The 122,673-nt window shown below is 43.9% G+C and overlaps 7 protein-coding genes and 2 long non-coding RNA genes across 10 annotated transcripts; 1 reads left to right on the top strand and 8 right to left on the bottom strand.

The window, feature by feature from the left end:
- The first annotated feature begins 6,254 nt into the window (after nt 1–6,254).
- Nucleotides 6,255–8,651, top strand: LOC129846592 (uncharacterized). The gene is made up of 5 exons (XR_008758277.1): nt 6,255–6,360; nt 7,371–7,434; nt 8,123–8,254; nt 8,357–8,452; nt 8,530–8,651. It is a non-coding gene; the product is annotated as an uncharacterized LOC129846592 (long non-coding RNA).
- An 11,077-nt stretch (nt 8,652–19,728) lies between these two features.
- LOC129846591 (ladderlectin-like) lies at nt 19,729–24,611 on the bottom strand. Of its 2 annotated transcripts, none has more exons than XM_055914536.1 (6): nt 24,546–24,611; nt 21,745–21,810; nt 21,512–21,612; nt 20,920–21,096; nt 20,087–20,195; nt 19,729–19,952 (listed from the first exon to the last, which is right to left on the bottom strand). In XM_055914536.1, exons 2-6 carry the CDS (start codon nt 21,800–21,802, stop codon nt 19,861–19,863), a joined length of 537 nt encoding a protein of 178 aa, XP_055770511.1. In that variant the 5' UTR covers nt 21,803–21,810; nt 24,546–24,611; the 3' UTR covers nt 19,729–19,860. The 2 variants fall into 2 exon arrangements, with proteins under 2 accessions (XP_055770511.1, XP_055770509.1); XM_055914534.1 differs by lacking the exon at nt 24,546–24,611 and adding an exon at nt 23,308–23,368.
- A 5,964-nt stretch (nt 24,612–30,575) lies between these two features.
- LOC129846587 (saxiphilin-like) lies at nt 30,576–38,400 on the bottom strand. Its single transcript, XM_055914532.1, has 6 exons — nt 38,379–38,400; nt 38,190–38,321; nt 35,204–35,335; nt 33,140–33,229; nt 30,844–30,975; nt 30,576–30,707 (listed from the first exon to the last, which is right to left on the bottom strand). The coding sequence occupies exons 1-6, from the start codon at nt 38,398–38,400 to the stop codon at nt 30,610–30,612; spliced, it is 606 nt and encodes a 201-aa protein (XP_055770507.1). The 3' UTR covers nt 30,576–30,609.
- A 659-nt stretch (nt 38,401–39,059) lies between these two features.
- On the bottom strand, nt 39,060–47,016 carry LOC129846590 (equistatin-like). The gene is made up of 5 exons (XM_055914533.1): nt 46,719–47,016; nt 45,506–45,637; nt 43,445–43,534; nt 39,344–39,475; nt 39,060–39,199 (listed from the first exon to the last, which is right to left on the bottom strand). Exons 1-5 carry the CDS (start codon nt 46,858–46,860, stop codon nt 39,102–39,104), a joined length of 594 nt encoding a protein of 197 aa, XP_055770508.1. The 5' UTR covers nt 46,861–47,016; the 3' UTR covers nt 39,060–39,101.
- Nucleotides 47,017–69,532: 22,516 nt separating this feature from the next.
- Nucleotides 69,533–77,968, bottom strand: LOC129846586 (saxiphilin-like). Its single transcript, XM_055914531.1, has 7 exons — nt 77,947–77,968; nt 77,758–77,889; nt 77,538–77,627; nt 71,940–72,071; nt 71,719–71,808; nt 69,762–69,893; nt 69,533–69,630 (listed from the first exon to the last, which is right to left on the bottom strand). Exons 1-7 carry the CDS (start codon nt 77,966–77,968, stop codon nt 69,533–69,535), a joined length of 696 nt encoding a protein of 231 aa, XP_055770506.1.
- A 1,775-nt stretch (nt 77,969–79,743) lies between these two features.
- LOC129846585 (equistatin-like) lies at nt 79,744–88,122 on the bottom strand. The gene is made up of 7 exons (XM_055914530.1): nt 88,110–88,122; nt 86,712–86,843; nt 86,493–86,582; nt 85,028–85,159; nt 82,984–83,073; nt 80,009–80,140; nt 79,744–79,877 (listed from the first exon to the last, which is right to left on the bottom strand). The coding sequence occupies exons 1-7, from the start codon at nt 88,120–88,122 to the stop codon at nt 79,780–79,782; spliced, it is 687 nt and encodes a 228-aa protein (XP_055770505.1). The 3' UTR covers nt 79,744–79,779.
- Nucleotides 88,123–90,050: 1,928 nt separating this feature from the next.
- On the bottom strand, nt 90,051–102,959 carry LOC129846584 (uncharacterized). The gene is made up of 12 exons (XM_055914529.1): nt 102,938–102,959; nt 102,749–102,880; nt 99,623–99,754; nt 97,629–97,760; nt 97,408–97,497; nt 95,393–95,524; nt 95,172–95,261; nt 93,535–93,666; nt 93,314–93,403; nt 91,483–91,614; nt 91,262–91,351; nt 90,051–90,187 (listed from the first exon to the last, which is right to left on the bottom strand). Exons 1-12 carry the CDS (start codon nt 102,957–102,959, stop codon nt 90,051–90,053), a joined length of 1,311 nt encoding a protein of 436 aa, XP_055770504.1.
- Nucleotides 102,960–105,155: 2,196 nt separating this feature from the next.
- On the bottom strand, nt 105,156–115,537 carry LOC129846593 (equistatin-like). The gene is made up of 6 exons (XM_055914537.1): nt 115,525–115,537; nt 111,853–111,942; nt 110,534–110,665; nt 108,492–108,581; nt 105,426–105,557; nt 105,156–105,295 (listed from the first exon to the last, which is right to left on the bottom strand). Exons 1-6 carry the CDS (start codon nt 115,535–115,537, stop codon nt 105,198–105,200), a joined length of 555 nt encoding a protein of 184 aa, XP_055770512.1. The 3' UTR covers nt 105,156–105,197.
- Nucleotides 115,538–117,603: 2,066 nt separating this feature from the next.
- On the bottom strand, nt 117,604–120,085 carry LOC129846589 (uncharacterized). Its single transcript, XR_008758276.1, has 3 exons — nt 120,004–120,085; nt 118,926–118,989; nt 117,604–117,707 (listed from the first exon to the last, which is right to left on the bottom strand). It is a non-coding gene; the product is annotated as an uncharacterized LOC129846589 (long non-coding RNA).
- Nucleotides 120,086–122,673: the final 2,588 nt, after the last annotated feature.

Below are 122,673 nucleotides of genomic sequence, written 5' to 3'. Positions count from 1 at the left end.
CTAACTGACTTAACCTGTTGGGGATGGGGGCGCTGTTTAGACTATTTATGCTAATGTGGCTAATTTTTTAAACGGCTTCCCACAAAATCCTTGATCGTACAATATGCATATTATTATTATTATTGGATAGAAAACAGTCTATAGTTTCTATAGGAGTTGAAATTTTGTCTCTAAGTGGAACAGAGCCCATTCTACAGCAATTTCCCTGACATGGAGTCAGATTTGAGAAACGTTGGCCACTTTTCTGAAGTCATTTAAAAGGGCTCTGTCGTTGCTATGACTATACGGACACTTCTTACGTCTTCCCCTGGATGCCTTTACGTGATGACGATTCCAACGGGCTCGATTGCTCGTTCACAGGCCCTACAAATGAAAAAAACCTTTAGCTAGCAAGTCTTTTCTTGCTGCGTAACGCGCGTGGAAGACACCGACCCTCTCCTGTTCCAAGCGTTAGTTTAGCCTGTTATATTTCTCCGGTCATCTTTTCACTCGTTATAGGAGTTACAAACATCACAAAGTAGTTAATTTAAAGCGTTTTATAGCAATTTATATCCGTTTAGTGCGATTTTGGGACATTTATTTTTGCAACGATGTGAAAAGTTGGGTGCGCTTTTCAGTTCATCCCGAACGTAGTTGACATTTCCACATGGCAAGAGGACAGCTTTCCACCAAAAGACGATTTCTCCCAAGAAAGGATCCTTTGCCCAAGATACTGATGGAAGAACAGCTCAAGGTAGGACATTTTTATTATGATAAATCGTGTTTCTGTCGAAACATTTTAGTGGCTTAGGACGCCATGTTTTTTGACGTAGCTTCGCTTGGCGCAAACTGTATTGAAAAGTAAGGATAAATTAAAAAATGTAATAACGCAATTGTATTAAGAATTAAATTGTCTATCAATCCCTGTCCACCCTATATTTTTTAGTCACGTTTATGAGTATTTATGTATAAGAGTAGATCACTGTCTAAGTGGCGCAAGGACGTTTTCTTTACCAGCTTGTCTACATTTCACATTGTCTAACCATGATTTTGGTGGCTAAATATAAACATTTTCGATCAAACTGTATATGCATGTTGTAATGTGATGTTACAGGAGTGTCATCGGAAGAATTCTGAGAAGGTTAGTGAAAAAATTAATATCTTTTGGCGATGTTGACTTTTATCGCTCACTTTGGCTAGAATCAATGCTGGGCTGCTAATTGCTATGTGCTAAGCTAATATAACGATTTATTGTGTTTTCGCTGTAAGACACTTAGAAAATCTGAAATATTGTCTGTATTCACAGGATCTGTGTCTTTCGATTCGTGTATGCTGTGTATTTTTACGAAATGTTTGATGATTAGTAGTTAGGTAAACACGTTGCTCATTGTAATTATTCTAGTCCATTTGTGATGGTGGGTGCAATTGTAAACTATGCCATCTACCTGAAATATGCACTTTTTTCTAACAAAACCTATCCCATACCATAAATATGTTATCAGACTGTCATCTAATGAGTTTTTTTGTTGGTTAGGGGCTATAAATATCTTAGTTTAGCCGAATTGGTGATGGCTACTGGTGTTGGTGGACAAATAAAAGATGGTGGAATATGCTAATGTGTTTTTAGGTAATAGATGTACATCTTTACATATTGTGTCTTCCCTGTAAAACATTTTAAAAATCGGAAATGTTGACTGGATTCATAAGATCTGTGTCTTTCATTAGCTGTATTGGACTTTAATGTGTGAAAGTTAAATATTTTAAAAAAATATTTTTTTTGAATTTCGCGGCACTGGTTTTTCAGTGGGGGGGGGGGGGGTGTGCCGCTAGCGCCACGCTGATCCTAGACAGGTTAAGAAAGGGAATTTTCACAATGATTAAATATCAGGAATTATGAAAAACTGAGTATAAATGTATTTGGCTAAGGTGTATGTCAACTTCTGACTTCAATTGTATGTCCTGTGGAGAAGTTCATATTTTATTTACCTAGGCATGTCATCTAAGAACACATTCTTATTTACAATGACAGCCTACTGGGGAAACAGTGGGTTAACTACCTTGTTCAGGGGTAGAACGACAGATTTTTACCTTGTCGGCTGAAAGATTCGATCCAGCAATATTTTGATACTGGCCCAACACTCTAACCACTAGGCTACCTGCCACCCCACATACAGTGGTTGTATTTTAATGTCGGCCTATAGGGAAGATAGGTCTTGTGCAGATGTTCATTGAAACATGTATTTATAAATGTTTTGTTCCCAACTTAATTTGTTAAGATTACTACAGATTTTCTCAGGGGACACCACATGAGTCCTCGACCCCAAGTTTGGGAACCACTGTAATAACCTCTGTCTCTGCTTGCTTCCTCTCTCGCTCTATCTCCTCTGCTTACTCTCTCTCGCTCTGTCTCCTGTGCTTTCTTTCTCTTTCTCTGTCTCCTCTGCTTCCTCACTCTCTCTGTCTTCTCTGCTTCCTCACTCTCTCTGTCTCCTCTGCTTCCTCTCTCTCTCTGTCTCCTCTGCTTCCTCACTCTCCCTGTCTCCTCTGCTTCCTCTCTCTCTCTGTCTTCTCTGCTTCCTCACTCTCTCTGTCTCCTCTGCTTCCTCTCTCTCTCTGTCTCCTCTGCTTCCTCTCTCTCTCTGTCTCCTCTGCTTCCTCACTCTCTCTGTCTCCTCTGCTTCCTCTCTCTCTCTGTCTCCTCTGCTTCCTCTCTCTCTCTGTCTCCTCTGCTTCCTCACTCTCTCTGTCTCCTCTGCTTCCTCTCTCTCTCTGTCTCCTCTGCTTCCTCACTCTCTCTGTCTCCTCTGCTTCCTCTCTCTCTCTGTCTCCTCTGCTTCCTCACTCTCTCTGTCTCCTCTGCTTCCTCTCTCTCTCTGTCTCCTCTGCTTCCTCTCTCTCTCTGTCTTCTCTGCTTCCTCACTCTCTCTGTCTCCTCTGCTTCCTCTCTCTCTCTGTCTTCTTTGCTTCCTCCTGCATGAATTGCATCCTGCCTCAGCCTCACCACTGAGCACCACATCAATGTCTGTCTCAGTAGCCTACTCTCTGTAAAGCAAAAGTTAATGGGTATTCTTTGCTCCTGCTGAGGCTACGTTTAAAGTTAGCTTCATACTTCATCCTACTAGCTAGCTAAGTAATACTAGTAGTACTACTAGCCAGAGCCCTCCAACGTTACTGCAATAGAAGTCTATGCCAGCAGCTAGTCAACTGAATGGCTGACATATCTATAAGCAGTGCTTAATTTGAGCTGGAACAGGATCCGGCACCTCTCAGATTTGACAATGTTTACAATGACAATTACAGTATTGAGTAGCGTGGATGAAAGGTGCCCAGAGTAAACGGCCTGCTCCTCAGTCCCAGTTACTAACATATGCATATTATTATTAGTATTGGATAGAAAACACTCTCTAGTTTCTAAAACTCTTTGAATTATGTCTGTGAGATTAACATAACTCATATGGCAGGCAAAAACCTGAGAAGTTCCACTTCCTGTTTGGATTTTTTCTGGGGGTGCCATATTTTCAACCGAGCTCTCATTGAAAATACAGAGAGATATGGATGGGTTTTCACTTCCTACGGCTTCCACTAGATGTCAACAGTCAATAGAACTAAGTCTGATGACTCTAATGTGAAGGGGGATCGAAGGAGACAGAAATTCGATGTGACACTTCGACTGGCTGTTGTCATATCGATCCCGTTAACGGGACTGCAGCCATAAGAAGTTAATTAATCCTTCCAGTTCAGAATCACCACCTCCACTAGCTAATATCTCTGTTAATCCCTCCAGTTCAGCATCACCACCTCCACTAGCTAGTATCTCTGTTAATCCCTCCAGTTCAGCATCTCCACTTCCACTAGCTAGTATCTCTGTTAATCCCTCCAGTTCAGCATCACCACCTTCATTAGCTAGTATCTCTGTTAATCCCTCCAGTTCAGCATCACCACCTCCACTAGACAGTAGGTCTACTAGTGAGTCAGACTCAGCGGGCGAGGGAGATGGGAAGCTGGGAAAGTGCATCCACTAACCAAGTGCTTGGAGCAGGTTCAATTTGCAGTTCAATAACAAGCAAATGTATTACCCCTGGCTTGTCATGCAGAATTCAAAGCTGGGCTGTACAACATGCAAAAAGGTAGGGTGCTTTGGTCTAGAAACAACCCTTTCTCTCTTCTCACCCTCCCCTCTCTCTCTTCTCACCCCTCCCCTCTCTTTCTTCTCTCCCCTCCCCTCCCTCTCTCTCTTCTCTCCCCTCCCCTCCCTCTCTCTCTTCTCACCCTCCCCTCTCTCTCTTCTCTCCCCTCCCCTCTCTTTCTTCTCTCCCCTCCCCTCCCTCTCTCTCTTCTCACCCTCCCCTCTCTCTCTTCTCTCCCCTCCCCTCTCTCTCTTCTCTACCCTCCCCTTTCTCTCTTCTCTCCCCTCCCCTCTCTTTCTTCTCTCCCCTCCCCTCTCTTTCTTCTCTCCCTCCCCTTTCTCTCTTCTCTCCCCTCCCCTCTCTTTCTTCTCTCCCTCCCCTTACTCTCTTCTCTCCCCTCCCCTCTCTCTCTTCTCTCCCCTCTTCTCATCCACACATTTGTCTCATATCTTATTTTCTTGTACCACGTCACTTCAGACTCCATCCATCTATTCCATTGTCCTGTTCTTCCAGAAATACAGAAAGTCACCTTGATGACAAGGTTTGGTGAAAGAGAGGATTGACCCTCACAAAGAAAAGGCACGCTAGCTATTCACCCTCTCCCACCTTCTCTCCTCCTCACAAATGAATGCTGCTGGTCCTACAACATATTTCTCCTCCAATACATCAGCCTTAAGACATTGACCCATCACCTCTCCTCTTTCCCTCTCCTCTTCTCCTCTCCCCCCTCTCCTAACAACACAACCCTGGTCCTACTACATATCTCCCTTCCAGCCCTTCACCCTTAAGACATTGACCCTTCACCTCACCTGTAATAGAATGAATAGAATGAAGACGTTGTAGAATTCGACAGTCATTCCTGTTCTATTTCAACGTTCCGTGCGGGCTGGACCGGACCGGCAGCCTTACAAGGTGTGATGTTAGGAATATCTATTTTATTGATGCATATTAGAAGCCTGGATAATACAAGTTACATTACGTTTTCTTCGATAGGTCCATTATGTAGTTTGGTGTATGACTGGACTCATTTCCCATAGAAAGTCACGTTATAGATCTGTCATTCCCATGGGAAGTGAGTCAATAAGTTGTAGATCTATTCTATGTGCACAATGGTCTCTCTAACCTTAATCTTTGACATTTTTGGTTATTGGAAATATACTTTACAGTGGTTTAGATGGTACAGTGATTCTTTACATGTTACATGGATTGTTGTGTCACATCAACTGAAATCAGGAGGATATTTAAGAATATTAGAAACCAACCAACTTCCTACAAACTTCTGCTAACATTAGCCACCGCTACCCAAGAATGATTGGGACTGGTGGGGCAGGCTGTGCCTGTGCTCCTCTCCTTGTCTTGCATTTTCAACGGTCTGAAGGGTGCTGGAAATTATTATCTTGTTAATGCAAAGACCAGGAAACTCTGGAAAAAAATACAAGTCGATTCTTTAAATTCATTGTAAAATACGGTTTCAAACAGCAACACAAGCCAGTGTAACATATGTACTCAATTACATGGGTAGCGTTCCAAATCACAACTTCCAATCTTTATAGTGCCCTACTTTTGACCAAAGTCAAATGGGCCCTGGTCAAAAGTAGGGCAAATATCATAGGCGATAGGAAGCCATTTGGGACAGCCTTGGTGGGTCCCTAAGGGGTGTAGTGGTCCATCTCTGATACAGGGATTTGGGGTGAATAATGCTCATCATTAGCTAACAGACAGACAGCAGGGTTGGCACTTAATTCAAATAGAACACAGTTCATTCAAATGAATTAAAACTTCCAGAGTTAGCTGGTGACATCACAATGATGACAAGAGGTTTTCCTGCTCATTATTTATCTCCTTCTGAAATGTCATTGTGTTTCCAAGACATTGTAATGCACTTCAGACTACATCTTCATCAGCTTCAATTAGGTAGAATTAAGTATCTTCATAACCATATTGTGACCCAATATGCAGCACATGAATGTGTTACAAAAGTTCAATACCTTCACTTTGAATTGACCCCAACCCTGTCAAACAGGTAGATATCGGACAGGTCCAGCAGGTTTTGGGCTGGACAGAAAGTATGTGGAGGGTTGAAGGATGAGAGAGAGAGAAAAATAGAGGGAGGGGTCTGACTGGACGGGTCCTTAAATAGGAGTTGAGAGAGAGGTAGAACTCAACTCACAGGCAGGACAGAGAGAGAAAGAGACCCAGTGAAGACCTTTGAAGATCTCTGAAGAAGTGAAGCTACAACTGAAGACTTCAGAAGGTGAGATTTCAACATCTGTTCATCCAATACTGTACCTGACTGCGTCCCAACTGACCTCCTATTCCCTTAGTAGTGAGCTACTTTAGACAAGGGTCCATATTACCTTTGTGGCCCTGAGCTATTCTCTATTTAGTTCACTGTGGGCCCTGGTCCAAAGTAATGCACTACATAGGGGATAATAAGCCATTTGGGAAGCATCCATGTTCCTGTGTGCAAGGAGAATCTATTGTAAGTGGTTGAAGAGATGATACCTGGGATCACCAGGACCGAGTTGGGAAAATGCTGCCTTAGCAGTTGCATACGTTTTGTAGTTTACACAGGATTTCCTTAACCTCTCTGTCACGGATCCCTCCGGTACTGTTGCTCTTTCCGTGCACCGGTTTCGGAGGCCAACGTCACCGGCTTCTAGGAACTGAACTGTGTCATTACCCACACCTGGTCCACATATTCTCCCCTGAATAGTAATTGTATGTTTGTACCCTTTGTTCTCAATTGGGCTATCGATTTATTGTTCCAATGTCCATCGGTCGTTGGTCGTGTGAGTACCTGTGCCTTGTCGTTTTGGCTTTCGTGCCACTTGTATTGTGCATAGATAATTACGGGTCTCGTCCCGTGTTGTATCATTGTGCGCTTGTGTTTTCGGGTCTCCTCCTGTGTATTTATTCGAGGTAGTCCTCGCTCTTTTGAATGGGTTTCAGCCCTGTGTTTTGTATATGTGATTTATGCTGCAGTAGTTTATGTGTCGGGGGACTAGTGGTTAGAGTGTTGGACTGGTAACCAAAAGGTTGCAAGATCGAATCCCCGAGCTGACACGGTACAAATCTGTCATTCCAAGACCCATTAAAATCTCACCACTATTCCACTACCTCAGTACTGGGTTTAGAAAATTTCTGCTTTGGCAGTTGCTTAAGTTTTGCACCTTACAGTTGGTTTCCTTAACCTCTCCTCTAGTACCCACAGCCATTCCAGATTTAAAATGCTCAACTAATCTTACACTCTTTCTCTCTCAGGAGACGATCACCATGGCGATATTGACCATCATTCTGCTTGTCAGCACAGCTTTTGCTCTGGGAGGTAAGTGTGACATACCTCACACCTACTCACCAACATTTTAATAAAAACATTTGTTGGTGTTGCTCTGTCCTACTTCACACATGTAGGTATTAATACGCAGGTGTGATTTGGAAATGTGTTTCTATTCATAACCGGTTCTCCATGGGACACCCTCTGAGAGGTCAGCCAATATCAACCTTGACACTGGAGAAATGAAGGTTGTTCCTTGCAGAAGGGCACATAGATGGATATATCAACTAGTCAGCTCACTGATTTGAACTACTGGCCCAACTCTCAAACAGCAGGCTACCTACCACTCCTCTAGTTCCAGAGATGTATATTGGTGTCTAGATGCTGAACTCAGGTATTCTGATATGAATGGTTTGATCATTCAACTGGATGTATGATTGGATTGTCTAGCAACTATCAGGAAATAACACTGATACAATTTCCAGTCTTAGTTTCATCAGCTCTTCTACAAAACACAGAAACAGAATTGATTCAACAGGCCTTTTAAACAAGTAGCAGAACTTCAATATTTAGACAGGAAGTACCTAGGTTACATCTGAAATGGAAGCCTATTCCGTATAAACTACTTCTGAATAGGGCACATAGTGGACGCACCCCAAGATTCCAGAATGTATGTCATGAATTGTATATTGTTCTGCAATGTTATGTCCACATTACAATGTATGTTCCCTGTGTCCAGATGCTATGACACGACCCAAGACCCCATGTGAGGTTGCTAGACGTGCCGCTTTAAATGGCTCAGTTGGAGCCTACATTCCCACATGTGACGGCAATGGACAATACACCCCCAAGCAATGTTGGGGCTCTACAGGTTAACACTGGCGCACATACACACACGCACAAAATTCTCAATTCAGTAGAATGTGACAATTCAATGTGTATATATTGTATATGCAACATGTCTTTCTGGTAGGTTACTGTTGGTGTGTGACCAGTACTGGACAGAAGATCCCGGGTACTGAGACTCCACCAGGCACTGCTATCAACTGCTAGCAACTGTTCCACCAAGGTGCATGTATATACATACTCATTCACGAAATGTTACTACTTTGCAGCTGATTATTGATGTTTTTTGTATAATTGTAGGTGAAAGACGTTGGAATGAAGACGTTGAAAAGACGAACAGTTGTCTTTACTGTACTACAGGAACTGATTCGCATCCCATATAAATACATGAAGAAATCCTGATAATAAACTTGTTTAACTTACTTCATTGTTGGTGTGATATGTTGAACAATGTATCTGAACCAGTTCATTTCTGGGAAGTGGAGGAAGGAGTAGGACTGTTATGGTGACTGTATTACAACCACACCGGCAGTTACAGGACATGAAGGCAGTTAACTTCTACTTCATCACAATCCCGGTTCCGAGAGCACCCCCATCAGTAAAAAAGCTGACTAGCATAGCCTAGCATAGCGTCACAAGTAAATACTAGCATCTAAATATCATTACATCACAAGTCCAAGACACCAGATGAAAGATACACATCTTGTGAATCCAGCCATAATTTCTGATTTTTTAAATGTTTTACAGGGAAGACACTATGTATTTCTATTAGCTAACCACGATAGCAAAAGACACAACTTTTTTCCCCCACCATTTTCCTCCTTCATAGGGAGCTATCACAATTTCGACCAAATAAAGATATAAATAGTCACTAACCAAGAAACAGCTTCATCATATGACAGTCTGATAACATATTTATTGTATAGCATATGTTTTGTTAGAATGTGCATATTTCAGGTATTAATCATAGTTTTACATTGCAGCCACCATCACAACTCTCACCAAAGCAACTAGAATAACTACAGAGACCAACGTGAATTACCTAAATACTCATCATAAAACATTTATGAAAAATACAACGTACAGCAAATGAAAGACAAACATCTTGTGAATCCAGCCAATATTTCAGATTTTTTAAGTGTTTTACAGCAAACACAATATAGCATTATGTTAGCTTACTACAATAGCCAACCACACAACAGCATTGATTCAAGCCAACAATAGCGATAACGAATAAACCAGCAAAAGATATTAATTTTTTCACTAACCTTCTCAAACTTCTTCAGATGACAGTCCTATAACATCATATTATACATATAGAGTTTGTTCGAAGATGTGCATATTTAGCGGCACAAATCGTGGTTATACAATGAGAATAGTAGCCAAGCAGCCAACAAAATGTCGGGAGAAATCTTGGGAGAGGCACCTAATCTAATCATTAACTAATAAACTTGACTAAAAAATACAGGTTGGACAGCAAATGAAAGATACATTAGTTCTTAATGCAACCGCTGTGTTAGATTTTTAAAATTAACGTTACTACGACATACAGCGTGCGTTAAAGCGAGACCGCACCGAAATTAACCTCTAACGCCTACCAAACCCAGATCCGGGATCCCCCCCATCACAAAGCTGACTAGCATAGCCTAGCCTAAAGCCACAGGGATATCATATAATAAAATGTAATAAAATTCTGATTTTTAAAATGTTTTACAGGGAAGACACAATATGTAAATCTATTAGCTAACCACGTTAGCAAAAGACACCACTTCCATACTCCACCATTTTCTTACTGCATCAGTAGCTATCACTAATTCGACCAAATAAAGATATAAATAGCCACTAACCAAGAAACAACCTCATCAGATGACAGTCTGATAACATATTTATTGTATAGCATAGGTTTTGTTAGAAGAATGTGCATATTTCAGGTATAAATCAGAGTTTACTATTGCAGCCCCCATCACAACTCTCACTAAAACGACTAGAATAACTACAGAGACCATCGTGTATTAGCCAATTACTCATCATAAAACATTTCTTAAAAATCCACAGCGTGCAGCAGATGAAAGACACAGATCTTGTGAATCAAGACAATATTTCAGATTTTCTAAGTGTTTTACAGCGAAAACACAATATAGCGTTATATTAGCGTAGCACAATAGCGAACATCACACCAGCATTGATTCAAGGCAAAAATAGCTATAACGTATAAACCACCAAAATATATTAATTTTTTCACGGCAGCTATTCTTTCTGGAACGGCAGCTATTCTTATCGAAAACTATTCATAAACTTGATTAAAAAAATACAGGTTGGACAGCAATTGAAAGACAAATTAGTTCTTAATGCAATCGCTGAATTACATTTTTAAAATTAACCTTACTGCGCAATACAGGCTGCGATAACGCAAGGCTACACTGCAAGCAATGGCGTCTCATGCATTTTACTTTTTTCAACAGAACAATGAATTATCAGCATAAATAGTTCTTACTTTTCGATGAGCTCTCATCAGAATCTTGGGATAGGTGTCCTTTGTCCAAAAGAATCGTTGCTAGGTTGGAGAACGTCGTCTTCAGTTGCAATTAGCAGTAAACATTAGCACGAAAGAGAGAGATACCCAAATTCCTACAGCGCCAAGGAAATAAATACCCGAAAATCGCAATATACTGACATAAACTGATATAATTTGGTTCAAAATAACAAGATTATGATGTCTTTAAAGCCTATATCAAATAAAAACACAGCTGGAAATGTCTGAGATCTATAACCGATGTTTCCAAAAGAACGTCCCAAGGTCCTCAATGCGCCAGAGCGAAGGTGAAAGGAATGAGCCACCTCGTTCCCAAGCAATTTATAACCTTTGGGAACTACGTAGAGAGTTCATTTCAAGTCTCCCTATTCGCTAACAACCAGGGGAAGGCGTATGCAGTGCATCTCAACCAATAGAAGACAGTCAGAGTTATCCACAGGTCTGGGAACAGCAAGCAGATTTCAGCATTTTCAAATCCTCATAGGAGAATTGCTCTAAGTCCAGTTCTGTTTCACTTACAGACATAATTCAAACGGTTTTAGAAACTAGAGAGTGTTTTCTATCCAATAGTAATAATAATATGCATATTGCATGAGCAAGAATTGAGTACGAGGCAGTTTAATTTGGAAACGAATTTGTACTATGTCGAAATAGCACCCTCCTAGTGGCAAGAAGTTAATGGCGGAATAGGAGTTTTACATTTTTCAACAGAACAACGAATTAACATCATAAATAGTTCTTACTTTTTGATGAGCTTTCATCAAAATCTTGGGCAAGTTGTCCTTTGTCCAAAAGAATCGTTGCTCGGTTGTAGATTGTCGCCTTCAACTTTGGAATTAGCAGTAAATATTAGCCATGTGGCCCAGGCGTGCCCAAGTCACTAACGCAGCACAAAGAAATATCCGAAAATCGCAATATACTGATATAAACTGATATAACTCGGTTTAAAATAACATGATGTCTTTAACACCTATATCGAATAAAATCAGAGCCGGATATATCTAAGGCCTATAACGGGAGCTTTTCAGAACGCCATCCTGAGGTCTGTCTTGCGTCATGGCGAATGCTGAAAAGAGTGCACCCCACATTCCAAGCCCATTTATATGGCCTCAGATCTGCCTAGCAACTCCATTCCAATTCTCACTATTTGCTGACATCTAGGGGGAGGCGTATGCAGTGCATCTCGACCAATAGAAGACATTCAAATTAATAAACTGACCCCAGAACAGCCTGCCTGATTTCAGATTTCTCACTTCCTCACAGGAAGTTTGCTCCAACTTGAGTTCTGTTTTACTCACAGATATAATTCAAACGGTTTTAGAAACTAGAGAGTGTTTTCTATCCAATAGTAATAATAATATGCATATTGTACGAGCAAGAATTTCGTTGAGAACGTGTTGAGAACGAATTGAGAATTGAGAACGTGATTGAGAATTGAGAACGTGACAATGTAGTGGTTAGGCTTCTCCAAGCTCTGATGCTGGTGATGGTCATTAGTAGTCTACCACACTTGCTAACTGCCTGGTATTAAGCACTCTATTGTCCCTCTAATCACTCTGACATCAACACTGATTGGTGGAAATCAGAAAGCTGGACAGCTGAGCAGGGGGTTGTGGGGTTTAGTCACGTGCACAGGCAAGGCCTTTTTATGCCTCTTGGGTCCATGAAATGTGGCATCAGCCTACTCGGTGACACCCACAGAATGCAACTGAAAGAGTTGACAAAATATTAGCATCCTAACTCTGATTGCAGGACTTGGACTGTGGAATGAAATCTGTCAGTATTTCCTTTGTGTGGGATTCTTCATATTAATTTTAATTATGGCAGCTTTGGTCCTCCGTCGACATCGAAATGTCATTCCAGTATATATACAGGAGTTCAGCAGAGTCCACAATCAGAACCATGCTGCTCTGAGGCTGAAGAATTGTTCCAGGCCACAGAGGGATGAAAGACCCCTTTACTGAGTCTACAGCTTTACATTTCACTAAATCATTCTGTTTGCTTCATGCATTATATCCTCCTGTAAAATAAAGTACATGCTCTTCATCTTTACATGAGTAAATGTTGTATTAGAACTTGTAGGATGACTTGATGAAAGATGATTCATATCTCCTGGTTTCGTTACATCTCATCTCATTCCAAAATCATGGAGTTGGTGTCACGATCGTCTTGATATGAGAGATTGGACCAAGGCGCAGCATGATATGAATACATCTTTTTTTATTATAAGAAGACGGAACACGAAACACTTATACAAACTAACAAAACAACAAACGACCGTGAAGCTACAAAAGCAAGTGCACACACAAACTACTTACGTTCCACATAGACATAGACAATTACCCACAAAAAGCTAAAGCCTATAGCTGCCTTAAATATGGCTCCCAATCAGAGACAACAATAACAAGCTGTCTCTGATTGAGAACCAATTCAGGCAACCATAGACTTTCCTAGACACCTACACTGAACACTAACCCATCTACTCTATTTAACCCCCTAAACCATACAACACCCTAGACAATACAAAAACACACAAACTTCCCCATGTCACACCCTGACCTACCTAAAATAATAATGAAAACAAAGATAACTAAGGCCAGGGTGTGACAGTTGGTCCCCTTTTGCTATAACAGCCTCCACTCTCTTCTGGGAAGGCTTTGCACTAGATGTTGGAACATTGCTGCGGGGACCTGCTTCCATTCAGCCACGAGCATAAGAGCCGACGGGCACTGATTTTAGGCGATTCACCCTGGCTCACAGTTGGTGTTCAAATTCATCCCAAAAGTATTCAATGGGGTTGAGGTCAGGGATCTGTGCAGGCCAGTCAAGTTCTTCCACACCAATCTCAATAAACCATTTCTGTATAAACCTGCATGGGGGGGATTGTCATGCTGAAACAAGAGGCCTTCCCCAACTGATGCGACAAAGTTGGAAGCACAGAATCATCTACAATGTCATGGTACTGTTAGGGTTGCGAAAGTTCAACTGAGATAGGAACACCTGAACTTGGTTAAAATAATTGTTTAATTCAAAAGTTAATAAATGACAAATACATTTTTCGTATATACCGGGTCACTGCACCACCCCGCAAGGTGGGACAAGGAACTACAACAGCTACATCTTCTACTTCAACAACAACAACTGATTTGTTTCCGACAAAGATAGTATTTTATACTCGTGACAGAGATTGTACCCGCTTCCGAGCCGGCCTGTCAGAGTAGAGACTGGGCGTGGTTTAGACTCACCCAGCCTATCGTTGATGTTGGCGCCTTAAGCCAGTCCTGGCCCCTTAGCGCATATGATGTCCCAACGCTGTTGCTATGTAGATTACCCTCCTTCACCCCAGAGACTGAGGTCAGACAGTTTTATAACATTGTCTGAGATATCTGCACCTGTATGCATTGTCCTCTGTTCTCGCTCAAGGCTAACTACAGCTTCCCAGCTTCTTATCTGAGCTAACTGTTACTTCCAGCACACACATACAGACATCCAGGCGCCCAACAGTTTGTCAATATCAAATCACATTTGTTATAGTATTCAATCACATACAATACAATATTCAATCACATATGATATAGTTGCTAATCACGTTTGTTATAGTATTGGGTTATAGTGCATAACTCAGAACCTCACATATGTTTTCCGTGTGTATAGTTTATCTGTTATTGTCTATTCAGCAGTCTCCTGATTCACCCCCCTCCTGTGTCTCTCTAAGATTAGCACAGTCTCGGTCACATAGTACAGCGCCCACACTACTGATACATTTGTTGCATACACACACATATTTCATACAGTACAGCGCTCTAACACACACACATTTCAGGCTGATTGTTCATGGTTAGGCCCTGAGCACTGGTAAGAGTAGCAAGAGTCAGCAATTCAAACTTTAATGCATAAGAATAGTTAGTTAAGCATGTCAAAAACCTTATAAAAACCCCACACTACGCTGTAGCGTTACCATTTTCCTTCACTAGAACTAAGGGGCCCGAAACATGGACAACAACACCAGACCATTATTCCTCCACCAAACTTTAGTTGGCACTATGCATTCGGGCAGATGGCGTTCTCCTGGCAGACTTTTTACAAACTGACTTGTTGAAAAGGTGGCTTCCTATGACGGTGCCACATTGAAGGACACTGAGCTCACCTGTAAGAAAATACTACTGCCATTGTTTGTCTATGGAGATTGCATGGCTGTGTGCTCGATTTTATACACTTGTCAGCAAGGGGAATGGTGTGACAAAACATCCAGTCAGTGGCAGGTCTTTAGGGCGAAAACAGCTCGTTGATGAAAGGTCGAAAGAGAATGGCAGGTAACATGCAAGCTGGACAATTGAGTGGAAAACATCGCCTGGCCCGATGAATCCCGGTTCCTGTTGCGTCATGTGGATGGCAGTCAGGATTTGGTGTAAGCTGCATCATGCCTTCAGACGAGTCTTGTGAGGCTTGTGTGTACAGCAAAACAACCGCCATATTGTCTTTTGATGGTGTGGTCAGGTTGTGAACACTGAAAGCTCTGACGAAGGCTTTTAGGCCAATACGTACAGCTTTAGAGCAGTGAGACTAGCAAGAACAGTGTTCTTCATCTTACTCAACTGTAACCATGCACCTGCAACAAAGATAGCTCAGATGTGAGAGTAACTTCTGAATCCTAGTCCAAGTACGCTCTAAAAATGTGGGGTTCAACCGGAGTTCTAAAGTTATGTTCTTTAAAACCATTCAGTTCTTGGCCCTGAAAATGGCCCCCAAAAGGTTCTTCCAATAACCCCATAGAAGGTGGGGTTCATCAAGGAACCTCCTTAGCTGGTCGGGGTTCTAGCAGGAACCTACCTGCCCAACAAACATTTCGATTTGAAGGACAGTAGCAGGTGCTTAACTTCTTATGGCTGAAGGGGCAGTATTGAGTAGCTTGGAGGAGAGGTGCACAGAGGTGCCCATATTAAACTGCCTGCTCCTCAGTCCTAGTTGCTAATATATGCATATTATTATTCATATCGGATAGAAAACACTCTGAAGTTTCTAAAACTGTTTGAATGATGTCTGTGAGTATAACCAAACACATATGGCAGGCAAAAACCTGAGAAAAAATCCAAACAGGAAGTGGGAATTATGAGGCTGGTCGATTTTCAACCAAGACTCTATTGATATCACAGCGAGATATGTCAACAGTCTGTATAACTTTGTCTGATGCCTCTACTGTAAAGGGGGGCCACATGAGAGGGGAATTAGTCAGGTCTCCCATGACCTGACCATTCTCTAACCATGCACGTTCACATGAGAGGGAGCTCTGTTCCATCGCTGATCTGAAGTCCATGTAATTCTCCGGTTGGAAAGTTATTCAAGATGCTAAAAACATTCTAAAGATTGATTCAATACATCGTTTGACATGTTTCAGACTGTTACGGAACTATTTGGGCATTCCCGAACAAAACGAACATTTATGGAAGTGGGAGTCCTGGGAGTGCATTCCGACGAAGATCAGCAAAGGTAAGTTCAGATTTATAATGCTTTTTATGAGTTTTGTTGACTGCATAATTTGGCAGGTAACTGTATGGCTTGCTTTTATGGCTGAAAGCCGTTTTCTGATTGTTGAATGTTGTGTTTTGCCGGAAAGCTTTTTGAAATCTGACACAGCGGTTGCTATAAGAACAAGTGTAACTTTAATTCTGTGTAAAACATGTATCTTTCATCAAAGTTGATGAGTTATGTTATTTGACGTGGCTCTGCAATTTCTCTGGATATTTTGGAAGCATTTCTGAACATAGTGCCAATGTAAAGAGGTTATTGTAAATAAATATTAACTTTAATTCTTGCAACTATAGGGGGTGCTGTTTCACATTAGCATAATTTTCTCTACAGATTAAACTGCCTAGTACTCAATTCTTGCTCGTACAATATGCAAATTATTGTTATTATTGGATAGAAAACACTCTAGTTTCTATAGCCGTTTGAATTATGTCTCTGAGTGGAACAGAACTCATTCTACAGCACTTTTCCTCCCAGTGAGTGAGTTTTCAGAACTCTTGGCCTCTGGTTCCAGATCAGTTTTAAAGCCACTGTAGATCCTATAAGGATACAAACACTGCCCACGCCTTCCTCTAGATGTCAGTAAGTGGTGACAATTTGAATGGAGTCGATTGCGCAATCATGGCCTCTATAAATGACAAAATACCGGAAGTACCGTTCTTTTGGACTCTGCGCTCAACGCAAGAAGGATATCTGACTGGCCTTTTTCCAAGCCTTGGTTTAGCCAGTAATATGCTTTGCTTTGTAATAGACTTTGAAGCTCCGGGCACGTTTCGGGGTCCCGGTCGTACGTTAGTGGGCATTTCGACGGACAAGTGGACATCTTTCGACCAAAATAAGATTAGACCCAAGAAAGGATTCATTGTCCAAGATTCTGATGGGAGAACAGCTCATAGTAAGAACAATTTATGATGATAAATCGTGTTTGTCGAATTTTTTTTAAACGCTTATGCCACCATTTTGTTTGCTATAGCTTCGCTTGGCGCAACCTGTATTGAAAAGTAAGGATAATTTAAAAAATTTAATTCCGTGATTGTATTAAGAATTAAATTGTCTATCAATCGCTGTCCACCCTGTATTTTTTAGTCAAGTTCATGAGTATTTATGTATAAGACTAGATCACTGTCTAATATGGTGCACGACATTTTCTGACCAGCTGGGCTACTTTTGTCATTGTCTAACCATGATTTTGGCGGCTAAATATGCACATTTTCGAACAAACTCTATATGTATGTTGTAATATGATGTTACAGGAGTGTCATCTGAAGAATTCTGAGAAGGTTAGTGAAAAAATTTATATATTTTGGCAATAACGATATCGCTCTCTTTGGCTTGAATCAGTGCTTGGGTAACGTTTGCATATGTGGTATGCTAATATAACGATTTATTGTGTTTTCGCCGTAAAACACTTAGAAAATCTGAAATGTCTGAATTCACAAGTTCTGTGTCTTTCCATTGCTATGTGCTGTGTATTTTTAAGAAATGTTTTATGATGAGTAAATTGGTAATACAAGTTGCTCTCTGTAGTAATTCTAGGAGCTTTGGTGAGATTTGTGATGGTGGCTGCAATGGCAAACTACGATTTATACCCGAAATATGCACATTTTTCTAACAAAACCTATCCTATACCATAAATATGTTATCAGACTGTCATCTGAGGTTTTTTCTTGGTTAGTGGCTATCAATATCTTAGTTTAGCCGAATTGGTGATAGCTACTGGTGTTGAGAGAAAATGGTGGACAAAGAAAAATGGTGTCTTTTGCTAACGTGTTTAGCTAATTGATTTAAATATTGTCTTCCCTGTAAAACATTTTAATAATCTGAAATGGTGGCTTTATTCACATGATCTGTATCTTTCATTAGGTGTCTTGGACTTGTTATTTAATGATATTTAGATGCTACTATTTAATTGTGACGCTATGCTAGCGATGCTAATCAGTGTGGGGGGGGGGGGGGGGGGTGCTCCCGGACCCAGGGTAGAGGCTCGTGAAAGGTTAATCGAACATAACATTTATGTATTGTGTAACATGAAGTCTTATGAGTGTCATCTGATGAAATTCAAAGGTTAGTGATTCATTTTCTCCATTTCTGCTTTTTGTGACTCCTGTCTTTGGCTGGAATATTGACTGATTTTGCAGTGACCTAACAATCGTTTGTGGTGATTTCGCTTTAAAGCCTATTTGAAATCGGACACGTTGTTGGGCTTAACAAGACGACCTTTAAAATGGCTTGAGATGCATGTATTTGAGGAATTTTAATTATGAGATTTGTTTGAATTTGGTGCCCTGCACTTCCACTGGCTGTTGTCATATCAATCCCGTTAGTGGGATTTCAGCCATAAGAAATTACCTGAAAAAAAATCAAGGAGATGTTTGTCCCTTGGTATCAAACAATATTTTGATCATACATCTATTTACATTCTTAAACAGAAAATATTCCCAATTCAATGGATAATGAGGTAAGATAAGGTTAGCTGTATTGCATGCAGAAGACAGAACTGCTCACTTGTCTGCAGGTATACAGACAAGGCATGTCAAGTGGTATGTAATGCAGATCACATTTACCATCCACCTCCTTTACCTATTCAATTAATACCACTCAACGTTACGGACAAGGTATTACAGCTATTAGCAAAAGTTGTCCCCATATACCAAAGTATGAAATGTGTGCTTGTTTTGTTCATCTGTATAATTACAATGTTCAGGGTTCAGACTTCAAACTCCCTACACCGCTGATGAATATAACCGGAAAGCTGTTCAATGTTGCAGTGCATGGTGAGCATTCTGGCTACGGATAGAGAACATCAACACCCCAGATATAAAACATTGGACTTCAAGCTCCGCTGGCATTTCACCTCATGATTTAATTTTTGCTTTAAGGATCATTTACAAGGGATTCCCCCTAGTTACAACTTGAAGAAACCCTAAAGGATACTCCAGGAACCTGCACCTTAGTGGCACAGCAGTGAAAGGCACTGCATCTCAGTGCAAGAGTTGCTACAGTACCTGGTTCAAATCCAGGCTGTAGCACATTCAGCCGGGATTGAGTCCTATTGGGCAGCGCACAGTTGTCCCAGCGCCATCCGGAGTAGGTTGTCATTTTAAGCTAGAAAGGTGATTAGCCTAGGTGAATATAAACCATGTATTTTTAGAGTGGTGACAAAGGACAGGCATAATGCTTAATGACCTTCTCAGTTCTATATGAGACACAATTTAACAAATATTCATTTACAAATCAACCTTCAGTATCTGAAACATATTGCGTCATTTCACAGGTAAACATTTACAAAACATTATGCACAATGACAGTTATGTCCTGGGGGCACAGTCAAGCCTGGCACTTCCAACATCAGGGTTGTGGGTTTGAGTCCCACAGGTGACCAGTAAGAAAAAGTACTAACTAAAACGTATCATTCATGTTCAATAACTCATGAGACAAAATAGTGTCCACATTTTATTGGCTGCAAACAAGTCCTCAATATTTGTGTAGTAAATGAGACTTCATTTAACAGCAACAAAGTATGGAGTTACCAGGAAGTATTGATGCAGAACTACGGAATAGCATTGCTGCTTTTAATGTATAGTCTGGCGAAGAGGCAGGAGTCTCAGGGAGCACACCGAGGGCAAGCTCATTACACATAATGCATTGTTCCAGCGGTGTTGACCTGAAGACGAAACACAACCGAAATACTCAGCTGTACACAGACAACAGTAAGAAAGTCTATGAGAATAAATAGTTAAATGAACTAAGAATAAGTTTAATTTGATGACTGGATCAGTGAATGACAGCTTACTGTACCTCCAAAGTTGATATGAATACAAGTGTCTCTAGCACGAGCATCGGTCCTTCCTTTTGCCCAGTTCTGGTGATCAAAGTCGGAGCCATCGCTCCAGGACCACCGCCTGTCCTGAGGGGGGAAAGTGGGGTTTCAGAATACAAACTAAATGTAGTCCTTTCTATTCCACCTGCAAACAGTTAAAGCTACCACAACTTAAAACCATCTGACTGGGACTGTTGCTTGTGTAAAGAACATGAGCCTAATCCTCACATTTGCAATCATCAATGCATTTCAAAGACCATAACTGGTCTACAACTTGAAGCTAGAAACCCCATACACACGTTTACAAGACTGTCTGGAATATATTACTTTGATCAAATTTATACTTAACTAGAACCGGTTTAAATGTATAAAAGCCTCCTACTGAAGTTGACAGTTAAATACATTGAAGTAATTTAGTAGATTCATCTAGAATGACTTACAGGATCAATTAGGCTCAGGGTGTTGCTCAAGGGCACATCAGATTTCACACAGTGAGCTCTGGGATTCTAACTAGCAGCCTTGCCTTTATTGGCCCCATGGTCTCAACGGCGAGGCTACCTATCACCTGGGCACTCTTGATATTTTATATGGAAGCCATTACAGTAGCTGTTAAAAAGCAGCAGCTACTCTTCCTGGGGTCCACACAAATGACATACAGCTCAGACAGAACTACATAAACAAATTACAAGTAGCTAACATGCTACAAATGACATAATTTTTTTAACAAGATTTGATGTTCACTTGAGCAAGATGATGGCAATGAGTTCCTTGCAATAATGGCTCTATATAACACTGTGTTTACTGGTCCCACCTTAACAGAAAGAAATCCACCAATCCAGGTAGGAGGGAAACCAACAGTCTTCTCCAAGACCAACGCCTGTAGAAAGTGATCCTCCTCGGAGCTGTGCACAGATGCCAGGTTTGCGCCAAGGTACTCCACAACGTTGGGTACAGACACCAGTTGATCACCAAGGGACACACAGTGCCTCTAGAGAAGAAAGTATTTATTTAACTAGGCAAGTCAGTGAAGAAAAGTATTATCTACAATAACAGCCAAGCAGTAGATGGGAACAAAGACATTTCATGTATTAGTCAGTCGGCCAGCCTAGCTGAGAATCTGTCTTCTGGACTCTCAACCAAATATTGACCATCCCAACTAATTCGTTTTTAAAACATTCTCTTAAAGATACGAGTTTCTCTCCGTCTTAAGCCATGTCCTGTGGGTTCCAGTATACAGGCTGCACATTAAATATTTAAAAGTATAGAAAATTCCCATCTTAAAGGGAAGTTCAGTATTTCACATCAGTCATGTGTTTCTGTTTAAGAAAGTATCACCTTTTAGAGTCAGAGCTAATTTCAACTACACTTCCCCTTCAAATTCACAGTAGATGTAAGGGTGATACCTCTGCTTCAGGCCAGCTCCTTGTAGTCTTGACAAACATTAAGCAGCTTGATCCATATTTGGTCCAACCGGAAGGACACAAGTCTTCTTCTAGAATTAAATCTGTAAGGAGTTACATGTGGCTTTAAAGGCTAGTGGAGAAAGATGTACAAATCACAGCTACAATTTTATTTGTAGATCAGTCTGTCACCTCTGCAACAAGAAACATGCAGAACGTGTCAAGAAAAGACTTACTTGCATCTCCCAGAGCAAAGGCAGCACCAAGAAGCAGAAGACTGGTCAGCATGGTCATGGAGTCTCCTGAGAGAAACAGAGTGAAGCCATCAAAACCAATTCAGTGAGAACAGTTTAGGGGAGTGCAGTGTAACCCTGACCTCTCCACATACCCCAGCCATTCAGCATGTAGGGGAGTGCAGTGTAACCCTGACCTCTCCACGTACCCCAGCCATCCCAATTATCCGATGTATTCCAGTACTAATCACAGATTCAACTGCACAGACAGTAGATTAGAACAGGAATATGTCTGCTTTCCTAAACGCCAACCTATTCCCTAAGCAGGGCTACGGGAATTTCTGGGCATGTATTTCTCTCCACTCAGACAGGAGTAATGGAGGTCAAGTTCCCAAATGTAGAAATGTGCTGCAGCTTTGCCTATTGCCAAATCTATCAGGATACAGGCATTATGGTTGAACAAAGTTATATTCTGGTTCTTTTATTATTGAACAAATATTAAAAGCACATTACAAAAGGCTGGCAGGTAAGGCTTAGTGGCTTGTAACACCAGTAGGTAAGGCTTAGTGGCTTGTAACACCAGTAGGTAAGGCTTAGTGGCTTGTAACACCAGTAGGTAAGGCTTAGTGGCTTGTAACACCAGTAGGTAAGGCTTAGTGGCTTGTAACACCAGCAGGTAAGGCTTAGTGGCTTGTAACACCAGCAGGTAAGGCTTAGTGGCTTGTAACACCAGCAGGTAAGGCTTAGTGGCTTGTAACACCAGCAGGTAAGGCTTAGTGGCTTGTAACACCAGTAGGTAAGGCTTAGTGGCTTGTAACACCAGCAGGTAAGGTGAAATGACCATCAGGAAAGGCTGTGATATGATGATGTGGTGCTGGAGGGAATACACCACATTAACATACGACTGACCAGTAAGCTACACCACAGCCCAATATTAGACCTATTAATAAATGAAGCAAGGTCTAAGGACATTCCATAGTAACAGCTTGCTAGACGTTGTTCAATGAGGTACCTGCTAGCAGCATGGGTCATACCTCTGAAGATCAATCCATAATACTCTAGATGGTTCTGATAAGTCAACATTTACAGCACTGAGCAACAAATAAATCTAGTTTCCAATACCAATTAAAATATGGCTGCCATTGTTTTGTTCTGGCTTTCCACATCCATGTTCCCTCTACATCCTGTCTGGTCCATCATGGTGCCCATGTTGTGAGGGGGATTAGCAAGGCAGCTGAGCACAACATGGAATTAAGCTGTTTGATTTTGAGGGGGGGGGGGGGTGAAAGTAAAAACAGCATTTCATAGTGTTTTATTCACTGAGACGCAGTGCAAAAGGCAACCGAGCAGAACAGTCTACAGGATTATAAATGAAAACATTCTGCTAGCAGGGACATTTTGGACCATGTCTCATCTCACAAGCTGTAACACTTCTCTTACAGTTATATTAAAGGTAGCTAGTCCAGTATTAGACACCATAACAATACACAAGCTAGGATGAACAGGATATTATGTCACAACGCAGGAATTTTAAACCCTAGAAAAGTTACAATAGCAGGAACTTACTTTAGCCAACCAACAACAGGAACAATAAAGAAACTGGGACACCACAAACACTGAACAAACCCAGGTTAAACATGCTGCTTATATACCATAAGAAAGGAAGAGGAATTGGTGATTAGCAGAGTGAGTTCAGGTGTGGTGAGTCAGCAGGAGAGGGGCGTGTCCAGACGGTAATTGGGCATTTGTGGAATTAGCATTATGCTTCAAAACAAGTGCAATACATTTGTTCAGGGCAACATATTCACTATGGTCTCTGGTCAAAGGTAGTGCACTTCATAGGGAATAGAGGGCTATTCGGGATACATTCACATACAGTATTAGAGGAACAGATGTTGAAATCTCCCTTTCTGAAATCCTGCCTGTGAGTTGAGTTCTAACTCTCCCTTTGGCTGAGATTGAGTCCTACGTCTCCGTCCTCTCCTTTTTAAGGACCCATCCAGTCAGACCCCTCCCTCTCGAGTTTTGTGTAGAGGTTGGTGGAGATGGCGGTAGCAAAAGTGTCATTTGAAGTTAAAAGCCGGTTGAGTACAGTTAGTGAGAAAGATGAGTGGAGAACAGTGAAGTCCAAGAATGGAACAAAAATGGGTTCAAATTGTTGTGGAAAATGAGTCTGATTAATCATTGTTTGTTGGAGTACGTGATGTCATCACGTAACCATAAAGCGTCAATCCTTTAATTATAAAAGCAAAGGGTTTTATTTTGACTTGTATTATGACCACTGCATGCAATTCTTTTTATAACCAAACAAACACGTATACAAAACACAGGGCTGAAACCCATTCAAAAGAGCGAAGAGTACCTCGAATAAATACACGGGACGAGACTCGTAATCATCTATGCACAATACAAGCAGCATGAAAGCCAAAACAAGGCACAGGTACTCACACGACCAACGGACATTGGAACAATAAATCAATTGAGAACAAAGGGCAACAAAACTTATGCAACTGCTAAGGCAGCATTTTCCCAACTCGGTCCTGGTGATCCCAGGTATCATCTCTTCAACCACTTACAATAGATTCTCCTTGCACACAGGAACATGGATGCTTCCCAAATGGCTTCTTATCCCCTATGTAGTGCACTACTTTGGACCAGGGCCCACAGTGAACTAAATAGAGAATAGCTCAGGGCCACAAAGGTAATATGGACCCTTGTCTAAAGTAGCTCACTACTAAGGGAATAGGAGGTCAGTTGGGACATAGAAAGGTACAGTATTAGATGAACAGATGTTGAAATCTCACCTTCTGAAGTCTTCAGTTGTAGCTTCACTTCTTCAGAGATCTTCAAAGGTCTTCACTGGGTCTCTCTCTGTCCTGCCTGTGAGTTGAGTTCTACCTCTCCCTCAACTCCTATTTAAGGACCCGTCCAGTCAGACCCCTCCCTCTATTTTTCTCTCTCTCTCATCCTTCAACCCTCCACATACATTCTGTCCAGCCCAAAACCTGCTGGACCTGTCCAACATCTATTTGTTTGACAGAGTTGGAGTCAATTCAAAGTGAAGGTGTTCAACTTTTGTAACACATTCATGTGCTGCATATTGGGTCACAATATGGTTATGAAGATACTTAATTCTACCTAATTGAATCTGATGAAGATGTAGTCTGAAGTGCATTACAATGTCTTGGAAACACAATGACATTTCAGAAGGAGATTAATAATGAGCAGGAAAACCTCTTGTCATCATTGTGATGTCACCAGATAGACTTTAGTTGCAGCATCATTTTAACTATAAACTCTGGAATGTTGAATTCATTTGAATTCTCTGCCGTCTGTCTAACTGACCTTTTGCCCCAGAATGTTGGGCAACTGATCGTAGAGCTCCAATGAATAGCAACCGTCGTCAAGTCCAACAACGTGGAAGAGCTCATGTTTACAACACATGAAATCCATTGAGAGGATTACAAAAAAGGTAGAGTTTATTGAAAAACGAATAGTTTAAATGGCTACATATTTTTAACAGTGCACCAGAGATACTTGCTACTGTGATTCCTGAAATGCAGAGTCTGTTGGAGTTCTTTCAAATACAAAATTATTTTTCTGTTATATTGTTTTCTGGCTCAGCTGGTTAGCGAGCTCTGTCTCATTGACAACCCAATGTTGCTAAAGGCCAGCTATCTATCCTGTTAATCTAACTTGTTTTGTTAGCTAGGTAATGTTAGCTAGGTAAGTTAGCCATGTTATGAACACAACTCTCATCGGCTGTCGACATAAGAATTCCATTTGAGCACTAGCTAGTTAGCTCCAAAAGTGGTTGGTAACTTTTGGCTGCATGCTGACAGCGCATTCAGAGCCATTAATTGAAATAATCGACTTGTATTTATTTCCAGAGTTTCCTGGTCTTTGCATTAACAAGATATTCATTTCCAGCATCTTTTTTCACCGTTGAAAATGCAACAAAAAGAGAGGAGGACAGGCACAGCCTGCCCCACCACTCCCAATGATTCTCAGCTAGCGGTGGCTATTTTTAGCAGAAGTTTGTGGGTTTTTACATAATCGCAGTGCAAAAAGTATTGAGCAAAACATACCATAAACCACATAATATCTGTTTGATTTAATTTAAAACAGTCTGCAAGATAAGAGGTAATAGATTCATGTCTTAAGGCTAAAGTATTGGAAGAGAGATATGCCCTAGGACCAGCAGCATTCCTTTGTGAGGAGAGGTGGGAGAGGGTGAATAGTTAGCGTGCCTTTTCTTTGTGAGGATCAAGCCTCTCTTTCACCAAACCTTGTCATCAATGTGACTTTCTGTATTTCTGGAAGAACAGGATAATGGAATAGATGGATGACGTATGTCCCAAATAGAACCCTGTTCCCTACAAAGTGGACAGTTGATCTTGGTGGCGTATTAGTACCCAGGATCTTCTGTCCAGTACTGTTCACACACCAACAGTAACCTACCAGAAATGGACAAGATAAAAACATGTTACATATAAACTCAGCAAAAAAAAGAAATGTCCTCTCACTGTCAAATGCGTTTATTTTCAGCAAACTCAACATGTGTAAATATTTGTAGGAACATTACAAGATTCAACAACTGAGACATAAACTGAAGAAGTTCCACAGACATGTGACTAACAGAAATGGAAAAATGTGTCCCTGAACAAAGGGGGGGGGGGGGGGGGGTCAAAATCAAAAGTAACAGTCAGTATCTGCTGTGGCCATCAGCTGCATTAAGAACTGCAGTGCATCTTCTCCTCATGGACTGCACCAGATTTGCCCGTTCTTGCTGTGAGATGTTACCCCACTCTTCCACCAAGGCACCTGCAAGATGAGCAACTTTAGCTAGCATGTGTAGTACACGTGTCCAAATGAAAGATACACATCTTGTGAATCAAGCCATCATTTCTGATTTTTAAAATGTTTTCCAGGGAAGACACAATATGTAAATCTATTAGCTAACCACGTTAGCAAAAGACACCACTTCTTTACTCCACCATTTTTTTACTCCATCAGTAGCTATCACAAATTCGACCAAATAAAGATATAAATAGCCACTAACCAAGAAACACTTTCATCAGATGACAGTCTGATAACATATGCTATACAATAAATATGTATTGTTAGAAAAATGTGCATATTTCAGGTATAAATCAGAGTTTACCATTGTAGCCACCATCACAACTCTCACCAAAGCGACTAGAATAACTACAGAGACCATCGTGTATTAGCTATTACGATAGCAACATGTATAACCACTGATTTCAGCTCTAAATATGCACATTTTTGAACAAAGCATAAGTGTATGTATAACCTGATGTTATAGGACTGTCATCTGATGAAGAATATCAAGGTTAGTCAAAAATTATCTATCTTTTACTGGTTTGTTACGATCGCTAACTTTTACTGCTTGCTGGGAAATGGCTTGTCCTTCTGGCTATTGTGGTAAGCTAATATAACGCTATATTGTGTTTTCGCTGTAAAACACTTAATAAATCGGAAATATTGGCTGGAATCACAAGATGCCTGTCTTTCATTTGCTGTACGCTATGTATTTTTCAGAAATGTTTTATGATGAGTAATTAGGTATTTGACGTTGGTGTCTGTAATTATTATGGATGCTTTCCGTGCAATTTTCTGATTGTAGCTGCAATGTAAACTATGATTTATACCTGAAATATGCAAATTTTTCCAACAAAACATAGATTTATTTTATAACATGTTATAAGACTGTCATCTGATGAAGTTGTTTGTTGGTTAGTTTGGTTGGTTCTTGGTTAGTTAGGTTGGCTTTGTGCATGCTACCTGTGCTGTGAAAAATGTCTGTCCTTTTTTGTATTTGGTGGTGAGCTAACATAAATATACGTGCTGTTTTCGCTGTAAAACATTGTAAAAATCGGACATGTTGGCTGGATTCACAAGATGTGTACCTTTCATTTGCTGTATTGGACTTGTTAATGTGTGAAAGTTAAATATTTAAAAAAAAATATCTTTTGAATTTCGCGCCCTGCACTTGAGCTGGCTGTTGTCATATTGTGGGCGGCCTCGGGCTGCAGCCATAAGAAGTTAATATAATGTTTACATACCCTACATTACTCATCTCATATGTATATACTGTACTCTATACCATCTACTGCATCTTGCCTATGCCGTTCTGTACCATCACTCATTCATATGTCTTTATGTACATATTCTTTATTCCTTTACACTTGTGTGTATAAGGAAATAGTTGTGGAATTGTTAGGTTAGATTACTTGTTGGTTATTACTGCATTGTCGGAACTAGAAGCACAAGCATTTCGCTACACTCGCATTAACATCTGCTAACCATGTGTATGTGACAAATAAAATTTGATTTGATTTACAAAGGCCTTGCCTGTGCACGTGACTAAACCCCACAACCCCCTGCTCAGATGTCCATGATTCTGATTTCCACCAATCAGAGTTGATGTCAGAGTGATTAGAGGGACAATAGAGTGCTGAGTAGCAGGCAGTTAGCAAGTGTGGTAGACTACGAATGACCATCAGCAGCATCAGAGCTTGGAGAAGCCTAATTACTACATGGTCACGTGGAATTTGACTGCCTTCATGTTTTGTATTACCATCACACCAGCGGTTACAGTCACCATAACAGTCCTACTCATTTCTCCATTTCCCAGAAATGAACTGGTGCAGTCAAGTTGTTCAGCATATCACACCAACAATAAAGTAAGTAAATCAACAGTTTAATCTCCTTCACGTATTTATTTTGTATTGAATGTGCTCCCATAATACAGTAAAGACAACTGTCAAAGTATTTCCAATGTATTTTCACAGTATTTTCATCGCCTTTCATCTGCGAGGAAGTAGACAAAGACTTAAACAACATGCAGAACAATCTGCAAAGACTTTAAGTTTAGTGTATAAGTTGTTCCTGCGTGCACATCAAACGTTACTGTAATACAAATTGAATTGTCACATTGAATTGTCACTAGCAATAGCTGTGCTGGAATGAGAACAATATGGCTGTCAGTTCTGATGGAATGTAGCTGGAGGATGAGGGTTAATGACCTGAATGGTCGGTAGTGGAAAAACACAGGAAGAAGAGAGATCATGATACTGAAAGACAGGAAGAATAAAGATCATGATACAGGAAGACACAGGAAGAAGAGAGATCATGATACAGGAAGACACACGAAGCAGAGAGATCCCGATACAGAAAGACACAGGAAGAAGAGAGATCGTGATACAGAAAAACAGGAAGAAGAGAGATCATGATTCTGAAATCAGTGGAGCATCTTGTAAAGAAAGCATAAAGAGATCCAAGGTAGGAAGCAAAAATAGTGATGTGTTGGAGTTTAACCTGTTTGGGGTGCAAGCCCGACCTCGGACCGAAAATGACAACAGCTGCAGAGCGCGAAATTCAAAATCTATTTTTTAAAAATATTTAACTTTTACACATTAACAAGTCCAATACAGCATTTGAAAGATAAACATCTTGTCAATCCAGCCAACATGTCCGATTTTTTAAATGTTTTACAGAGAAAACACCACATATATTTATGTTAGCTCACCACCAAATACAAAAGTGGACAGACACGTATGAATTATGATTATGAAGTATGAATTATGATTGAAGTAGCATGCACAACCAACCGAAATAAACTAAAACCAACCTAAAGAGCCCAGAAAAAACGACCTCAGATGACAGTCATATAACATGTTACACAATAAATCTATGTTTTGTTCATAAAAAGTGCATATTTTAGCTATAAATCAGTTTTACATTGATGCTACCCAAAAATGCTAATACATAGCTACAGTCTGAATCCAGCCGGGAGTAGCCAGAGAAAATACATACACCAACGTCGGCTACTAATTACACCTCATAAAACATTTCAGAAAAACATATGGTGGATAACTAATGAAAGACAGATATCTTGTGAATACAGACAACATTTCCGATTTTTGAAGTGTTTTACAGCGAAAACACAATATATCGTTATATTAGCTAACATCATAAGCTAGCATAAGGCAGCATTGATTCTAGTCAAGCGCTAGCCTAGCATAGTTAGCAGCGTTAGCATTCAACAGTTCGACATATATATGAAAAAGCATCCCAAATTGGGTCTTATCTTTCTTGGTACTCCATCAGAATGTTGTAACGGGGTCCAATGTCCAGTAGAGTCTTTAGTTGGGTTCCAGAACGAAAGATTTCCCTCTTTGGTTAGCTAGCACGGTAGCATTGCTGCGCCAGAAAGCGTTTCTTCAAAAAATTCTTCCGTCGTTTCACATCTAAAGTCCAGAATAAATTGCAATAATATAATTAAAGTATATTGAAAAAACAACCTTTAGGATGATTTTGTGACATGTAGCAAATAATATCGTAGTCAGGCATCATATTCAAAGTTATCTACCTTGTTCCAGAAGCCGAGATCAAATTATCCTTCGCGCCCGGATTTTTATTTTAACTGCGCATGTCTCACAAGAAGTTCTGTTATTCAGTCCAGGGACGAGATATTCGACCCCTTTCAATTCTCACTTCCGCATTACAGTCTGACGTACACCTCTGACGTGTCCCTATTGTCCCAAGTCAAATGGCCTTTTATAGAGAAGGTCTTAAAGAGACACATCGCATTTTGGGAAACTCAATTCGGCTGGGAAAATGGCTGTAAAAATATTTCTGTTCGACTTAGAGAAACAATTCAAACCTTTTTAGAAACTACAGACTGTTATCTATCCAACAGTAGTAAATATATGCATATTGGAAAATAAAAAGTTTCTTAGGAGGCCGTTTGAAAATGTGCACACATTTTCCAGTTTTTTCAATATTCAGCGTGCAGCCAGAACAGGTTAAAGTTGTGATGGTGTTGGATAAGACCACAGGGCCTCATTTACACTTGGTGGAACAGTTGATTCTAGCAGTGCCTGGTCGAGTCTCAGTACCCGGGATCTTCCGTCCAGAACTGTTCACACACCAACATTGACCTACCAGAAAGACATGTTAATAACCTGTTACATATACAATATTTACACAAATATACATTTTACTGTAACACATTGAATTGTCACGTTAAACTGAAATTGGAGCATTTATAGTGTGCGTGCGTGCGTGTGTTTTAACCTTTAGAGCCGGAACATTGCTCAGGGGTGTATTGTCCAGCTGCGTCACATGTGGGGATGAAGGCTCCAATTAGGCCATGTGTCGCGGCATCTCTAGCACCTTCACAGGGGGTCTTGGGTCGTATCGTACCATCTGGACACACAGGTAACTTACATTTTAATGTGGACATAACATAACAATGACGGATATACATTCTGGAATCATGGACTGCATCCTATATGGGACCCTGTTCCCCTTTGGGCCCTGGTCAGGAGACTGCATCCTATATGGGACCCTGTTCCCCTATTGGCCCTGGTCAGAAGCAGTGCCCTATACTGAATAGGAAGCCATTTCAGATGTACATTTCTGAAATCTTCAGATGTTGCTTCACTCCTTCAGAGATCTTCACAGGTCTTCACTGGGTCTCTCTCTTTCTCTCTCTGTCCTGCCGGTGAGTTAACCTGATGAGGACAGGGGGTGCTGTTGTCACTTTTTCTGGAAAACGTGTCCAATTTAAACGGCTTCCTACTCAATTCTTTCTCGTACAATATGCATATTATTATTATTATTGGATAGAAAACACTCTCTAGTTTCTATAACCGTTGGAATTATGTCTCTGAGTGAAACAGAACTCATTCTACAGCACTTTCCCTGACAAGGAGTGAGATTTCAGAAATCTTGGCCCCTGTTCCCAGGTCAGTTGTAAGGTCCCTGTAAATGCTATGAGGATACAAACACTGCCCACATCTTCCTCTAGATGTCAGTAAGGGGTGACGCTTTGAATGGTGTCGATTGCGCAATCAGGGCCTGTATAAAACACCAATGACCGGAAGTAGCTTTCTTTTCGTCTCTGCGCCTGACGCACGATGGTCGTTGGACTTGCCTCCTTCCAAGCTGTTGTTTAGCCAGTAATATTTCTCCGGTCATGTTTTTACTCGTTATAGGTGTTAAAAACATCATAAGGTAGTTAATTTGAACCGTTTTATAGCAATTTATATCCGTTTAGGGCGATTTTATGGCATTTCTGTGTGATGCACTTTAAGGAGCTGGGCACTTTTCGAGTGCATGGTGAACGTTAGTGGCCATTTCGACGGGACAAGAGGACATCTTTCGACCAAAAGACGATTAGACCGGAGAAAGGATTCATTGCCCAAGATTCTGATGGAAGAACAGCTCATAGTAAGAACTATTTATGATGATAAATCGTGTTTCTGTCGAAAAATGTTAAACGCTTATGCCCGCCGTTTTGTTTGGTGTAGCTTCGTTTGGCGCAACCTGTATTGAACAGTAAGGATAATTTAAAAAATGTAATTCAGCGATTGCATTAAGAACTAAATTGTCTATCAATCGCTGTCCACCCTGTATTTTTTAGTCAAGTTTATGAGTATTTATGTATAAGACTACTGTCTAATATGGCGCCCGACATTTTCTGACCAGCTTGGCTACTTTTCTCATTGTATAACCACGATTTTGGTGGCTAAATATCCACATTTTCGAACAAACTCTATATGTATGTTGTAATATGATGTTACAGGAGTGTCATCTGAAGAATTATGAGAAGGTTAGTGAAAAAATTAATACATTTTGGTGGTGATAATGCTATCGCTCTTTTTGCCGTGAATCAATGCTGGGGTAATGTTTGCACATGTGCTATGCTAATATAACGATTTATTGTGTTTTCGCTGTAAGACACTTAGAAAATCTGAAATATTGTCTGGATTCACAGGATCTGTGTCTTTCAATTAGTGTACGCTGTGTATTTTTAAGAAATGTTTTATGATTAGTAATTAGGTAATACACGTTGCACTCTGTATTTATTTTAGTCGAGTTCTGATGGTGGGTGCAATTGTAAACTATGATTTATACCTGAAATATGCACATTCTTCTAACAACACCTATCCTATACAATAAATATGTTATCAGACTGTCATCTGATGAGGTTTCTTCTTGGTTAGTGGCTATCAATATCTTTATTTGGCCGAATTGGTGATAGCTACTGATGCAGTAAGAAAATGGTGGAGTAAGAAAATTGTTGTCTTTTGCTAACAGTGGTTAGCTAATAGATTTACATATTATGTCTTCCCTGTAAAACATTTTACAAATCAGAGATGATGGCTTGAATCACAAGATCTGTATCTTTCATTTGGTGTCTTGGACTTGTGATTTCATGAACATTTTATTTTATGATATCCCTGTAACTTTAGGCTAGGCTATGCTAGTCAGCTTTTGTGTTGGGGGGGATCCCGGATCCGGGTTAGGGGGGCGTTAGAGGTTAAAGTGGTGATGGTGTTGGATGAGACCACAGGGCCTCACTTACACTTGGTGGCACAGTTGATTCTAGCAGTGCCTGGTCGAGTCTCAGTACCCGGGATCTTCCGTCCAGAACTGTTCACACACCAACATTGACCTACCAGAAAGACATGTTAATAACCTGTTACGTATACAATATTTACACAAATATAAATTTTACTGTAACAAATTGAATTGTCACGTTAAACTGAATTGGAGCATTTATAGTGTGTGTGTGTGCGTGCGTGCGTGTGTTTTAACTTCTTGCAACTATAAGGGGTGCTGTTTCGCATTAGCATAATTTTCTCTACAGATTAAACTGCCTAGTACTCAATTCTTGCTCGTACAATATGCATATTATTGTTATTATTGGATAGAAAACACTCTCTAGTTTCTATAGCCGTTTGAATTATGTCTCTGAGTGAAACAGAACTCATTCTACAGCACTTTTCCTCCCAGTGTGTGAGATTTAGACATCTTGGCCTCTGGTTCCAGATCAGTTTTAAAAGTCTCTGTAAATCCTATGAGATACAAACACTGCCCACGCCTTCCTCTAGATGTCAGTAAGTGGTGACAATTTGAATGGAGTCGATTGCGCAATCATTGGCTCTATAAATCACCAAATACCGGAAGTAGCGTTCCTTTGGACACTGCGCTCAACGCAAGAAGGATATCTGACTGGCCTTTTTCCAAGCCTTGGTTTAGCCAGTAATATAGCGTCGGTCATCTTTTTACTCGTTATAGGTGTTAGAAACATCGTAAGGTAGTTAATTTAAACCGTTTTATAGCAATTTATATCCGTTTAGTGCGATTTTGAGGCATTGCTTTGTAATAGACTTTGAAGCTCCGGGCACGTTTCGGGGTCCCGGTCGTACGTTAGTGGGAATTTCGACGGACAAGTGGACATCTTTCGACCAAAAGAAGATTAGACCCAAGAAAGGATTCATTGTCCAAGATTCTGATGGGAGAACAGCTCATAGTAAGAACAATTTATGATGATAAATGGTGTTTCTGTCGATAAATGTTAAACGCTTATGCCGCCATTTTGTTTGCTATAGCTTCGCTTGGCGCAACCTGTATTGAAAAGTAAGGATAATTTAAAAAATGTAATTCCGCGATTGTATTAAGAATTAAATTGTCTATCAATCGCTGTCCACCCTGTATTTTTTAGTCAAGTTTATGAGTATTTATGTATAAGACTAGATCACTGTCTAATATGGTGCAGGACATTTTCTGACCAGCTGAGCTACTTTTGTCATTGTCTAACCACGATTTTGGTGGCTAAATATGCACATTTTTGAACAAACTCTATATGTATGTTGTAATATGATGTTACAGGAGTGTCATCTGAAGAATTCTGAGAAGGTTAGTGAAAAAATTAATATATTTTGGCGATGAGTACGTTATCGCTCTCTTTGGCTAGAATCAATGCTCTGGTAACGTTTGCATATGTGGTATGCTAATATAACGATTTATTGTGTTTTCGCTGTAAAACACTTAGAAAATCTGAAATGTTGTCTGAATCCACAAGATCTGTGTCTTTCCATTGCTATGTGCTGTGTATTTTTAAGAAATGTTTTATGATGAGTAAATTGGTAATATAAGTTGCTCTCTGTAGTAATTCTATGAGCTTTGGTGAGATTTGTGATGCTGGCTGCAATGGCAAACTATGATTTATACCTGAAATATGCACATTTTTCTAACAAAACCTATCCTATACCATAAATATGTTATCAGGCTGTCATCTGATGAGGTTTTTTCTTGGTTAGTGGCTAACAATATCTTAGTTTAGCCGAATTGGTGATAGCTACTGGTGTTGAGAGAAAATGGTGGACAAAGAAAAATGGTGATTTTTGCTAACGTGTTTTGCTAATAGATTTATATATTGTGTCTTCCCTGTAAAACATTTAAAAAATCTGAAATGGTGGCTTTATTCACAGGATCTGTATCTTTCATTAGGTGTCTTGGACTTGTGATTTAATGATATTTAGATGCTACTATTTAATTGTGACACTATGCTAGCGATGCTAATCAGTGGGGGTGGGGGGGGGGGTGCTCCCGGACCCGGGGTAGAGGCTCCTGAAAGGTTAACCTTTAGAGCCGGAACATTGCTCAGGGGTGTATTGTCCAGCGGCGTCACACGTGGGGATGAAGGCTTCAATTAGGCCATTTATCACATCATCTCTAGCACGCTCACAGGGGGTCTTGGGTCGTATCGTAGCATCTGGATACAGGGAACATACATTGTAATGTGGACATAACATAACAATGATGGATATACATTCTGGAATCATGGACTGCATCCTATATGGGACCCTGTTCCCCTTTGGGCCCTGGTCAGGAGACTGCATCCTATATGGGACCCTGTTCCCCTTTGGGCCCTGGTCAGGAGACTGGATCCTATATGGGACCCTGTTCCCCTATTGGCCCTGGTCAGAAGCAGTGCCCTATACTGAATAGGAAGCCATTTCAGATGTACATTTCTGAAATCTTCAGATGTTGCTTCACTCCTTCAGAGATCTTCAAAGGTCTTCACTTGGTCTCTCTCTTTCTCTCTCTGTCCTGCCTGTGAGTTAAATTCTACCTCTCCCTCCTCTCCTTTTTAAGAACCCGTCCAGTCAGAACCCTCCCTCTGGAACCCCGCACAGAGAGTAGGAGGTCCGAAATGGCGGCGAGTAGTGCAGAAAAAATGCAGGAAATTTAGAAAGAGTTTTTGAAGCAACAGCTGTGCTGGATTGAGAACAATATGGCTGTCAGTTCTGATGGAATGTAGCGGGAGGATGAGGATCAATGACCTGAATGGTCGGAAGTGGAAAAACACAGGAAGAAGAGAGATAATGACACAGGAAGAAGAGAGATCATGATACAGGAAGAAGAGAGATCATGATTCTGAAATCAGTGGAGCAGCTTGTAAAGAAAGTATAAAGATATCCAAGGTAGGAAGCAAGAGTGGTGATGTGTTGGAGTTTAAAGTGGTGATGGTGTTGGATGAGACCACAGGGCCTCACTTACACTTGGTGGAACAGTTGATTCTAGCAGTGCCTGGTCGAGTCTCAGTACCAGGGATCTTCCGTCCAGAACTGTTCACACACCAACATTGACCTACCAGAAAGACATGTTAATAACCTGTTACGTATACAATATTTACACAAATATAAATTTTACTGTAACAAATTTAATTGTCACGTTAAACTGAATTGGAGCATTTATAGTGTGTGTGTGTGCGTGCGTGCGTGTGTTTTAACTTCTTGCGACTATAGGGGGTGCTGTTTCGCATTAGCATAATTTTCTCTACAGATTAAACTGCCTAGTACTCAATTCTTGCTCGTACAATATGCATATTATTGTTATTATTGGATAGAAAACACTCTCTAGTTTCTATAGCCGTTTGAATTATGTCTCTGAGTGAAACAGAACTCATTCTACAGCACTTTTCCTCCCAGTGTGTGAGATTTAGACATCTTGGCCTCTGGTTCCAGATCAGTTTTAAAAGTCTCTGTAAATCCTATGAGATACAAACACTGCCCACGCCTTCCTCTAGATGTCAGTAAGTGGTGACAATTTGAATGGAGTCGATTGCGCAATCATTGGCTCTATAAATCACCAAATACCGGAAGTAGCGTTCCTTTGGACACTGCGCTCAACGCAAGAAGGACATCTGACTGGCCTTTTTCCAAGCCTTGGTTTAGCCAGTAATATAGCGTCGGTCATCTATTTTACTCGTTAAAGGTGTTAGAAACATCATAAGGTAGTTAATTTAAACCGTTTTATAGCAATTTATATCCGTTTAGTGCGATTTTGAGGCATTACTTTGTAATAGACTTTGAAGCTCCGGGCACGTTTCGGGGTCCCGGTCGTACGTTAGTGGGCATTTCGACGGACAAGTGGACATCTTTCGACCAAAAGAAGATTAGACCCAAGAAAGGATTCATTGTCCTCGATTCTGATGGGAGAACAGCTTATAGTAAGAACAATTTATGATGATAAATCGTGTTTCTGTCGATAAATGTTAAACGCTTATGCCGCCATTTTGTTTGCTATAGCTTCGCTTGGCGCAACCTGTATTGAAAAGTAAGGATAATTTAAAAAATGTAATTCCGCGATTGTATTAAGAATTAAATTGTCTATCAATCGCTGTCCACCCTGTATTTTTTTGTCAAGTTTATGAGTATTTATGTATAAGACTAGATCACTGTCTAGTATGGTGCAGGACATTTTCTGACCAGCTGAGCTACTTTTGTCATTGTCTAACCATGATTTTGGTGGCTAAATATGCACATTTTCGAACAAACTCTAAATGTATGTTGTAATATGATGATACAGTAGTGTCATCTGAAGAATTCCGAGAAGGTTAGTGAAAAAATTAATATATTTTGGCGATGATTACGTTATCGCTCTCTTTGGCTAGAATCAATGCTCTGGTAACGTTTGCATATGTGGTATGCTAATATAACGATTTATTGTGTTTTCACTGTAAAACACTTAGAAAATCTGAAATGTTGTCTGAATTCACAAGATCTGTGTCTTTCCATTGCTATGTGCTGTGTATTTTTAAGAAATGTTTTATGATGAGTAAATTGGTAATATAAGTTGCTCTCTGTAGTAATTCTATGAGCTTTGTTGAGATTTGTGATGCTGGCTGCAATGGCAAACTATGATTTATACCTGAAATATGCACATTTTTCTAACAAAACCTATCCTATACCATAAATATGTTATCAGGCTGTCATCTGATGAGGTTTTTTCTTGGTTAGTGGCTATCAATATCTTAGTTTAGCCGAATTGGTGATAGCAAATGGTGTTGAGAGAAAATGGTGGACAATGAAAAATGGTGATTTTTGCTAACGTGTTTAGCTAATAGATTTACATATTGTGTCTTCCCTGTAAAACATTTAAAAAATCTGAAATGGTGGCTTTATTCAAAGGATCTGTATCTTTCATTAGGTGTCTTGGACTTGTGATTTAATGATATTTAGATGCTACTATTTAATTGTGACGCTATGCTAGCGATGCTAATCAGTGGGGGTGGGGGGGGGGGGTGCTCCCGGACCCGGGGTAGAGGCTCCTGAAAGGTTAACCTTTAGAGCCGGAACATTGCTCAGGGGTGTATTGTCCAGCGGCGTCACACGTGGGGATGAAGGCTTCAATTAGGCCATTTATCACATCATCTCTAGCACGCTCACAGGGGGTCTTGGGTCGTATCGTAGCATCTGGATACAGGGAACATACATTGTAATGTGGACATAACATAACAATGATGGATATACATTCTGGAATCATGGACTGCATCCTATATGGGACCCTGTTCCCCTTTGGGCCCTGGTCAGGAGACTGCATCCTATATGGGACCCTGTTCCCCTTTGGGCCCTGGTCAGGAGACTGGATCCTATATGGGACCCTGTTCCCCTATTGGCCCTGGTCAGAAGCAGTGCCCTATACTGAATAGGAAGCCATTTCAGATGTACATTTCTGAAATCTTCAGATGTTGCTTCACTCCTTCAGAGATCTTCAAAGGTCTTCACTGGGTCTCTCTCTTTCTCTCTCTGTCCTGCCGGTGAGTTAACTTCTACCTCTCCCTCCTCTGCTTTTTAAGGACCCGTCCAGTCAGAACCCTCCCTCTGGAACCCCGCACAGAGAGTAGGAGGTCCGAAATGGCGGCGAGTAGTGCAGAAAAAATGCAGGAAATTAAGAAAGAGTTGGTGAAGCAACAGCTGTGCTGGATTGAAAACAATATGGCTGTCAGTTCTGATGGAATGTAGCGGGAGGATGAGGATTAATGACCTGAATGGTCGGAAGTGGAAAAACACAGGAAGAAGAGAGATAATGACACAGGAAGAAGAGAGATCATGATACAGGAAGAAGAGAGATCATGATTCTGAAATCAGTGGAGCAGCTTGTAAAGAAAGTATAAAGATATCCAAGGTAGGAAGCAAGAGTGGTGATGTGTTGGAGTTTAAAGTGGTGATGGTGTTGGATGAGACCACAGGGCCTCACTTACACTTGGTGGAACAGTTGATTCTAGCAGTGCCTGGTCGAGTCTCAGTACCAGGGATCTTCCGTCCAGAACTGTTCACACACCAACATTGACCTACCAGAAAGACATGTTAATAACCTGTTACATATACAATATTTACACAAATATACATTTTACTGTGACACATTGAATTGTCACGTTAAACTGAAATTGGAGCATTTATAGTGTGTGTGCGTGAGTGCGTGCGTGTGTTTTAACCTTTAGAGCCGGAACATTGCTCAGGGGTGTATTGTCCAGCTGCGTCACATGTGGGGATGAAGGCTCCAATTAGGCCATGTGTCGCGGCATCTCTAGCACCTTCACAGGGGGTCTTGGGTCGTATCGTACCATCTGGACACACAGGTAACTTACATTTTAATGTGGACATAACATAACAATGACGGATATACATTCTGGAATCATGGACTGCATCCTATATGGGACCCTGTTCCCCTTTGGGCCCTGGTCAGGAGACTGCATCCTATATGGGATCCTGTTCCCCTATTGGCCCTGGTCAGAAGCAGTGCCCTATACTGAATAGGAAGCCATTTCAGATGTACATTTCTGAAATCTTCAGATGTTGCTTCACTCCTTCAGAGATCTTCAAAGGTCTTCACTGGGTCTCTCTCTTTCTCTCTCTGTCCTGCCGGTGAGTTAACTTCTTGCGACTACAGGGGGTGCTGTTTACTCATTAAAATATTTGCATTACAGATTAAACGGCTTCCTACTCTCCTACTTTATCGTACAATATACATATTATTACTATTATTGGATAGAAAACAGTCTCTAGTTTCTATAGCCGTTGGAATTATGTCTCTGAGTGAAACAGAACTCATTCTACAGCACTTTTCCTCCCAGTGTGTGAGATTTAGACATCTTGGCCTCTGGTTCCAGATCAGTTTTAAAAGTCTCTGTAAATCCTATGAGATACAAACACTGCCCACGCCTTCCTCTAGATGTCAGTAAGTGGTGACAATTTGAATGGAGTTGATTGCGCAATCATTGGCTCTATAAATCACCAAATACCGGAAGTAGCGTTCCTTTGGACACTGCGCTCAACGCAAGAAGGATATCTGACTGGCCTTTTTCCAAGCCTTGGTTTAGCCAGTAATATAGCGTCGGTCATCTTTTTACTCGTTATAGGAGTTAAAAACATCATAAGGTAGTTAATTTAAACCGTTTTATAGCAATTTATATCCGTTTAGTGTGCATTTTGGGACATTTATTTCTGAGACTTTTTGAAGAGCCGGGCAGGTTTCCAGTTCATGCCGAACGCAGTTGGCATTTCCACATGGCAAGAGGACAGTTTTCGACCAAAAGACGATTAGACCCAAGAAAGGATTCTTTGCCCAAGATTCTGATGGAAGAACAGCTCAAAGTAAGAACAATTTATTATGATAAATCGTGTTTCTGTCGAGAAATGTTAATCGCTTATGACGCCATTTTGTTTGACGTAGCTTCGCTTGGCGCAAACTGTATTGAAAAGTAAGGATAATTAAAAAAATGTAAATCAGCGATTGTATTAAGAATTAAATTGTCTATCAATCCCTGTCCACCCTATATTTCTTTGTCACGTTTATGAGTATTTATGTATACGACTAGATCACTGTCTAATATGGCGCACGACATTGTCTGACCAGCTGGGCAACTTTTGTCATTGTCTAACCATGATTTTGGTGGCTAAATATGCACATTTTCGAACAAACTGTATATGTATGTTGTAATGTGATGTTACAGGAGTGTCATCTGAAGAATTCTGAGAAGGTTAGTGAAAAAATTAATATATTTTGGCGATGTTTACGTTATCGCTCTCTTTGGCTAGAATCAATGCTCTGGTAACGTTTGCATATGTGGTATGCTAATATAACGATTTATTGTGTTTTCGCTGTAAGACAATCTGAAATATTGTCTGTATTCACAGGATCTGTGTCTTTCGATTAGTGTATGCTGTGTATTTTTACGAAATGTTTGATGATTAGTAATTAGGTAAACACGTTGCTCATTGTATTTATTCTAGTCCATTTGTGACGGTGGGTGCAATTGTAAACTCTGATATCTACCTGAAATATGCACATTTTTCTAACAAAACCTATCCTATACCATAAATATGTTATCAGACTGTCATCTGGTGAGGTTTTTTCTTGGTTAGTGGCTATCAATATCTTAGTTTAGCCGAATTGGTTATAGCACCTGATGGAGTAAGAAACTGATGGAGTTAGAAAAGTGGTGTCTTTTGCTAACGTGGTTATCTAATAGATTTACATATTTTGTCTTCCCTGTAAAACATTTCAAAAATCTGAAATGGTGGCTTTATTCACAAGATCTGTATCTTTCATTAGGTGTCTTGGACTTGTGATTTAATGATATTTAGATGCTACTATTTAATTGTGACGCTATGCTAGGCTATGCTACTCAGTGTGGGGGGGATGGGGGGTGCTCCCGGACCCGGGGTAGATACTCGTGAAAGGTTAACCTGATGAGGACAGGGGGTGCTGTTGTCACTTTTCTGGAAAACGTGTCCAATTTAAACGGCTTCCTACTCAATTCTTGCTCGTACAATATGCATATTATTATTATTATTGGATAGAAAACACTCTCTAGTTTCTATAACCGTTGGAATTATGTCTCTGAGTGAAACAGAACTCATTCTACAGCACTTTCCCTGACATGGAGTGAGATTTCAGAAATCTTGGCCCCTGTTCCCAGGTCAGTTGTAAGGTCCCTGTAAATGCTATGAGGATACAAACACTGTCTACATCTTCCTCTAGATGTCAGTAAGGGGTGACGCTTTGAATGGAGTCGATTGCGCAATCAGGGCCTGTATAAAACACCAATGACCGGAAGTAGCTTTCTTTTCGTCTCTGCGCCTGACGCACGATGGTCGTTTGACTTGCCTCCTTCCAAGCTGTTGTTTAGCCAGTAATATTTCTCCGGTCATGTTTTTACTCGTTATAGGTGTTAAAAACATCATAAGGTAGTTAATTTGAACAGTTTTACAGCAATTTATATCCGTTTAGGGCGATTTAATGGCATTTCTGTGTGATGCACTTTGAGGAGCTGGGCACTTTGAGTGCATGGTGAACGTTAGTGGCCATTTCGACGGGACAAGAGGACAGCTTTCGACCAAAAGACGATTAGACCGGAGAAAGGATTCATTGCCCAATATTCTGATGGAAGAACAGCTCATAGTAAGAACTATTTATGATGATAAATCGTGTTTCTGTCGAAAAATGTTAAACGCTTATGCCGCCGTTTTGTTTGGTGTAGCTTCGTTTGGCGCAACCTGTATTGAAAAGTAAGGATAATTTAAAAAATGTAATTCAGCGATTGCATTAAGAACTAAATTGTCTATAAATCGCTGTCCACCCTGTATTTTTTTAGTCAAGTTTATGAGTATTTATGTATAAGACTAGATCACTGTCTAATATGGCGCCCGACATTTTCTGACCAGCTTGGCTACTTTTCTCATTGTATAACCACGATTTTGGTGGCTAAATATCCACATTTTCGAACAAACTCTATATGTATGTTGTAATATGATGTTACAGGAGTGTCATCTAAAGAATTCTGAGAAGGTTAGTGAAAAAATTTATACATTTTGGTGGTGATAATGCTATCGCTCTTTTTGCCTTGAATCAATGCTGGGGTAATGTTTGCACATGTGCTATGCTAATATAACGATTTATTGTGTTTTCGCTGTAAGACACTTAGAAAATCTGAAATATTGTCTGGATTCACAGGATCTGTGTCTTTCAATTAGTGTACGCTGTGTATTTTTAAGAAATGTTTTATGATTAGTAATTAGGTAATACACGTTGCTCTCTGTATTTATTCTAGTCGAGTTCTGATGGTGGGTGCAATTGTAAACTATGATTTATACCTGAAATATGCACATTTTTCTAACAACACCTATCCTATACAATAAATATGTTATCAGACTGTCATCTGATGAGGTTTCTTCTTGGTTAGTGGCTATCAATATCTTTATTTGGCCGAATTGGTGATAGCTACTGATGCAGTAAGAAAATGGTGGAGTAAGAAAATTGTTGTCTTTTGCTAACAGTGTTTAGCTAATAGATTTACATATTGTGTCTTCCCTGTAAAACATTTTACAAATCAGAGATGATGGCTTGAATCACAAGATCTGTATCTTTCATTTGGTGTCTTGGACTTGTGATTTCATAAACATTTTATTTTATGATATCCCTGTAACTTTAGGCTAGGCTATGCTAGTCAGCTTTTGTGTTGGGGGGGATCCCGGATCCGCGATAGAGGTTAAAGTGGTGATGGTGTTGGATGAGACCACAGGGCCTCACTTACACTTGGTGGCACATTTGATTCTAGCAGTGCCTGGTCGAGTCTCAGTACCCGGGATCTTCCGTCCAGAACTGTTCACACACCAACATTGACCTACCAGAAAGACATGTTAATAACCTGTTACGTATACAATATTTACACAAATATAAATTTTACTGTAACAAATTGAATTGTCATGTTAAACTGAATTGGAGCATTTATAGTGTGTGTGTGTGCGTGCGTGCGTGTGTTTTAACTTCTTGCAACTATAGGGGGTGCTGTTTCGCATTAGCATAATTTTCTCTACAGATTAAACTACCTAGTACTCAATTCTTGCTCGTACAATATGCATATTATTGTTATTATTGGATAGAAAACACTCTAGTTTCTACAGCCGTTTGAATTATGTCTCTGAGTGAAACAGAACTCATTCTACAGCACTTTTCCTCCCAGTGTGTGAGATTTAGACATCTTGGCCTCTGGTTCCAGATCAGTTTTAAAAGTCTCTGTAAATCCTATGAGATACAAACACTGCCCACGCCTTCCTCTAGATGTCAGTAAGTGGTGACAATTTGAATGGAGTCGATTGCGCAATCATTGGCTCTATAAATCACCAAATACCGGAAGTAGCGTTCCTTTGGACACTGCGCTCAACGCAAGAAGGATATCTGACTGGCCTTTTTCCAAGCCTTGGTTTAGCCAGTAATATAGCGTCGGTCATCTTTTTACTCGTTATAGGTGTTAGAAACATCATAAGGTAGTTAATTTAAACCGTTTTATAGCAATTTATATCCATTTAGTGCGATTTTGAGGCATTGCTTTGTAATAGACTTTGAAGCTCCGGGCACGTTTCGGGGTCCCGGTCGTACGTTAGTGGGCATTTCGACGGACAAGTGGACATCTTTCGACCAAAAGAAGATTAGACCCAAGAAAGGATTCATTGTCCGAGATTCTGATGGGAGAACAGCTCATAGTAAGAACAATTTATGATGATAAATCGTGTTTCTGTCGAAAAATGTTAAACGCTTATGCCGCCATTTTGTTTGCTATAGCTTCGCTTGGCGCAACCTGTATTGAAAAGTAAGGATAATTTAAAAAATGTAATTCCGCGATTGTATTAAGAATTAAATTGTCTATCCATCGCTGTCCACCCTGTATTTTTTAGTAAAGTTTATGAGTATTTATGTATAAGACTAGATCACTGTCTAATATGGTGCAGGACATTTTATGACCAGCTGAGCTACTTTTGTCATTGTCTAACCATGATTTTGGTGGCTAAATATGCACATTTTCGAACAAACTCTAAATGTATTGTTGTAATATGATGTTACAGGAGTGTCATCTGAAGAATTCTGAGAAGGTTAGTGAAAAAATTTATATATTTTGGCGATGATTGCGTTATCGCTCTCTTTGGCTAGAATCAATGCTCTGGTAACGTTTGCATATGTGGTATGCTAATATAACGATTTATTGTGTTTTCGCCGTAAAACACTTAGAAAATCTGAAATGTTGTCTGGATTCACAAGATCTGTGTCTTTCCATTGCTATGTGCTGTGTATTTTTAAGAAATGTTTCATGATGAGTAAATTGGTAATATAAGTTCCTCTCTGTAGTAATTCTAGGAGCTTTGGTGAGATTTGTGATGCTGGCTGCAATGGCAAACTATGATTTCTACCTGAAATATGCACATTTTTCTAACAAAACCTATCCTATACCATAAATATGTTATCAGGCTGTCATCTGATGAGGTTTTTTCTTGGTTAGTGGCTATCAATAACTTAGTTTAGCCGAATTGGTGATAGCTACTGGTGTTGAGAGAAAATGGTGGACAAAGAAAAATGGTGATTTTTGCTAACGTGTTTAGCTAATAGATTTATATATTGTGTCTTCCCTGTAAAACATTTTAAAAATCTGAAATGGTGGCTTTATTCAAAGGATCTGTATCTTTCATTAGGTGTCTTGGACTTGTGATTTAATGATATTTAGATGCTACTATTTAATTGTGACGCTATGCTAGCGATGCTAATCAGTGTGGGGGGGGGGGAGTGCTCCCGGTCCCGGGGTAGAGGCTCCTGAAAGGTTAACCTTTAGAGCCGGAACATTGCTCAGGGGTGTATTGTCCAGCGGCGTCACACATGGGGATGAAGGCTTCAATTAGGCCATTTATCACATCATCTCTAGCACGCTCACAGGGGGTCTTGGGTCGTATCGTAGCATCTGGATACAGGGAACATACATTGTAATGTGGACATAACATAACAATGATGGATATACATTCTGGAATCATGGACTGCATCCTATATGGGACCCTGTTCCCTTTTGGGCCCTGGTCAGGAGACTGCATCCTATATGGGACCCTTTTCCGCTTTGGGCCCTGGTCAGGAGACTGCATCCTACACGGGACCCTGTTCCGCTTTGGGCCCTGGTCAGGAGACTGCATCCTATATGGGACCCTGTTCCCCTTTTGGGCCCTGGTCAGGAGACTGCATCCTACATGGGAGCCTGTTCCCCTTTGGGCCCTGGTCAGGAGACTGCATCCTATATGGGACCCTGTTCCCCTATTGGCCCTGGTCAGGAGACTGCATTATATATGGGACCCTGTTCCCCTATGGCCCTGGTCAGGAGACTGCATCCTATATGGGACCCTGTTCCCCTATAGGCCCTGGTCAGAAGCAGTGCCCTATACTGAATAGGAAGCCATTTCAGATGTACATTTCTGAAATCTTCAGTTGTTGCTTCACTCCTTCAGAGATCTTCAAAGGTCTTCACTGGGTCTCTCTCTTTCTCTTTCTGTCCTGCCTTTGAGTTAAAATCTACCTCTCCCTCCTCTACTTTTTAAGGACCCGTCCAGTCAGAACACTCCCTCTGGATCCCCGCACAGAGAGTTGGAGGTCCGAAATGGCGGCGATTAGTGCAGAAAAAATGCAGGAAATTAAGAAATAGTTGTTTAAGCAACAGCTGTGCTGGAATGAGAACAATATGGCTGTCAGTTCTGAAGGAATGTAGCGGGAGGATGAGGGATAATTACCTGAATGGTCGGAAGTGGAAAAACACAGGAAGAAGAGAGATCGTGATACAGAAAGACACAGGAGGAAGAGAGATCGTGATACAGATAGACACAGGAGGAAGAGAGATCGTGATACAGAAAGACACAAGAAGAAGAGAGATCATGATTCTGAAATCAGTGGAGCATCTTGTAAAGAAAGTTTAAAGATATCCAAGGTAGGAAGCAATAGTAGTGATGTGTTGGAGTTTAAAGTGGTGATGGTGTTGGATGAGACCACAGGGCCTCACTTACTCTGTGTGGCACAGTTGATTCTAGCAGTGCCTGGTAGAGTCTCAGTACCCTGGATCTTCTGTCCAGAACTGTTCACACACCAACAGTAACCTACCAGAATTGGACATGTTAATAACCTGTTACATAGACAATATTTACACATTTTACAGTAAGAGATTTAATTGTCACGTTCAACTGAATTGGATAATTTACTGTGGGCTTGTATGAGTGTGTGTGTTAACCTGTAGAGCCGGAACATTGCTCAGGGGTGTATTGTCCAGCGGCGTCACATGTGGGGATGAAGGCTCCAATTAGGCCATTTATCACCCCATCTCTAGCACGCTCACAGGGGGTCTTGGGTCGTATCGTAGCATCTGGATACAGGGAACATACATTGTAATATGGACATAACATAACAATGATGGATATACATTCTGGAATCATGGACTGCATCCTATATGGGACCCTGTTCCCCTATTGGCACTGGTCAGGAGACTGCATCCTATATGGGACCCTGTTCCCGTTTGGGCCCTGGTCAGGAGACTGCATCCTATATGGGACCCTGTTCCCCTATTGGCCCTGGTCAGGAGACTGCATCCTATATGGGACCCTGTTCCCCTATTTGGCCCTGGTCAGGAGACTGCATCTTATATGGGACCCTGTTCCCCTTGGGGCCCTGGTCAGGAGACTGCATCCTATATGGGACCCTGTTCCCCTATTGGCCCTGGTCAGGAGACAGCATCCTATATGGGACCCTGTTCCCCTTTGGGCCCTGGTCAGGAGACTGCATCCTATATGGGACCCTGTTCCCCTTTGGGCACTGGTCAGGAGACTGCATCCTATATGGGGCCCTGGTCAGGAGAATGCATCCTATATGGGAGCCTGTTCCCCTTTGGGCTCTGGTCAGGATACTGCATCCTATATGGGACCCTGTTCCCCTTTGGGCCCTGGTCAGAAGACTGCATCCTATATGGGACCCGGTTCCCCTATTGGCCCTGGTCAGGAGACTGCATCCCTAATGGGACCCTGTTCCCCTATTGGCCCTGGTCAGGAGACTGCATCCTATATGGGACCCTGTTCCCCTATTTGGCCCTGGTCAGGAGACTGCATCTTATATGGGACCCTGTTCCCCTTGGGGCCCTGGTCAGGAGACTGCATCCTATATGGGACCCTGTTCCCCTATTGGCCCTGGTCAGGAGACAGCATCCTATATGGGACCCTGTTCCCCTTTGGGCCCTGGTCAGGAGACTGCATCCTATATGGGACCCTGTTCCCCTTTGGGCACTGGTCAGGAGACTGCATCCTATATGGGGCCCTGGTCAGGAGAATGCATCCTATATGGGAGCCTGTTCCCCTTTGGGCTCTGGTCAGGATACTGCATCCTATATGGGAGCCTGTTCCCCTATGGCCCTGGTCAGGAGACTGCGTCCTATATGGGACCCTGTTCCCCTATGGCCCTGGTCAGGAGACTGCATCCTATATGGGACCCTGTTCCCCTTTGGGCCCTGGTCAGGAGACTGCATCCTATATGGGATCCTGTTCCCCTATTGGCCCTGGTCAGGAGACTGCATCCTATATGGGACCCTGTTCCCCTTGGGCCCTGGTCAGGAGACTGCATCCTATATGGGACCCTGTTCCCCTATTGGCCCTGGTCAGGAGACTGCATCCTATATGGGACCCTGTTCCCCTTTGGGCCCTGGTCAGGAGACTGCATCCTATATGGGACCCTGTTCCCCTTTGGGCCCTGGTCAGGAGACTGCATCCTATATGGGACCCTGTTCCCCTTTGGGCCCTGGTCAGGAGACTGCATCCTATATGGGACCCTGTTCCCCTATTGGCCCTGGTCAGAAGCAGTGCCCTATACTGAATAGGAAGCCATTTCAGATGTACATTTCTGAAATCTTCAGATGTTGCTTCACTCCTTCAGAGATCTTCAAAGGTCTTCACTGGGTCTCTCTCTTTCTCTCTCTGTCCTGCCTGTGAGTTAAATTCTACCTCTCCCTCTCCTTTTTAAGGACCCGTCCAGTCAGAACCCTCCTTCTGGAACACTGCACGGAGAGTTGGAGGTCCGAAATGGCGGAGATTAGTGCAGAAAAAATGCAGGAAATTAAGAAATAGTTGTTTAACCTGTTAAAGCTGGGGGCGCTGTTGTCACTATTTATGGTAATCGTGTAATTTTTGAAACGGCTTCCTACAAAATTCTTGATCGTACAATATGCATATTATTATTATTATTATTATTGGATAGAAAACAGTCTATAGTTTCTATAGGAGTTGAAATTTTGTCTCTAAGTGGAACAGAACCCATTCTACATCAATTTCCCTGACATGGAGTGAGATTTCAGAAATTTTGGCCACTGTTCTGGAGTCAGTTTTAAGGCCAATGTTATTCCTATGAGTATACGGACACTGCTTACGTCTTCCCCTGGATGCCTTTACGTGATGACGATTTGAATGGGGTCGATTGCGCAATCACAGGCACTATAAATTAAAAAACCCTGTAGCTAGGAACTCTTTTCCAGCTGCGTCATGCGCGTGGAGGACACCGACCCGCACTTGTTCCAAGCATTAGTGTTGGGAGTAATCTTTCTCCGGTCATGTTAAGACTCGTTATAGGAGTTAAAAACATCATAAGGTAGTTAATTTAAAGCGTTTTATAGCAATTTATATCCGTTTAGTGCAATTTTGGGACATTTATTTCTGAGACGCTGTGAATCTCTGGGCACGCTTCAAGTTCATCCCGAACGCAGTTGGCATTTCCACATTGCAAGAGGACAGCTTTCCACCAAAAGACGATTAGACCCAAGAAAGGATCCTTTGCCCAAGATACTGATGGAAGAACAGCTCAAAGAAGGACATTTTTATTATGATAAATCGTGTTTCTGTCGAAAAATGTTAGTGGCTTAGGACGCCATTTTTTTTGACTTAGCTTCGCTTGGCGCAAACTGTATTGAAAAGTAAGGATAATTTAAAAAATGTAATTCCGCGATTGTATTAAGAATTAAATTGTCTATCAATCGCTGTCCACCCTATATTTTTTAGTCACGTTTATGAGTATTTATGTATACGAGTAGATCACTGTCTAATATGGCGCACGGACATTTTCTCACCAGCTGGGCTACATTTCCCATTGTCTAACCATGATTTTGGTGGCTAAATATGCACATTTTCGAACAAACTGTATATGTATGTTGTAATGTGATGTTACAGGGGTGTCATCTGAAGAATTCTGAGAAGGTTAGTGAAAAAAATAATATATTTTGGCGATGTTTACGTTATCGCTCTCTTTGGCTAGAATCAATGCTGGGGTAATGTTTGCACATGTGCTATGCTAATATAACGATTTATTGTGTTTTCGCTGTAAGACACTTAGAAAATCTGAAATATTGTCTGTATTCACAGGATCTGTGTCTTTCGATTAGTGTATGCTGTGTATTTTTACGAAATGTTTGATGATTAGTAGTTAGGTAAACACGTTGCTCATTGTAATTATTCTAGTCCATTTGTGACGGTGGGTGCAATTGTAAACTATGATATCTACCTGAAATATGCACATTTTTCTAACAAAACCTATCCTATACCATAAATATGTTATCAGACTGTCATCTGATGAGGTTTTTTCTTGGTTAGGGGCTATAAATATCTTAGTTTAGCCGAATTGGTGATAGCTACTGGTGTTGGTGGACAAATAAAAGATGGTGGATTATGCTAATGTGTTTTTAGGTAATAGATTTACATCTTTACATATTGTGTCTTCCCTGTAAAACATTTTAAAAATCGGACATGTTGGCTGGATTCACAAGATCTGTGTCTTTCATTAGCTGTATTGGACTTTAATGTGTGAAAGTTAAATATTTTAAAAAAATATTTTTTTTGAATTTCGCGGCTCTGCCTTTTCAGTGGGGGTGGGGGGGGTGTGCCGCTAGCGGCACCCTAGTCCTAGACAGGTTAAGCAACAGCTGTGCTGGAATGAGAACAATATGGCTGTCAGTTCTGATGGAATGTAGCTGGAGGATGAGGGTTAATGACCTGAATGGTTGGTAGTGGAAAAACACAGGAAGAAGAGAGATCCTGATACAGAAAGAAACAGGAAGAAGAGAGATCGTGATACAGAAAGACACAAGAAGAAGAGAGATCCTGATACTGAAAGAAAGAATGAAGAGAGATCGTAGTACAGAAAGACACAGGAAGAAGAGAGATCAAGATACAGAAGGACACAGGAAGAAGAGAGATCATGATACAGAAAGACAGGAAGAAGAGAGATTGTGACAGAGAAAGACACAGGAAGAAGAGAGATCATGTTTCTGAAATCAGTGGAGCATCTTGTAATGAAAGTATAAAGATATCCAAGGTTAGGAAGCAAGAGTAGTGATGTGTTGGAGTTTAAAGTGGTGATGGTGTTGGATGAGACCACAGGGCCTCACTTACTCTGGATGGTACAGTTGATTCTAGCAGTGCCTGGTAGAGTCTCAGTACCCAGGATCTTCTGTCCAGAACTGTTCACACACCAACAGTAACCTACCAGAAAGACATGTTAATAACCTGTTACATAGACAATATTTACACATTTTACAGTAAGAGATTTAATTGTAACGTTCAACTGAATTGGATAATTTACTGTGGGCTTGTATGAGTGTGTGTGTTAACCTGTAGAGCCGAAACATTGCTCAGGGGTGTATTGTCCAGCGACATCACACGTAGGGATGAAGGCTCCAATTAGGCCATTTATCACATCATCTCTAGCACGCTCACAGGGGGTCTTGGGTCGTATCGTAGCATCTGGATACAGGGAACATACATTGTAATACTGACATAACATCACAATGATGGATATAGATTCTGGAATCATGGACTGCATCCTATATGGGACCCTGTTCCCCTTTGGGCCCTGGTCAGGAGACTGCATCCTATATGGGACCCTGTTCCCCTATTGGCCCTGGTCAGGAGACTGCATCCTATATGGGACCCTGTTCCCCTATTGGCCCTGGTCAGGAGACTGCATCCTGTATGGGACCCTATTCCCCTATTGGCCCTGGTCAGGAGACTGCATCCTATATGGGACCCTGTTCCCCTATTGGCCCTGGTCAGGAGACTGCATCCTATATGGGACCCTGTTCCGCTTTGGGCCCTGGTCAGGAGACTGCATCATATATGGGACCCTGTTCCCGTTTGGGCCCTGGTCAGGAGACTGCATCCTATATGGGATCCTGTTCCCCTATTGGCCCTGGTCAGGAGACTGCATCCTATATGGGACCCTGTTCCGCTTTGGGCCCTGGTCAGGAGACTGCATCCTATATGAGACCCTGTTCCCTGAAGGGCCCTGGTCAGGAGACTGCATCCTATATGGGACCCTGTTCCCCTATTGGCCCTGGTCAGGAGACTGCATCCTATATGGGACCCTGTTCCCCTATTGGCCCTGGTCAGGAGACTGCATCCTATATGGGACCCTGTTCCCCTATTGGCCCTGGTCAGGAGACTGCATCCTATATGGGACCCTGTTCCCCTATTGGCCCTGGTCAGAAGACTGCATCCTATATGGGACCCTGTTCCCCTATTGGCCCTGGTCAGGACACTGCATCCTATATGGGACCCTGTTCCCCTTTGGGCCCTGGTCAGGAGACTGCATCCTATATGGGACCCTGTTCCCCTTTGGGCCCTGGTCAGGAGACTGCATCCTATATGGGAGCCTGTTCCCCTTTGGCCCTGGTCAGGAGACTGCATCCTATATGGGACCCTGTTCCCCTTTGGGCCCTGGTCAGGAGACTGCATCCTATATTGGACCCTGTTCCCCTATGGCCCTGGTCAGGAGACTGCATCCTATCTGGGACCCTGTTCCCCTATTGGCCCTGGTCAGAAGCAGTGCCCTATACTGAATAGGAAGCCATTTCAGATGTACATTTCTGAAATCTTCAGTTGTTGCTTCACTCCTTCAGAGATCTTCAAAGGTCTTCACTGGGTCTCTCTCTTTCTCTCTCTGTCCTGCCTGTGAGTTAAATTCTACCTCTCCCTCCTCTACTTTTTAAGGACCCGTCCAGTCAGAACACTCCTTCTGGATCCCCGCACAGAGTTGGAGGTCCGAAATGGCGGCGATTAGTGCAGAAAAAATGCAGGAAATTAAGAAATAGTTGTTTAAGCAACAGCTGTGCTGGAATGAGAACAATTTGGCTGTCAGTTCTGATGGTATGTGGCGGAAGGATGAGGGTTAATGACCTGAATGGTCGGAAGTGGAAAAACACAGGAAGAAGAGAGATCATGATACTGAAAGACACAGGAAGAAGAGAGATCGTGATACAGAAAGACAAAGGAAGAAGAGAGATCGTGATACAGAAGGACACAGGAAGAAGAGAGATCCTGATACTGAAAGAAAGAATGAAGAGAGATCATAGTACAGAAAGACACAGGAAGAAGGGAGATCATGATACAGAAGGACACAGGAAGAAGAGAGATCGGGATACAGAAGGACACAGGAAGAAGAGAGATCGTGATACAGAAGGACACAGGAAGAAGAGAGATTGTGATAGAGAAAGACACAGGAAGAAGAGAGATCATGTTTCTGAAATCAGTGGAGCATCTTGTAAAGAAAGTATAAAGATATCCAAGGTTAGGAAGCAATAGTAGTGATGTGTTGGAGTTTAAAGTGGTGATGGTGTTGGATGAGACCACAGTGCCTCACTTACTCTGTGTGGCACAGTTGATTCTAGCAGTGCCTGGTAGAGTCTCAGTACCCAGGATCTTCTGTCCAGAACTGTTCACACACCAACAGTAACCTACCAGAATTGGACATGTTAATAACCTGTTACATAGACAATATTTACACATTTTACAGTAAGATATTTAATTGTCACGTTCAATTGAATTGGATAATTTACTGTGGGCTTGTATGCGTGTGTGTGTTAACTCTTTGCGACTACAGGGGGTGCTGTTTTCTCGTTAGCATAATTCCATTACAGATTAAACGGCTTCCTACTCAATTCTTGCTCGTACAATATGCATATTATTACTATTATTGGATAGAAAACACTCTCTAGTTTCTATAGGCGTTGGACTTTTGTCTCTGATTGGAACAGAACTCATTCTACAGCAATTTCCCTGACATGGAGTCAGATTTCACACATTTTGGCCCCTGATCTGGAGTCAGTTTAAAGGCCACTGTGAACGCTATCAGGATACGGACACTGCTTACGTCTTCCCCTGGATGCCTTTACGTGATGACGCTTTGAATGGTATCGATTGCGCAATCACAGCCACTATAAATCAAAAAAACGTGTAGGTAGGAACTCTTTTCCAGATGCGGCGGGCGCGCGGTGGACACCGACCTGCTCTTTTTCCAAGCATTAGTGTAGCCAGTAATATTTCTCAGGTCATGTTTTTACTCGTTATAGGAGTTAAAAACATCATAAGGTAGTTAATTTAAACCGTTTTATAGCAATTTATATCCGTTTAGTGCGCATTTTGGGACATTTATTTCTGAGACACTTTGAAGCGCCGGGCAGGTTTCCAGTTCATGCCGAACGCAGTGGGCATTTCCACATGGCAAGAGGACAGCTTTCGACCAAAAGACGATTAGACCCAAGAAAGGATTCTTTGCCCAAGATTCTGATGGAAGAACACCTCAAAGTAAGAACAATTTATTATGATAAATCGTGTTTCTGTCTAAAAATGTTAATCGCTTATGACGCCATTTTGGTAGATGTAGCTTCGCTTGGCGCAAACTATTGAAAAGTAAGGATCATTTAAAAAATGTAAATCAGCGATTGTATTAAGAATTAAATTGTCTATCAATCGCTGTCCACCCTATATTTTTTAGTCACGTTTATGAGTATTTATGTATACGACTAGATCACTGTCTACAATGGCGCACGACATTGTCTGACCAGCTGGGCAACTTTTGTCATTGTCTAACCATGATTTTGGTGGCTAAATATGCACATTTTTGAACAAACTGTAAATGTATGAAGTAATATGATGTTACAGGAGTGTCATCTGAAGAATTCTGAGAAGGTTAGTTAAAAAATTAATATATTTTGGCGATGTTTACGTTATCGCTCTCTTTGGCTAGAATCAATGCTGGGGTAATGTTTGCACATTTGCTATGCTAATATAACGATTTATTGTGTTTTCGCTGTAAGACACTTAGAAAATCTGAAATATTGTCTGTATTCACAGGATCTGTGTCTTTCGATTAGTGTATGCTGTGTATTTTTACGAAATGTTTGATGATTAGTAATTAGGTAAACACGTTGCTCTATGTATTTATTCTAGTCCATTTGTGACGGTGGGTGCAATTGTAAACTATGATATCTACCTGAAATATGCACATTTTTCTAACAAAACCTATCCTATACCATAAATATGTTATCGGACTGTCATCTGATGAGGTTTTTTCTTGGTTAGTGGCTATCAATATCTTAGTTTAGCCGAATTGGTGATAGCACCTGATGGAGTAAGAAACTGATGGAGTTAGAAAAGTGGTGTCTTTTGCTAACGTGGTTAGCTAATAGATTTACATATTTTGTCTTCCCTGTAAAACATTTAAAAAATCTGAAATGGTGGCTTTATTCACAAGATCTGTATCTTTCATTAGGTGTCTTGGACTTGTGATTTAATGATATTTAGATGCTACTATTTGATTGTGACGCTATGCTAGCGATGCTACTCAGTGTGGGGGGGGGGGGGGGGGGGGGGGGGGTGCTCCCGGACCCGGGGTAGATACTCGTGAAATGTTAACCTGTAGAGCCGGAACATTGCTCAGGGGTGTATTGTCCAGCGGCGTCACATGTGGGGATGAAGGCTCCAAATAGGCCATTTATCACATCATCTCTAGCACGCTCACAGGGGGTCTTGGATCGGATCGTAGCATCTGGATACAGGGAACATACATTGTAATATGGACATAACATAACAATGATGGATATACATTCTGGAATCATGGACTGCATCCTATATGGGACCCTGTTCCCCTTTGGGCCCTGGTCAGGACACTGCATCCTATATGGGACCCTGTTCCCCTTTGGGCCCTGGTCAGGAGACTGCATCCTATATGGGACCCTGTTCCCCTATTGGCCCTGGTCAAGAGACTGCATCCTATATGGGACCCTGTTCCCCTTTTGGCCCTGGTCAGGAGACTGCATCCTATATGGGACCCTGTTCCCCTTTGGGCCCTGGTCAGGAGACTGCATCCTATATGGGACCCTGTTCCCCTTTGGCCCTGGTCACGAGACTGCATCCTATATGGGACCCGTTCCCCTATAGGCCCTGGTCAGAAGCAGTGCCCTATACTGAATAGGAAGCCATTTCAGATGTACATTTCTGAAATCTTCAGTTGTTGCTTCACTCCTTCAGAGATCTTCAAAGGTCTTCACTGGGTCTCTCTCTCTCTGTCCTGCCTGTGAGTTAACCTGTTTGGGCTGCAAGCTGAATATTGAAAAAACTGGAAAATGTGTGCACATTTTCAAACGGCCTCCTAAGAAACTTTTTATTTTCCAATATGCATATATTTACTACTGTTGGATAGATAACAGTCTATAGTTTCTAAAAAGGTTTGAATTGTTTCTCTAAGTCGAACAGAAATATTTTTACAGCCATTTTCCCAGCCGAATTGAGATTTCCAAAATGCGATGTGTCTCTTTAAGACCTTCTCTATAAAAGGCCCTTTGACTTGGGACCATATAAACACGTCACACGCCTTCGTCAGGCTGTAATGCGGAAGTGAGAATTGAAAGGAGTCGAATATCTCGTCCATGGACTGAATAACACACCTTCTTGTGAGACCTGCGCAGTTAAAAAAAAAATCCGGGCGCGAAGCAGAATTTGGTCTCGGCTTCTGGAACAAGGTAGATAACGGTGAATATGATGTCTGACTACGATATTATTTGATACATGTCACAAAATCATCCTAAAGTATGTTTTTTCAATATACTTTAATTATATTATTGCAATTTATTCTGGACTTTAGATGTGATACGACGGAAGAATTTTTTGAAGAAACGCTGTGTAGCGCCGCAATGCTATTGTGCTTGCTAACCAAAGAGGGAAATAATTCGTTCTGGAACCCAACTAAAGACTCTACTGGACATTGGACCCCGTTACAACATTCTGATGGAATATCAACAAAGATAAGACCCAATTTGGGATGCTTTTTCATATATCTGTTGAGCTGTGCTGTGCTAACTGGGCTAACTGTGCTAGGCTAGCGCTTGACCAATGCTAGTGCTGACTTATGCTAGCTTATGTTGTTAGCTAATATAACGATATATTGTGTTTTCGCTGTAAAACACTTCAAAAATCGGAAATGTTGGCTTTATTCACACGATATCTGTCTTTCATTAGCTATCCACCATATGTTTTTCTGAAATGTTTTATGAGGTGTAATTAGTAGCCGACGTTGGTGTATGTATTTTCTCTGGCTACTCCCGTCTGGATTCAGACTCTAGCTATGTGTTAGCATTTTTGGGTAGCATCAATGTAAAACTGATTTATAGCTAAAATATGCACTTTTTATGAACAAAACATAGATTTATTGTGTAACATGTTATATGACTGTCATCTGAGGTAGTTTTTTCTGGGCTCTTTAGGTTGGTTTTAGTTTATTTCGGTTGGCTTTTGCATGCTACTTGAATCATAATTCATACTTCATAATCATATCCATACGTGTCTGTCCACTTTTGTATTTGGTGGTGAGCTAACATAAATATATGTGGTGTTTTCTCTGTAAAACATTTAAAAAATCGGACATGTTGGCTGGATTGACAAGATGTTTATCTTTCAAATGCTGTATTGGACTTGTTAATGTGTAAAAGTTAAATATTTTTAAAAAATAGATTTTGAATTTCGCGCCCTGCAGCTGTTGTCATTTTCGTCCGATTTCGGGCTTGCACCCCAAACAGGTTAAAATCTACCTCTCCCTCCTCTACTTTTTAAAGACCCGTCCAGTCAGAACCCTCCCTCTGGAACCCCGCACGGAGAGTTGGAGGTCCGAAATGGCGGCGAGTAGTGCAGAAAAAATGCAGGAAATTAAGAAATAGTTGTTTAAGCAACAGCTGTGCTGGAATGAGAACAATATGGCTGTCAGTTCTGATGGAATGTAGCTGGAGGATGAGGGTTAATGAACTGAATGGTCGGAAGTGGAAAAACACAGGAAGAAGAGAGATCCTGATACAGAAAGACACAGGAAGAAGAGAGATCGTGATACAGAAAGACACAGGAGGAAGAGAGATCGTGATACAGAAAGACACAAGCAGAAGAGAGATCCTGATACTGAAAGAAAGAATGAAGAGAGATCATAGTACAGAAAGACACAAGAAGAAGAGAGATCATGATTCTGAAATCAGTGGAGCATCTTGTAAAGAAAGTTTAAAGATATCCAAGGTAGGAAGCAATAGTAGTGATGTGTTGGAGTTTAAAGTGGTGATGGTGTTGGATGAGACCACAGGGCCTCACTTACTCTGTGTGGAACAGTTGATTCTAGCAGTGCCTGGTAGAGTCTCAGTACCCAGGATCTTCTGTCCAGAACTGTTCACACACCAACAGTAACCTACCAGAAAGACATGTTAATAACCTGTTACATAGACAATATTTACACATTTTACAGTAAGATATTTAATTGTCACGTTCAACTGAATTGGATAATTTACTGTGGGCTTGTATGAGTGTGTGTGTTAACCTGTAGAGCCGGAACGTTGCTCAGGGGTGTATTGTCCAGCGGCGTCACATGTGGGGATGAAGGCTCCAATTAGGCCATTTATCACATCATCTCTAGCACGCTCACAGGGGGTCTTGGGTCGTATCGTAGCATCTGGATACAGGGAACATACATTGTAATATGGACATAACATAACAATGATGGATATACATTCTGGAATCATGGACTGCATCCTATATGGGACCCTGTTCCCCTTTGGGCCCTGGTCAGGAGACTGCATCCTATATGGGACCCTGTTCCCCTATTGGCCCTGGTCAGGAGACTGCATCCCATATGGGACCCTGTTCCCCTATTTGGCCCTGGTCAGGAGACTGGATCCTATATGGGACCCTGTTCCCCTATTGGCCCTGGTCAGGAGACTGCATCCTATATGGGACCCTGTTCCCCTATTGGCCCTGGTCAGGAGACAGCATCCTATATGGGACCCTGTTCCCCTTTGGGCCCTGGTCAGGAGACTGCATCCTATATGGGACCCTGTTCCCCTATTGGCCCTGGTCAGGAGACAGCATCCTATATGGGACCCTGTTCCCCTATTGGCCCTGGTCAGGAGACTGCATCCTATATGGGACCCTGTTCCCCTTTGGGCACTGGTCAGGAGACTGCATCCTATATGGGGCCCTGGTCAGGAGAATGCATCCTATATGGGAGCCTGTTCCCCTTTGGGCTCTGGTCAGGAGACTGCATCCTATATGGGACCCTGTTCCCTGAAGGGCCCTGGTCAGGAGACTGCATCCTATATGGGACCCTGTTCCCCTATTGGCCCTGGTCAGGACACTGCATCCTATATGGGACCCTGTTCCCCTATTGGCTCTGGTCAGGAGACTGCATCCTATATGGGACCCTGTTCCCCTTTGGGCCCTGGTCAGGAGACTGCATCCTATATGGGACCCTGTTCCCTGAAGGGCCCTGGTCAGGAGACTGCATCCTATATGGGACCCTGTTCCGCTTTGGGCCCTGGTCTGGAGACTGCATCCTATATGGGACCCTGTTCCCCTTTGGCCCTGGTCACGAGACTGCATCCTATATGGGACCCTGTTCCCCTATAGGCCCTGGTCAGAAGCAGTGCCCTATACTGAATAGGAAGCCATTTCAGATGTACATTTCTGAAATCTTCAGTTGTTGCTTCACTCCTTCAGAGATCTTCAAAGGTCTTCACTGGGTCTCTCTCTCTCTGTCCTGCCTGTGAGTTACAAATCTACCTCTCCCTCCTCTACTTTTTAAGGACCCGTCCAGTCAGAACCCTCCCTCTGGAACCCCGCACGGAGAGTTGGAGGTCCGAAATGGCGGCGAGTAGTGCAGAAAAAATGCAGGAAATTAAGAAATAGTTGTTTAAGCAACAGCTGTGCTGGAATGAGAACAATATGGCTGTCAGTTCTGATGGAATGTAGCTGGAGGATGAGGGTTAATGAACTGAATGGTCGGAAGTGGAAAAACACAGGAAGAAGAGAGATCCTGATACAGAAAGACACAGGAAGAAGAGAGATCGTGATACAGAAAGACACAGGAGGAAGAGAGATCGTGATACAGAAAGACACAAGCAGAAGAGAGATCCTGATACTGAAAGAAAGAATGAAGAGAGATCATAGTACAGAAAGACACAAGAAGAAGAGAGATCATGATTCTGAAATCAGTGGAGCATCTTGTAAAGAAAGTTTAAAGATATCCAAGGTAGGAAGCAATAGTAGTGATGTGTTGGAGTTTAAAGTGGTGATGGTGTTGGATGAGACCACAGGGCCTCACTTACTCTGTGTGGAACAGTTGATTCTAGCAGTGCCTGGTAGAGTCTCAGTACCCAGGATCTTCTGTCCAGAACTGTTCACACACCAACAGTAACCTACCAGAAAGACATGTTAATAACCTGTTACATAGACAATATTTACACATTTTACAGTAAGATATTTAATTGTCACGTTCAACTGAATTGGATAATTTACTGTGGGCTTGTATGAGTGTGTGTGTTAACCTGTAGAGCCGGAACGTTGCTCAGGGGTGTATTGTCCAGCGGCGTCACATGTGGGGATGAAGGCTCCAATTAGGCCATTTATCACATCATCTCTAGCACGCTCACAGGGGGTCTTGGGTCGTATCGTAGCATCTGGATACAGGGAACATACATTGTAATATGGACATAACATAACAATGATGGATATACATTCTGGAATCATGGACTGCATCCTATATGGGACCCTGTTCCCCTTTGGGCCCTGGTCAGGAGACTGCATCCTATATGGGACCCTGTTCCCCTATTGGCCCTGGTCAGGAGACTGCATCCCATATGGGACCCTGTTCCCCTATTTGGCCCTGGTCAGGAGACTGGATCCTATATGGGACCCTGTTCCCCTATTGGCCCTGGTCAGGAGACTGCATCCTATATGGGACCCTGTTCCCCTATTGGCCCTGGTCAGGAGACAGCATCCTATATGGGACCCTGTTCCCCTTTGGGCCCTGGTCAGGAGACTGCATCCTATATGGGACCCTGTTCCCCTATTGGCCCTGGTCAGGAGACAGCATCCTATATGGGACCCTGTTCCCCTATTGGCCCTGGTCAGGAGACTGCATCCTATATGGGACCCTGTTCCCCTTTGGGCACTGGTCAGGAGACTGCATCCTATATGGGGCCCTGGTCAGGAGAATGCATCCTATATGGGAGCCTGTTCCCCTTTGGGCTCTGGTCAGGAGACTGCATCCTATATGGGACCCTGTTCCCTGAAGGGCCCTGGTCAGGAGACTGCATCCTATATGGGACCCTGTTCCCCTATTGGCCCTGGTCAGGACACTGCATCCTATATGGGACCCTGTTCCCCTATTGGCTCTGGTCAGGAGACTGCATCCTATATGGGACCCTGTTCCCCTTTGGGCCCTGGTCAGGAGACTGCATCCTATATGGGACCCTGTTCCCTGAAGGGCCCTGGTCAGGAGACTGCATCCTATATGGGACCCTGTTCCGCTTTGGGCCCTGGTCTGGAGACTGCATCCTATATGGGACCCTGTTCCCCTTTGGGCCCTGGTCAGGAGACTGCATCCTATATGGGACCCTGTTCCCCTATTGGCCCTGGTCAAGAGACTGCATCCTATATGGGACCCTGTTCCCCTATTGGCCCTGGTCAGGAGACTGCATCCTATATGGGACCCTGTTCCCCTTTGGGCCCTGGTCAGGAGACTGCATCCTATATGGGACCCTGTTCCCCTATTGGCCCTGGTCAGGAGACTGCATCCTATATGGGACCCTGTTCCCCTTTGGGCCCTGGTCAGGAGACTGCATCCTATATGGGACCCTGTTCCCTGAAGGGCCCTGGTCAGGAGACTGCATCCTATATGGGACCCTGTTCCCCTATTGGCCCTGGTCAGGAGACTGCATCCTATATGGGACCCTGTTCCCCTTTGGGCTCTGGTCAGGAGACTGCATCCTATATGGGACCCTGTTCCCTGAAGGGCCCTGGTCAGGAGACTGCATCCTATATGGGACCCTGTTCCCCTATTGGCCCTGGTCAGGACACTGCATCCTATATGGGACCCTGTTCCCCTATTGGCTCTGGTCAGGAGACTGCATCCTATATGGGACCCTGTTCCCCTTTGGGCCCTGGTCAGGAGACTGCATCCTATATGGGACCCTGTTCCCTGAAGGGCCCTGGTCAGGAGACTGCATCCTATATGGGACCCTGTTCCGCTTTGGGCCCTGGTCTGGAGACTGCATCCTATATGGGACCCTGTTCCCCTTTGGGCCCTGGTCAGGAGACTGCATCCTATATGGGACCCTGTTCCCCTATTGGCCCTGGTCAAGAGACTGCATCCTATATGGGACCCTGTTCCCCTTTGGGCCCTGGTCAGGAGACTGCATCCTATATGGGACCCTGTTCCCCTTTGGGCCCTGGTCAGGAGACTGCATCCTATATGGGACCCTGTTCCCCTATTGGCCCTGGTCAGGAGACTGCATCCTATATGGGACCCTGTTCCCCTTTGGGCCCTGGTCAGGAGACTGCATCCTATATGGGACCCTGTTCCCCTATTGGCCCTGGTCAGGAGACTGCATCCTATCTGGGACCCTGTTCCCCTATTGGCCCTGGTCAGGAGACTGCATCCTATCTGGGACCCTGTTCCCCTATTGGCCCTGGTCAGGAGACTGCATCCTATCTGGGACCCTGTTCCCCTATTGGCCCTGGTCAGGAGACTGCATCCTATCTGGGACCCTGTTCCCCTATTGGCCCTGGTCAGGAGACTGCATCCTATCTGGGACCCTGTTCCCCTATTGGCCCTGGTCAGGAGACTGCATCCTATATGGGACCCTGTTCCCCTATTGGCCCTGTTCAGGAGACTGCATCCTATATGGGACCCTGTTCCCCTATTGGCCCTGGTCAGAAGCAGTGCCCTATACTGAATAGGAAGCCATTTCAGATGTACATTTCTGAAATCTTCAGATGTTGCTTCACTCCTTCAGAGATCTTCAAAGGTCTTCACTGGGTCTCTCTCTTTCTCTCTCTGTCCTGCCTGTGAGTTAAATTCTACCTCTCCCTCCTCTACTTTTTAAGGACCCGTCCAGTCAGAACACTCCCTCTGGATCCCCGCACAGAGTTGGAGGTCCGAAATGGCGGCGATTAGTGCAGAAAAAATGCAGGAAATTAAGAAATAGTTGTTTAAGCAACAGCTGTGCTGGAATGAGAACAATTTGGCTGTCAGTTCTGATGGTATGTGGCGGAAGGATGAGGGTTAATGACCTGAATGGTCGGAAGTGGAAAAACACAGGAAGAAGAGAGATCATGATACTGAAAGACACAGGAAGAAGACAGATCGTGATACAGAAAGACAGAGGAAGAAGAGAGATCGTGATACAGAAGGACACAGGAAGAAGAGAGATCGTGATACAGAAAGACACAGGATGAAGAGAGATTATGATACAGAAAGACAAAATAAGAAGAGAGATCATGATTCTGAAATCAGTGGAGCATCTTGTAAAGAAAGTTTAAAGATATCCAAGGTAGGAAGCAATAGTAGTGATGTGTTGGAGTTTAAAGTGGTGATGGTGTTGGATGAGACCACAGTGCCTCACTTACTCTGTGTGGCACAGTTGATTCTAGCAGTGCCTGGTAGAGTCTCAGTACCCAGGATCTTCTGTCCAGAACTGTTCACACACCAACAGTAACCTACCAGAATTGGACATGTTAATAACCTGTTACATAGACAATATTTACACATTTTACAGTAAGATATTTAATTGTCACGTTCAACTGAATTGGATAATTTACTGTGGGCTTGTATGCGTGTGTGTGTTAACTCTTTGCGACTACAGGGGGTGCTGTTTTCTCGTTAGCATAATTCCATTACAGATTAAACGGCTTCCTACTCAATTCTTGCTCGTACAATATGCATATTATTACTATTATTGGATAGAAAACACTCTCTAGTTTCTATAGGCGTTGGACTTTTGTCTCTGATTGGAACAGAACTCATTCTACAGCAATTTCCCTGACATGGAGTCAGATTTCACACATTTTGGCCCCTGATCTGGAGTCAGTTTAAAGGCCACTGTGAACGCTATCAGGATACGGACACTGCTTACGTCTTCCCCTGGATGCCTTTACGTGATGACGCTTTGAATGGTATCGATTGCGCAATCACAGCCACTATAAATCAAAAAAACGTGTAGGTAGGAACTCTTTTCCAGATGCGGCGGGCGCGCGGTGGACACCGACCTGCTCTTTTTCCAAGCATTAGTGTAGCCAGTAATATTTCTCAGGTCATGTTTTTACTCGTTATAGGAGTTAAAAACATCATAAGGTAGTTAATTTAAACCGTTTTATAGCAATTTATATCCGTTTAGTGCGCATTTTGGGACATTTATTTCTGAGACACTTTGAAGCGCCGGGCAGGTTTCCAGTTCATGCCGAACGCAGTGGGCATTTCCACATGGCAAGAGGACAGCTTTCGACCAAAAGACGATTAGACCCAAGAAAGGATTCTTTGCCCAAGATTCTGATGGAAGAACACCTCAAAGTAAGAACAATTTATTATGATAAATCGTGTTTCTGTCTAAAAATGTTAATCGCTTATGACGCCATTTTGGTAGATGTAGCTTCGCTTGGCGCAAACTATTGAAAAGTAAGGATCATTTAAAAAATGTAAATCAGCGATTGTATTAAGAATTAAATTGTCTATCAATCGCTGTCCACCCTATATTTTTTAGTCACGTTTATGAGTATTTATGTATACGACTAGATAACATCAAGGCGGTGGCCCGTTCCTGTAGGTTCATGCTCTACAACATCCGCAGAGTACGACCCTGCCTCACACAGGAAGCGGCGCAGGTCCTAATCCAGGCACTTGTCATCTCCCGTCTGGATTACTGCAACTCGCTGTTGGCTGGGCTCCCTGCCTGTGCCATCAAACCCCTACAACTCATCCAGAACGCCGCAGCCCGTCTGGTGTTCAACCTTCCCAAGTTCTCTCACGTCACCCCGCTCCTCCGCTCTCTCCACTGGCTTCCAGTTGAAGCTCGCATCCGCTACAAGACCATGGTGCTTGCCTACGGAGCTGTGAGGGGAACGGCACCTCAGTACCTTCAGGCTCTGATCAGGCCCTACACCCAAACAAGGGCACTGCGTTCATCCACCTCTGGCCTGCTCGCCTCCCTACCACTGAGGAAGTACAGTTCCCGCTCAGCCCAATCAAAACTGTTCGCTGCTCTGGCACCCCAATGGTGGAACAAACTCCCTCACGACGCCAGGACAGCGGAGTCAATCACCACCTTCCGGAGACACCTGAAACCCCACCTCTTCAAGGAATACCTAGGATAGGATAAAGCAATCCTTCTGCCCCCCCCCCCCCCTTAAAAGATGTAGATGCACTATTGTAAAGTGGCTGTTCCACTGGATGTCATTAGGTGAATGCACCAATTTGTAAGTCGCTCTGGATAAGAGCGTCTGCTAAATGACTTAAATGTAAATGTAAATGTAATCACTGTCTAAAATGGCGCACGACATTGTCTGACCAGCTGGGCAACTTTTGTCATTGTCTAACCATGATTTTGGTGGCTAAATATGCACATTTTCGAACAAACTGTATATGTATGTTGTAATATGATGTTACAGGAGTGTCATCTGAAGAATTCTGAGAAGGTTAGTGAAAAAATTAATATATTTTGGCGATGTTTACGTTATCGCTCTCTTTGGCTAGAATCAATGCTGGGGTAATGTTTGCACATTTGCTATGCTAATATAACGATTTATTGTGTTTTCGCTGTAAGACACTTAGAAAATCTGAAATATTGTCTGTATTCACAGGATATGTGTCTTTCGATTAGTGTATGCTGTGTATTTTTACGAAATGTTTGATGATTAGTAATTAGGTAAACACGTTGCTCTATGTATTTATTTTAGTCCATTTGTGACGGTGGGTGCAATTGTAAACTATGATATCTACCTGAAATATGCACATTTTTCTAACAAAACCTATCCTATACCATAAATATGTTATCGGACTGTCATCTGATGAGGTTTTTTCTTGGTTAGTGGCTATCAATATCTTAGTTTAGCCGAATTGGTGATAGCACCTGATGGAGTAAGAAACTGATGGAGTTAGAAAAGTGGTGTCTTTTGCTAACGTGGTTAGCTAATAGATTTACATATTTTGTCTTCCTTGTAAAACATTTTAAAAATCTGAAATGGTGGCTTTATTCACAAGATCTGTATCTTTCATTGGGTGTCTTGGACTTGTGATTTAATGATATTTAGATGCTACTATTTGATTGTGACGCTATGCTAGCGATGCTACTCAGTGTGGGGGGGGGGGTGGGGGGTGCTCCCGGACCCGGGGTAGATACTCGTGAAAGGTTAACCTGTAGAGCCGGAACATTGCTCAGGGGTGTATTGTCCAGCGGCGTCACATGTGGGGATGAAGGCTCCAAATAGGCCATTTATCACATCATCTCTAGCACGCTCACAGGGGGTCTTGGATCGGATCGTAGCATCTGGATACAGGGAACATACATTGTAATATGGACATAACATAACAATGATGGATATACATTCTGGAATCATGGACTGCATCCAATATGGGACCCTGTTCCCCTATTGGCCCTGGTCAGGAGACTGCATCCTATATGGGACCCTGTTCCCCTTTGGGCCTTGGTCAGGAGACTGCATCCTATATGGGACCCTGTTCCCCTTTGGGCCCTGGTCAGGAGGCTGCCTCCTATATGGGACCCTGTTCCCCTTTGGGCCCTGGTCAGGAGACTGCATCCTATATGGGACCCTGTTCCCCTATTGGCCCTGGTCAAGAGACTGCATCCTATATGGGACCCTGTTCCCCTTTTGGCCCTGGTCAGGAGACTGCATCCTATATGGGACCCTGTTCCCCTTTGGGCCCTGGTCAGGAGACTGCATCCTATATGGGACCCTGTTCCCCTTTGGCCCTGGTCACGAGACTGCATCCTATATGGGACCCTGTTCCCCTATAGGCCCTGGTCAGAAGCAGTGCCCTATACTGAATAGGAAGCCATTTCAGATGTACATTTCTGAAATCTTCAGTTGTTGCTTCACTCCTTCAGAGATCTTCAAAGGTCTTCACTGGGTCTCTCTCTCTCTGTCCTGCCTGTGAGTTACAAATCTACCTCTCCCTCCTCTACTTTTTAAGGACCCGTCCAGTCAGAACCCTCCCTCTGGAACCCCGCACGGAGAGTTGGAGGTCCGAAATGGCGGCGAGTAGTGCAGAAAAAATGCAGGAAATTAAGAAATAGTTGTTTAAGCAACAGCTGTGCTGGAATGAGAACAATATGGCTGTCAGTTCTGATGGAATGTAGCTGGAGGATGAGGGTTAATGAACTGAATGGTCGGAAGTGGAAAAACGCAGGAAGAAGAGAGATCCTGATACAGAAAGACACAGGAAGAAGAGAGATCGTGATACAGAAAGACACAGGAGGAAGAGAGATCGTGATACAGAAAGACACAAGCAGAAGAGAGATCCTGATACTGAAAGAAAGAATGAAGAGAGATCATAGTACAGAAAGACACAAGAAGAAGAGAGATCATGATTCTGAAATCAGTGGAGCATCTTGTAAAGAAAGTTTAAAGATATCCAAGGTAGGAAGCAATAGTAGTGATGTGTTGGAGTTTAAAGAGGTGATGCTGTTGGATGAGACCACAGGGCCTCACTTACTCTGTGTGGCACAGTTGATTCTAGCAGTGCCTGGTAGAGTCTCAGTACCCAGGATCTTCTGTCCAGAAATGTTCACACACCAACAGTAACCTACCAGAATTGGACATGTTAATAACCTGTTACATAGACAATATTTACACATTTTACAGTAAGAGATTTAATTGTCACGTTCAACTGAATTGGATAATTTACTGTGGGCTTGTATGAGTGTGTGTGTTAACCTGTAGAGCCGGAACATTGCTCAGGGGTGTATTGTCCAGCAACATCACATGTGGGGATGAAGGCTTCAATTAGGCCATTTATCACATCATCTCTAGCACGCTCACAGGGGGTCTTGGATCGGATCGTAGCATCTGGATACAGTGAACATACATTGTAATGTGGACATAACATAACAATGATGGATATACATTCTGGAATCATGGACTGCATCCTATATGGGACCCTGTTCCCCTTTGGGCCCTGGTCAGGAGACTGCATCCTATATGGGACCCTGTTCCGCTTTGGGCCCTGGTCAGGAGACTGCATCCTATATGGGACCCTGTTCCCCTTTTGGCCCTGGTCAGGACACTGCATCCTATATGGGACCCTGTTCCCCTATTGGCCCTGGTCAGGAGACTGCATCCTATATGGGACCCTGTTCCCCTATTGGCCCTGGTCAGGAGACTGCATCCTATATGGGACCCTGTTCCCCTATTGGCCCTGGTCAGGAGACTGCATCCTATATGGGACCCTGTTCCCCTATTGGCCCTGGTCAGGAGACTGCATCCTATATGGGACCCTGATCCCCTTTGGGCCCTGGTCAGGAGACTGCGTCATATATGGGACCCTGTTCCCCTATTGGCCCTGGTCAGGAGACTGCATCCTATATGGGACCCTGTTCCCCTTGGGCCCTGGTCAGGAGACTGCATCCTATATGGGACCCTGTTCCCCTATTGGCCCTGGTCAGGAGACTGCATCCTATATGGGACCCTGTTCCCCTATTGGCCCTGGTCAGGAGACTGCATCCTATATGGGACCCTGTTCCCCTTGGGCCCTGGTCAGGAGACTGCATCCTATATGGGACCCTGTTCCCCTATTGGCCCTGGTCAGGAGACTGCATCCTATATGGGACCCTGTTCCCCTATTGGCCCTGGTCAGAAGCAGTGCCCTATACTGAATAGGAAGCCATTTCAGATGTACATTTCTGAAATCTTCAGATGTTGCTTCACTCCTTCAGAGATCTTCAAAGGTCTTCACTGGGTCTCTCTCTTTCTCTCTCTGTCCTGCCTGTGAGTTAAAATCTACCTCTCCCTCCTCTACTTTTTAAGGACCCGTCCAGTCAGAACACTCCCTCTGGAACCCCGCACAGAGAGTAGGAGGTCCGAAATGGCGGCGATTAGTGCAGAAAAAATGCAGGAAATGAAGAAATAGTTGTTTAAGCAACAGCTGTGCTGGAATGAGAACAATATGGCTGTCAGTTCTGATGGAATGTAGCTGGAGGATGAGGGTTAATGAACTGAATGGTCGGAAGTGGAAAAACACAGGAAGAAGAGAGATCCTGATACAGAAAGACACAGGAAGAAGAGAGATCGTGATCAGAAAGAAACGGGAGGAAGAGAGATCGTGATACAGAAAGACACAAGAAGAAGAGAGATCGTGATACTGAAAGAAAGAATGAAGAGAGATCATAGTACAGAAAGACACAGGAAGAAGAGAGATCAAGATACAGAAAGACACAGGAAGAAGAGAGATCAAGATACAGAAGGACACAGGAAGAAGAGAGATCAAGATACAGAAGGACACAGGAAGAAGAGAGATCATGATACAGAAAGACAGGAACAAGAGAGATTGTGACAGAGAAATATACAGGAAGAAGAGAGATCATGTTTCTGAAATCAGTGGAGCATCTTGTAAGGAAAGTATAAAGATATCCAAGGTTAGGAAGCAAGAGTAGTTATGTGTTGGAGTTTAAAGTGGTGATGGTGTAGGATGAGACCACAGGGCCTCACTTACTCTGTGTGGAACAGTTGATTCTAGCAGTGCCTGGTAGAGTCTCAGTACCCAGGATCTTCTGTCCAGAACTGTTCACACACCAACAGTAACCTACCAGAATTGGACATGTTAATAACCTGTTACATAGACAATATTTACACATTTTACAGTAAGAGATTTAATTGTCACGTTCAACTGAATTGGATAATTTACTGTGGGCTTGTATGAGTGTGTGTGTTAACCTGTAGAGCCGGAACATTGCTCAGGGGTGTATTGTCCAGCGACATCACATGTGGGGATGAAGGCTTCAATTAGGCCATTTATCACATCATCGCTAGCACGCTCACAGGGGGTCTTGGGTCGGATCGTAGCATCTGGATACAGGGAACATACATTGTAATGTGGACATAACATAACAATGATGGATATACATTCTGGAATCATGGACTGCATCCTATATGGTACCCTGTTCCCCTTTGGGCCCTGGTCAGGAGACTGCATCCTATATGGGACCCTGTTCCCCTATTGGCCCTGGTCAGGACACTGCATCCTATATGGGACCCTGTTCCCCTATGGCCCTGGTCAGGAGACTGCATCCTATATGGGACCCTGTTCCCCTTCGGGCCCTGGTCAGGAGACTGCATCCTATATGGGACCCTGTTACCCTATGGCCCTGGTCAGAAGACTGCATCCTATATGGGACCCTGTTCCCTTTGGGCCCTGGTCAGGAGACTGCATCCTATATGGGACCCTGTTCCCTTTGGGCCCTGGTCAGGAGACTGCATCCTATATGGGACCCTGTTCCCCTATTGGCCCTGGTCAGGAGACTGCATCCTATATGGGACCCTGTTCCCTTTGGGCCCTGGTCAGGAGACTGCATCCTATATGGGACTCTGTTCCCCTATGGCCCTGGTCAGGAGACTGCATCCTATATGGTACCCTGTTCCCCTATTGGCCCTGGTCAGGAGACTGCATCCTATATGGGACCCTGTTCCCTTTGGGCCCTGGTCAGGAGACAGCATCATTTACATTTACATTTACATTTAAGTCATTTAGCAGTCGCTCTTATCCAGAGCGACTTACAAATTGGAAAGTTCATACATATTCATCCTGGTCCCCCCGTGGGAATTGAACCCTGGTCCCCCCGTGGGAAATGAACCCACAACCCTGGCGTTGCAAGCGCCATGCTCTACCAACTGAGCCACACGGGACCGTGTATCCTATATGCATCCTATATGGGACCCTGTTCCCCTTTGGGCCCTGGTCAGGAGACTGCATCTTATATGGGACCCTGTTCCCCTTTGGGCCCTGGTCAGAAGACTGCATCCTATATGGGACCCTGTTCCCCTATTGGCCCTGGTCAGGAGACTGCATCCTATATGGGACCCTGTTCCCCTATTGGCCCTGGTCAGGAGACTGCATCCTATATGGGATCCTGTTCCCCTATTGGCCCTGGTCAGGAGACTGCATCCTATATGGGACCCTGTTCCCCTATTGGCCCCGGTCAGAAGACTGCATCCTATATTGGACCCTGTTCCCCTATTGGCCCTGGTCAGGAGACTGCGTCCTATATGGGACCCTGTTCCCCTATTGGCCCTGGTCAGAAGCAGTGCCCTATACTGAATAGGAAGCCATTTCAGATGTACATTTCTGAAATCTTCAGATGTTGCTTCACTCCTTCAGAGATCTTCAACGGTCTTCACTGGGTCTCTCTCTTTCTCTCTCTGTCCTGCCTGTGAGTTAAATTCTACCTCTCCCTCCTCTACTTTTTAAGGACCCGTCCAGTCAGAACACTCCCTCTGGAACCCCGCACAGAGAGTAGGAGGTCCGAAATGGCGGCGATTAGTGCAGAAAAAATGCAGGAAATTAAGAAATAGTTGTTTAAGCAACAGCTGTGCTGGAATGAGAACAATATGGCTGTCAGTTCTGATGGAATGTAGCTGGAGGATGAGGGTTAATGAACTGAATGGTCGGAAGTGGAAAAACACAGGAAGAAGAGAGATCCTGATACAGAAAGACACAGGAAGAAGAGAGATCATAGTACAGAAAGACACAGGAAGAAGAGAGATCATGATTCTGAAATCAGTGGAGCATCTTGTAAAGAAAGTTTAAAGATATGCAAGGTAGGAAGCAACAGTAGTGATGTGTTGGAGTTTAAAGTGGTGATGGTGTTGGATGAGACCACAGGGCCTCACTTACTCTGGGTGGAACAGTTGATTCTAGCAGTGCCTGGTAGAGTCTCAGTACCCAGGATCTTCTGTCCAGAACTGTTCACACACCAACAGTAACCTACCAGAATTGGACATCTAAATAACCTGTTACATAGACAATATTTACACATTTTACAGTAAGAGATTTAATTGTCACGTTCAACTCAATTGGAGAATTTACTGTGGGCTTGTATGAGTGTTTGTGTTAACCTGTAGAGCCGAAACATTGCTCAGGGGTGTATTGTCCAGCGACATCACATGTGGGGATGAAGGCTTCAATTAGGCCATTTATCACATCATCTCTAGCACGCTCACAGGGGGTCTTGGATCGGATCGTAGCATCTGGATACAGGGAACATACATTGTAATGTGGACATAACATAACAATGATGGATATACATTCTGGAATCATGGACTGCATCCAATATGGGACCCTGTTCCCCTATTGGCCCTGGTCAGGAGACTGCATCCTATATGGGACCCTGTTCCCCTATTGGCCCTGGTCAGGACACTGCATCCTATATGGGACCCTGTTCCCCTATTGGCCCTGGTCAGGAGACTGCATCCTATATGGGACCCTGTTCCCCTTTGGGCCCTGGTCAGGAGACTGCATCCTATATGGGACCCTGTTCCCCTATTGGCCCTGGTCAGGAGACTGCATCCTATATGGGACCCTGTTCCCCAATTGGCCCTGGTCAGGACACTGCATCCTATATGGGATCCTGTTCCCCTATTGGCCCTGGTCAGGACACTGCATCCTATATGGGACCCTGTTCCCCTATTGGCCCTGGTCAGGAGACTGCATCCTATATGGGACCCTGTTCCCCTTTGGGCCCTGGTCAGGAGACTGCATCCTATATGGGACCCTGTTCCCCTTTGGCCCTGGTCACGAGACTGCATCCTATATGGGACCCGTTCCCCTATAGGCCCTGGTCAGAAGCAGTGCCCTATACTGAATAGGAAGCCATTTCAGATGTACATTTCTGAAATCTTCAGTTGTTGCTTCACTCCTTCAGAGATCTTCAAAGGTCTTCACTGGGTCTCTCTCTCTCTGTCCTGCCTGTGAGTTAACCTGTTTGGGCTGCAAGCTGAATATTGAAAAAACTGGAAAATGTGTGCACATTTTCAAACGGCCTCCTAAGAAACTTTTTATTTTCCAATATGCATATATTTACTACTGTTGGATAGATAACAGTCTATAGTTTCTAAAAAGGTTTGAATTGTTTCTCTAAGTCGAACAGAAATATTTTTATAGCCCTTTTCCCAGCCGAATTGAGATTTCCAAAATGCGATGTGTCTCTTTAAGACCTTCTCTATAAAAGGCCCTTTGACTTGGGACCATATAAACACGTCACACGCCTTCGTCAGGCTGTAATGCGGAAGTGAGAATTGAAAGGAGTCGAATATCTCGTCCATGGACTGAATAACACACCTTCTTGTGAGACCTGCGCAGTTAAAAAAAAAATCCGGGCGCGAAGCAGAATTTGGTCTCGGCTTCTGGAACAAGGTAGATAACGGTGAATATGATGTCTGACTACGATATTATTTGATACATGTCACAAAATCATCCTAAAGTATGTTTTTTCAATATACTTTAATTATATTATTGCAATTTATTCTGGACTTTAGATGTGATCCGACGGAAGAATTTTTTGAAGAAACGCTGTGTAGCGCCGCAATGCTATTGTGCTTGCTAACCAAAGAGGGAAATAATTCGTTCTGGAACCCAACTAAAGACTCTACTGGACATTGGACCCCGTTACAACATTCTGATGGAATATCAACAAAGATAAGACCCAATTTGGGATGCTTTTTCATATATCTGTTGAGCTGTGCTGTGCTAACTGGGCTAACTGTGCTAGGCTAGCGCTTGACCAATGCTAGTGCTGACTTATGCTAGCTTATGTTGTTAGCTAATATAACGATATATTGTGTTTTCGCTGTAAAACACTTCAAAAATCGGAAATGTTGGCTTTATTCACACGATATCTGTCTTTCATTAGCTATCCACCATATGTTTTTCTGAAATGTTTTATGAGGTGTAATTAGTAGCCGACGTTGGTGTATGTATTTTCTCTGGCTACTCCCGTCTGGATTCAGACTCTAGCTATGTGTTAGCATTTTTGGGTAGCATCAATGTAAAACTGATTTATAGCTAAAATATGCACTTTTTATGAACAAAACATAGATTTATTGTGTAACATGTTATATGACTGTCATCTGAGGTAGTTTTTTCTGGGCTCTTTAGGTTGGTTTTAGTTTATTTCGGTTGGCTTTTGCATGCTACTTGAATCATAATTCATACTTCATAATCATATCCATACGTGTCTGTCCACTTTTGTATTTGGTGGTGAGCTAACATAAATATATGTGGTGTTTTCTCTGTAAAACATTTAAAAAATCGGACATGTTGGCTGGATTGACAAGATGTTTATCTTTCAAATGCTGTATTGGACTTGTTAATGTGTAAAAGTTAAATATTTTTAAAAAATAGATTTTGAATTTCGCGCCCTGCAGCTGTTGTCATTTTCGTCCGATTTCGGGCTTGCACCCCAAACAGGTTAAAATCTACCTCTCCCTCCTCTACTTTTTAAAGACCCGTCCAGTCAGAACCCTCCCTCTGGAACCCCGCACGGAGAGTTGGAGGTCCGAAATGGCGGCGAGTAGTGCAGAAAAAATGCAGGAAATTAAGAAATAGTTGTTTAAGCAACAGCTGTGCTGGAATGAGAACAATATGGCTGTCAGTTCTGATGGAATGTAGCTGGAGGATGAGGGTTAATGAACTGAATGGTCGGAAGTGGAAAAACACAGGAAGAAGAGAGATCCTGATACAGAAAGACACAGGAAGAAGAGAGATCGTGATACAGAAAGACACAGGAGGAAGAGAGATCGTGATACAGAAAGACACAAGCAGAAGAGAGATCCTGATACTGAAAGAAAGAATGAAGAGAGATCATAGTACAGAAAGACACAAGAAGAAGAGAGATCATGATTCTGAAATCAGTGGAGCATCTTGTAAAGAAAGTTTAAAGATATCCAAGGTAGGAAGCAATAGTAGTGATGTGTTGGAGTTTAAAGTGGTGATGGTGTTGGATGAGACCACAGGGCCTCACTTACTCTGTGTGGAACAGTTGATTCTAGCAGTGCCTGGTAGAGTCTCAGTACCCGGGATCTTCTGTCCAGAACTGTTCACACACCAACAGTAACCTACCAGAAAGACATGTTAATAACCTGTTACATAGACAATATTTACACATTTTACAGTAAGATATTTAATTGTCACGTTCAACTGAATTGGATAATTTACTGTGGGCTTGTATGAGTGTGTGTGTTAACCTGTAGAGCCGGAACGTTGCTCAGGGGTGTATTGTCCAGCGGCGTCACATGTGGGGATGAAGGCTCCAATTAGGCCATTTATCACATCATCTCTAGCACGCTCACAGGGGGTCTTGGGTCGTATCGTAGCATCTGGATACAGGGAACATACATTGTAATATGGACATAACATAACAATGATGGATATACATTCTGGAATCATGGACTGCATCCTATATGGGACCCTGTTCCCCTATTGGCCCTGGTCAGGAGACTGTATGCTATATGGGACCCTGTTCCCGTTTGGGCCCTGGTCAGGAGACTGCATCCTATATGGGACCCTGTTCCCCTATTGGCCCTGGTCAGGAGACTGCATCCCATATGGGACCCTGTTCCCCTATTTGGCCCTGGTCAGGAGACTGGATCCTATATGGGACCCTGTTCCCCTATTGGCCCTGGTCAGGAGACTGCATCCTATATGGGACCCTGTTCCCCTATTGGCCCTGGTCAGGAGACAGCATCCTATATGGGACCCTGTTCCCCTTTGGGCCCTGGTCAGGAGACTGCATCCTATATGGGACCCTGTTCCCCTATTGGCCCTGGTCAGGAGACAGCATCCTATATGGGACCCTGTTCCCCTATTGGCCCTGGTCAGGAGACTGCATCCTATATGGGACCCTGTTCCCCTTTGGGCACTGGTCAGGAGACTGCATCCTATATGGGGCCCTGGTCAGGAGAATGCATCCTATATGGGAGCCTGTTCCCCTTTGGGCTCTGGTCAGGAGACTGCATCCTATATGGGACCCTGTTCCCTGAAGGGCCCTGGTCAGGAGACTGCATCCTATATGGGACCCTGTTCCCCTATTGGCCCTGGTCAGGACACTGCATCCTATATGGGACCCTGTTCCCCTATTTGCCCTGGTCAGGAGACTGCATCCTATATGGGACCCTGTTCCCCTTTGGGCCCTGGTCAGGAGACTGCATCCTATATGGGACCCTGTTCCCTGAAGGGCCCTGGTCAGGAGACTGCATCCTATATGGGACCCTGTTCCGCTTTGGGCCCTGGTCTGGAGACTGCATCCTATATGGGACCCTGTTCCCCTTTGGGCCCTGGTCAGGAGGCTGGATCCTATATTGGACCCTGTTCCCCGATTGGCCCTGGTCAGGAGACTGCATCCTATATGGGACCCTATTCCCCTTTGGGCCCTGGTCAGGAGACTGCATCCTATATGGGACCCTGTTCCCTGAAGGGCCCTGGTCAGGAGACTGCATCCTATATGGGACCCTGTTCCGCTTTGGGCCCTGGTCAGGAGACTGCATCCTATATGGGAGCCTGTTCCCCTATTGGCCCTGGTCAGGAGACTGCATCCTATATGGGACCCTGTTCCCCTATTGGCCCTGGTCAGGAGACTGCATCCTATATGGGACCCTGTTCCCCTTTGGGCCCTGGTCAGGAGACTGCATCCTATATGGGACCCTGTTCCCCTATTGGCCCTGGTCAAGAGACTGCATCCTATATGGGACCCTGTTCCCCTATTGGCCCTGGTCAGGAGACTGCATCCTATATGGGACCCTGTTCCCCTTTGGGCCCTGGTCAGGAGACTGCATCCTATATGGGACCCTGTTCCCCTATTGGCCCTGGTCAGGAGACTGCATCCTATATGGGACCCTGTTCCCCTTTGGGCCCTGGTCAGGAGACTGCATCCTATATGGGACCCTGTTCCCCTATTGGCCCTGGTCAGAAGCAGTGCCCTATACTGAATAGGAAGCCATTTCAGATGTACATTTCTGAAATCTTCAGATGTTGCTTCACTCCTTCAGAGATCTTCAAAGGTCTTCACTGGGTCTCTCTCTTTCTCTGTCCTGCCTGTGAGTTAAATTCTACCTCTCCCTCCTCTCCTTTTTAAGGACCCGTCCAGTCAGAACACTCCCTCTGGATCCCCGCACGGAGAGTTGGAGGTCCGAAATTGCGGCGATTTGTGCAGAAAAAATGCAGGAAATTAATAAATAGTTGTTGAAGCAACAGCTGTGCTGGAATGAGAACAATATGGCTGTCAGTTCTGATGGAATGTAGCTGGAGGATGAGGGTTAATGAACTGAATGGTCGGAAGTGGAAAAACACAGGAAGAAGAGAGATCATGATACAGAAAGACACAGGAAGAAGAGAGATCGTGATACAGAGACACAAGAAGAAGAGAGATCGTGATACTGAAAGAAAGAATGAAGAGAGATCATAGTACAGAAAGACACAGGAAGAAGAGAGATCAAGATACAGAAGGACACAGGAAGAAGAGAGATCATGATACAGAAAGACAGGAAGAAGAGAGATTGTGACAGAGAAAGACACAGGAAGAAGAGAGATCATGTTTCTGAAATCAGTGGAGCATCTTGTAATGAAAGTATAAAGATATCCAAGGTTAGGAAGCAAGAGTAGTGATGTGTTGGAGTTTAAAGTGGTGATGGTGTTGGATGAGACCACAGGGCCTCACTTACTCTGTGTGGCACAGTTGATTCTAGCAGTGCCTGGTAGAGTCTCAGTACCCAGGATCTTCTGTCCAGAACTGTTCACACACCAACAGCAACCTACCAGAATTGGACATGTTAATAAACTGTTACATAGACAATATTTACACATTACCAGTAAGAGATTTAATTGTAACGTTCAACTGAATTGGATAATTTACTGTGGGCTTGTATGAGTGTGTGTGTTAACCTGTAGAGCCGGAACATTGCTCAGGGGTGTATTGTCCAGCGACATCACATGTGGGGATGAAGGCTTCAATTAGGCCATTTATCACATCATCTCTAGCACGCTCACAGGGGGTCTTGGGTCGGATCGTAGCATCTGGATACAGGGAACATACATTGTAATGTGGACATAACATAACAATGATGGATATACATTCTGGAATCATGGACTGCATCCTATATGGGACCCTGTTCCCCTTTGGGCCCTGGTCAGGAGACTGCATCCTATATGGGACCCTGTTCCCCTATTGGCCCTGGTCAGGAGACTGCATCCTATATGGGACCCTGTTCCCCTATTGGCCCTGGTCAGGAGACTGCATCCTGTATGGGACCCTATTCCCCTATTGGCCCTGGTCAGGAGACTGCATCCTATATGGGACCCTGTTCCCCTATTGGCCCTGGTCAGGAGACTGCATCCTATATGGGACCCTGTTCCGCTTTGGGCCCTGGTCAGGAGACTGCATCATATATGGGACCCTGTTCCCGTTTGGGCCCTGGTCAGGAGACTGCATCCTATATGGGATCCTGTTCCCCTATTGGCCCTGGTCAGGAGACTGCATCCTATATGGGACCCTGTTCCGCTTTGGGCCCTGGTCAGGAGACTGCATCCTATATGAGACCCTGTTCCCTGAAGGGCCCTGGTCAGGAGACTGCATCCTATATGGGACCCTGTTCCCCTATTGGCCCTGGTCAGGAGACTGCATCCTATATGGGACCCTGTTCCCCTATTGGCCCTGGTCAGGAGACTGCATCCTATATGGGACCCTGTTCCCCTATTGGCCCTGGTCAGGAGACTGCATCCTATATGGGATCCTGTTCCCCTATTGGCCCTGGTCAGAAGACTGCATCCTATATGGGACCCTGTTCCCCTATTGGCCCTGGTCAGGACACTGCATCCTATATGGGACCCTGTTCCCCTTTGGGCCCTGGTCAGGCGACTGCATCCTATATGGGACCCTGTTCCCCTTTGGGCCCTGGTCAGGAGACTGCATCCTATATGGGAGCCTGTTCCCCTTTGGCCCTGGTCAGGAGACTGCATCCTATATGGGACCCTGTTCCCCTTTGGGCCCTGGTCAGGAGACTGCATCCTATATTGGACCCTGTTCCCCTATGGCCCTGGTCAGGAGACTGCATCCTATCTGGGACCCTGTTCCCCTATTGGCCCTGGTCAGAAGCAGTGCCCTATACTGAATAGGAAGCCATTTCAGATGTACATTTCTGAAATCTTCAGTTGTTGCTTCACTCCTTCAGAGATCTTCAAAGGTCTTCACTGGGTCTCTCTCTTTCTCTCTCTGTCCTGCCTGTGAGTTAAATTCTACCTCTCCCTCCTCTACTTTTTAAGGACCCGTCCAGTCAGAACACTCCTTCTGGATCCCCGCACAGAGTTGGAGGTCCGAAATGGCGGCGATTAGTGCAGAAAAAATGCAGGAAATTAAGAAATAGTTGTTTAAGCAACAGCTGTGCTGGAATGAGAACAATTTGGCTGTCAGTTCTGATGGTATGTGGCGGAAGGATGAGGGTTAATGACCTGAATGGTCGGAAGTGGAAAAACACAGGAAGAAGAGAGATCATGATACTGAAAGACACAGGAAGAAGAGAGATCGTGATACAGAAAGACAAAGGAAGAAGAGAGATCGTGATACAGAAGGACACAAGAAGAAGAGAGATCCTGATACTGAAAGAAAGAATGAAGAGAGATCATAGTACAGAAAGACACAGGAAGAAGGGAGATCATGATACAGAAGGACACAGGAAGAAGAGAGATCGGGATACAGAAGGACACAGGAAGAAGAGAGATCGTGATACAGAAGGACACAGGAAGAAGAGAGATTGTGATAGAGAAAGACACAGGAAGAAGAGAGATCATGTTTCTGAAATCAGTGGAGCATCTTGTAAAGAAAGTATAAAGATATCCAAGGTTAGGAAGCAATAGTAGTGATGTGTTGGAGTTTAAAGTGGTGATGGTGTTGGATGAGACCACAGGGCCTCACTTACTCTGTGTGGCACAGTTGATTCTAGCAGTGCCTGGTAGAGTCTCAGTACCCAGGATCTTCTGTCCAGAACTGTTCACACACCAACAGTAACCTACCAGAATTGGACATGTTAATAACCTGTTACATAGACAATATTTACACATTTTACAGTAAGAGATTTAATTGTAACGTTCAACTGAATTGGATAATTTACTGTGGGCTTGTATGAGTGTGTGTGTTAACCTGTAGAGCCGGAACATTGCTCAGGGGTGTATTGTCCAGCGACATCACACGTAGGGATGAAGGCTCCAATTAGGCCATTTATCACATCATCTCTAGCACGCTCACAGGGGGTCTTGGGTCGTATCGTAGCATCTGGATACAGGGAACATACTTTGTAATATGGACATAACATAACAATGATGGATATACATTCTGGAATCATGGACTGCATCCTATATGGGACCCTGTTCCGCTTTTGGCCCTGGTCAGGAGACTGCATCCTATATGGGACCCTGTTCCGCTTTGGGCCCTGGTCAGGAGACTGCATCCTATATGGGACCCTGTTCCCCTTTGGGCCCTGGTCAGGAGACGGAATCATACATGGGAGCCTGTTCCCCTATTGGCCCTGGTCAGGAGACTGCATCCTATATGGGACCCTGTTCCCCTTTGGGCCATGGTCAGGAGACTGCATCCTATATGGGACCCTGTTCCCCTATTGGCCCTGGTCAAGAGACTGCATCCTATATGGGACCCTGTTCCCCTTTGGGCCCTGGTCAGGAGACTGCATCCTATATGGGACCCTGTTACCCTATTGGCCCTGGTAAGGAGACTGCATCCTATATGGGACCCTGTTCCCCGATTGGCCCTGATCAGGAGACTGCATCCTATATGGGACCCTGTTCCCCTTTGGGCCCTGGTCAGGAGACGGAATCCTACATGGGAGCCTGTTCCCCTATTGGCCCTGGTCAGGAGACTGCATCCTATATGGGACCCTGTTCCCCTATTGGCCCTGATCAGGAGACTGCATCCTATATGGGACCCTGTTCCCCTTTGGGCCCTGGTCAGAAGCCTGCATCCTACATGGGACCCTGTTCCCCTATTGGCCCTGGTCAGGAGACTGCGTCCTATATGGGACCCTGTTCCCCTATTGGCCCTGGTCAGAAGCAGTGCCCTATACTGAATAGGAAGCCATTTCAGATGTACATTTCTGAAATCTTCAGATGTTGCTTCACTCCTTCAGAGATCTTCAAAGGTCTTCACTGGGTCTCTCTCTTTCTCTCTCTGTCCTGCCTGTGAGTTAAATTCTACCTCTCCCTCCTCTCCTTTTTAAGGACCCGTCTAGTCAGAACCCTCCTTCTGGAACCCCGCACAGAGAGTTGGAGGTCCGAAATGGCGGCGATTAGTGCAGAAAAAATGCAGGAAATTAAGAAATAGTTGTTTAAGCAACAGCTGTGCTGGAATGAGAACAATATGGCTGTCAGTTCTGATGGAATGTAGCTGGAGGATGAGGGTTAATGACCTGAATGGTCGGAAGTGGAAAAACACAGGAAGAAGAGAGATCCTGATACAGAAAGACGCAGGAAGAAGAGAGATCGTGATACAGAAAGACAAAGGGAGAAGAGAGATCGTGATACAGAAGGACACAGGAAGAAGAGAGATCCTGATTCTGAAATCAGAATCAGGGCCCAAAGGGGACCCTGTTCCCCTTTGGGCCCTGGTCAGGAGACTGCATCCTATATGGGACCCTGTTCCCCTATTGGCCCTGGTCAGGACACTGCATCCTATATGGGACCCTGTTCCCCTATTGGCCCTGGTCAGGACACTGCATCCTATATGGGACCCTGTTCCCCTATTGGCCCTGGTCAGGAGACTGCATCCTATATGGGACCCTGTTCCCCTATTGGCCCTGGTCAGGACACTGCATCCTATATGGGACCCTGTTCCCCTATTGGCCCTGGTCAGGAGACTGCATCCTATATGGGACCCTGTTCCCCTATTGGCCCTGGTCAGAAGACTGCATCCTATATGGGAGCCTGTTCCCCTATTGGCCCTGGTCAGGAGACTAATACCTATATGGGACCCTGTTCCCCTATTGGCCCTGGTCAGGAGACTGCATCCTATATGGGACCCTGTTCCCCTATTGGCCCTGGTCAGAAGACTGCATCCTATATGGGAGCCTGTTCCCCTATTGGCCCTGGTCAGGAGACTGCATCCTACATGGGACCCTGTTCCCCTATTGGCCCTGGTCAGGAGACTGCATCCTATATGGGACCCTGTTCCCCTATTGGCCCTGGTCAGAATCAGTGCCCTATACTAAATAGGAAGCCATTCAGATGTACATTTCTGAAATCTTTAGATGTTGCTTCACTCCTTCAGAGATCTTCAAAGGTCTTCACTGGGTCTCTCTCTTTCTCTCTCTGTCCTGCCTGTGAGTTAAAATCTACCTCTCCCTCCTCTCCTTTTTAAGGACCCGTCCAGTCAGAACACTCCCTCTGGATCCCCGCACAGAGAGTTGGAGGTCCGAAATGGCGGCGATTAGTGCAGAAAAAATGCAGGAAATTAAGAAATAGTTGTTTAAGCAACAGCTGTGCTGGAATGAAAACAATATGGCTGTCAGTTCTGATGGAATGTAGCTGGAGGATGAGGGTTAATGAACTGAATGGTCGGAAGTGGAAAAACACAGGAAGAAGAGAGATCCTGATACAGAAAGACGCAGGAAGAAGAGAGATCGTGATACAGAAAGACACAGGAGGAAGAGAGATCCTGATACTGAAAGAAAGAATGAAGAGAGATCATTGTACAGAAAGACAGAGGAAGAAGAGAGATCGTGATACAGAAAGACACAGGAAGAAGAGAGATCATAGTACAGAAAGACACAGGAAGAAGAGAGATCGTGATACAGAGACACAAGAAGAAGAGAGATCCTGATACTGAAAGAAAGAATGAAGAGAGATCATAGTACAGAAAGACACAGGAAGAAGAGAGATCAAGATACAGAAGGACACAGGAAGAAGAGAGATCATGATACAGAAAGACAGGAAGAAGAGAGATTGTGACAGAGAAAGACACAGGAAGAAGAGAGATCATGTTTCTGAAATCATTGGAGCATCTTGTAATGAAAGTATAAAGATATCCAAGGTTAGGAAGCAAGAGTAGTGATGTGTTGGAGTTTAAAGTGGTGATGGTGTTGGATGAGACCACAGGGCCTCACTTACTCTCTGTGGCACAGTTGATTCTAGCAGTGCCTGGTAGAGTCTCAGTACCCAGGATCTTCTGTCCAGAACTGTTCACACACCAACAGTAACCTACCAGAAAGACATGTTAATAACCTGTTACATAGACAATATTTACACATTTAACAGTAAGATATTTAATTGTCACGTTCAATTGAATTGGATAATTTACTGTGGGCTTGTATGCGTGTGTGTGTTAACTCTTTGCGACTACAGGGGGTGCTGTTTTCTCGTTAGCATAATTCCATTACAGATTAAACGGCTTCCTACTCAATTCTTGCTCGTACAATATGCATATTAGTACTATTATTGGATAGAAAACACTCTCTAGTTTCTATAGGCGTTGGACTTTTGTCTCTGAGTGGAACAGAACTCATTCTACAGCAATTTCCCTGACATGGAGTCAGATTTCACACATTTTGGCCCCTGATCTGGAGTCAGTTTAAAGGCCACTGTGAACGCTATCAGGATACGGACACTGCTTACGTCTTCCCCTGGATGCCTTTACGTGATGACGCTTTGAATGGTATCGATTGCGCAATCACAGCCACTATAAATCAAAAAAACGTGTAGGTAGGAACTCTTTTCCAGATGCGGCGGGCGCGCGGTGGACACCGACCTGCTCTTTTTCCAAGCATTAGTGTAGCCAGTAATATTTCTCAGGTCATGTTTTTACTCGTTATAGGAGTTAAAAACATCATAAGGTAGTTAATTTAAACCGTTTTATAGCAATTTATATCCGTTTAGTGCGCATTTTGGGACATTTATTTCTGAGACACTTTGAAGCGCCGGGCAGGTTTCCAGTTCATGCCGAACGCAGTGGGCATTTCCACATGGCAAGAGGACAGCTTTCGACCAAAAGACGATTAGACCCGAGAAAGGATTCTTTGCCCAAGATTCTGATGGAAGAACACCTCAAAGTAAGAACAATTTATTATGATAAATCGTGTTTCTGTCTAAAAATGTTAATCGCTTATGACGCCATTTTGGTAGATGTAGCTTCGCTTGGCGCAAACTATTGAAAAGTAAGGATCATTTAAAAAATGTAAATCAGCGATTGTATTAAGAATTAAATTGTCTATCAATCGCTGTCCACCCTATATTTTTTAGTCACGTTTATGAGTATTTATGTATACGACTAGATCACTGTCTAAAATGGCGCACGACATTGTCTGACCAGCTGGGCAACTTTTGTCATTGTCTAACCATGATTTTGGTGGCTAAATATGCACATTTTTGAACAAACTGTATATGTATGTTGTAATATGATGTTACAGGAGTGTCCTCTGAAGAATTCTGAGAAGGTTAGTGAAAAAATTAATATATTTTGGCGATGTTTACGTTATCGCTCTCTTTGGCTAGAATCAATGCTGGGGTAATGTTTGCACATTTGCTATGCTAATATAACGATTTATTGTGTTTTCGCTGTAAGACACTTAGAAAATCTGAAATATTGTCTGTATTCACAGGATATGTGTCTTTCGATTAGTGTATGCTGTGTATTTTTACGAAATGTTTGATGATTAGTAATTAGGTAAACACGTTGCTCTATGTATTTATTCTAGTCCATTTGTGACGGTGGGTGCAATTGTAAACTATGATATCTACCTGAAATATGCACATTTTTCTAACAAAACCTATCCTATACCATAAATATGTTATCGGACTGTCATCTGATGAGGTTTTTTCTTGGTTAGTGGCTATCAATATCTTAGTTTAGCCGAATTGGTGATAGCACCTGATGGAGTAAGAAACTGATGGAGTTAGAAAAGTGGTGTCTTTTGCTAACGTGGTTAGCTAATAGATTTACATATTTGGTCTTCCCTGTAAAACATTTTAAAAATCTGAAATGGTGGCTTTATTCACAAGATCTGTACCTTTCATTAGGTGTCTTGGACTTGTGATTTAATGATATTTAGATGCTACTATTTGATTGTGACGCTATGCTAGCGATGCTACTCAGTGTGGGGGGGGGGGGGGGGGGGGGTGCTCCCGGACCCGGGGTAGATACTCGTGAAAGGTTAACCTGTAGAGCCGGAACATTGCTCAGGGGTGTATTGTCCAGCGGCGTCACATGTGGGGATGAAGGCTCCAAATAGGCCATTTATCACATCATCTCTAGCACGCTCACAGGGGGTCTTGGATCGGATCGTAGCATCTGGATACAGGGAACATACATTGTAATATGGACATAACATAACAATGATGGATATACATTCTGGAATCATGGACTGCATCCAATATGGGACCCTGTTCCCCTATTGGCCCTGGTCAGGAGACTGCATCCTATATGGGACCCTGTTCCCCTTTGGGCCCAGGTCAGGAGACTGCATCCTATATGGGACCCTGTTCCCCTTTGGGCCCTGGTCAGGAGGCTGCATCCTATATGGGACCCTGTTCCCCTTTGGAACCTGGTCATGACACTGCATCCTATATGGGACGCTGTTCCCCTATTGGCCCTGGTCAAGAGACTGCATCCTATATGGGACCCTGTTCCCCTTTTGGCCCTGGTCAGGAGACTGCATCCTATATGGGACCCTGTTCCCCTTTGGGCCCTTGTCAGGAGACTGCATCCTATATGGGAGACTGTTCCCCTATTGGCCCTGGTCAGGAGACTGCATCCTACATGGGACCCTGTTCCCCTTTGGCCCTGGTCACGAGACTGCATCCTATATGGGACCCTGTTCCCCTATACGCCCTGGTCAGAAGCAGTGCCCTATACTGAATAGGAAGCCATTTCAGATGTACATTTCTGAAATCTTCAGTTGTTGCTTCACTCCTTCAGAGATCTTCAAAGGTCTTCACTGGGTCTCTCTCTCTCTGTCCTGCCTGTGAGTTAAAATCTACCTCTCCCTCCTCTACTTTTTAAGGACCCGTCCAGTCAGAACCCTCCCGCTGGAACCCCGCACGGAGAGTTGGAGGTCCGAAATGGCGGCGAGTAGTGCAGAAAAAATGCAGGAAATTAAGAAATAGTTGGTGAAGCAACAGCTGTGCTGGAATGAGAACAATATGGCTGTCAGTTCTGATGGTATGTAGCTGGAGGATGAGGGTTAATGAACTGAATGGTCGGAAGTGGAAAAACACAGGAAGAAGAGAGATCCTGATACAGAAAGACACAGGAAGAAGAGAGATCGTGATACAGAAAGACACAGGAGGAAGAGAGATCGTGATACAGAAAGACACAAGCAGAAGAGAGATCCTGATACTGAAAGAAAGAATGAAGAGAGATCATGATACTGAAAGAGACAGGAAGAAGAGAGATCGTGATACTGAAAGAGACAGGAAGAAGAGAGATCGTGATACAGAAAGACACAGGAGGAAGAGAGATCATAGTACAGAAAGACACAAGAAGAAGAGAGATCATGATTCTGAAATCAGTGGAGCATCTTGTAAAGAAAGTTTAAAGTTATCCAAGGTAGGAAGCAATAGTAGTGATGTGTTGGAGTTTAAAGTGGTGATGGTGTTGGATGAGACCACAGTGCCTCACTTACTCTGTGTGGCACAGTTGATTCTAGCAGTGCCTGGTAGAGTCTCAGTACCCAGGATCTTCTGTCCAGAACTGTTCACACACCAACAGTAACCTACCAGAAAGACATGTTAATAACCTGTTACATAGACAATATTTACACATTTTACAGTAAGAGATTTAATTGTAACGTTCAACTGAATTGGAGAATTTACTGTGGGATTGTATGAGTGTGTGTGTTAACCTGTAGAGCCGAAACATTGCTCAGTCGTGTATTGTCCAGCGGCATCACACGTGGGGATGAAGGCTTCAATTAGGCCATGTATCACATCATCTCTAGCACGCTCACAGGGGGTCTTGAGTCGTATCGTAGCATCTGGATACAGGGAACATACATTGTAATATGGACATAACATAACAATGATGGATATACATTCTGGAATCATGGACTGCATCCTATATGGGACCCTGTTCCCCTTTGGGCCCTGGTCAGGAGACTTTATCCTATATGGGACCCTGTTCCGCTTTGGGCCCTGGTCAGGAGACTGCATCCTATATGGGACCCTGTTCCCCTTTGTGCCCTGGTCAGCAGGCTGCATCCTTTATGGGACCCTGTTCCCCTTTGGGCCCTGGTCAGGAGACTGCATCCTATATGGGACCCTGTTCGCCTATTGGCCCTGGTCAGAAGACTGCATCCTATATGGGACCCTGATCCCCTATTGGCCCTGGTCAGAAGCAGTGCCCTATACTAAATAGGAAGCCATTTCAGATGTACATTTCTGAAATCTTCAGATGTTGCTTCACTCCTTCAGAGATCTTCAAAGGTCTTCATTGGGTCTCTCTCTCTCTGTCCTGCCTGTGAGTTAAAATCTACTTCTCCCTCCTCTACTTTTTAAGGACCCGTCCAGTCAGAACACTCCCTCTGGATCCCCGCACAGAGTTGGAGGTACGAAATGGCGGCGATTAGTGCAGAAAAAATGCAGGAAATTAAGAAATAGTTGTTTAAGCAACAGCTGTGCTGGAATGAGAACAATATGGCTGTCAGTTCTGAAGGAATGTAGCTGGAGGATGAGGATTAATGACCTGAATGGTCGGAAGTGGAAAAACACAGGAAGAAGAGAGATCCTGATACAGAAAGACACAGGAAGAAGAGAGATCGTGATCAGAAAGAAACGGGAGGAAGAGAGATCGTGATACAGAAAGACACAAGAAGAAGAGAGATCGTGATACTGAAAGAAAGAATGAAGAGAGATCATAGTACAGAAAGACACAGGAAGAAGAGAGATCAAGATACAGAAAGACACAGGAAGAAGAGAGATCAAGATACAGAAGGACACAGGAAGAAGAGAGATCAAGATACAGAAAGACACAGGAGGAAGAGAGATCGTGATACAGAAAGACACAAGAAGAAGAGAGATCATGATTCTGAAATCAGTGGAGCATCTTGTAAAGAAAGTTTAAAGATATCCAAGGTAGGAATCAATAGTAGTGATGTGTTGGAGTTTAAAGTGGTGATGGTGTTGGATGAGACCACAGGGCCTCACTTACTCTGTGTGGCACAGTTGATTCTAGCAGTGCCTGGTAGAGTCTCAGTACCCAGAATCTTCTGTCCAGAACTGTTCACACACCAACAGTAACCTACCAGATTTGGACATGTTAATAACCTGTTACATAGACAATATTTACACATTTTACAGTAAGAGATTTAATTGTCACGTTCAACTGAATTGGAGAATTTACTGTGGGCTTGTATGCGTGTGTGTGTTTACTTCTTGCGACTACAGGGGGTGCTGTTTTCTCATTAGCATAATTGCATTACAGATTAAACGGCTTCCTACTCAATTCTTGCTCGTACAATATGCATATTATTACTATTATTGGATAGAAAACACTCTCTAGTTTCTATAGGCGTTGGAATTTTGTCTCTGAGTGGAACACAACTCATTCTACAGCAATTTCCCTGACATGGAGTCAGATTTCACACATTTTGGCCCCTGATCTGGAGTCAGTTTAAAGGCCACTGTGAACGCTATCAGGATACGGACACTGCTTACGTCTTCCCCTGGATGCCTTTACGTGATGACGCTTTGAATGGTATCGATTGCGCAATCACAGCCACTATAAATCAAAAAAACGTGTAGGTAGGAACTCTTTTCCAGCTGCGTCGGGCGCGCGGTGGACACCGACCTGCTCTTTTTCCAAGCATTAGTGTAGCCAGTAATATTTCTCAGGTCATGTTTTTACTCGTTATAGGAGTTAAAAACATCATAAGGTAGTTAATTTAAACCGTTTTATAGCAATTTATATCCGTTTAGTGCGCATTTTGGGACATTTATTTCTGAGACACTTTGAAGCGCCGGGCAGGTTTCCAGTTCATGCCGAACGCAGTGGGCATTTCCACATGGCAAGAGGACAGCTTTCGACCAAAAGACGATTAGACCCAAGAAAGGATTCTTTGCCCAAGATTCTGATGGAAGAACACCTCAAAGTAAGAACAATTTATTATGATAAATCGTGTTTCTGTCTAAAAATGTTAATCGCTTATGACGCCATTTTGTTAGACGTAGCTTCGCTTGGCGCAAACTATTGAAAAGTAAGGATAATTAAAAAAATGTAAATCAGCGATTGTATTAAGAATTAAATTGTCTATCAATCGCTGTCCACCCTATATTTTTTAGTCACGTTTATGAGTATTTATGTATACGACTAGATCACTGTCTACAATGGCGCACGACATTGTCTGACCAGCTGGGCAACTTTTGTCATTGTCTAACCATGATTTTGGTGGCTAAATATGCACATTTTTGAACAAACTGTATATGTATGAAGTAATATGATGTTACAGGAGTGTCATCTGAAGAATTCTGAGAAGGTTAGTGAAAAAATTAATATATTTTGGCGATGTTTACGTTATCGCTCTCTTTGGCTAGAATCAATTCTGGGGTAATGTTTGCACATGTGCTATGCTAATATAACGATTTATTGTGTTTTCGCTGTAAGACACTTAGAAAATCTGAAATATTGTCTGTATTCACAGGATCTGTGTCTTTCGATTAGTGTATGCTGTGTATTTTTACAAAATGTTTGATGATTAGTAATTAGGTAAACACGTTGCTCTATGTATTTATTCTAGTCCATTTGTGACGGTGGGTGCAATTGTAAACTATGATATCTACCTGAAATATGCAAATTTTTCTAACAAAACCTATCCTATACCATAAATATGTTATCGGACTGTCATCTGATGAGGTTTTTTCTTGGTTAGTGGCTATCAATATCTTAGTTTAGCCGAATTGGTGATAGCACCTGATGGAGTAAGAAACTGATGGAGTTAGAAAAGTGGTGTCTTTTGCTAACGTGGTTAGCTAATAGATTTACATATTTTGTCTTCCCTGTAAAACATTTTAAAAATCTGAAATGGTGGCTTTATTCACAAGATCTGTATCTTTCATTAGGTGTCTTGGACTTGTGATTTAATGATATTTAGATGCAACTATTTAATTGTGACGCTATGCTAGCGATGCTACTCAGTGTGGGGGGGGTGGGGGGTGCTCCCGGACCCGGGGTAGATACTCGTGAAAGGTTAACCTGTAGAGCCGGAACATTGCTCAGGGGTGTATTGTCCAGCGGCGTCACATGTGGGGATGAAGGCTCCAATAAGGCCATTTATCACATCATCTCTAGCACGCTCACAGGGGGTCTTGGATCGGATCGTAGCATCTGGATACAGGGAACATACATTGTAATGTGGACATAACATAACAATGATGGATATACATTCTGGAATCATGGACTGCATCCTATATGGGACCCTGTTCCCCTATTGGCCCTGGTCAGGAGACTGCATCCTATATGGGACCCTGTTCCCCTTTGGGCCCTGGTCAGGAGACTGCATCCTATATGGGACCCTGTTCCCCTTTGGGCCCTGGTCAGGAGACTGCATCCTATAAGGGACCCTGTTCCCCTTTGTGCCCTGGTCAGGAGGCTGCATCCTTTATGGGACCCTGTTCCCCTTTGGGCCCTGGTCAGGAGACTGCATCCTATATGGGACCCTGTTCCCCTATTGGCCCTGGTCAGGAGACTGCATCCTATATGGGACCCTGTTCCCCTATGGCCCTGGTCAGGAGACTGCATCCTATATGGGACCCTGTTCCCCTATTGGCCCTGGTCAGAAGCAGTGCCCTATACTGAATAGGAAGCCATTTCAGATGTACATTTCTGAAATCTTCAGTTGTTGCTTCACTCCTTCAGAGATCTTCAAAGGTCTTCACTGGGTCTCTCTCTCTCTGTCCTGCCGGTGAGTTAAAATCTACCTCTCCCTCCTCTACTTTTTAAGGACCCGTCCAGTCAGAACACTCCCTCTGGATCCCCGCACAGAGAGTTGGAGGTCCGAAATGGCGGCGATTAGTGCAGAAAAAATGCAGGAAATTAAGAAATAGTTGTTTAAGCAACAGCTGTGCTGGAATGAGAACAATTTGGCTGTCAGTTCTGATGGAATGTAGCTGGAGGATGAGGGTTAATGAACTGAATGGTCGGAAGTGGAAAAACACAGGAAGAAGAGAGATCCTGATACAGAAAGACACAGGAAGAAGAGAGATCGTGATACAGAAAGACACAGGAGGAAGAGAGATCGTGATACAGAAAGACACAAGAAGAAGAGAGATCATGATTCTGAAATCAGTGGAGCATCTTGTAAAGAAAGTTTAAAGTTATCCAAGGTAGGAAGCAATAGTAGTGATGTGTTGGAGTTTAAAGTGGTGATGGTGTTGGATGAGACCACAGTGCCTCACTTACTCTGGGTGGAACAGTTGATTCTAGCAGTGCCTGGTAGAGTCTCAGTACCCAGGATCTTCTGTCCAGAACTGTTCACACACCAACAGTAACCTACCAGAATTGGACATGTTAATAACCTGTTACATAGACAATATTTACACATTTTACAGTAAGAGATTTAATTGTCACGTTCAACTGAATTGGATAATTTACTGTGGGCTTGTATGAGTGTGTGTGTTAACCTGTAGAGCCGGAACATTGCTCAGGGGTGTATTGTCCAGCGACATCACACGTAGGGATGAAGGCTCCAATTAGGCCATTTATCACATCATCTCTAGCACGCTCACAGGGGGTCTTGGATCGGATCGTAGCATCTGGATACAGGGAACATACATTGTAATATGGACATAACATAACAATGATGGATATACATTCTGGAATCATGGACTGCATCCTATATGGGACCCTGTTCCCCTATTGGCCCTGGTCAGGAGACTGCATCCTATATGGGACCCTGTTCCCCTATTGGCCCTGGTCAGGACACTGCATCCTACATGGGACCCTGTTCCACTATTGGGCCCTGGTCAGGAGACTGCATCATATATGGGACCCTGTTCCCGTTTGGGCCCTGGTCAGGAGACTGCATCCTATATGGGATCCTGTTCCCCTATTGGCCCTGGTCAGGAGACTGCATCCTATATGGGATCCTGTTCCCCTATTGGCCCTGGTCAGGAGACTGCATCCTATATGGGACCCTGTTCCGCTTTGGGCCCTGGTCAGGAGACTGCATCCTATATGAGACCCTGTTCCCTGAAGGGCCCTGGTCAGGAGACTGCATCCTATATGGGACCCTGTTCCCTGAAGGGCCCTGGTCAGGAGACTGCATCCTATATGGGACCCTGTTCCCCTATTGGCCCTGGTCAGGAGACTGCATCCTATATGGGACCCTGTTCCCCTATTGGCCCTGGTCAGGAGACTGCATCCTATATGGGACCCTGTTCCCCTATTGGCCCTGGTCAGGAGACTGCATCCTATATGGGACCCTGTTCCCCTATTGGCCCTGGTCAGGAGACTGCATCCTATTTGGGACCCTGTTCCCCTATTGGCCCTGGTCAGGAGACTGCATCCTATATGGGACCCTGTTCCCCTATTGGCCCTGGTCAGGAGACTGCATCCTATATGGGACCCTGTTCCCCTTTGGGCCCTGGTCAGGAGACTGCATCCTATATGGGACCCTGTTCCCCTTTGTGCCCTGGTCAGAAGACTGCATCCTATATGGGACCCTGTTCCGCTTTGGGCCCTGGTCAGGAGACTGCATCCTATATGGGACCCTGTTCCCGTTTGGGCCCTGGTCAGGAGACTGCATCCTATATGGGACCCTGTTCCCCTATGGCCCTGGTCAGGAGACTGCATCCTATATGGGACCCTGTTCCCCTATTGGCCCTGGTCAGAAGCAGTGCCCTATACTGAATAGGAAGCCATTTCAGATGTACATTTCTGAAATCTTCAGTTGTTGCTTCACTCCTTCAGAGATCTTCAAAGGTCTTCACTGGGTCTCTCTCTCTCTGTCCTGCCGGTGAGTTAAAATCTACCTCTCCCTCCTCTACTTTTTAAGGACCCGTCCAGTCAGAACACTCCCTCTGGATCCCCGCACAGAGAGTTGGAGGTCCGAAATGGCGGCGATTAGTGCAGAAAAAATGCAGGAAATTAAGAAATAGTTGTTGAAGCAACAGCTGTGCTGGAATGAGAACAATTTGGCTGTCAGTTCTGAAGGAATGTAGCGGGAGGATGAGGGTTAATGACCTGAATGGTCGGAAGTGGAAAAACACAGGAAGAAGAGAGATCCTGATACAGAAAGACACAGGAAGAAGAGAGATCGTGATACAGAAAGACACAGGAGGAAGAGAGATCGTGATACAGAAAGACACAAGAAGAAGAGAGATCATGATTCTGAAATCAGTGGAGCATCTTGTAAAGAAAGTTTAAAGATATCCAAGGTAGGAAGCAATAGTAGTGATGTGTTGGAGTTTAAAGTGGTGATGGTGTTGGATGAGACCACAGGGCCTCACTTACTCTGTGTGGAACAGTTGATTCTAGCAGTGCCTGGTAGAGTCTCAGTACCCGGGATCTTCTGTCCAGAACTGTTCACACACCAACAGTAACCTACCAGAATTGGACATGTTAATAACCTGTTACATAGACAATATTTACACATTTTACAGTAAGAGATTTAATTGTCACGTTCAACTGAATTGGATAATTTACTGTGGGCTTGTATGAGTGTGTGTGTTAACCTGTAGAGCCGGAACATTGTTCAGGGGTGTATTGTCCAGCGACATCACACGTGGGGATGAAGGCTTCAATTAGGCCATTTATCACATCATCTCTAGCACGCTCACAGGGGGTCTTGGGTCGGATCGTAGCATCTGGATACAGGGAACATACATTGTAATGTGGACATAACATAACAATGATGGATATACATTCTGGAATCATGGACTGCATCCTACATGGGACCCTGTTCCCCTTTGGGCCCTGGTCAGGAGACTGCATCCTATATGGGACCCTGTTCCCCTATTGGCCCTGGTCAGGAGACTGCATCCTATATGGGACCCTGTTCCCCTATTGGCCCTGGTCAGGAGACTGCATCCTATATGGGACCCTGTTCCCCTATTGGCCCTGGTCAGGAGACTGCATCCTATATGGGACCCTGTTCCCCTATTGGCCCTGGTCAGGAGACAGCATCCTATATGGACCCTGTTCCCCTTTGGGCTCTGGTCAGGAGACTGCATCTTATATGGGATCCTGTTCCCCTATTGGCCCTGGTCAGAAGACTGCATCCTATATGGGACCCTGTTCCGCTTTGGGCCCTGGTCAGGAGACTGCATCCTATATGGGACCCTGTTCCCGTTTGGGCCCTGGTCAGGAGACTGCATCCTATATGGGACCCTGTTCCCCTATGGCCCTGGTCAGGAGACTGCATCCTATATGGGACCCTGTTCCCCTTTGGGCCCTGGTCAGGAGACTGCATCCTATATGGGACCCTGTTCCCCTTTGGGCCCTGGTCAGGAGACTGCATCCTATATGGGACCCTGTTCCCCTTTGGGCCCTGGTCAGGAGACTGCATCCTATATGGGACCCTGTTCCCCTTTGGGCCCTGGTCAGGAGACTGCATCCTATATGGGACCCTGTTCCCCTTTGGGCCCTGGTCAGGAGACTGCATCCTATATGGGACCCTGTTCCCCTATTGGCCCTGGTCAGAAGACTGCATCCTATATGGGACCCTGTTCCCCTATTGGCCCTGGTCAGAAGCAGTGCCCTATACTGAATTGGAAGCCATTTCAGATGTACATTTCTGAAATCTTCAGTTGTTGCTTCACTCCTTCAGAGATCTTCAAAGGTCTTCACTGGGTCTCTCTCTCTCTGTCCTGCCGGTGAGTTAAAATCTACCTCTCCCTCCTCTACTTTTTAAGGACCCGTCCAGTCAGAACACTCCCTCTGGATCCCCGCACAGAGAGTTGGAGGTCCGAAATGGCGGCGATTAGTGCAGAAAAAATGCAGGAAATTAAGAAATAGTTGTTGAAGCAACAGCTGTGCTGGAATGAGAACAATTTGGCTGTCAGTTCTGATGGAATGTAGCTGGAGGATGAGGGTTAATGACCTGAATGGTCGGAAGTGGAAAAACACAGGAAGAAGAGAGATCCTGATACAGAAAGACACAGGAAGAAGAGAGATCGTGATACAGAAAGACACAGGAGGAAGAGAGATCGTGATACAGAAAGACACAAGAAGAAGAGAGATCATGATTCTGAAATCAGTGGAGCATCTGTAAAGAAAGTTTAAAGATATCCAAGGTTAGGAAGCAAGAGTAGTGATGTGTTGGAGTTTAAAGTGGTGATGGTGTTGGATGAGACCACAGGGCCTCACTTACTCTGGGTGGAACAGTTGATTCTAGCAGTGCCTGGTAGAGTCTCAGTACCCAGGATCTTCTGTCCAGAACTGTTCACACACCAACAGTAACCTACCAGAATTGGACATGTTAATAACCTGTTACATAGACAATATTTACACATTTTACAGTAAGAGATTTAATTGTCACGTTCAACTCAATTGGATAATTTACTGTGGGCTTGTATGAGTGTGTGTGTTAACCTGTAGAGCCGGAACATTGCTCAGGGGTGTATTGTCCAGCGGCGTCACATGTGGGGATGAAGGCTCCAATTAGGCCATTTATCACATCATCTCTAGCACGCTCACAGGGGGTCTTGGGTCGTATCGTAGCATCTGGATACAGGGAACATACATTGTAATACTGACATAACATAACAATGATGGATATACATTCTGGAATCATGGACTGCATCCTATATGGGACCCTGTTCCCCTTTGGGCCCTGGTCAGGAGACTGCATCCTATATGGGACCCTGTTCCCCTATTGGCCCTGGTCAGGACACTGCATCCTATATGGGACCCTGTTCCCCTTTGGGCCCTGGTCAGGAGACTGCATCCTATATGGGACCCTGTTCCCCTATTGGCCCTGGTCAGGACACTGCATCCTATATGGGACCCTGTTCCCCTATTGGCCCTGGTCAGGAGACTGCATCCTATATGGGACCCTGTTCCCCTATTGGCCCTGGTCAGGAGACTGCATCCTATATGGGACCCTGTTCCCCTTTGGGCCCTGGTCAGGAGACTGCATCCTATATGGGACCCTGTTCCCCTTTGGGCCCTGGTCAGGAGACAGCATCATTTACATTTACATTTACATTTAAGTCATTTAGCAGACGCTCTTATCCAGAGCGACTTACAAATTGGAAAGTTCATACATATTCATCCTGGTCCCCCCGTGGGAATTGAACCCTGGTCCCCCCGTGGGAAATGAACCCACAACCCTGGCGTTGCAAGCGCCATGCTCTACCAACTGAGCAACACGGGACCGTGTATCCTATATGCATCCTATATGGGACCCTGTTCCCCTTTGGGCCCTGGTCAGGAGACTGCATCCTATATGGGACCCTGTTCCCCTTTGGGCCCTGGTCAGGAGACTGCATCCTATATGGGGCCCTGGTCAGGAGACTGCATCCTATATGGGAGCCTGTTCCCCTTTGGGCCCTGGTCAGGAGACTGCATCCTATATGGGACCCTGTTCCCCTATTGGCACTGGTCAAGAGACTGCATCCTATATGGGACCCTGTTCCCCTATTGGCCCTGGTCAGGAGACTGCATCCTACATGGGACCCTGTTCCCCTATTGGCCCTGGTCAGGAGACTGCGTCCTATATGGGACCCTGTTCCCCTATTGGCCCTGGTCAGAAGCAGTGCCCTATACTGAATAGGAAGCCATTTCAGATGTACATTTCTGAAATCTTCAGATGTTGCTTCACTCCTTCAGAGATCTTCAAAGGTCTTCACTGGGTCTCTCTCTTTCTCTTTCTGTCCTGCCTGTGAGTTAAAATCTACCTCTCCCTCCTCTACTTTTTAAGGACCCGTCCAGTCAGAACACTCCCTCTGGAACCCCGCACAGAGAGTAGGAGGTCCGAAATGGCGGCGATTAGTGCAGAAAAAATGCAGGAAATGAAGAAATAGTTGTTTAAGCAACAGCTGTGCTGGAATGAGAACAATATGGCTGTCAGTTCTGATGGAATGTAGCTGGAGGATGAGGATTAATGACCTGAATGGTCGGAAGTGGAAAAACACAGGAAGAAGAGAGATCCTGATACAGAAAGACACAGGAAGAAGAGAGATCGTGATCAGAAAGAAACGGGAGGAAGAGAGATCGTGATACAGAAAGACACAAGAAGAAGAGAGATCGTGATACTGAAAGAAAGAATGAAGAGAGATCATAGTACAGAAAGACACAGGAAGAAGAGAGATCAAGATACAGAAAGACACAGGAAGAAGAGAGATCAAGATACAGAAGGACACAGGAAGAAGAGAGATCAAGATACAGAAGGACACAGGAAGAAGAGAGATCATGATACAGAAAGACAGGAACAAGAGAGATTGTGACAGAGAAATATACAGGAAGAAGAGAGATCATGTTTCTGAAATCAGTGGAGCATCTTGTAAGGAAAGTATAAAGATATCCAAGGTTAGGAAGCAAGAGTAGTTATGTGTTGGAGTTTAAAGTGGTGATGGTGTAGGATGAGACCACAGGGCCTCACTTACTCTGTGTGGAACAGTTGATTCTAGCAGTGCCTGGTAGAGTCTCAGTACCCAGGATCTTCTGTCCAGAACTGTTCACACACCAACAGTAACCTACCAGAATTGGACATGTTAATAACCTGTTACATAGACAATATTTACACATTTTACAGTAAGAGATTTAATTGTCACGTTCAACTGAATTGGATAATTTACTGTGGGCTTGTATGAGTGTGTGTGTTAACCTGTAGAGCCGGAACATTGCTCAGGGGTGTATTGTCCAGCGACATCACATGTGGGGATGAAGGCTTCAATTAGGCCATTTATCACATCATCGCTAGCACGCTCACAGGGGGTCTTGGGTCGGATCGTAGCATCTGGATACAGGGAACATACATTGTAATGTGGACATAACATAACAATGATGGATATACATTCTGGAATCATGGACTGCATCCTATATGGTACCCTGTTCCCCTTTGGGCCCTGGTCAGGAGACTGCATCCTATATGGGACCCTGTTCCCCTATTGGCCCTGGTCAGGACACTGCATCCTATATGGGACCCTGTTCCCCTATGGCCCTGGTCAGGAGACTGCATCCTATATGGGACCCTGTTCCCCTTCGGGCCCTGGTCAGGAGACTGCATCCTATATGGGACCCTGTTCCCCTATTGGCCCTGGTCAGGAGACAGCATCATTTACGTTTACATTTACATTTAAGTCATTTAGCAGTCGCTCTTATCCAGAGCGACTTACAAATTGGAAAGTTCATACATATTCATCGTGGTCCCCCCGTGGGAATTGAACCCTGGTCCCCCCGTGGGAAATGAACCCACAACCCTGGCGTTGCAAGCGCCATGCTCTACCAACTGAGCCACACGGGACCGTGTATCCTATATGCATCCTATATGGGACCCTGTTCCCCTTTGGGCCCTGGTCAGGAGACTGCATCTTATATGGGACCCTGTTCCCCTTTGGGCCCTGGTCAGAAGACTGCATCCTATATGGGACCCTGTTCCCCTATTGGCCCTGGTCAGGAGACTGCATCCTATATGGGACCCTGTTCCCCTATTGGCCCTGGTCAGGAGACTGCATCCTATATGGGACCCTGTTCCCCTATTGGCCCTGGTCAGGAGACTGCATCCTATATGGGACCCTGTTCCCCTATTGGCCCCGGTCAGAAGACTGCATCCTATATTGGACCCTGTTCCCCTATTGGCCCTGGTCAGGAGACTGCGTCCTATATGGGACCCTGTTCCCCTATGGCCCTGGTCAGGAGACTGCATCCTATATGGGACCCTGTTCCCCTATTGGCCCTGGTCAGAAGCAGTGCCCTATACTAAATAGGAAGCCATTTCAGATGTACATTTCTGAAATCTTCAGATGTTGCTTCACTCCTTCAGAGATCTTCAACGGTCTTCACTGGGTCTCTCTCTTTCTCTCTCTGTCCTGCCTGTGAGTTAAATTCTACCTCTCCCTCCTCTACTTTTTAAGGACCCGTCCAGTCAGAACACTCCCTCTGGAACCCCGCACAGAGAGTAGGAGGTCCGAAATGGCGGCGATTAGTGCAGAAAAAATGCAGGAAATTAAGAAATAGTTGTTTAAGCAACAGCTGTGCTGGAATGAGAACAATATGGCTGTCAGTTCTGATGGAATGTAGCTGGAGGATGAGGGTTAATGACCTGAATGGTCGGAAGTGGAAAAACACAGGAAGAAGAGAGATCCTGATACAGAAAGACACAGGAAGAAGAGAGATCGTGATACAGAAAGACAAAAGAAGAAGAGAGATCCTGATACAGAAAGACACAGGAAGAAGATAGATCATGATACAGAAGGACACAGGAGGAATAGAGATCGTGATACAGAAAGACACAGGAAGAAGAGAGATCATGATTCTGAAATCAGTGGAGCATCTTGTAAAGAAAGTTTAAAGATATGCAAGGTAGGAAGCAACAGTAGTGATGTGTTGGAGTTTAAAGTGGTGATGGTGTTGGATGAGACCACAGGGCCTCACTTACTCTGGGTGGAACAGTTGATTCTAGCAGTGCCTGGTAGAGTCTCAGTACCCAGGATCTTCTGTCCAGAACTGTTCACACACCAACAGTAACCTACCAGAATTGGACATCTAAATAACCTGTTACATAGACAATATTTACACATTTTACAGTAAGAGATTTAATTGTCACGTTCAACTCAATTGGAGAATTTACTGTGGGCTTGTATGAGTGTTTGTGTTAACCTGTAGAGCCGAAACATTGCTCAGGGGTGTATTGTCCAGCGACATCACATGTGGGGATGAAGGCTTCAATTAGGCCATTTATCACATCATCTCTAGCACGCTCACAGGGGGTCTTGGATCGGATCGTAGCATCTGGATACAGGGAACATACATTGTAATGTGGACATAACATAACAATGATGGATATACATTCTGGAATCATGGACTGCATCCAATATGGGACCCTGTTCCCCTATTGGCCCTGGTCAGGAGACTGCATCCTATATGGGACCCTGTTCCCCTATTGGCCCTGGTCAGGACACTGCATCCTATATGGGACCCTGTTCCCCTATTGGCCCTGGTCAGGAGACTGCATCCTATATGGGACCCTGTTCCCCTTTGGGCCCTGGTCAGGAGACTGCATCCTATATGGGACCCTGTTCCCCTATTGGCCCTGGTCAGGAGACTGCATCCTATATGGGACCCTGTTCCCCAATTGGCCCTGGTCAGGACACTGCATCCTATATGGGATCCTGTTCCCCTATTGGCCCTGGTCAGGACACTGCATCCTATATGGGACCCTGTTCCCCTATTGGCCCTGGTCAGGAGACTGCATCCTATATGGGACCCTGTTCCCCTTTGGGCCCTGGTCAGGAGACTGCATCCTATATGGGACCCTGTTCCCCTTTGGCCCTGGTCACGAGACTGCATCCTATATGGGACCCGTTCCCCTATAGGCCCTGGTCAGAAGCAGTGCCCTATACTGAATAGGAAGCCATTTCAGATGTACATTTCTGAAATCTTCAGTTGTTGCTTCACTCCTTCAGAGATCTTCAAAGGTCTTCACTGGGTCTCTCTCTCTCTGTCCTGCCTGTGAGTTAACCTGTTTGGGCTGCAAGCTGAATATTGAAAAAACTGGAAAATGTGTGCACATTTTCAAACGGCCTCCTAAGAAACTTTTTATTTTCCAATATGCATATATTTACTACTGTTGGATAGATAACAGTCTATAGTTTCTAAAAAGGTTTGAATTGTTTCTCTAAGTCGAACAGAAATATTTTTATAGCCCTTTTCCCAGCCGAATTGAGATTTCCAAAATGCGATGTGTCTCTTTAAGACCTTCTCTATAAAAGGCCCTTTGACTTGGGACCATATAAACACGTCACACGCCTTCGTCAGGCTGTAATGCGGAAGTGAGAATTGAAAGGAGTCGAATATCTCGTCCATGGACTGAATAACACACCTTCTTGTGAGACCTGCGCAGTTAAAAAAAAAATCCGGGCGCGAAGCAGAATTTGGTCTCGGCTTCTGGAACAAGGTAGATAACGGTGAATATGATGTCTGACTACGATATTATTTGATACATGTCACAAAATCATCCTAAAGTATGTTTTTTCAATATACTTTAATTATATTATTGCAATTTATTCTGGACTTTAGATGTGATACGACGGAAGAATTTTTTGAAGAAACGCTGTGTAGCGCCGCAATGCTATTGTGCTTGCTAACCAAAGAGGGAAATAATTCGTTCTGGAACCCAACTAAAGACTCTACTGGACATTGGACCCCGTTACAACATTCTGATGGAATATCAACAAAGATAAGACCCAATTTGGGATGCTTTTTCATATATCTGTTGAGCTGTGCTGTGCTAACTGGGCTAACTGTGCTAGGCTAGCGCTTGACCAATGCTAGTGCTGACTTATGCTAGCTTATGTTGTTAGCTAATATAACGATATATTGTGTTTTCGCTGTAAAACACTTCAAAAATCGGAAATGTTGGCTTTATTCACACGATATCTGTCTTTCATTAGCTATCCACCATATGTTTTTCTGAAATGTTTTATGAGGTGTAATTAGTAGCCGACGTTGGTGTATGTATTTTCTCTGGCTACTCCCGTCTGGATTCAGACTCTAGCTATGTGTTAGCATTTTTGGGTAGCATCAATGTAAAACTGATTTATAGCTAAAATATGCACTTTTTATGAACAAAACATAGATTTATTGTGTAACATGTTATATGACTGTCATCTGAGGTAGTTTTTTCTGGGCTCTTTAGGTTGGTTTTAGTTTATTTCGGTTGGCTTTTGCATGCTACTTGAATCATAATTCATACTTCATAATCATATCCATACGTGTCTGTCCACTTTTGTATTTGGTGGTGAGCTAACATAAATATATGTGGTGTTTTCTCTGTAAAACATTTAAAAAATCGGACATGTTGGCTGGATTGACAAGATGTTTATCTTTCAAATGCTGTATTGGACTTGTTAATGTGTAAAAGTTAAATATTTTTAAAAAATAGATTTTGAATTTCGCGCCCTGCAGCTGTTGTCATTTTCGTCCGATTTCGGGCTTGCACCCCAAACAGGTTAAAATCTACCTCTCCCTCCTCTACTTTTTAAAGACCCGTCCAGTCAGAACCCTCCCTCTGGAACCCCGCACGGAGAGTTGGAGGTCCGAAATGGCGGCGAGTAGTGCAGAAAAAATGCAGGAAATTAAGAAATAGTTGTTTAAGCAACAGCTGTGCTGGAATGAGAACAATATGGCTGTCAGTTCTGATGGAATGTAGCTGGAGGATGAGGGTTAATGAACTGAATGGTCGGAAGTGGAAAAACACTGGTAGAAGAGAGATCCTGATACAGAAAGACACAGGAAGAAGAGAGATCGTGATACAGAAAGACACAGGAGGAAGAGAGATCGTGATACAGAAAGACACAAGCAGAAGAGAGATCCTGATACTGAAAGAAAGAATGAAGAGAGATCATAGTACAGAAAGACACAAGAAGAAGAGAGATCATGATTCTGAAATCAGTGGAGCATCTTGTAAAGAAAGTTTAAAGATATCCAAGGTAGGAAGCAATAGTAGTGATGTGTTGGAGTTTAAAGTGGTGATGGTGTTGGATGAGACCACAGGGCCTCACTTACTCTGTGTGGAACAGTTGATTCTAGCAGTGCCTGGTAGAGTCTCAGTACCCAGGATCTTCTGTCCAGAACTGTTCACACACCAACATTGACCTACCAGAAAGACATGTTAATAACCTGTTACATAGACAATATTTACACATTTTACAGTAAGATATTTAATTGTCACGTTCAACTGAATTGGATAATTTACTGTGGGCTTGTATGAGTGTGTGTGTTAACCTGTAGAGCCGGAACGTTGCTCAGGGGTGTATTGTCCAGCGGCGTCACATGTGGGGATGAAGGCTCCAATTAGGCCATTTATCACATCATCTCTAGCACGCTCACACGGGGTCTTGGGTCGTATCGTAGCATCTGGATACAGGGAACATACATTGTAATATGGACATAACATAACAATGATGGATATACATTCTGGAATCATGGACTGCATCCTATATGGGACCCTGTTCCCCTATTGGCCCTGGTCAGGAGACTGTATCCTATATGGGACCCTGTTCCCGTTTGGGCCCTGGTCAGGAGACTGCATCCTATATGGGACCCTGTTCCCCTATTGGCCCTGGTCAGGAGACTGCATCCCATATGGGACCCTGTTCCCCTATTTGGCCCTGGTCAGGAGACTGGATCCTATATGGGACCCTGTTCCCCTATTGGCCCTGGTCAGGAGACTGCATCCTATATGGGACCCTGTTCCCCTATTGGCCCTGGTCAGGAGACAGCATCCTATATGGGACCCTGTTCCCCTTTGGGCCCTGGTCAGGAGACTGCATCCTATATGGGACCCTGTTCCCCTATTGGCCCTGGTCAGGAGACAGCATCCTATATGGGACCCTGTTCCCCTATTGGCCCTGGTCAGGAGACTGCATCCTATATGGGACCCTGTTCCCCTTTGGGCACTGGTCAGGAGACTGCATCCTATATGGGGCCCTGGTCAGGAGAATGCATCCTATATGGGAGCCTGTTCCCCTTTGGGCTCTGGTCAGGAGACTGCATCCTATATGGGACCCTGTTCCCTGAAGGGCCCTGGTCAGGAGACTGCATCCTATATGGGACCCTGTTCCCCTATTGGCCCTGGTCAGGACACTGCATCCTATATGGGACCCTGTTCCCCTATTTGCCCTGGTCAGGAGACTGCATCCTATATGGGACCCTGTTCCCCTTTGGGCCCTGGTCAGGAGACTGCATCCTATATGGGACCCTGTTCCCTGAAGGGCCCTGGTCAGGAGACTGCATCCTATATGGGACCCTGTTCCGCTTTGGGCCCTGGTCTGGAGACTGCATCCTATATGGGACCCTGTTCCCCTTTGGGCCCTGGTCAGGAGGCTGCATCCTATATGGGACCCTATTCCCCTTTGGGCCCTGGTCAGGAGACTGCATCCTATATGGGACCCTGTTCCCTGAAGGGCCCTGGTCAGGAGACTGCATCCTATATGGGACCCTGTTCCGCTTTGGGCCCTGGTCAGGAGACTGCATCCTATATGGGAGCCTGTTCCCCTATTGGCCCTGGTCAGGAGACTGCATCCTATATGGGACCCTGTTCCCCTATTGGCCCTGGTCAGGAGACTGCATCCTATATGGGACCCTGTTCCCCTTTGGGCCCTGGTCAGGAGACTGCATCCTATATGGGACCCTGTTCCCCTATTGGCCCTGGTCAAGAGACTGCATCCTATATGGGACCCTGTTCCCCTATTGGCCCTGGTCAGGAGACTGCATCCTATATGGGACCCTGTTCCCCTTTGGGCCCTGGTCAGGAGACTGCATCCTATATGGGACCCTGTTCCCCTATTGGCCCTGGTCAGGAGACTGCATCCTATATGGGACCCTGTTCCCCTTTGGGCCCTGGTCAGGAGACTGCATCCTATATGGGACCCTGTTCCCCTATTGGCCCTGGTCAGAAGCAGTGCCCTATACTGAATAGGAAGCCATTTCAGATGTACATTTCTGAAATCTTCAGATGTTGCTTCACTCCTTCAGAGATCTTCAACGGTCTTCACTGGGTCTCTCTCTTTCTCTGTCCTGCCTGTGAGTTAAATTCTACCTCTCCCTCCTCTCCTTTTTAAGGACCCGTCCAGTCAGAACACTCCCTCTGGATCCCCGCACGGAGAGTTGGAGGTCCGAAATTGCGGCGATTAGTGCAGAAAAAATGCAGGAAATTAATAAATAGTTGTTGAAGCAACAGCTGTGCTGGAATGAGAACAATATGGCTGTCAGTTCTGATGGAATGTAGCTGGAGGATGAGGGTTAATGAACTGAATGGTCGGAAGTGGAAAAACACAGGAAGAAGAGAGATCCTGATACAGAAAGACACAGGAAGAAGAGAGATCCTGATACAGAAAGACACAGGAAGAAGAGAGATCGTGATACAGAGACACAAGAAGAAGAGAGATCGTGATACTGAAAGAAAGAATGAAGAGAGATCATAGTACAGAAAGACACAGGAAGAAGAGAGATCAAGATACAGAAGGACACAGGAAGAAGAGAGATCATGATACAGAAAGACAGGAAGAAGAGAGATTGTGACAGAGAAAGACACAGGAAGAAGAGAGATCATGTTTCTGAAATCAGTGGAGCATCTTGTAATGAAAGTATAAAGATATCCAAGGTTAGGAAGCAAGAGTAGTGATGTGTTGGAGTTTAAAGTGGTGATGGTGTTGGATGAGACCACAGGGCCTCACTTACTCTGTGTGGCACAGTTGATTCTAGCAGTGCCTGGTAGAGTCTCAGTACCCAGGATCTTCTGTCCAGAACTGTTCACACACCAACAGTAACCTACCAGAATTGGACATGTTAATAAACTGTTACATAGACAATATTTACACATTACCAGTAAGAGATTTAATTGTAACGTTCAACTGAATTGGATAATTTACTGTGGGCTTGTATGAGTGTGTGTGTTAACCTGTAGAGCCGGAACATTGCTCAGGGGTGTATTGTCCAGCGACATCACATGTGGGGATGAAGGCTTCAATTAGGCCATTTATCACATCATCTCTAGCACGCTCACAGGGGGTCTTGGGTCGGATCGTAGCATCTGGATACAGGGAACATACATTGTAATGTGGACATAACATAACAATGATGGATATACATTCTGGAATCATGGACTGCATCCTATATGGGACCCTGTTCCCCTTTGGGCCCTGGTCAGGAGACTGCATCCTATATGGGACCCTGTTCCCCTATTGGCCCTGGTCAGGAGACTGCATCCTATATGGGACCCTGTTCCCCTATTGGCCCTGGTCAGGAGACTGCATCCTGTATGGGACCCTATTCCCCTATTGGCCCTGGTCAGGAGACTGCATCCTATATGGGACCCTGTTCCCCTATTGGCCCTGGTCAGGAGACTGCATCCTATATGGGACCCTGTTCCGCTTTGGGCCCTGGTCAGGAGACTGCATCATATATGGGACCCTGTTCCCGTTTCGGCCCTGGTCAGGAGACTGCATCCCATATGGGATCCTGTTCCCCTATTGGCCCTGGTCAGGAGACTGCATCCTATATGGGACCCTGTTCCGCTTTGGGCCCTGGTCAGGAGACTGCATCCTATATGAGACCCTGTTCCCTGAAGGGCCCTGGTCAGGAGACTGCATCCTATATGGGACCCTGTTCCCCTATTGGCCCTGGTCAGGAGACTGCATCCTATATGGGACCCTGTTCCCCTATTGGCCCTGGTCAGGAGACTGCATCCTATATGGGACCCTGTTCCCCTATTGGCCCTGGTCAGGAGACTGCATCCTATATGGGACCCTGTTCCCCTATTGGCCCTGGTCAGAAGACTGCATCCTATATGGGACCCTGTTCCCCTATTGGCCCTGGTCAGGACACTGCATCCTATATGGGACCCTGTTCCCCTTTGGGCCCTGGTCAGGAGACTGCATCCTATATGGGACCCTGTTCCCCTTTGGGCCCTGGTCAGGAGACTGCATCCTATATGGGAGCCTGTTCCCCTTTGGCCCTGGTCAGGAGACTGCATCCTATATGGGACCCTGTTCCCCTTTGGGCCCTGGTCAGGAGACTGCATCCTATATTGGACCCTGTTCCCCTATGGCCCTGGTCAGGAGACTGCATCCTATCTGGGACCCTGTTCCCCTATTGGCCCTGGTCAGAAGCAGTGCCCTATACTGAATAGGAAGCCATTTCAGATGTACATTTCTGAAATCTTCAGTTGTTGCTTCACTCCTTCAGAGATCTTCAAAGGTCTTCACTGGGTCTCTCTCTTTCTCTCTCTGTCCTGCCTGTGAGTTAAATTCTACCTCTCCCTCCTCTACTTTTTAAGGACCCGTCCAGTCAGAACACTCCTTCTGGATCCCCGCACAGAGTTGGAGGTCCGAAATGGCGGCGATTAGTGCAGAAAAAATGCAGGAAATTAAGAAATAGTTGTTTAAGCAACAGCTGTGCTGGAATGAGAACAATTTGGCTGTCAGTTCTGATGGTATGTGGCGGAAGGATGAGGGTTAATGACCTGAATGGTCGGAAGTGGAAAAACACAGGAAGAAGAGAGATCATGATACTGAAAGACACAGGAAGAAGAGAGATCGTGATACAGAAAGACAAAGGGAGAAGAGAGATCGTGATACAGAAGGACACAGGAAGAAGAGAGATCCTGATTCTGAAATCAGAATCAGGGCCCAAAGGGGACCCTGTTCCCCTTTGGGCCCTGGTCAGGAGACTGCATCCTATATGGGACCCTGTTCCCCTATTGGCCCTGGTCAGGACACTGCATCCTATATGGGACCCTGTTCCCCTATTGGCCCTGGTCAGGACACTGCATCCTATATGGGACCCTGTTCCCCTATTGGCCCTGGTCAGGAGACTGCATCCTATATGGGACCCTGTTCCCCTATTGGCCCTGGTCAGGACACTGCATCCTATATGGGACCCTGTTCCCCTATTGGCCCTGGTCAGGAGACTGCATCCTATATGGGACCCTGTTCCCCTATTGGCCCTGGTCAGAAGACTGCATCCTATATGGGAGCCTGTTCCCCTATTGGCCCTGGTCAGGAGACTAATACCTATATGGGACCCTGTTCCCCTATTGGCCCTGGTCAGGAGACTGCATCCTATATGGGACCCTGTTCCCCTATTGGCCCTGGTCAGAAGACTGCATCCTATATGGGAGCCTGTTCCCCTATTGGCCCTGGTCAGGAGACTGCATCCTACATGGGACCCTGTTCCCCTATTGGCCCTGGTCAGGAGACTGCATCCTATATGGGACCCTGTTCCCCTATTGGCCCTGGTCAGAATCAGTGCCCTATACTAAATAGGAAGCCATTCAGATGTACATTTCTGAAATCTTTAGATGTTGCTTCACTCCTTCAGAGATCTTCAAAGGTCTTCACTGGGTCTCTCTCTTTCTCTCTCTGTCCTGCCTGTGAGTTAAAATCTACCTCTCCCTCCTCTCCTTTTTAAGGACCCGTCCAGTCAGAACACTCCCTCTGGATCCCCGCACAGAGAGTTGGAGGTCCGAAATGGCGGCGATTAGTGCAGAAAAAATGCAGGAAATTAAGAAATAGTTGTTTAAGCAACAGCTGTGCTGGAATGAAAACAATATGGCTGTCAGTTCTGATGGAATGTAGCTGGAGGATGAGGGTTAATGAACTGAATGGTCGGAAGTGGAAAAACACAGGAAGAAGAGAGATCCTGATACAGAAAGACGCAGGAAGAAGAGAGATCGTGATACAGAAAGACACAGGAGGAAGAGAGATCCTGATACTGAAAGAAAGAATGAAGAGAGATCATTGTACAGAAAGACAGAGGAAGAAGAGAGATCATGATACAGAAAGACACAGGAAGAAGAGAGATCATAGTACAGAAAGACACAGGAAGAAGAGAGATCATGATTCTGAAATCAGTGGAGCATCTTGTAAAGAAAGTTTAAAGATATCCAAGGTAGGAAGCAATAGTAGTGATGTGTTGGAGTTTAAAGTGGTGATGGTGTTGGATGAGACCACAGTGCCTCACTTACTCTGTGTGGCACAGTTGATTCTAGCAGTGCCTGGTAGAGTCTCAGTACCCAGGATCTTCTGTCCAGAACTGTTCACACACCAACAGTAACCTACCAGAATTGGACATGTTAATAACCTGTTACATAGACAATATTTACACATTTTACAGTAAGATATTTAATTGTCACGTTCAATTGAATTGGATAATTTACTGTGGGCTTGTATGCGTGTGTGTGTTAACTCTTTGCGACTACAGGGGGTGCTGTTTTCTCGTTAGCATAATTCCATTACAGATTAAACGGCTTCCTACTCAATTCTTGCTCGTACAATATGCATATTAGTACTATTATTGGATAGAAAACACTCTCTAGTTTCTATAGGCGTTGGACTTTTGTCTCTGAGTGGAACAGAACTCATTCTACAGCAATTTCCCTGACATGGAGTCAGATTTCACACATTTTGGCCCCTGATCTGGAGTCAGTTTAAAGGCCACTGTGAACGCTATCAGGATACGGACACTGCTTACGTCTTCCCCTGGATGCCTTTACGTGATGACGCTTTGAATGGTATCGATTGCGCAATCACAGCCACTATAAATCAAAAAAACGTGTAGGTAGGAACTCTTTTCCAGATGCGGCGGGCGCGCGGTGGACACCGACCTGCTCTTTTTCCAAGCATTAGTGTAGCCAGTAATATTTCTCAGGTCATGTTTTTACTCGTTATAGGAGTTAAAAACATCATAAGGTAGTTAATTTAAACCGTTTTATAGCAATTTATATCCGTTTAGTGCGCATTTTGGGACATTTATTTCTGAGACACTTTGAAGCGCCGGGCAGGTTTCCAGTTCATGCCGAACGCAGTGGGCATTTCCACATGGCAAGAGGACAGCTTTCGACCAAAAGACGATTAGACCCAAGAAAGGATTCTTTGCCCAAGATTCTGATGGAAGAACAGCTCAAAGTAAGAACAATTTATTATGATAAATCGTGTTTCTGTCTAAAAATGTTAATCGCTTATGACGCCATTTTGGTAGATGTAGCTTCGCTTGGCGCAAACTATTGAAAAGTAAGGATCATTTAAAAAATGTAAATCAGCGATTGTATTAAGAATTAAATTGTCTATCAATCGCTGTCCACCCTATATTTTTTAGTCACGTTTATGAGTATTTATGTATACGACTAGATCACTGTCTAAAATGGCGCACGACATTGTCTGACCAGCTGGGCAACTTTTGTCATTGTCTAACCATGATTTTGGTGGCTAAATATGCACATTTTCGAACAAACTGTATATGTGTGTTGTAATATGATGTTACAGGAGTGTCATCTGAAGAATTCTGAGAAGGTTAGTGAAAAAATTAATATATTTTGGCGATGTTTACGTTATCGCTCTCTTTGGCTAGAATCAATGCTGGGGTAATGTTTGCACATTTGCTATGCTAATATAACGATTTATTGTGTTTTCGCTGTAAGACACTTAGAAAATCTGAAATATTGTCTGTATTCACAGGATCTGTGTCTTTCGATTCGTGTATGCTGTGTATTTTTACGAAATGTTTGATGATTAGTAATTAGGTAAACACGTTGCTCTATGTATTTATTTTAGTCCATTTGTGACGGTGGGTGCAATTGTAAACTATGATATCTACCTGAAATATGCACATTTTTCTAACAAAACCTATCCTATACCATAAATATGTTATCGGACTGTCATCTGATGAGGTTTTTTCTTGGTAGTGGCTATCAATATCTTAGTTTAGCCGAATTGGTGATAGCACCTGATGGAGTAAGAAACTGATGGAGTTAGAAAAGTGGTGTCTTTTGCTAACGTGGTTAGCTAATAGATTTACATATTTTGTCTTCCTTGTAAAACATTTTAAAAATCTGAAATGGTGGCTTTATTCACAAGATCTGTATCTTTCATTGGGTGTCTTGGACTTGTGATTTAATGATATTTAGATGCTACTATTTGATTGTGACGCTATGCTAGCGATGCTACTCAGTGTGGGGGGGGGGGTGGGGGGTGCTCCCGGACCCGGGGTAGATACTCGTGAAAGGTTAACCTGTAGAGCCGGAACATTGCTCAGGGGTGTATTGTCCAGCGGCGTCACATGTGGGGATGAAGGCTCCAAATAGGCCATTTATCACATCATCTCTAGCACGCTCACAGGGGGTCTTGGATCGGATCGTAGCATCTGGATACAGGGAACATACATTGTAATATGGACATAACATAACAATGATGGATATACATTCTGGAATCATGGACTGCATCCAATATGGGACCCTGTTCCCCTATTGGCCCTGGTCAGGAGACTGCATCCTATATGGGACCCTGTTCCCCTTTGGGCCTTGGTCAGGAGACTGCATCCTATATGGGACCCTGTTCCCCTTTGGGCCCTGGTCAGGAGGCTGCCTCCTATATGGGACCCTGTTCCCCTTTGGGCCCTGGTCAGGAGACTGCATCCTATATGGGACCCTGTTCCCCTATTGGCCCTGGTCAAGAGACTGCATCCTATATGGGACCCTGTTCCCCTTTTGGCCCTGGTCAGGAGACTGCATCCTATATGGGACCCTGTTCCCCTTTGGGCCCTGGTCAGGAGACTGCATCCTATATGGGACCCTGTTCCCCTTTGGCCCTGGTCACGAGACTGCATCCTATATGGGACCCTGTTCCCCTATAGGCCCTGGTCAGAAGCAGTGCCCTATACTGAATAGGAAGCCATTTCAGATGTACATTTCTGAAATCTTCAGTTGTTGCTTCACTCCTTCAGAGATCTTCAAAGGTCTTCACTGGGTCTCTCTCTCTCTGTCCTGCCTGTGAGTTACAAATCTACCTCTCCCTCCTCTACTTTTTAAGGACCCGTCCAGTCAGAACCCTCCCTCTGGAACCCCGCACGGAGAGTTGGAGGTCCGAAATGGCGGCGAGTAGTGCAGAAAAAATGCAGGAAATTAAGAAATAGTTGTTTAAGCAACAGCTGTGCTGGAATGAGAACAATATGGCTGTCAGTTCTGATGGAATGTAGCTGGAGGATGAGGGTTAATGAACTGAATGGTCGGAAGTGGAAAAACACAGGAAGAAGAGAGATCCTGATACAGAAAGACACAGGAAGAAGAGAGATCGTGATACAGAAAGACACAGGAGGAAGATAGATCGTGATACAGAAAGACACAAGCAGAAGAGAGATCCTGATACTGAAAGAAAGAATGAAGAGAGATCATAGTACAGAAAGACACAAGAAGAAGAGAGATCATGATTCTGAAATCAGTGGAGCATCTTGTAAAGAAAGTTTAAAGATATCCAAGGTAGGAAGCAATAGTAGTGATGTGTTGGAGTTTAAAGAGGTGATGCTGTTGGATGAGACCACAGGGCCTCACTTACTCTGTGTGGCACAGTTGATTCTAGCAGTGCCTGGTAGAGTCTCAGTACCCAGGATCTTCTGTCCAGAAATGTTCACACACCAACAGTAACCTACCAGAATTGGACATGTTAATAACCTGTTACATAGACAATATTTACACATTTTACAGTAAGAGATTTAATTGTCACGTTCAACTGAATTGGATAATTTACTGTGGGCTTGTATGAGTGTGTGTGTTAACCTGTAGAGCCGGAACATTGCTCAGGGGTGTATTGTCCAGCAACATCACATGTGGGGATGAAGGCTTCAATTAGGCCATTTATCACATCATCTCTAGCACGCTCACAGGGGGTCTTGGATCGGATCGTAGCATCTGGATACAGTGAACATACATTGTAATGTGGACATAACATAACAATGATGGATATACATTCTGGAATCATGGACTGCATCCTATATGGGACCCTGTTCCCCTTTGGGCCCTGGTCAGGAGACTGCATCCTATATGGGACCCTGTTCCGCTTTGGGCCCTGGTCAGGAGACTGCATCCTATATGGGACCCTGTTCCCCTTTTGGCCCTGGTCAGGACACTGCATCCTATATGGGACCCTGTTCCCCTATTGGCCCTGGTCAGGAGACTGCATCCTATATGGGACCCTGTTCCCCTATTGGCCCTGGTCAGGAGACTGCATCCTATATGGGACCCTGTTCCCCTATTGGCCCTGGTCAGGAGACTGCATCCTATATGGGACCCTGTTCCCCTATTGGCCCTGGTCAGGAGACTGCATCCTATATGGGACCCTGTTCCCCTTTGGGCCCTGGTCAGGAGACTGCGTCATATATGGGACCCTGTTCCCCTATTGGCCCTGGTCAGGAGACTGCATCCTATATGGGACCCTGTTCCCCTTGGGCCCTGGTCAGGAGACTGCATCCTATATGGGACCCTGTTCCCCTATTGGCCCTGGTCAGGAGACTGCATCCTATATGGGACCCCGTTTCCCCTATTGGCCCTGGTCAGAATCAGTGCCCTATACTAAATAGGAAGCCATTTCAGATGTACATTTCTGAAATCTTCAGATGTTGCTTCACTCCTTCAGAGATCTTCAAAGGTCTTCACTGGGTCTCTCTCTTTCTCTCTCTGTCCTGCCTGTGAGTTAAATTCTACCTCTCCCTCCTCTCCTTTTTAAGGACCCGTCCAGTCAGAACCCTCCTTCTGGAACACCGCACGGAGAGTTGGAGGTCCGAAATGGCGGATATTAGTGCAGAAAAAATGCAGGAAATTAAGAAATAGTTGTTTAACCTGTTAAAGCTGGGGGCGCTGTTGTCACTATTTATGGTAATCGTGTAATTTTTGAAACGGCTTCCTACAAAATTCTTGATCGTACAATATACATATTATTATTATTATTATTGGATAGAAAACAGTCTATAGTTTCTATAGGAGTTGAAATTTTGTCTCTAAGTGGAACAGAACCCATTCTACAGCAATTTCCCTGACATGGAGTCAGATTTCAGAAATTTTGGCCACTGTTCTGGAGTCAGTTTTAAGGCCAATGTTATTCCTATGAGTATACGGACACTGCTTACGTCTTCCCCTGGATGCCTTTACGTGATGACGATTTGAATGGGGTCGATTGCGCAATCACAGGCACTATAAATTAAAAAACCCTGTAGCTAGGAACTCTTTTCCAGCTGCGTCATTCGCGTGGAGGACACCGACCCGCACTTGTTCCAAGCATTAGTGTTGGGAGTAATCTTTCTCCGGTCATGTTAAGACTCGTTATAGGAGTTAAAAACATCATAAGGTAGTTAATTTAAAGCGTTTTATAGCAATTTATATCCGTTTAGTGCGATTTTGGGACATTTATTTCTGAGACGCTGTGAATCTCTGGGCACGCTTCCAGTTCATCCCGAACGCAGTTGGCATTTCCACATGGCAAGAGGACAGCTTTCCACCAAAAGACGATTAGACCCAAGAAAGGATCCTTTGCCCAAGATACTGATGGAAGAACAGCTCAAAGTAGGACATTTTTATTATGATAAATCGTGTTTCTGTCGAAAAATGTTAGTGGCTTAGGACGCCATTTTTTTTGACTTAGCTTCGCTTGGCGCAAACTGTATTGAAAAGTAAGGATAATTTAAAAAATGTAATTCCGCGATTGTATTAAGAATTAAATTGTCTATCAATCGCTGTCCACCCTATATTTTTTAGTCACGTTTATGAGTATTTATGTATACGAGTAGATCACTGTCTAATATGGCGCACGGACATTTTCTCACCAGCTGGGCTACATTTCCCATTGTCTAACCATGATTTTGGTGGCTAAATATGCACATTTTCGAACAAACTGTATATGTATGTTGTAATGTGATGTTACAGGGGTGTCATCTGAAGAATTCTGAGAAGGTTAGTGAAAAAAATAATATATTTTGGCGATGTTTACGTTATCGCTCTCTTTGGCTAGAATCAATGCTGGGGTAATGTTTGCACATGTGCTATGCTAATATAACGATTTATTGTGTTTTCGCTGTAAGACACTTAGAAAATCTGAAATATTGTCTGTATTCACAGGATCTGTGTCTTTCGATTAGTGTATGCTGTGTATTTTTACGAAATGTTTGATGATTAGTAGTTAGGTAAACACGTTGCTCATTGTAATTATTCTAGTCCATTTGTGACGGTGGGTGCAATTGTAAACTATGCCATCTACCTGAAATATGCACATTTTTCTAACAAAACCTATCCTATACCATAAATATGTTATCAGACTGTCATCTGATGAGGTTTTTTCTTGGTTAGGGGCTATAAATATCTTAGTTTAGCCGAATTGGTGATAGCTACTGGTGTTGGTGGACAAATAAAAGATGGTGGATTATGCTAATGTGTTTTTAGGTAATAGATTTACATCTTTACATATTGTGTCTTCCCTCTAAAACATTTTAAAAATCGGACATGTTGGCTGGATTCACAAGATCTGTGTCTTTCCATAGCTGTATTGGACTTTAATGTGTGAAAGTTAAATATTTAAAAAAAATATTTTTTTTGAATTTCGCGGCTCTGCCTTTTCAGTGGGGGTGGGGGGGGGTGTGCCGCGAGCGGCACCCTGGTCCTAGACAGGTTAAGCAACAGCTGTGCTGGAATGAGAACAATATGGCTGTCAGTCCTGATGGAATGTAGCTGGAGGATGAGGGTTAATGACCTGAATGGTTGGTAGTGGAAAAACACAGGAAGAAGAGAGATCCTGATACAGAAAGACACAGGAAGAAGAGAGATCGTGATACAGAAAGACACAAGAAGAAGAGAGATCCTGATACTGAAAGAAAGAATGAAGAGAGATCGTAGTACAGAAAGACACAGGAAGAAGAGAGATCAAGATACAGAAGGACACAGGAAGAAGAGAGATCATGATACAGAAAGACAGGAAGAAGAGAGATTGTGACAGAGAAAGACACAGGAAGAAGAGAGATCATGTTTCTGAAATCAGTGGAGCATCTTGTAATGAAAGTATAAAGATATCCAAGGTAGGAAGCAACAGCAGTGATGTGTTGGAGTTTAAAGTGGTGATGGTGTTGGATGAGACCACAGGGCCTCACTTACTCTGGGTGGAACAGTTGATTCTAGCAGTGCCTGGTAGAGTCTCAGTACCCAGGATCTTCTGTCCAGAACTGTTCACACACCAACAGTAACCTACCAGAATTGGACATGTTAATAACCTGTTACATAGACAATATTTACACATTTTACAGTAAGAGATTTAATTGTCACGTTCAATTGAATTGGATAATTTACTGTGGGCTTGTATGAGTGTGTGTGTTAACCTGTAGAGCCGGAACATTGCTCAGGGGTGTATTGTCCAGCGACATCACACGTAGGGATGAAGGCTCCAATTAGGCCATTTATCACATCATCTCTAGCACGCTCACAGGGGGTCTTGGATCGGATCGTAGCATCTGGATACAGGGAACATACATTGTAATACTGACATAACATAACAATGATGGATATACATTCTGGAATCATGGACTGCATCCTATATGGGACCCTGTTCCCCTTTGGGCCCTGGTCAGGAGACTGCATCCTATATGGGACCCTGTTCCCCTATTGGCCCTGGTCAGGAGACTGCATCCTATATGGGACCCTGTTCCCCTATTGGCCCTGATGAGGAGACTGCATCCTATATGGGAGCCTGTTCCCCTATTGGCCCTGGTCAGGAGACGGAATCCTACATGGGAGCCTGTTCCCCTATTGGCCCTGGTCAGGAGACTAATACCTACATGGGAGCCTGTTCCCCTATTGGCCCTGGTCAGGAGACTGCATCCTATATGGGACCCTGTTCCCCTATTGGCCCTGGTCAGGAGACTGCATCCTATATGGGACCCTGTTCCCCTATTGGCCCTGGTCAGGAGACAGCATCCTATATGGGACCCTGTTCCCCTTTGGGCCCTGGCCAGGAGACTGCATCCTATATGGGACCCTGTTCCCCTTTGGGCCCTGGTCAGGAGACTGCATCCTATATGGGACCCTGTTCCCCTTTGGGCCCTGGTCAGGAGACTGCATCCTATATGGGACCCTGTTCCCCTATGGCCCTGGTCAGGAGACTGCATCCTATATGGGACCCTGTTCCCCTATTGGCCCTGGTCAGGAGACTGCATCCTATATGGGACCCTGTTCCCCTATGGCCCTGGTCAGGAGACTGCATCCTATATGGGACCCTGTTCCCCTATTGGCCCTGGTCAGAAGACTGCATCCTATATGGGACCCTGTTCCCCTATGGCCCTGGTCAGGAGACTGCATCCTATATGGGACCCCGTTTCCCCTATTGGCCCTGGTCAGAAGCAGTGCCCTATACTGAATAGGAAGCCATTTCAGATGTACATTTCTGAAATCTTCAGTTGTTGCTTCACTCCTTCAGAGATCTTCAAAGGTCTTCACTGGGTCTTTCTCTCTCTGTCCTGCCGGTGAGTTAAAATCTACCTCTCCCTCCTCTACTTTTTAAGGACCCGTCCAGTCAGAACACTCCCTCTGGATCCCCGCACAGAGAGTTGGAGGTCCGAAATGGCGGCGATTAGTGCAGAAAAAATGCAGGAAATTAAGAAATAGTTGTTGAAGCAACAGCTGTGCTGGAATGAGAACAATTTGGCTGTCAGTTCTGATGGTATGTGGCGGAAGGATGAGGGTTAATGACCTGAATGGTCGGAAGTGGAAAAACACAGGAAGAAGAGAGATCATGATACTGAAAGACACAGGAAGAAGACAGATCGTGATACAGAAAGACAGAGGAAGAAGAGAGATCGTGATACAGAAGGACACAGGAAGAAGAGAGATCGTGATACAGAAAGACACAGGAGGAAGAGAGATTATGATACAGAAAGACAAAATAAGAAGAGAGATCATGATTCTGAAATCAGTGGAGCATCTTGTAAAGAAAGTTTAAAGATATCCAAGGTAGGAAGCAATAGTAGTGATGTGTTGGAGTTTAAAGAGGTGATGGTGTTGGATGAGACCACAGGGCCTCACTTACTCTGTGTGGCACAGTTGATTCTAGCAGTGCCTGGTAGAGTCTCAGTACCCAGGATCTTCTGTCCAGAACTGTTCACACACCAACAGTAACCTACCAGAATTGGACATGTTAATAACCTGTTACATAGACAATATTTACACATTTTACAGTAAGAGATTTAATTGTCACGTTCAACTGAATTGGAGAATTTACTGTGGGCTTGTATGAGTGTGTGTGTTAACCTGTAGAGCCGAAACATTGCTCAGGGGTGTATTGTCCAGCGGCGTCACACGTGGGGATGAAGGCTTCAATTAGGCCATGTATCACATCATCTCTAGCACGCTCACAGGGGGTCTTGGATCGGATCGTAGCATCTGGATACAGGGAACATACATTGTAATATGGACATAACATAACAATGATGGATATACATTCTGGAATCATGGACTGCATCCTATATGGGACCCTGTTCCCCTTTGGGCCCTGGTCAGGAGACTGCATCCTATATGGGACCCTGTTCCCCTTTGGGCCCTGGTCAGGAGACTGCATCCTATATGGGACCCTGTTCCCCTATTGGCCCTGGTCATTAGACTGGATCCTATATAGGACCCTGTTCCCCTTTGGGCCCTGGTCAGGAGACTGCATCCTATATGGGACCCTGTTCCCCTTTGGGCCCTGGTCAGGAGACTGCATCCTATATGGGACCCTGTTCCCCTATTGGCCCTGGTCAGGAGACTGCATCCTATATGGGACCCTGTTCCCCTATTGGCCCTGCTCAGAAGCAGTACCCTATACGGATTAGGGTTCGTTTCGTCACACGTGGGGACGTAGGCTCCAATTGAGCAATTTAAAGAGTCATGTCTAGCATCCTCACATGGGGTCTTAGGCCGTATCATAGCATCTGGACAGAGGTAACATACATTGTATGTAACCATAACATTGCAGAACAATATACAATTCATGACATACATTCTGGAATCTTGGGGTGCGTCCACTATGTGCCCTATTCAGAAGTAGTTTATACGGAATAGGGCTCCATTTCAGATGTAAGCTAGGTACTTCCTGTCTAAATATTGAAGTCCTACTACTTTTTTAAAAAGGCCTGTGGAGTCAAATTCCAGTTTCTGTGTTTCGTAGAAGAGCTGATGAAACTAAGACTGGAAATTCTATCAGTGTTATTTCCTGATAGTTGCTAGACAATCCAATCATACATCCAGTTGAACGAGCAAACCATTCATATCAGAATACCTGAGTTCAGCATCTAGACACCAATATTCATCTCTGGAACTAGAGGAGTGGCAGGTAGCCTGCTGTTTGAGAGTTGGGCCAGTAGTTCAAATCAGTGAGCTGACTAGTTGATATATCCATCTATGTGCCCTTCTGCAAGGCACAACCTTAATTTCTCCAGTGTCAAGGTAGATAATGTCTGACCTCTCAGAGGGTGTCCCATGGAGAACCGGTTATGAACAGAAACATTACACAATTCACACCTGCGTATTAATACCTACATGTGTATGAAATAGGACAGAGCAACACCCACTAATGTTTTTATTAAAATGTAGGTGAGTAGGTGTGAGGATTGTCACGCTTACCTCCCAGAGCAAAAGCTGTGCTGACAAGCAGAAGGATGGTCAATGTTGCCATGGTGATCGTCTCCTGAGAGAGAGAGAAAGAGTGTAAGATTATTTGAGCATTTTAAATCTGGAATGGCTGTGGGTACTAGAGGAGAGGTTAAGGAAACCAACTGTAAGGTGCAAAACTTAAGCAACTGCCAAAGCAGAAATTTTCAAAACCCAGTACTGAGGTAGTGGAATAGTGGTGAGATTTTAATGGGTCTAGGAACGACAGATTTGTACCTTGTCACCTCGGGGATTCGATCTTGCAACCTTTTGGTTACTAGTCCAACACTCTAACCACTAGTCCCCCGACACATAAACCACTGCAGCATAAATCACATATACAAATCACAGGGCTGAAACCCATTCAAAAGAGCGAGGACTACCTCGAATAAATACACAGGAGGAGACCCGAAAACACAAGCGCACAATGATACAACACGGGACCAGACCCGTAATTATCTATGCACAATACAAGTGGCACGAAAGCCAAAACGACAAGGCACAGGTACTCACACGACCAACGACCGATGGACATTGGAACAATAAATCGATAGCCCAATTGAGAACAAAGGGCACAAACATACAATTACTATTCAGGGGAGAATATGTGGACCAGGTGTGGGCAATGACACAGTTCAGTTCCTAGAGGCCGGTGACGTTGGCCTCCGAAACCGGTTCACGGAAAGAGCAACAGTACCGGAGGGATCCGTGACAGAGAGGTTAAGGAAACCCTGTGTAAGCTACAAAACTTATGCAACTGCTAAGGCAGCATTTTCCCAACTCGGTCCTGGTGATCCCAGGTATCATCTCTTCAACCACTTACAATAGATTCTCCTTGCACACAGGAACATGGATGCTTCCCAAATGGCTTATTATCCCCTATGTAGTGCACTACTTTGGACCAGGGCCCACAGTGAACTAAATAGAGAATTGCTCAGGGCCACAAAGGTAATATGGACCCTTGTCTAAAGTAGCTCACTACTAAGGGAATAGGAGGTCAGTTGGGACATAGACAGGTACAGTATTAGATGAACAGATGTTGAAATCTCACCTTCTGAAGTCTTCAGTTGTAGCTTCACTTCTTCAGAGATCTTCAAAGGTCTTCACTGGGTCTCTCTCTATCTCTGTCCTGCATGTGAGTTGAGTTCTACCTCTCCCTCAACTCCTATTTAAGGACCCGTCCAGTCAGACCCCTCCCTCTATTTTTCTCAATATCTCATCCTTCAACCCTCCACATACTTTCTGTCCAGCCCAAAACCTGCTGGACCTGTCCAACATCTATTTGTTTGACAGGGTTGGGGTCAATTCAGAGTGAAGGTATTCAACTTTTGTACCACATTCATGTGCTGCATATTGGGTCACAATATGGTTATGAAGATACTTAATTCTACCTAATTGAAGCTGATGAAGATGTAGTCTGATGTGCATTACAATGTCTTGGAAACGCAATGACATTTCAGAAGGAGATAAATAATGAGCAGGAAATCCTCTTGTCATCATTGTGATGTCACCAGCTAACTCTGGAATTTTTAATTCATTTGAATGAACTGTGTTCTATTTTAATTAAGTGCCAACCCTGCTGTCTGTCTGTTAGCTAATGATGAGCATTATTCACCCCAAATCACTGTATCAGAGATGGACCACTACACCCCTTAGGGACCCACCAAGGCTGTCCCAAATGGCTTCCTATCGCCTATGATATTGTGCCCTACTTTTGACCAGGGCCCATATGACTTTGGTCAAAAGTAGGGCACTATAAAGATAGGAAGGTGTGATTTGGAACGCTGCCCATGTAATTGAGTACATATGTAACACTGGCTTGTGTTGCTGTTTCTAACCTTATTTTACAATGAATTTAACCAGTCTAGGATCAGCGTGGCGCTAGCGGCACACCCCCCCCCCCCCCCCCACTGAAAAACCAGTGCCGCGAAATTCAAAAAAAATATTTTTTTTAAATATTTAACTTTCACACATTAAAGTCCAATACAGCTAATGAAAGACACAGATCTTGTGAATCCAGTCAACATTTCCGATTTTTAAAATGTTTTACAGGGAAGACACAATATGTAAAGATGTACATCTATTACCTAAAAACACATTAGCATAATCCACCATCTTTAATTTGTCCACCAACACCAGTAGCCATCACCAATCGGCTAAACTAAGATATTTATAGCCCCTAACCAACAAAAAAACTCATTAGATGACAGTCTGATAACATATTTATGGTACGGGATAGGTTTTGTTAGAAAAAAGTGCATATTTCAGGTAGATGGCATAGTTTACAATTGCACCCACCATCACAAATGGACTAGAATAATTACAATGAGCAACGTGTTTACCTAACTACTAATCATCAAACATTTCGTAAAAATACACAGCATACACGAATCGAAAGACACAGATCCTGTGAATACAGACAATATTTCAGATTTTCTAAGTGTCTTACAGCGAAAACACAATAAATCGTTATATTAGCTTAGCACATAGCAATTAGCAGCCCAGCATTGATTCTAGCCAAAGTGAGCGATAAAAGTCAACATCGCCAAAAGATATTAATTTTTTCACTAACCTTCTCAGAATTCTTCCGATGACACTCCTGTAACATCACATTACAACATGCATATACAGTTTGATCGAAAATGTTTATATTTAGCCACCAAAATCATGGTTAGACAATGTGAAATGTAGACAAGCTGGTAAAGAAAAAGTCCTTGCGCCACTTAGACAGTGATCTACTCTTATACATAAATACTCATAAACGTGACTAAAAAATATAGGGTGGACAGGGATTGATAGACAATTTAATTCTTAATACAATTGCGTTATTACATTTTTTAATTTATCCTTACTTTTCAATACAGTTTGCGCCAAGCGAAGCTAAGTCAAAAAACATGGCGTCCTAAGCCACTAAAATGTTTCGACAGAAACACGATTTATCATAATAAAAATGTCCTACCTTGAGCTGTTCTTCCATCAGTATCTTGGGCAAAGGATCCTTTCTTGGGAGAAATCGTCTTTTGGTGGAAAGCTGTCCTCTTGCCATGTGGAAATGTCAACTGCGTTCGGGATGAACTGAAAAGCGTGCCCAACTTTTCACATCGTTGCAAAAATAAATGTCCCAAAATCGCACTAAACGGATATAAATTGCTATAAAACGCTTTAAATTAACTACTTTATGATGTTTTTAACTCCTATAACGAGTGAAAAGATGACCGGAGAAATATAACAGGCTAAACTAACGCTTGGAACAGGTGCGCGCCGGTGTCCTCTAGGCTCATGACGCAGCTCCCAAAGAATGACTAGCTTCAGGGTTTTTTCATTTGTAGGGCCTGTGAACGCGCAATCGACCCCGTTGGAATCGTCATCACGTAAAGGCATCCAGGGGAAGACGTAAGAAGTGTCCGTATAGTCATAGCAACGACAGTGCCCTTTTAACTGACTTCAGAAAAGTGGCCAACATTTCTCAAATCTGACTCCATGTCAGGGAAATTGCTGTAGAATGGGCTCTGTTCCACTTAGAGACAAGATTTCAACTCCTATAGAAACTATAGACTGTTTTCTATCCAATAATAATAATAATATGCATATTGTACGATCAAGGATTTTGTGGGAAGCCGTTTAAAAAATTAGCCAAATTAGCATAAATAGTCTAAACAGCGCCCCCATCCCCAACAGGTTAAAGAATCAACTCTTATTGTTTTCCAGAGTTTCCTGGTCT

Source organism: Salvelinus fontinalis, unplaced genomic scaffold, assembly GCF_029448725.1.
Source record: "Salvelinus fontinalis isolate EN_2023a unplaced genomic scaffold, ASM2944872v1 scaffold_0593, whole genome shotgun sequence".
Lineage (NCBI taxonomy): Eukaryota > Metazoa > Chordata > Actinopteri > Salmoniformes > Salmonidae > Salvelinus > Salvelinus fontinalis.
Note: the sequence above shows the minus strand (reverse complement) of the source record. Positions and strands in the feature narration are given on the sequence as shown.

Coding starts and splice junctions, on each gene's coding strand:
- LOC129846593 (XM_055914537.1), bottom strand. Junction 110,666..111,852: donor AATCAACTGTGCCACACAGA/GTAAGTGAGGCC, acceptor CCCTGTATCCAG/ATGCTACGATCCGATCCAAG. Junction 105,296..105,425: donor GCAATGTTCCGGCTCTACAG/GTTAACACACAC, acceptor CAATTCTGGTAG/GTTACTGTTGGTGTGTGAAC.
- LOC129846587 (XM_055914532.1), bottom strand. CDS start 38,400: ATGCAGTCCATGATTCCAGAAT. Junction 35,336..38,189: donor GCAATGTTCCGGCTCTAAAG/GTTAACCTTTCA, acceptor CCCTGTATCCAG/ATGCTACGATACGACCCAAG. Junction 33,230..35,203: donor GCAATGTTCCGGCTCTAAAG/GTTAACCTTTCA, acceptor TCTTTCTGGTAG/GTCAATGTTGGTGTGTGAAC.
- LOC129846590 (XM_055914533.1), bottom strand. CDS start 46,860: ATGTGTAAATATTGTCTATGTAACAGGTTATTAACATGTCCAATTCTG. Junction 43,535..45,505: donor GCAATGTTCCGGCTCTAAAG/GTTAACCTTTCA, acceptor TCTTTCTGGTAG/GTCAATGTTGGTGTGTGAAC. Junction 39,200..39,343: donor GCAATGTTCCGGCTCTAAAG/GTTAAAACACAC, acceptor TCTTTCTGGTAG/GTCAATGTTGGTGTGTGAAC.
- LOC129846586 (XM_055914531.1), bottom strand. CDS start 77,968: ATGCAGTCCATGATTCCAGAAT. Junction 69,894..71,718: donor AATCAACTGTTCCACCCAGA/GTAAGTGAGGCC, acceptor CCCTGTATCCAG/ATGCTACGATCCGACCCAAG. Junction 69,631..69,761: donor GCAATGTTCCGGCTCTACAG/GTTAACACACAC, acceptor CAATTCTGGTAG/GTTACTGTTGGTGTGTGAAC.
- LOC129846584 (XM_055914529.1), bottom strand. CDS start 102,959: ATGCAGTCCATGATTCCAGAAT. Junction 102,881..102,937: donor GCAGTCCATGATTCCAGAAT/GTATATCCATCA, acceptor CCCTGTATCCAG/ATGCTACGATACGACCCAAG. Junction 97,761..99,622: donor GCAATGTTTCGGCTCTACAG/GTTAACACAAAC, acceptor CCCTGTATCCAG/ATGCTACGATCCGACCCAAG.
- LOC129846585 (XM_055914530.1), bottom strand. Junction 85,160..86,492: donor AATCAACTGTGCCACACAGA/GTAAGTGAGGCA, acceptor CCCTGTATCCAG/ATGCTACGATCCGATCCAAG. Junction 79,878..80,008: donor GCAATGTTCCGGCTCTACAG/GTTAACACACAC, acceptor CAATTCTGGTAG/GTTACTGTTGGTGTGTGAAC.
- LOC129846591 (XM_055914536.1), bottom strand. CDS start 21,802: ATGACCATGCTGACCAGTCTTCTGCTTCTTGGTGCTGCCTTTGCTCTG. Junction 21,613..21,744: donor CTTTGCTCTGGGAGATGCAA/GTAAGTCTTTTC, acceptor AACTCCTTACAG/ATTTAATTCTAGAAGAAGAC. Junction 21,097..21,511: donor GGAGCTGGCCTGAAGCAGAG/GTATCACCCTTA, acceptor TTTCTTCTCTAG/AGGCACTGTGTGTCCCTTGG.